The 125,588-nt window shown below is 48.9% G+C and overlaps 6 protein-coding genes and 1 long non-coding RNA gene across 13 annotated transcripts; 5 read left to right on the top strand and 2 right to left on the bottom strand.

Moving 5' to 3' along the window:
* The first annotated feature begins 5,896 nt into the window (after nucleotides 1-5,896).
* Nucleotides 5,897-9,580, top strand: AQP6 (aquaporin 6). The gene is made up of 4 exons (XM_057701919.1): nucleotides 5,897-6,292; nucleotides 7,074-7,232; nucleotides 7,494-7,574; nucleotides 8,218-9,580. The coding sequence occupies exons 1-4, from the start codon at nucleotides 5,900-5,902 to the stop codon at nucleotides 8,428-8,430; spliced, it is 846 nt and encodes a 281-aa protein (XP_057557902.1). The 5' UTR covers nucleotides 5,897-5,899; the 3' UTR covers nucleotides 8,431-9,580.
* Nucleotides 9,581-18,296: 8,716 nt separating this feature from the next.
* RACGAP1 (Rac GTPase activating protein 1) lies at nucleotides 18,297-45,591 on the bottom strand. 2 transcript variants are annotated; one of them, XM_057704013.1, is made up of 17 exons: nucleotides 45,476-45,591; nucleotides 36,982-37,070; nucleotides 31,314-31,516; nucleotides 30,158-30,294; nucleotides 29,141-29,210; nucleotides 27,381-27,434; nucleotides 26,595-26,675; nucleotides 25,989-26,106; nucleotides 25,379-25,509; nucleotides 24,542-24,706; nucleotides 23,268-23,363; nucleotides 22,983-23,181; nucleotides 21,311-21,416; nucleotides 21,003-21,135; nucleotides 20,757-20,892; nucleotides 19,713-19,821; nucleotides 18,297-19,419 (listed from the first exon to the last, which is right to left on the bottom strand). In XM_057704013.1, the coding sequence occupies exons 2-17, from the start codon at nucleotides 37,064-37,066 to the stop codon at nucleotides 19,344-19,346; spliced, it is 1,899 nt and encodes a 632-aa protein (XP_057559996.1). In that variant the 5' UTR covers nucleotides 37,067-37,070; nucleotides 45,476-45,591; the 3' UTR covers nucleotides 18,297-19,343. The 2 variants fall into 2 exon arrangements, with proteins under 2 accessions (XP_057559996.1, XP_057559997.1); XM_057704014.1 differs by having other exon boundaries at nucleotides 36,982-37,066; nucleotides 45,476-45,565.
* Nucleotides 45,592-68,636: 23,045 nt separating this feature from the next.
* On the top strand, nucleotides 68,637-90,603 carry ASIC1 (acid sensing ion channel subunit 1). Of its 3 annotated transcripts, XM_057702431.1 has the most exons (13): nucleotides 68,637-68,998; nucleotides 69,611-69,803; nucleotides 71,456-71,461; nucleotides 85,463-85,546; nucleotides 85,695-85,851; nucleotides 86,487-86,614; nucleotides 86,911-87,061; nucleotides 87,438-87,494; nucleotides 87,984-88,137; nucleotides 88,534-88,625; nucleotides 88,822-88,901; nucleotides 88,982-89,086; nucleotides 89,244-89,390. In XM_057702431.1, exons 1-13 carry the CDS (start codon nucleotides 68,637-68,639, stop codon nucleotides 89,346-89,348), a joined length of 1,674 nt encoding a protein of 557 aa, XP_057558414.1. In that variant the 3' UTR covers nucleotides 89,349-89,390. The 3 variants fall into 3 exon arrangements, with proteins under 3 accessions (XP_057558414.1, XP_057558413.1, XP_057558415.1); XM_057702430.1 differs by lacking the exons at nucleotides 71,456-71,461; nucleotides 85,463-85,546 and adding an exon at nucleotides 82,917-83,258 and having other exon boundaries at nucleotides 69,611-69,806; nucleotides 85,701-85,851; XM_057702432.1 differs by lacking the exons at nucleotides 71,456-71,461; nucleotides 85,463-85,546 and having other exon boundaries at nucleotides 69,611-69,806; nucleotides 85,701-85,851; nucleotides 89,244-90,603.
* A 1,504-nt stretch (nucleotides 90,604-92,107) lies between these two features.
* SMARCD1 (SWI/SNF related, matrix associated, actin dependent regulator of chromatin, subfamily d, member 1) lies at nucleotides 92,108-103,872 on the top strand. 2 transcript variants are annotated; one of them, XM_057701351.1, is made up of 13 exons: nucleotides 92,108-92,475; nucleotides 93,133-93,320; nucleotides 93,593-93,635; nucleotides 93,730-93,852; nucleotides 94,335-94,457; nucleotides 95,542-95,658; nucleotides 96,959-97,060; nucleotides 97,349-97,510; nucleotides 97,591-97,688; nucleotides 98,898-99,033; nucleotides 100,611-100,733; nucleotides 101,881-101,982; nucleotides 102,114-103,872. In XM_057701351.1, the coding sequence occupies exons 1-13, from the start codon at nucleotides 92,299-92,301 to the stop codon at nucleotides 102,165-102,167; spliced, it is 1,548 nt and encodes a 515-aa protein (XP_057557334.1). In that variant the 5' UTR covers nucleotides 92,108-92,298; the 3' UTR covers nucleotides 102,168-103,872. The 2 variants fall into 2 exon arrangements, with proteins under 2 accessions (XP_057557334.1, XP_057557335.1); XM_057701352.1 differs by lacking the exon at nucleotides 94,335-94,457.
* A 1,350-nt stretch (nucleotides 103,873-105,222) lies between these two features.
* LOC130832699 (uncharacterized) lies at nucleotides 105,223-110,318 on the bottom strand. The gene is made up of 4 exons (XR_009048354.1): nucleotides 110,217-110,318; nucleotides 109,729-109,842; nucleotides 108,852-108,939; nucleotides 105,223-105,269 (listed from the first exon to the last, which is right to left on the bottom strand). It is a non-coding gene; the product is annotated as an uncharacterized LOC130832699 (long non-coding RNA).
* GPD1 (glycerol-3-phosphate dehydrogenase 1) lies at nucleotides 106,344-112,428 on the top strand. Its single transcript, XM_057701353.1, has 8 exons — nucleotides 106,344-106,785; nucleotides 107,309-107,486; nucleotides 108,324-108,464; nucleotides 109,068-109,206; nucleotides 109,447-109,559; nucleotides 110,237-110,470; nucleotides 110,687-110,793; nucleotides 111,767-112,428. The coding sequence occupies exons 1-8, from the start codon at nucleotides 106,430-106,432 to the stop codon at nucleotides 111,861-111,863; spliced, it is 1,365 nt and encodes a 454-aa protein (XP_057557336.1). The 5' UTR covers nucleotides 106,344-106,429; the 3' UTR covers nucleotides 111,864-112,428.
* Nucleotides 112,429-114,305: 1,877 nt separating this feature from the next.
* LOC130832697 (cytochrome c oxidase assembly protein COX14) lies at nucleotides 114,306-118,563 on the top strand. 3 transcript variants are annotated; one of them, XM_057701356.1, is made up of 2 exons: nucleotides 114,306-114,441; nucleotides 118,154-118,563. In XM_057701356.1, exons 1-2 carry the CDS (start codon nucleotides 114,321-114,323, stop codon nucleotides 118,333-118,335), a joined length of 303 nt encoding a protein of 100 aa, XP_057557339.1. In that variant the 5' UTR covers nucleotides 114,306-114,320; the 3' UTR covers nucleotides 118,336-118,563. The 3 variants fall into 3 exon arrangements, with proteins under 3 accessions (XP_057557339.1, XP_057557337.1, XP_057557338.1); XM_057701354.1 differs by having other exon boundaries at nucleotides 114,423-114,619; XM_057701355.1 differs by lacking the exon at nucleotides 114,306-114,441 and adding an exon at nucleotides 114,852-115,245.
* The last annotated feature ends 7,025 nt before the right edge of the window (nucleotides 118,564-125,588 follow it).

Raw genomic sequence — 125,588 nt, 5'->3', positions numbered from 1 at the left:
TTTTATCTTAGAAGAGGAGGGGCCAGTAGGGCCATGAGATGGACTGAAAAGGGATGGGAGAAGCTATAGATAGTGGCGGGCAAGCGTCAGTCCCAGGGGCTGGGGGGGAGGAGGGGCAGACTCCCCAGCCCTCTTCCAAACTTGAGTGTCGTATCTGTAAGTGGGAGCTGCAGCCGGCCCTGCCCTGTCCTGCCTGCCTGGCGGCTTACACTCAACACCAAATGGCAGTGCGTGTGAAGCCCCAGTAAAGGAGCGGTCCCCCACCCGCTGCCTCCAACCCTGCCCCTACCCAAGAGCCCGGCGCAAGTGCCAGCTCCGACCAGCAGGGGGGGACCTCGTCCACCAAATCCTCCACTGCAGCGCTTCCTCTTCCCCAAGTCCCGGGTCTGGGCTCCAGCCAGATGCGGGCGTGGAGGAGGGGGGGCCCCCGAGGGAGTCTTTCAGGCCTGGGTCCCCTGGGCCCCCAGGGAGCAGCTACTCCCAGCCCACCCCACCGCACTGTCTGGGAGTGGGTACAAAAGAGAGGGGATTCCTTCCCCCCACCCCCCACCCCCTCCCCCTCTGCCCAGGGGCTGCCAGTTTCGCCAGGTAGGAAAGTGGACAAGGCGACATGATGGAGAGATGGAGGAGGACTAAGGGTCAAGGCAGAGAGTAGACGGCGGATTGGCTGTCTAGATGGGTGGACAGGAGGAGAGGTTGCGGGAGGGTCGCCTCTCTCAGCCCCAACCTGAGCCTCGGCTTCCTCCTCCGGCGGTTGTGGTTGAGAACATCAGACCTCCTCACCCCTCCGCAAAAGCCTCAGGTGAGGCACAGCCGTGACTGGGAGGCAGACCTCTCCGTCCAGCCCAGCAACTCGGTTCCTTCCTCGGACGGACCCCAACGGGAGCCTGACGGGGTGAACGGTGGACCTAAGAGAGACAGACCCTCAGGGGTGGGCGGGGCACCCAGCCCGAGGGAGGTGTGGGCCCGCCAGACGGCGAGGGTCCGCCTAGGGTCTGGGGCGGACTAGGCGCCGCGGGGCCGGGCTGTTTGGCCCGCAGAGGGCGCTGCGCTCCCCGGTGTGGGCTCCTCCCCGCGCAGCTCAGGAGTCCGAGGCTCACAAAGACCTGCGCCCACACGAGCCCGCACACGCGAACCCCGCTCCACACCGATCTTCGATTGTACCCAGCGGGCCGCGTCCCCTCGGCATAGACCGCTCCCCCCGCGTGTGTGCAGAGCCACGTCGCCTGTTCCCCATTCCCTCTCACAGGGCCGCTCCGGACCAGACCTGGGTGCCTGGCTCCACGTGTTCTCGGAGAGGTACACGAGTGTGAATATTCAAGCACACACAGGCTCAGTCACCTCTCGGACCCTCTGCTCCACCTGAAGACAGAACCCAGAAGGGCCTTGATTCTCCTGTAGGAGGCTTCCTCCCCCTCTGCCCAGGGGCTGCCATTTTCACCAGGTAGCAAAGTGGACATGGTGATATGATGGAGAGATGGAGGAGGAGTAGGGGTCGAGGCCGAGAATAGACAGAGGGTTGGTTGTCTAGATGGGTGGACAGGAGGAGGGGTTCCCGGGAGGGTCGGCTCTCCCAGCCCCCCTCTGAACCTCAGCTTCCTCTTTCCACGTTTTTGTAGGGATGGGTGAGGGGATACAAGGGAGACTACCTTGAATCCTTCCCTTTCTGCCATGTTTTTATTGTCCCTCCTCATCTCTCCCAGTTCCGTCCTCCTTCCCCTCGTTCTTGCTCCCCCATCCTCTCTAAGCCCTGAGAGAGGACCTCAGTCAGAGCTTACATTGTCCCGCGCACATGCATACACGAATGCGTGCACACACACATCTCCCCACGGAGACAGCCATCCGGGTAGTCTGGGGAGCCCAAAGACAGGCGTCTGAGAGGTTAAGAGCACACGGCCACCTGACAGGCCGCTGCGGGCAGCCGGGGGTGGGGCTTGACAAAATCTCTTGGCGCATGAGTGACCTCAAAAGCGTGCCACTGGGGCCCAGGACTAGCTGGGTCCGGGGACATGCTGGCTGGAGCTGGAGCAGGTCCTGGCTAATGTCCACCTGTCCTCAGGGAGTGAAGGACCTTGTTCCAGGCCAGGCAGGGCCCCAGGAGGCTCTGCTCTAGGCCAGCTGGATACCAGGGCCACCATGACACTTAAGGCTCTCCACCTCCAGGGCTCAGAGCAGGGGCCTCAGGTGCTGCTTGTCCTGGACCCTCCCTACCCCAGCACAGTCCTCACGGCGGTCTCATTGGAGTAAGAAAGGAGGTGACATTCCTAATAACCAACATTTTCTGACTGGGAGACACTTTCCTAGGCATCAGCACATTCACTGGTAACAACACATAGGGAGGAGGGAATTATCGCCACTTTTTAAAATTTTTTTGGCCCCACTACGTGGCTTGCGGGATCTTAGTTCCCCGACCAGGGATCAAACCTGGGTCCCCAGCAGTGAAAGCTCGGAATCCTAACCACTGGACCATCAGGGAATTCCCATCATCTCCCCTTAATAGTCGGGAAGCTGAGGTCACGGGAGTTAAGCCCTGGTCAGGGGTGCAGAATATGTGGCAGTGTTCAAGGTTTTCACTTTCTTGTCTTATCAAAGGTTCTCAATAGATAGGCATTACTGCTGTTTGGTACCTTGTGTACAGGTGCAGAAAATGAGGCTAGGTAAGATGTAGGGACTGGTAAGTGTCTATCCCCAAGCCCTGTATGACCCTGTCTGAGGGGAGGGAAGGAGAGAGATGCCCTTGAGATTCCCTGGGACAGCCCCTAGGCAGGGAATTCCCCCTACTCCTAGCCCCACCTCCCCACCCCATCACCCCTGTGCCAGGGAGGAATGTCACTCACACTACCAGCCACATTCCTTCAATCTTGAGCATTTCTTGAAACACTCCTTCATGCCAGGCAAGCTTGGGAGTCTGCACTGGAACAGTGGAGGCACCGAGGAGGTCAAAGCTAGAAATAGCCACTGGCTTTGCCCAAGCCCAGCTTCTCTACGAAGCTTGCCCTGACTCTGCTGGAGGGGAAAATTAGGGCAGGCTTCCTAGAGGGATTGAACTTGAGCAAAGTCTTGAAAGAGAAACAAAGAGGGAAGGCATTCCTAACCCATGGTCTCCACTACTCAGTGATTACCCAGGCACATTATAAAGGAGAGGGAGAAGTGAAAATCATAGATGAGGCCGGGAATGGCCAAGAGAGGACCCCATTTGCTCAAAGGGAGCCAGGAACACAAGGAGGGGCCTCCTGGCTCAGACACAGGAGAAGGGCTGCCTCTTCTTCAGGGCCAAAGGGAAGCTGATGAGGGCATGGGGTAGCTGCAGGTGTTTGCAGCTGGGGGAGGGGTGGAGAGGGGAAGAAGTCTTGCCAGATTGTATCACTTTCTAGGTAGGACAGGAGGCAAGTCCACCTGCTGGAGGAAAGCCAGAGCAAGGTAGGATACTTGAAGAGAGTAGGGAAGGTTTGAAGTAGGGCTTAGAAGAATGGGGAGAGAGCCACCTGGGGATGGTGTGGTGTAAGGATTTCTGAGCAGAGCTGCGACTCCTACTGAGGCCAGAGACCATGGACTTGTCATGGCAGCAGACTGCATGGCTGGGTAAGTTTCCCAGCAGTGCTTGAAGCGCAGATGCGGACAGAGGGGTGTGGAGGAGATGAGGATGGAGGGATGTGGCAGGGGCAGGGGTGCAGAGAACAGGGAGCTGGGACAAAGGGCGCTGAGGTGAGATGCTGGGGGATCTGGCTGGACAGGGTACAGTCAAGCCAGGATGGCTGGATGAACAGAAAGAGGATGGGGGAGAGATTGGGGGAGGGATGTGACTGGGACTGAAATGGGGGAGGGTGGATGGACAGATCCTGTGGTCAGAGTTGGGATGTTTCACTTGAAGATTTCAGATGTCCCAGGTGAGGACAGGTATAAGGCTGTAAGGATAGCCAGCTGAAGTGAAGCAGACATGAAGGTCACCTGCCTCCAGGTCAAGAAGCTTTTAGTCACTCATTCATTCACTCAGCAAATATTTATTGAGCACCTACTGCAGGAATGAGCCAATCCCTGTGCAAGATGTTACATGTAGGGATGAACAAAACTTGCTCTCGAAAGGGTCCTAAGGGGCTCGCTGGGGAGACCATTAACACCATGACAACACCCAATGGTGACTGCAGTGTAAGTGGCCAGGTGTGGTGGGGGCACACAGAGGGGTCCTCACCCAGGAACGGGGGAGCTGACATCAAAGCGGAACCTTAGGAATAGATTAGGACTCACTCAAGCAAAGGATATGGGATGGGCTTTCCAGGGAGAGGAGGGAGCAGCCCCCAAGGGGAGACCAGCATGGAGTGTTCTAGAACCACTGGCCATTTGGTGAGGCCAGAGGGTAAAGGACAAGGCAAGAAGTGGGGAGGGGTGAGGTAGGAGGAGTGGGATCCCAGAGGACCTTGTAGGCCAGGCATGGAGTTCACAGAGGGGACCCGGGGCTTTGAAGGGATTTTAGCAGGGAGCAGCAGATCAGATTTGCATTTTAGAAAGATCACTCGGGCTGCAGTGTGGATAATTGATTGGAGCAGAGCAAGGGAGAAGACAGAGAGAATGGTTAAAGGCTGCAGGGCAGCAGGAGTGGCAAGAAGAGGCCACAGTCAAGAAATATTTAGGATTCAAAATCAGTAGGACTTGATGTCTTCACTGGGGGCGGGAGGGTGAGGTCAAGGATGCCTCCCAGATGCCACCAACCGAGCTGGGGACAATAGGAAGGGGCGTGTGGAGAGATGAGGATCCTGTTGTGAGACAGGTCGAATTTGGGGAGCCTGAGGACAGCAGGGGCCACCCACCGGGCAAGGACACATGGCCGTGGTTGAGGTCAGGGCACCCAGATGTGGTGAAGAGGTGAAGAATGTATTATTTTAACAGTTTAGCAGGTTCTTCTTAGGAAGGGAGCACTTTTGTTTGAGAAAATACTTTGGTATAATGCTGGGGGTTAAAGGAGAGAGCCTAGGGCATGGGTAACCTTAGGGCCAACACAGCCACAAAAATGGTAAACTACCCTGTGACATGAGAGGAATTGTTTTGGCCCCTGAAAAGGAGGAGAGCAGAGAAGTAAGGAGGAAGGGCTGAGTTGGGGGGTGGGCTGGGGGAGGGGAGGCAGAAGTGGGTGAAGGGCCAGTGCAAACTCCTGGCTGGCGGGCAGCAGAGGTGCCCACTGCCATGGGTGTCACCCATTAGCTGTGGGATAAACACCCCCTCCATCTGCCCCCTCTGCCCTCCCACAGGCCCACGTCCTCAGTAAAGTTGACGCCGTTCACATCGGCTTTCAGTGAGGGGGGTTTTAGGTGGGAATAGAGGACAGAGCCTCGTTCACATCTGGGTTTATGGAGCACAGAATAGCATGAGCCCATCTGGAGGCCGAGCCTGCAGGCAAACGGGACCAGTAGAATAGGAGCTCCGGAGAGTGCACAGGGCCTTTTGAAGCAGGCCTTGGACTTGGGACCTGAGTGATCTTGCTCTGTCTAAACTGACATAGGGGATGGGAGCACCCTGGAATTCCATGGCCAGCGCTACTTCTGTGCCTGCGGCCCCCAGGTTGGACGTCTGCCCGCAGCAGAGTTAGGCCTGTCCAGCTTGGAAAACTCCTGGGAGGTTCCAGCTCAATGCCTGGAGAGGGCCTCCCCCCTCCTCTGGCTGTCAGGTGAGCTTAGGGTGGAGCAGGCACGTGAGAGCTACCCCTCACGCCACCCCCACACCTGCCACCCACATACATAACCCTGTCAGCCTGCCCCCTGCCAGACTGACCGGCACAGGCCTCACCGTGGAAGAGCTGCAGGCTGGGGCCGGAGCATCCCAGAGACCCGAGGCCAGAGGAGGCAGAGGAGATCAGAGGCAAGAGAAACAGAGGCCCCGGGAGCAAAGGCACCAGGACCTGGACGCAATGGAGTCAGGCAGGCGCAGCTTGGCCAAGGCGCTGGCGTGCCGGCTCTGGACGACCATCAGCAAGGCTCTGTTTGCCGAGTTCCTGGCCACGGGGCTGTACGTGTTTTTTGGCGTGGGCTCGGCTCTGAGATGGCCCTTGTCACTTCCCTCTGTGCTGCAGATTGCCATCACCTTCAACCTGGCCACGGCCGTGATCGTGCAAATCACCTGGAAGGCCAGTGGGGCCCACGTCAACCCTGCCGTGACGCTGGCCTTCCTCGTGGGCTCCCAGATCTCCCTGCCCCGTGCTGTGGCCTATGTGGCTGCCCAGCTGGCGGGGGCCACGGCGGGGGCTGCTCTGCTTTACGGGGTCTCGCCTGGGGACATCCGAGAGAACTTTGGGGTCAACGTGGTAGGTGTAGGGGACAGGTCCATACAGGTGGAAAGGGGGGGAGGGCCGGACTGGAGGAGGGGGACAGAGAGGTAACAGAGCACGTGCCCCACACCCGCTCTGGGCTGGGACCTGGGACCCAGGGGAATGACTGTGGCCTTAGTGCAGGCAGCGCAGGAACGGGAGAGTGGTGTGAGGAACAGGGGGAGCAGGAAGACGCCACATTAAGGGGCAGGAGCTGGAGAAGGACCAGGCATTTAAGGGTCAGGGCAGCGGGGTAGAGGTGGGGCTGTGGATAGCGGCAGGGGACCCTGCACGCACTTCCCCTCCCCGGGTCCACCCCACGTCCCCCACTCCTCTGTTCCCCCTTGTTCCTCCCTCCCCAGCACCCTGAGGTCTGTCTCACTCCCCCAGATTCCTTTAATCATCTGTGTTCCACCTACTTCCCCGAGTCCCCACCTTCCACTCCTACCCACGGCCCCGCCCAGGCAGCTTGCAGCCGTGCATCGTGCATCATAGCTTCCCCAGCCTTCCCTCTCCCACCTGTCCTGAGCCCCCACCTCTGCCTGAACCACTGGCCTCAACCTACCCGTGCAGACGGAGGGGCGCCACTCGCTTCTGCACGGAGCAAGTATCTGGGGCTCACCGGAACCCCATCACACAGCTCTCCTCGACCCATTAGCTCCTTAAATCCTGGGACTGGCAGTGGCAAGCTGTCTCACCGCTGACAGTGAGAAAACGAGGCCCCGGGGTCATCCTTGCGGGGCAGAGCCCGCTGGCCCCAGCCTACCCCCTCACACAGGTCCGGAGCAGCGTGTCCACCGGCCAGGCGGTGACAGTGGAGCTCGTCCTGACCCTGCAGCTTGTGCTCTGTGTTTTTGCTTCCACCGACACCCGTCACACTACAGGCTCCCCAGCTGCCACGATTGGAGCCTCTGTGGCAGTGGGCCACCTCATCGGGGTAAGGGGCAAAGGGGACCCCGTGCCCATGTACCCACCCGTCCCTCCCTGGGGAGGCTGCAAGGGCTCTGAAGGCCCGGTAGTGTCCCTCCCTGAGCCCCTCATGTCTTGGGGCCAAGGATGTGTCCCACACTCCAGGCCCAGGATAGGGTGCTGCAGAGGCCAAGTCTGAGGCTGGGGCTCTGAGCCACGGTGAAGGGGACTGTCCCCTCCCAGGCCTGCTTTTAGCCTCCTCATGCCCTGACCTGCACTCGCTCCCCAGATCTACTTCACCGGCTGCTCCATGAACCCAGCCCGCTCCTTTGGCTCTGCTGTCATCGTCGGGAAGTTCACAGTCCACTGGGTGAGACCCTTTGCTGGCAGCCAGGGGAAGGGTGACGGCCTCAGTGGCAATAGGGACTGTCACCAGCAGGGGGTGCCACAGACACTTGGGGAGACAAGTCCCCCTGCCACAGACCATTTTAACCCCCAGTGGAGGTTTCCCTAAGCTCAGAAGACCAGGGCCAGTTTCCTTTCTTTCCAGCTTCAAAAAGTCCGGGGTACCCAGTGGACTGACAAGAAATGGGCCAGGGCAAGAGCTGCAGCCTTGGCCCAAGCCTCAAGTCCTGGCTGTTTCCTTATTCACTTCCTCCAGCTGGACCAATTTCCAAACTTGGATAAAGAAAAAGACAAACAGAAATAGACACACACACACCAGCAGACACAAGAACAGCACCAGCCAGGGTTCTGGACTGGAACGGGGGAGGTGAGAGGAAGGAGGCAGAGGTGGTGGAGAGCCTGGCCCGGCCCCATGGGAGGCAAGGTCCCTTCACCTGCAGGGACTCGGGATGGGGGGGTCAGGACTTGTGCTTCTCAAATTTGCCACCTTGTAGACAGCTCCAGGGTTCCTGGGAGGCCCAAGTCAACACTGGGAAGCAGCTGGGGTCCCAAAATCACCCTATGGTCCTCATGGCTCACGAGCAGGGTACCCACTTCTGCCTCCTCAGATCTTCTGGGTGGGACCTCTGTTGGGTGCTGTCCTGGCTTCGCTGATCTACAACTTTATCCTGTTCCCTGACACCAAGACCCTGGCCCAACGACTGGCCATCCTCATGGGCACTGCGGAGGTGGAGAAAGTGGAAGGGGTGGAGCCCCGGAAGAAAGAATCTCAGTCCAGTTCAGAGGACACTGAAATGGATAGTGTGTGTCAGGTGGCGTAGAACTGGCCCCTGACCTCAAGCTTCTAAAAAGAGCCCTGAAAGTGGGCAGCATGCTTTGTATAACCAGACTTCAGGTTTTCCTGGGGGGCAGGGGCTTGCGAGGTAGGGTGGGGAGGCTTGGCCTCTTGTCCTAACAGGGTGGGCAGGGGATCCCTGGCATTACATTTCTAAATGGAATCTGCGAAGGAAATCTGCTCAGTTTCCTCCTCCTACATCTCTTTTCATGGGACAGAGCAGGGGAGGGAGGGGAATTCATGATTGCTCTCCCCATCTCTCATCTGTCTGGACCCCAGTGGGGGTCCTGGGCTTCCAGGTCCCCATGTCTTGGGGAAAAGGGAATTTGAGCCCAGACACTCTGCTCAGAGACTGAGGGCTCTGGGGACCTCCAGAAACCCCAACTTCTCACCCCACCCTTGGGGAGAAGAGGCCTGACTTCCCAGAAGAATCAGGCCCTAGGACAGCCTCTGAGCTCCCCGGAGGGATGTCTCTGCTCTTGGATGAGGACGGGGGCTGTGGGCACCCCCCCACCCCCAGACCAAGGGCTTCCTGAGACCAGAGATTGCCCTCCCGATAGATCTTCATTCCTTACTCCTCCAAATGCTCAGCAGAGAGACCCTCCCTTGGGAAGGGCTGACACAGAGAGGAACCTTTTCTCCAGCTAGTGGAGGGGCAGGATATAGGTAAGGGAGGTTCAGGCCAGACAGGACTTTCTCCCCAGGTGTTCTCCTGCCTTCCACTCCACAACCCTATTCACAGGGGCAATCCTGAGAGGGGAAATGTGCCAACCCAGCACTCGGTCCATGACCTGGGCCTGAAGATGTCTCCAGACTCATTCTCAGCACTGCCGGGATCCCCAAAAAGCTGTTGTGTATGTCCCAAGGATGGTAGGAACTCAGGAATGACCCAAGAAACCAAGATTTGCAATTCAGTGCCTCTGAAGGACTACCTGAGTCTCACCTAGTTTGTTAATATTTACAAGTCTCTGTAAATCTACTCTACCTGTGATTTGGGATCTTGTCTGGATCTCAGCTTCCTCAGCTATAAAATGGGCTGTAAAATCTCCCCTAAAGACTGATGTTAAAACAAACAAGAGGTTGGAAAGTGTTTTTGGAAGTTAAAATGGTAGAAAAACAAACCCAATAAATGATTATTGTTGCTGTTACTGTAATTATTGGGTTTGAATACAATTGCTGTTGGTAATGGGAGGAAGAAGGGAAGAAGGGAGAGGGAGATGATTGAGAGGGAGGAGAAAGAGAGTAGGATTTTCTCATTTCATCTGCTCTACTTACTAGGGGCCCTGCCTTCTTCTCTCCTGGGCCTACTGACCTGGGAGCTTTGTGAGCGTGTGTGTGTGTGTGTGTGGCGGTGGGGGAGGGCGGGGGGGATGTTATTGGGGGAACAGGAGTCAGGTTGGGGAGGGACCATGGAATGAAGACATAAGCCAATAAAAGTCAGTTCTCATCTCTATGGTGCCCGTCACTATGGTACCCTGCAATACAGCAGCCAAATGCATGAAAAAGATAGGTCCTTTTCCATGATGTCTCCAGAGGGGCTGGAGATAGGGGAGGGGCTGCCAAAGTCTCCCAAGGACAGGGCCACAGGGCTCAGCCTGTGACAGTGAGTCCTAAGTGCTCATGGCTGCAGCAGCCGTATTCTGTAATATCGTCAGTGCAGAGTACTACCTGCACCTCTCCAAGCTGGGCCCCACTCAGCCATCTTCATCTCTCAGAGCCCAGGGCTTCCTGTGCCCTTTCATGAGCAGAGAGCTGGGCATGCACGCATGTGCGTGTGTGTGAGTGACTGAGTTGCTAAAGGTCACCCAGCTCCGTCCCACAGCCCCCCAAGGTCTCCCCAGCTCCCAGCTTAGAATTTTCCAAAATAGAGCTCCAGGGGGGCTTATACAATCTGCCACCAGAGGAAGGAAGGAGGAACTAGAATGTTGAAGAGGGCAGGGGGGTGGAGCTCCTGCAGTAGGCTCTTAAGCTCCTAGACAAATTACCTCCGCATCCCCAGAGCCAAGCACGCAGTGGGTGCTCAATAAAAGTTTGATGAATGAATGACTGAGGCGGGGTGGCTGGGGAGGGAGGGGAGGCAGTAATATATCAAGAGAGCTCAGGAGTCACAGCTCCAAATGAGCCCAGATGACAGCAGCTGAGAAGACTATGCTTGCAGGTTGGGGGAGCTGGAGAGAGGGCGCACAGCCACACTTGAGGGCCCCCCCCAACCCCAGAGCAGACTGTGTAACCTCCGTCTCAGGAACTTTCCGGCCAAGAGGGTAAGGGTGATTGCCTGAAGAGAAAGCTGGGGGCTATTTTCATGAATAGGTCTTTAAGCTGTGCTGTCAGAACAGACTAGAGCAAGAGGAGACAAGCTTCATGAGAAGTGAGGAATTAGGTTAGAATCTGAAGAGCATCCAAAGTTAGACACAGGAATGTGTAACCAAAGGTTAGCTTCTCCTTCTCTGGAGCCCTTTAATAGGACAGCCGACCATCTGCTTGGATGTGGGAAGGGCTGGTCTTCAGGAAGCCAGATCTCAGCGGTTCCAGCCAGGGGCTTCCCTTCACAGGAACAATCCCTAAGACTGGATTGGGGTGGGGGGGGGGGGGTGTGGAGAGAACCTAGGGAGAACAGAGACCCAACCAGCAGACCCTTGGTGTGCACTCCCTTCCTCCCTTTTGTCAGGGGAAGTTTTTAATTAATGGTGTGTAATCTGATCTGGCCCTTCTCCCTGCTGAGCACTGCCTTCAATCAGCAGAGCCATCTGCAATTGCAATTCATAATTCTCCCGAAAGGGAGGGGGGCCAGGACGGGCGCCTTGGTGATTAATACAATTAGCCTTTTATGTTGATGATTGTCTTAGCAGGAGCAGATGATGTGAGCGCAGTGCCATGGCTGTCGCATCCCCACTGGCTGGCAGGAAGCCCCTCTCTGCTCCCCACCCCCACTGCCTCCTCCGGGTGTACAGAGGACAGGTCTCATCTGGGACCACACTGCACAGTGGCGGGGCTCCACAGAGGGGCCAAGCTCTGGGACACACTCCATGGACTGAGGGGACAGGAGGAGCAAGATGACGATGCAGAGACTCTAAGACAGTATAAAGATAGAATAGGGGTTGAGGGGGTTGAGAGAGTTTAAATACAGGCACGGGCACTTACTGCTGCATGAACCTAAGCAAGTGACTAAGGATCCTGAGCCTCTCTCTCCTCACCTGGAAAACAGGGTCTGTTCATGAGCGGCTGGAAGAACCCTGTGGGGCGCATGGGCTCAGCACTACGCCTGACACACAGATCTCCATCAGTGGTGGTTCTCACCATCATGGTGGTAGATTGCCATGCCCTCTGCCAATGAGCTCAGCTGCTTTTCCTGCAGTTTTTAACATGGCCAAGCTTTAGTAAAAAAGGGATCACTTCCTCCCCAGACCCTAGGCTTGGCAAGTAAAGGAGAAAGGGGGTGTGTGTGTGTGTGTCTGTGTGTGTGTGTGTCTGTGTGTAGGAAGATCCCAGAGGAAAGAGGAGTCAAGCATCAAACCCAAGAAAGAGAAGTGAGGACCTCCTCAGAAAACAGAGGCAGAGCATTGGTGGGATCATGGCTGGGAGTGGTTTCAGGGAGAATCAAAGAGGCTGAAAGGATATAAAGGGGTAAAAAGGGCAGGGCTTTGAGCGTCTGGAATCTCACACAAAAGTAAACAAAAGGGGAGCAGCCAACAGAGCTGAGGGTTTAAGAGGCAGCATAGATCAAAATCTGTGCTCTCTAATCTATAATGAGGTCAAGTGATCTGGAAGAAGCCGTTTGGAATTTTGATGGGAAACTCCACTGGGTCAGGAGAGGGGATCCCCTCAGCCCCTCTGGGCCCATAGTGTTGTTCTCCATGACCTGGAACAGCCCTAGAAGAGAGCTCCTATCAAGAGAGACATTAACCAACAGCCAACGCCAGGCCCCTGAAATGTCAGGAGGGGAGAAGTTAGGGCTAATCAAGACGAAGCATCCGGCCAAGGAGTAGTCACTTGGGCAGCTGGGGCAGGGGGTCTGCACAGCCAAGATCTGTAATCACTTCTCAGGGGGGAGCAGCTACACTGAGGAGCGGTCACATATTTAGCAAAAGCTGCAGAGAGGAGGCATGGTTAGTGAAGGGGGCTTATGAGAGTGGGGAGCCCAAAGGCTTTAATTAACAGGATGCATTTAATGGGCAGAAAAGGCGCGGGGGGGATGAAAAATTTTCAGAGCGCTGATTTAGTCAGATGAAGGGGCAGTTTTTGCCAGAGCTGGGGGTGGAGGAGGCCAGAGACAGAGGCAGGGACCAGCAACTCCCCACACCCCCATGGACAGACGGAACAAGGCCCAGCCAGGCCAGGGCCCAGCCCCGGGTCAGAGGAGAGACCAGGACAGCAGTTCAGGACAGTGTCTGGTTATGGAGCACCAGCCTGGAGGTGCTTCCCCAGCCCCCATTATGCCTCCGGGTCTCCTGAGATGCCCGGTTTATCCTGAGACCCAGCTTTCACGTCATCACCTCTGAGGCTCTCTGAAACCTCCAGCATCTCCCTTCTCTGAGTTCCCACAGCACTCTGCACCCACCTCTGTCCTGGCACTGAACACATCACTTCATAGTTATTTGAACACCTCTCTCCACCCAAGCAGGGAGACTTTCTTAAACAAAATTATATTTTTAGTCTCATCTTGGGGCAACAGGTTCTTTAACGTGACCATCTGTCCCCGTTTTTGTTGGTTCCCATACCATGGCCTTCCAGTTTCCAGTGAGGAAAGACCTCCGGTATTCTGGATTTGGTGAGCCAACTGGACCAAGGTTTGCACAGATTATTTAACACCTCTGTGTTCAAGAACCCTGAATGCTTCAGCACTATACTGTGATTTCAGAACTCCACCAGGACGTGCTACTATTTTGGTCATCGTCTCACTGATTCACAATGGCTTCTTTTCCCCCTTCCCTAACTCAGGGGTCACATGTAAGGGCTCTGGGCTCATGATTAGGACAGATGTTGATCCTCTCCTACACACTGCTTGTCTGCTTCTTCATGCCAGGTGTCCTGAGGCTGAGCCTTGCTTTTCCTACCCTACAGCTTCCCTCAGACCTGGGGAAACTCCCCGTTTTAATCTCTCTCACAGCTAAGTAGCAGGTTCCCTCCCCTCCACATCTGGTCTAGCCAACAGCCTATCTCCCACAAACAGCTAACATTTCCAACCCAAATAATGTTGATAATAAGATGCACCACTATTGTACGAGCCACTAAGGAAGACAAGCACTGCGTTATACGCACTGATTATGACATCCCAATTCTCAGATATTAAATTGTATTTTTAAGTGCATTGTTCAATCAGGAAATGATCATTTCTCCTTCGAATCTTGGCTCTTTAAATCAGATTTGGGAATGGAAGGCCCAAGTGGGGCCCCATTGGAGGGTCGGTCTCAAGTCTTCTTCCCCTAAAGGGGGTGGATACCATTGCCCTGTATGCTCTCAACTCCTCTGTGCATCTGTTGCTATTTCAGCTTTTAAAAACCCGGGCTGCCCCTCACAGTGAACATCTCTTCTCCTTCAGTGCTAGGGAGTCCACTGAAGAGAACCCCACTTTTTCCACAAAAGCAAAACAAAACAGAAACCCTGCCAAAGCCAGGACTGCCATTTCTGAGATCATCACCTAGCACTCCAACACCATTTATCCAACCACTTCCCACCATACCAGGTTACCTTCCCCAGAGCCTCCAGGCCCGTGCCCTGAGACGATGCTGAGATTAGTCACGTCCTCCTAATCGGGCTAAGACAGCGCCGTTAAGCTACCAACAGCAGGCGGTTCCCGTTAAAGCAAAGCAGCTGGAAAGGGCTTAGCCCTTTAATGCCAGCAGCTGTATCTCCACTGTGCGGCTGCTCTGCTGAGGGGCTGGACTCTGTCCAGAAGCATCAGGCACTTAGCCTCAGCCGATGTATATTAACCTAGGAGAGGAGAGCAGCCAGCTCCCTGAGAGGAGGGGAGGTGGTTCAGTTCAGCACCTCCACCCCCAGGCTTTGCTTTCCAATGAGGAAGAAGAATCCCAGCCCCTCTGTAGTGCTCGCTCCACTAACATCTGGACAAACGGCATCATCTCACAGGCAGAAAGAGCTTTCTCTGTAGCAAGAACGGCTCCATTTTTAAAACTCACCTAAGGACAGATCCACTCATCAGTTCTGACAAGACTTTAGGCCACTAACCACACACTCATTCTCCTCTGAACTGATTTTTGCTCTGAGGACTCAAGTATTCTTCAGATCCCAGGTGTGCGTACGTGTGGACATAACAGACCGACATCCGCTTCTCGGAGAGCGCTGGGCCCTGGGGCTGGTGAGGAAGAAAGCTAAACAGCCCTCAGAAAGCCCTGGCACAGAGCAGGCTGCTGAAGAGAGATCACTCGAAGACTTCTTACTCAAAGCCAGACGGTGAACATGAGATGGGGTGAGAGCTAATGCCACTCGGGGGAAAGCCAACAAGCTAATCCGCTGACACGTTTCTAGAAGCAGGCTGATGGCTTTGGCTCAGAGACTTGCCTGTTCTTGGCTCTGAGCTTCAGAGCACACAAGATCCACATGGGTGGTCTGAGAACAGACTCCCACCAGGAGCAACCTTAAGCTCATCCTCCACCAGCCCATCTTCCTCTTTCCCCACAGAGCACAGTCTGAGACCACCAGGCCCAGGTCCTCCAACCTACCAGAAAACAACCCAACATTAAGACATTCTCCTGTCCCAATGCTTTTCCCAGAAGCCTGAGCCTTCCTGCTCTTTCTGGGTCATCTGTTGAGAGCACACAGGCACATCCACATACAGCCCTGCATGGAATTACTTACATACCTAGTAATATATTAACAGGACCCACGATGCTAAGGAAGTCTGAAGTAACAAGCACCATAGCTGACCTCCAGAGCAGGAGCTACAATCTCCAGGTTCTAATTCCAGTTAAACTATACTTTATGAGAATTTGAGCCAAATTACCTCTCTGAATTTGTCATTAATTGGGATCACATCACCTATCCCGCCCACCACACACAGGTGTGCTGAGGTCAAATAAGATGACAAATGAAAGCACCCTGTATATTGTAAATTATCATATTACATTTCCCAGAGGCTTTGTGGAGATCAGTTCTTAATTCCATCTTCATTGATGAGCAGAGCAGATATTAACTGGCAATGTTTATTAGAAGTCTAAATATCCATTTACATGTGTCTAAGCCTAACACACAGATGGTGTCCAACTGTGTGAGATGCAAGAGTAATGCTGTATAAAAACAGTGCAACTAAATGAAGCCTGGCAAGATTTACAGAGAGAGAAGGTATACAAGAGGAAAAATTCCTGCTTCCAACTCTATCCCTGAAAAGTGGCCTCCTTTCCCATCCCACACAACTGCAGAGGACAAGGCTCCCACACACTGCAAGGTTATTCCTGGTGACGTCAAGCTGTCTTCAGCCTGACTTCGTGAATAGAAACTATCAACAAATATAGACTCTGAAAATGAGAGTCTAATAAATTACACAAGTTAAGGACCTCTTGGCCTGGGACTTTCACTTATTTACAAAATATACCAGCTTACAGGGAGCAGATTTTTTTTTAATTACTAAATTCTTAGGTTAAGTGGCCACTCTCCAAACCCTGTTTATACTAAAAGCACAATGACTAACATGCCCTGACTCTGCATGCTTAAAAGCTTTTCGCATCAGTGGCTGAAGCTTGAGTTACAACTGAGATTATCATCAAAGCACATCGATCGAGAACCTACTGTGTGAGCTGTGCCGACCTGAACGCTGAACTCTGTGCCTGCCACCCTTGCTTCTCAGATCTGGACGCCACGGGAGCTCCTTCCTCGCTCCTGCTGAGAATCTAAGAAAAGGTGATGCATGATTAAGCAAACCACTCAGTAATCCAGGCACAGCAGTTGGTCTCCCAAATGCTTTCCAATAGGAAACCACATACCGTATGTATATGCATGTGTGTGTGTCTGTCTACCTACCTGAAGCCTGAGGTGGGCAGAGGCCCTAATGTAACAAAACAAAAACAGCACGCCTGGGATCTCTGCTCCCTGCACTCATGCAGCACTCCTCGTCACTCTGTGCTGCCCGGTAACTTAAAGCGTGAATTTAGAAACTCAAGACCGCTTTCAACCACAGGGTCAGTTCATAGCCAAAAATGACTTTCTTCCCACAGAAATCGATTGAGCTCCCTAAGTCCTCTGATGGAAACTCATGATGCCTTCTTGCCCTCTATTTCTGCAAACAAAGAATTCACCTCATTAAGGAAGGAAGAAATTAAATATCCAGTAATAAACACAAATTGTTGCTGCTAAATCAAACCATGTAATGCTCGCCCAGTTAAATAAACATCAAACTCGGGAACCTTACATAGATTGATGGAGGTGAACGGATTTAAAGATGTAAATATTCCGGCTATTGGCAAGTGGGATAATAAAGTTAAATTGCATTAAAGACAGAGTAAAAGGCAGCATCAGAAAGGGTTAGGAGCAGGAGGTGGGGGTGACATCCACTCCAAAGCCCCTTCCATAGATCTCACATCAAGGGAGTATAATTTAATTAAGAAAGCCCTCAAAAGTCAAGCTGTTCCACATGAAGCACTGTTAAAGAAGTTGAAGGTTGGTATATATTTCCCTCTGCTAATATCAGAATTATTTTCATGGCTAAGGTCTCTTGGCCTAGCCCAAAAACTGAGCAACTGACTGCCAACATTTGACACACAGGACCATTTCCTTTTTCGTTAATGGGCCATCAGTTCCCGCATAGGGTCATCTTGCCTTCACTCACATTATACAATCCATTTACTTTCTCTACATTAGTGACTCAAAATGCACCTTGGGGAGATACTACAGAACAGCAAATATGGAGCCAGGCCAACACTAGGCTTGCAGAGACATAAGAAAGGAGATGGCATCTAGGACAAAGTTAAAAAAACAAACAAACAAAAAGCCTAACAGGTGTGTGTGTAAAGGAGGGGTAAGGGGAGATGGGACCCATTCTCTGTCAATGTGCTGAGGCAGATGGACCCTGCTGTGAGAGCTGCTACCTCCTGGGAAAAAAGCCAGTAGGTTGCCTCCTCTCTCCACGGTTACATATTAAGCCTGCAACTGTTTACGTTCAATCTCAGATACATTCTGTTCACCAGCTTCAGAGTTCCAAGTGCAGGTGCCCTCAGTTAATCATCCCAGCTCACTCCAGAGTCACTTCCAGCAGTGAAGGATGTTCCAGGCAGTCAGCCAGACAGAGTCGTTTGGGTTTTATTTTGTTTTGTTTTTTCCTGCACCATTCTGGTCTCTAAAAAGACTTGCTTAAAAAGTTTGTTTTTCGTTTAAAGTAGTTTCTTCAAACAAGAGGGTAAGAGTCAGGACAAATCTATTTGGACAATGAAAGAGACTGAAACAAAGAAACAAACTCCTGGTGGTGAAACTGGGGGGAGGGGGGAAATGAATGATAGACTGGACACTTTGAGGAAAAATATTTTCTAAAAAAAGGCATTGAAACTCGAGGTATGGGAGGGGGCGGGGGGGGGGGTGAAGGGGAAACTGAGACAAAGCGAGAGAGTAGCACAGACATATATATACTACCAACTGTAAAATAGTCAGTGGGAAGTTGTATAACAAAGGGAGTCCAACTCGAGGTTGGAAGATGCCTTAGAGGACTGGGGCAGGGAGGCTGGGGGGGACTCGAGGTGGGGGGAGTCAAGGAAGGGAGGGAATACAGGGATCTGTGTATAAAAACAGATGATTGAACTTGGTGTACCCCAAAAAAAATAATTAAAAAAAAGAGAGAAAGAAAAAAAAAAAGGCATTGAATGTTACCTTCCAGGACAAGAAAGCCAATCTCACATTCATTTTGAAAAAACTATTTACTTTTTTCCAAATATTATTCCAAATATATGTTTTACAGGCCACTATGGGTCAGAAACATTCTACAGAAGAAAGCATTTTGATAGACATTGGAAATAATTTTAATAGAAGAAAAAGCTCATGTTTACCTAGATGTGGCTATGTTCCACAGGAAGATTTCAGCATCCAAAGTGCAAAGACAAAATGACTGGCTTTTCTTGCCATTCAAAATATTGACAATCTTCCCTTATAGCCTACTGTTAATTGTTAGTTGGGTGCCGGAGGTACACCGACCTTTAGAAGTAGGGCTTCTAAATGGACAAGGGGGTGGGGGTATTAAGCATCAGAATGAATTCAACTTAAGAACAAAGTGGCTTTGATCCCAACCAAACCCAAAGTCCAGCCAGACGCCCATTAGAAATAAATATAAACTGCAGTATCACTTTTACAAGCTTGTGCCACTTAACACTATTAAACCTAATCAATCCACATTAAAGCTAAGCACATTCCCGTTATTAGTTCAGTCCTCACCGTACCCCTTTCTGTGAAGGCTCTGTGTTACAGCTCAGTTCATAATGGGGGAAGGGGAATTTCCAAGTTCTCAAAGGAGTCATCCTAAATCCTGTCAAGACCTGTCTTTACCCTGCTGCCCTCCCACTTCCCACCCTGAGACAAGTCAGTCTTACCAAAGAGGTAGGGCTTCTACCACTCTCATGGAAATTACAACAGCGAAAGGTCATTACATGAGAGCATTTGGCTTTAAGCCAAGGGGACATACCTCCAGCCCCCAGAAGAATCACAATGAATTTCATACCCCCCTTCTACCCCTGTAAAGATCTCCCATCCAAAGTTCCCAATGACAGCACAAGGTGTTGATATTACATTACTTGAGGAGAAGGAGATATATATAGTTTTCATAAAACCCCCATGCACAATTAAACTTGATTAAAAGCCTGGAGAATGCTAAAAGTAGTCATGAGTACAGGAGGCTGAAGAGCAGAGAGTACAGGTGCGTCCTTCCTTGCGGTCAGTAAACGCTGGCAAGTTATAGGAGATGTGACTTCACTTGAGCATTGGAGAAGCAAAAAAGTTGCCTTGTCGTCCTAGGTTGGTGGCAGACTTGCTTTTGCTCCCAAATCTAAAGAAAAAGAGAATGAACTGGAAAAGTATTCTATAAAAAATGATAAACAACTATAACATTACTTGACATAATCAACTAAAGCAGGAAACCCTCAACAGCTACTCTGTAAGCTATTCTTTGTCACCTGATGAGGGGGGAAAACAGTAAAGACCTTCAGAGCCTTTTTCAAAAAGGTGACCCTTACAGCTAACATCTAATTTAATTTTTCTTTCAATAAGCTTTAGCATGATGGGAAAGAAGTCTAAAGAAGCAGTCATTTTTTACTTCCTGAGCAGACCAATTCCACATACCTGGGAGTGTTCCTGGTGAGGGTGGAGCGGACTCTCTGCGACAGAGAGCTGGATGAAGGAGTCTTGAAGAGCTGATGCTCAGGAGTGGTCACAGGCCCCAGTAAACTCACTTCAATCAAAGGTAAGACATATTTTTAAAGGAAGGGGAAAAAGAAAGCACTCTTGCAGGTAGCCAGTATTAAGCTCAATATCCTGCGAAACACTTAAGAGCTAAGGTTAGAGACCTAGCAAAGTCCCAGAGGTCATTTTTGCCATCATTTTATAATACACTGGTACATTTTCTGAACTATGCGGGCAACTGCCCAACGAGTAGCTGACATTCATTTTCTGACTTAAGCCATTCTCAAACTCCAAACTTCACAAATCTAACATCTATTTGATTTTTTCCTATACTAGAAAAAACAATGTTTCTTTAAAAAGGAACTTACAATAATGAAAGAACAGGTCTCCAATGCCAGTGAAGTTGGAATGAAACCAGCCTCATATATTTTTGGTGGCAATACAAACTGGCAAAAGCCTTTAAGAAATCAAGTTGGCAAAACACAGCAAGAAACAAAAATGTTTAAAACCTTTAATTCAGTAATTCCCACTCCTGGGAATTTAACATTAGGGAAAAAAAAAAGGTATATACATATAATGTTGATGGCATCACTACATGTAACTATGAAAAATTGAAAAATAACATCAATACCTATTAGAATATTTAAGTAAATTATAGTTTACAACCATAAAAATAAGATCGCATAGTAACAGAGAGTTCTCACAAAATGCTAAGTAAAATAAGAACTAATAATATCTAAATTATTATATGTATATTTTTAAAGAATATCCATATGGGTAAAGAAAGGAGAATATGGAAAAGTGAAAAAAATTTAGGATGGTAGAACTGTACAAATTTTTCTTTAATGTTAGAATTCTCAAAATTGCTTTAATTTTATTGAAGAATATGCATTTCAAACAGCTCTAGCAAAGGCAAGGAGAGGGCACTCAACGAAAAACCAGAGAGGGAGTCAGGCCCTTTAAGAAGCACAACTTAGGCCTTACCTTTAACATCTGGGGTCTGTGGTGTTGAAACGGCATTTGAGTTTTCAATGACATGCATGGGGTCAATGTTCTCTTGTTCCACCATCATGAACTGACTCCAGTATTCCAGAGGTAGTGAAAGCAGGCGCTCTACTACCTAAAAGCCACCAAATATGTTAGCAAACTACCAATGCCCAGGACTTACCTCTCACCATTCTCTCCTGTTATGTTACACAAGTTCATGTATATATACACACACTTGCTTACCTTGGGTTGACGCTTGATGTCCTGTAACATTATCACTGGATCTGGATTGGGCACAGCATGGGCAACTATTGTAGGGCCAAAGACTTTAGCCAGATTGGCAACATCCATTTTAGTGCTTGGGCTCTGAGCCACTCTAAGTAAAAAAGCATTAAATTAGAAGACCTGTCCCTCTGCTTAAAAGCAGACCAAAATATAATATCTACAGGAAAACAATTCACCCCTCACATTCCCTCCCTAACACCCAACCCCCATTCTCTTCCCCTTGGCAAATTCCCCGACTCCCAGAGACAAATTTCTGCTCTACTCACCTCTGCAAGTGAATCATGAGGAAAGCTAATGTATCTCTGTTGGCCTGGGGCAGTTCACCAACAGCCTGGTACATGGCAGCTATGCTGTTGTCCTCATCTGTGATTTCTATAAGTGAAAAGAAAGCACCAAGAGGCCTCGACTTCTTTCCCTTGACAGCAGGCTTCCAAGTTATCGACCACAAAGTCTCATCTATACAGTAAGCTTCTGAAACTTCTGATTAGGTTCATGACTGCATCAGACTCTAGTTTCATTAAGCAGGATACTGGCCAACAGCTCAATATTAGAAATCAGAACTTTAAAAAAAACCAGCTCTTGCAGTTAGGGAAAGCAGCTGGAAACTCACGTTTCCAGGAAGGCAGACATATAAACTGCAGTGACAACAATTATCAAGAAGGTATTTGTTCATAAAACATGTTAAGAGCCTACTATGTGCCAGGCACTGTTCTAAGTGCTCAGGATCAAGCAGAATTAAACAAAAGACCTTGACCCATGCCACCACAGGAGTCAATTGAAAAGCAATTATCTATCAGGCAGTGATACCTATAATAAATAATATGGCAGGTGAGAAATGGGAGCTGTTCTTTCTGACAAGATGGTCAGGAAAGGTGTTTCTGAGGACAAGCTATCCAAAAAGAAACCTGAAAGGAATAAAGGAGCAAATCATGCAACTATCACTCCAGGCTGAGACAGCAAATATGATGGCCTCGAGTTGGGAGTAAGCTTGGTTATGTCCTAAGAATTGCAAAAATTCCAGTGTAACTGGAAAAGAAGGAAGGAAGGGAAGGGTGTGGAAAGAAATAATGTTGGAGACATAACTAGGAGCCAAATCATGTCTTTGGGGCCTATTAAGGACTGTGGATTTTATTCTGAAACTTATGGGAAGCCTTTGGAGGATACTGAGGACAGAAGGGACATCATCTGATTTAAATTGTAATAAAAGGACCACTCTAGCTACTGTGTGAAGATTATACTGCAGAGGGCAAGAGTAGAAACAGGAAAACCAGTAGGTTCTTACATCACTCTGGGGTAAGAGAGTCAAGATAGTAGCAGGAGTGACACATCTTACATTTAAGATACATTTACAAGGCCTTTGCTGACAAGATTTGCCAATGGATTAGATGTAGGTCATGAGGTGAAGAAATCAAAGGTGACTCTAAGTTCAAAAGGACAACCTAAAACTCAACCAAAAAAAGTAACAACAAAAAAACCTGTTAGGACCCTAAACAGTTTAGACAGGAAGACGAAAGGCAGGCTCAGGGAACATGGGTCTAGTTCTTCATCCATTAAAGTATTTGAGCATCTGCTATGTTTCAGGCACTGTACCAGGCAGGGGACAAAACAGGAAATAGAAGAATCAAAAATTCCTGCCCCTGTGGGACTCACATTTAAGTATTAACATCTGCCCTTGGGACTTCCCCGGTGGCACAGTGGTTAAGACTCCACACTCTCAATGCAGGGAGCCTGGGTTCAATCCCTGGTCAGGGAACTAGATCCCACATGCACGCCACAACTTAGAGTTTGCATGCCACAACTAAGGAGCCTGCAGCTGCAACTAAGAAGCACATGAGCTGCAACTAATGAGCCCGCCTGCCGCAACTAAGACCCGGTACAACCAAATAAATACATAAATAAATAAAATATTAAAAAAAAAAAAACAAGATCTGCCCTTACCTGCTGCTTCCATAAAGGTCTTATTTAGCCGAAAGGTCAAAAGGGGTTCTTTGAGGTTTCGGAGGAAGTCTTTCAGGAGGCTACAGATAGCATGGATGTCATCCACTTTGCTGAGGAGGGGTACGGTTTTCACTCTAAGGAATTTCTCTTTCAGCTCTTTTACTGTCCGATCACAGCCTGAGATCCGATACAGGCCTGTCTTTTATCAAATGATACTTTCAGTTAAAAACCTTTTAATTACTGACACAAATAACAAATTCACCCTTTCCAAGAACGGACTCTTACCTCAGTCAGCCCTCTCTGCTCAATCTCATTTACACAGTGGACAACAATTGAAGGAATCATTGGCGAAGTCTGGGACACATAATCTGCCAGCATTCCCTGAAAAAGACAAGTTTAAAATTATTATTTATACCACTTAGACCAGCAGATGAAGACCAATGGGAAGGGCTATCCCCAGACTAATTCTCAGGCTGGGACATCATGTTTACGTTTAAATTCCTCTTCCCCAAACATATATTAAAACAGAGACTCTCAATTATTTTTCCTTGCTCCACAGCAGGATGGATTTATGGTCACACATACCACACTCTTACATGAACAAGTAATAAGACCACTAGCTACAACTCCGCCCCTGCTCCTTTGATAGTCAAGGGCATCAGAAAGAAAGCAATAATGAGATTACAGGTATGGAGCGTAATATAAACTAATTTATTACTTTAAAAAAGAAAACCTTTTCTATACTGTAACTATTCTTAGTAAGAAAAATTATTTAACACCACTCACAGTTGATCATGACACAAACCTATCTGTAGGAGAGAACTCTATGGTTCTATATTAGAATACAGGAAATTTGTAAAAAATTACATACATGGATAAGAACTCTTAAGATTAAAGAAAAGTAACATTTAATTTGCTGAAGGCTGGGTAGCAGCACAGCCATTTTGTTTTGACTCTTGCTAATGTTGCTTATAACAAAATAATTTCTTAATGAGTTGAATCAAATCTTAGAAATAATCAATCTAATCTTAATAGCCTAGTATGGAATATCTCTAACATAGAGAAAGAATATTCAAAGATGAAATTATATGATGGCTGGGATTTGCTTCAAAATAATTCACTGAACAGGGTCAGGAGGAGGAGATGGGGTTATTAATAAGTCACTACTGAACATGAATCAGTGACCGTGGAAGTTGAGTGATAGGAACTAGGGTTAGTTATAATAATCTCTCTACTTTTGTATATGTTTGAAATTTTACAAGATTGGATGGGATGGGGAGGGGAAGGAAGAAGAGGAAAGGAAGGGGAGGGAGGGAAAAAAGGAAGAAAACAAGGAAAGGGAGGGAAAGAGAAAGGGGAGGGGAAGAAAAGGAAGAGGAATTTGGTTTAGAAAGGACAAACAGGATTCTGCTGCAAGTTAACATTTTATAATTTCCATTCGTTATTTGTTTGTGGGAGGAAATATACGTGGCATCATTAATTTTGGGGGAAAAAAATGACCGTAAGCTTTTAAAAGCTAAAGAAGCCATAACACGATGTCTCCCACAGGTCATACATACTTCTCCGATCTTGACAGGTGTCCCTATCAGGGTAGGAATGCAGGGAAGGGGACAGCGGTCCCGACATTCTGCATGAGAGACCACACGACAGTCTCGACACTTCAGAGATAGCTTGCCAAATTTTATTCTCTTTCCACATGGTACACAAGATTCGGGTTTAATAACCTGAGGATGAAACAGAGAGTGGTATGAAACAGAGAGTGGTATGAATCAGAAAACTATCATCATCAGCCAACATTTATTAAGCACTTAGCATGTATCAAACAACTTTCTCATCCCTTTACACATATCTACTTGTGTAATTCTCACAATAATCCTATAGAATAGGTTTCGGGTTTTTTTAAGATAGGAACCAGAAGCAAAAAGAGGCTAAGTAACTTGCATAAGGGCATCCAGCTGGAAGGGATCACTGTACAGTAGTGGAAAGAATTTGTTGGCAAGGAGTCAGGAAACCCCCATGTTAACTTTGCCACTTACTGTCCTGTGGCTCAAACAAGTCAGTTAATTCCTCTGAGCCTCAGTCAGTTTGCTTGGGTTTTTACGAGGAAATCAAATGAGACAAAGTTAAAATGTGCCATATTCAAGCATGAAATGTAAATACACATCACTAAAAAGTACAAACAACTGCTTATGAGAAGTTGCTTTCTTTTAATTCAATATTACTCACAGAATGGAAAGATATACACCCTCTTGTAACCCTGGAGAGTGGGATTAGGAAGAAGGAAATTTGACATTTAACTTTATAACACTAAAGTATTTAAATTTGTTGCTAGTAAATATTACTTCCACAATTAAAAAATTATATGTGCCCGAGAGCAGCAGCTATCCCAGATTTACCGTCTTAGAGACAAAGTCATGCAGGCGCATCCCTCCATTGCTTTGAGGAGTGCTGGAGCCGTCTGTCTCAGTTTTTGGGTCCAGCTGCCTGCTGCTCAAGGTGGAGTCACTGTTCCAAGGCTGTAAAGTACCTAGAAAACAGGCAACTCTAAGCTTTGTGCCTTCTGAATTCTTTTTTTCTTTTTGCTGCGCCATGTGGCTTGTGGGATCTTAGTTCCCTGACCAGGGATTGAACCTGGGCTCTCGGCAGTGACAGCGAGGAGTCCTAACCACTGGACTTGCCAGGGGATTCCCCCTTCGGAATTTTAACCCCAATTTTAATATAACTGGTAGATAACCAGTATCTGTAACAATAATCAGAAGTGAATACAACGGCTATGCAAAAAAAAAAACATTTCCAGAAAAACAAGTTATACAATAGTGGTGTAGGCCAGGCTAGCAAGCCAAAGGCAGGGCATGACACAAACAGTGCTCTGGCCCTCTAAGTAAGCAGCAGTAAGAAACTACCCAAAACATCCAACCCCTGCCTCAGGAGGATTTTAAGAAACCAATTCTCCCCAGATTTTACCAGTTGTTTTACACAGGTAATTCAGTCACAAACCCAGCAGACCTGTTTTCCTTCGGCTCCTGGTCCAGTATGGCACAGTCTCAATAGTGGACACAGCTTCAATGGGCCCACCGTCATTGGGAACAGTCACTGTAGTTTTTGCAACTATGGATTCATTTCCCTGAAACAAAGGCAGTAATGAGGAAAGGATGAAACTTCACAAAATTGGATGGAATGGGGAGGGGAAGGAAGAGGAGGAAAGGAATGGGAGGGAGGGAAGGAAGAAGGAAAAAAGGACGAAAACAAGGAAAAGGCAGAGAGAGAAAGGGGAAGGCGGGGAGATGTTTTGGAGTAGTTGAAAAATTCCTGAGTCTCGGTCAGGACTTAAACCTCCAGCCCGAAACACTCTTAAAGTTGAAATCTCATACTTTCAAAGAGAAATACAGGTCATAGAGGTATGCATACAAGCAACTAAGAATCACAAATAAAGTGGACAGTTGTTTACTACTCGATTCATATGGGTGATAAGGATTCTATTACAGAGACAAACTTTCACCGAACATCTCTCTCAAAATAACAATGCAATGTTGACTTGGGATTTTTAATGCTTGGGGCCACTAAATTTTGATGTGTTCAAGACCACGATTCTCTTGGCCTGGCTATTCTTACCTGGTCTGCTGTGGAGCCAATGGAACGAGTTTTCTTTATAGGTCCAGGGGGACCGTCAACGAACTGTCGGCTACTAGAGCGCTAGAGATAGGGCAAAAACCAAGAACTTTAGTGCCAAACAGAAGATCTGAAGCACAAAAGATAAAATTATTCCATTAGACAGCTTGGATGCAAGTCCTAGGTACGAGGGCTGCAGGAAATAAAAGCCAATGTGTGCTCTCTCACTATTTCCACATGAAGCTTAGGTTGTACCAACACAAAAATGCCTAAGTGCCCTACAAGAAACAAGCAAGCTTTGGGAAAATCTAGGTGACAGCACCAGAAAAAGTCGAGTGTAATCCTATCTAAGGACATGACGTCTTTGGAAACATATTAAGGACCCTAAACAAGCACACAAAGATCTCTGTATATCCCATTATACACATATTTCATCTGAAGCTTATATTATAGCACAAAAGTCCTGCATAAAAATTCATGTGACAACTCAAAACAAACTTAAATATATCCTTTTTCTCTCCATGAATGAACTGAGAGCAGCCCAGAAGAGTGAAACAGGACAGGATTCTGTCCTGAGTTACCACCTCAAGGAACATCAATACCCCACCCCCACCCCCCAGCAACATGGATTCACTTGTAATATGTGTTTAACAATTGCTAGAGCAACATGTCAGGAATGCAGTATAATGGCAATATTTCCAGAGAAAACTCTTTTATTGCTATTTTGTAAAAATAAACACACAAACAAACACACACAAAAACCCTGAAACTAAACAAAACCATACATACCCTCTTTTCTCTCTTCTTCAGTTTAAAAGTCTTTACCAAAGAAGAATCCCAATCCTGTTGACAATTACACTGTATTAATTTCTTTCTTTGGTTAGGCCTTCCCTAAACCCTGTGCAAATAAATTTACAGAGAATTTTAAAGGCCTCTTGAGTCAGAGTACCTACCTCACAATTCAGGGAGAGGGAAAGGGAGGGTCTCAAATGTTATAGCTATAGAACTGTAGTAAGTTAACATGCTTTCTTTCTAAAATTGAAGCTATTATAATAGAGTCAGGAATCAACACCACAGAGGTAAGAAAAGGTTAAAGAATCAACTTCTGTCGTGAATATCTTCAGTGCCTGGTCCTTTATTTCTGATTATTTTTGTAATTAGTTTTAGAACTTACAGAATGTTGGGCACTATACTGATGGTGTTAGATATGATCCTTGCTCTTAAGGGATTGCTATCATCTAATCAGATGTTCCGTACAACGTAGTCACTTTAAAAGTTCTAGTTTGGGTTTCACATCTCTCAATCATCCCTCTTCCTTGGGCCCTAAAAAAAGACATTCACAGTGGACACTGAAGAATTTGTCTTTCACTGTGATCTAGTTTCACTTCATTCATTTTAACCATTTGCATTCATTTTTAAGTAGCTACCTATGACCTCCTGACCCTGATAATCCCTGAAAACATAAAATCCAAAACCAGTTGTATATAGCTTAGCTAAATAAATTTAACCTCTCCAATTTATGGTCAAGTAATTTAGCTACTGGTTGCTTGATTCAGCTTCAGTTACAACAGATATCACATCATAGGTCTAGCTCTAAAATCAGCTAGTAATATATTCTAGTTTTATTACATATCCCAGACTATGTCTTTCCTTATTTCAAAAGAGTGGTATCTGATACTCATGTCTACAAAACGGCATTTATTTCCCTAGTCAAATTCTGAATTTGGACAGAAAACTCTAGCCTATTTAACAAGTAGTTGTCATTTGTTTCGCTATTATCAGAAAACCAACTACCAATAACCTTCTGATTTATTGTTTTGTTTGCTAGCTTTCAGCCAGTAAAATAGGAAAGATATACAAACCAATAAAATACCAGTCTCTGGAACATCAAAGATTGAAATATCAGGAGATGACCTTTTATGCAGAAACACCACCATAAGTTGCAAGAAGGGTGCTGCCCCACAAAAGCAGAGTAACTAAGAGCTTAGACAGGTGAACCACTATTCATAAAAGCATTATCTAGTGCCTGGAAACTCATCAGTCTTCTAGCTGAAGTTCCAGGGCACTGGTTTCCTTCTAATTGTGAAGTATGTCTAAGTTTTCCTCAAGAACAAATTTAACTTAGAAATAAGGCACAAGTTTATTCTCCCTAAAAGCAGCAAATAAACCCTGGCTGGATAGAGTCTTTCTCTCTCTCTCTCTATATATATACACACACACATATATACATACATATATATATTTTTTTTTTTTGCTAGCTGCAATTTTAATAAGTCAAGATGTAGTAACCAATTAGTAAAGGCAGCTCCGTTAAATAAATTTAACCTCATGCTAAATCCTAAATTCTATATTCTCACTTCTAAAAATTAAATACATAAGCCACTCTCTTACAGCTTGTATTTATATTTTTAAATGTTAGTCAGTATCTATTAACATATCAACTAATGAAATAGTAATAAGGGAATTTCAGAAGAGAGGACAGGAGAGAGATTCCTGAGGGGACAGGGTTAAGAAAAATAGATAACTCTCAGAAATCAAGTGTTCATTACCAGTGATTCATCAGTCTTGTCAAAGCTGATATCCGATAAAATGGAACCAGATTCATCAATGGTTGACAGTCTAGATGAGTGAAACAGTAGTGTTAGAAACAAGGCTGTGGAAAGTAAAATCCACCAACACCAGAACAAGTCACATGGGTCAGGTAACATCAGCAATTTCACAGCAGCATCTTCCTATGGAGATAACTACAAGCACAAACCCTAGCTGTGGTGGGTTGCTTTTTATGGTTTTCACGGGGGACTGTGTGTGTGTGCGTGCATGAGTACACATGCAGCACAGCTGCTATTTCAGCAAAGGCCTTACAACAGCAGTTGAAAGTTAGTCAGGGGTATGGGTGCTAGTCCCTGCTAAGTCTGTACTACAGGCTCCTAAAAATTCACAAGGCAGAAGAGTGAAGTTTAATTTGATCCCAATTGTGGTTGCTTTCTACAAGACAGAGTATTACCCAGCATTAGCTTTTTAAGAAATTAAGCCTGTACATCTTCTTAGTTATAAAGATTCCCCATAAAACAACCAGGCAACAAAATAAATAGCTCTAAGAGTGCTGACCTTTCCCTGCATATTGTATCGGGGGTGTTAAATTCAAAGCCTGGTTGAGACTATTTCAAATAGCAATGCGGTGGAACCAAAATTATTGTCTGGTCTTGGCTCACAGAAGGCCTTTCTAAACCAGAAGAGCTACAAGAGCCCTCTGGAGAGTAAACACTGGAAGTATTGCTGAACTGCCACTTCCACCTTTAGGTTTCTTAGCAATGTGCAAGCTTAGTTATTGATGTGCAATTCAGCACCAACACCAAATTTTACCCACGATGAAACATCCTAAGGAAAGATAAAAAAATAAAGAGGGAGACCTCTGCGTCTTTATTTCCCACCCATCCTTCCTCCAAAGTCTTTTCCTGCTTTATTCAGCACACATTCCAGAAGCAGTATATTTAAGAGTTTAGATAACAAGAACTTCTGACAGCTGTGTTGCCTGTGATCAGATGCCAACAGATGCAGTTCCCCACCTTTTGTTCCCAGCATTGCCACTGGATGGTTGGCCTCTGTTGAGAAAAGCCAGAGCTGATTTTTGCTCCTCGCTTAGTTGAATGCTGCCAGATGTGTCACACATGAGCATCTCTCGAATCAGCTGAATCTGTCTTTCCTACAGACCAAAGCAGAGTAAAACATCCTAACTAACCAGGGGAGAAAGCTTCACCTCAAATTTATGGGACAGGCAGACCAGAAGACATTAAAATACAGCATTATGCAAATGAGCCTTCAGGAAGGCTGCTACACCAATAGCATATTAATTCACATCAGCCCAGATTGTGTCTCTGATTTCTGACTGGTAAAATGATCTAGAATAGTGGGGTTTCTGCTACAAGACTTTTGGATCAAACTGCTAATCCAAGAGAAGAGAGTGTTGCAAAACGAGAGTCCCAAAATAGATTTCACATAGCAAAAACACTTTAGTGTCATCCTATCAGGACAATTATTGGCTTCTTCTACAGATCAAAGCAGCCACTCACCTTTCTAAATGGTGGAGCAAAATGTATTAAAATGGATACAAAGCTGCGATGCACTGGAACTAGACAATTTGAGCTTACTGAGGCATCTAACACTGTACCAAGGTGGATTACTCCCTCGTAGTAAAGGCTTGCCTTTGTACCATGACCCACCCTGGTACAGCAAAACGATAGTGCTCTATGTTCTAGTGTTCACATTGGTTGAATACATCTAGCCCTTTACCCTAAATTAAGACCAGTGATGAAGGAAAGACTTAAGAGTTGCCCTGCCCATATCAATGACAAAGTACTAGCTATTGATATCTTATATGAGGATGTTCTAGGTAGCACTTATAATCAACGAGAGACAGTTCAAATATGCTAGGATTTCCCTGCCTTTCCCCCTAATTTTAATTCTTTAAATTCTCATTTGAAATCTGTCCATTAAGCAAAAGCTTCAGGTCTAAAGGAGAAAAAATAAGTTTTAAATTTAAAGTTCAACCTATGAAGAATAGGATTCCTTGGCTGCAATTTCAGCTCCAATCAGGGACATGCTGCTTTTAAGTTCTTTCACGTAGAAGAAACTGGGTATATCTGGGCAATTGGAAACATTATCAGATGATGCTTCTTGCCCCGCCCCCACTGTCACAGTTCTAGCATAAAAAACAATACACACCAGCTTTTCACAGTCAGCCTCAGCTCGCTGTCTCCGTTTGATCTCTACATCCACCTGATTGCGTGCATGCTTCAGCTTAACATCCAGAGCGCTACGCTCAGTCTCTGCTTTCATCAAAAGATCCTTGTATTTGCCCAGTTCGTGGTCTGTTCTCTGCCACTTTTTACGGAAATCTTCAAAGTCCTTTGCCAACTGGATAAATTCTAAGAAAAGGGGTACATTTTAATAATTCAAGCACCAAACAGAGTATAAATGCTCTAAGAAAAGAGCATTTACTAGATGAATAAATGAGTTTTATGCTAAATGCATAATTAAAGAATCAGCTGAACTGTGGGCAAATCCAGCTGAAAATAACCAGCAGCAGATCCTGGATATATGTTCATCACTCTGGATGAGAGCTTTGTGGGAAGCAATTCCTATTTCAACAGGCCACTTACTTTTTGGCTTAGCCACTGGCATCTGCTATGGAATAAGTAAGTCATTAGTCACCTGTCTCCAGATGTAACACTAACAGTGAAAGCTCCTGAACAGAAGGCAATCAAAGGGGGATACCTTTGGGGCAGCTGTCACGCACCAGGACAGTTACAGCTATAAAACAAAAACAGCCTCCTTTAGGGTCATGCATTGCTGAGCCACAGAGGCGTTCAACAGCAAATTCAAATGTAACTGCTGTAATATGCTCCAGTAGATGCAGATTAATATTACAGATGTCTAGGCCTGCAATTGCATTCAGCTATATAATTACACAAATATTGATTTGAAAGTAAAGAGCCAATTTGCTTTTGCCATTTAACACAGCCCTGAAGGGTATGTAAACATTCCAGTTGGAAAGACACAGGGAGGGATCATACTAGCTTTGGGCGAGTCACTGATATAGGAATGTGGACTCTTTTCAAATGTCTGCAAAGAAAGCATCACTTTCAAGGCAGCACCTCAAAGCATGATAACCCCAGTGGCACCGTTCTTATCACCTGCTATTGGCAAAGACTATTCTACAATGCCTTACTGTTCTAGTTCACTTCAATCTACCTCTAAGCATCACTTCATCAGCATCATGGAGGAACTTTCAAAGGTGTACATCTGCTGCTGGTCAAATTAACCCAGTTTACGGCTGAAACTAGGCCAAATTCACACAAAGCTAGCAGATTCTCTGGTAATAAGGGCACTTTTCCTGTCTGAATTTAACCTAAGAGCACAGAAATAATACAGTGCTTTTTAAAAGCAATTTTAATAATTTGACTAAATTTCAAACTTACAAGTAAGGATAACAATTCAATCTAGAGAAACCAAGTCACACATAGGGAAAACACAGGTTTTTAGTAAACAATAGATTCTAGCAAAACAGGATATTATGACCTAGTTATTTTAGACAATGCAAATATCAAGGATCTCAAAAAATAAAATGTCTTCTTACAATTCAAATAGTTTTAAATGATATATTGGTTTAGTTATCAGTTTGGAACACATTACTAAGGGTTTTTTCCTCCTTAAACAAAAAAAATAAACAAAAAAAATTTTTGTTGCAAATTTAGCTATTTCAAAATTATAGATTCAGAAGGAAAAGAACTTAAAACAAAAGCTGGTTCTTAGCCATGTTTATTTTACTCTTGTGATTCACCAAGCAGTGCACTTATTATTTGTGTATTTGTTGATGTATGTAATACTTCCATTTTAAAAAATAAAGAACAGGAAACACACTTCTCAACTACACAGTCTAAAAACTTTCTAGCTCCACACTGTGGTCAATTAAATGTTTCTAAATACAGCGCTGTCTACACACTCAAATATTTACCGAACTGAAAAACAATTTTGAGAATGAAAAGATTTTCATTTGACCTAATTTCACTGGTTTGATTGTTCTTTAGGATACTCCTTGAAAAGTCTCATTAAATTGGGGTTTTTAATTCCCATTCATTGTTAATTGGCATACATTATAGATCTAACTGAACTGGACGATAGAACTGAAACCAAATAAAGCATCAGTTCATTTCAAGGAAGAAGTTCCTATTTTAGTAATACAAATTATTAAATTACTAGTTTAGTTTATATTAGACCAAAACCATAGCATTTGCATACATGACTAAGATACTACTTTTACGTACAATTCTGTTATGAACTTACTGTGCTAGCACGGATCAAAAAGAAACTCTAGAACACAGACCAGGAAAAACTTTGATGCTGGAGATCAATAAACTAAATGGCATTTTTTTTGCTCAGTGTGTGACTCACAATTCAATTTGGTACTAGCACCTGTCATGAAGTATACATTCAAAAGGTTTATTAAATTCAAGTTGTCTCTTTAAAAAAAGTTATGTGGGGATTTCCCTGGTGGTGCAGCGGTTAAGAATCCCCCTGTGAATGCAGGGGACATGGGTTCAATCCCTGGTCCAGGAAGATCCCACATGCCTTGGAGCAACTAAGCCCGTGTGCCACAACTACTGAGCCTGCGCTCTAGAGCCTCCATGCCACAACTACTGAGCGCGCATGCTGCAACTACTGGAGCCTGTGCTCCACAACAAGAGAAACCACCGAAATGAGAAGCCTATGTAGCGCAATGAAGATCCAATGAAGCCAAAAAAAAAAAGTTATGTGTATATTAAATTACAAAATATGTCTATCAAAAAGGACAAAGGAGAAGGGAAATTTCCTTAAAACAAATTGAGAATAATCTTAGATCAATTAAAAAAAAATTCAGGATTTGGTTTGTATTTCAGCACAGAGATTAAGGCAGTTCCAGAAATCCTGTTTTTTCAGCTCACTCCTGCTAGGGACTTTGTACAGGCTCTTTCTTGTCTTTCTCACTACCCTCTAAGCTTCTTAAGGGCAAGGACCCTGTGTCTCTTTTGCTTTTTTATCCTCAGGGCCTTACACTCTACCTAGCAGACAGTAGGCACTTAAATATTCCATGAATGAATGAATGAACAAAATTGCTGTTCAGATCAAATTTAAACTCCAGGTGTCCAGGCCCACCTCACCAGTCTGATCAGACTTCCCATCACTACCCAACACCCTCTTTCTAGCTAAACCAGTTCGTCCCCGCCCCCAGGAAAGACCTGTGCTCATTTCTGCCTTCTCACTTAGGATCAAGCTATGCTCTCCAAACTGAATGCCCTAACTACCCCCGCCCCCTTTTTTTTGACTGCACCACACAGCATGTGGGATCTTAGTTCCCCAACCAGGGATTGAACCTGTGGCAGTGAAAGTACCAAGCACTGGACCACCAGGGAATTCCCCACTCTTCTTTATGTACCCATTTTTCTAGTCCCAACTGCTCTATGAATCCCTAATTTGTCTGCTCCATTTTTCTATACTTCCCCAAAGTATATATTTTGATACCTGTATTATCTTCTGTTTCACGAAACAGAATCCTGTCTCTGAAACGTAAATATCTTAATCTTGAAGACAGGTACAATGTCACATACACTTTAGTATCACCTACTGCATATAGCACAGCACCAACCTAATATGGTGTTGGCACACAATAGGCACCTGATAAATATTAAGTCATATTTATTCCTAATTTACACACCAACATCAAAAAAGTTTAGGCATCTCATGATAAAAATAGAAGATAAAAATCATGTAGACTGGGGAAAACAAAGATAAAATACCTAGGCTATTAAAGTCATTTTATTTGAATATTAACCTTCACTCTGATCTTTCAGTAACCTTGAACTTAGTTTAAAAAAAACAAACAAACTATAACTCTACAAAAAGGAGAAAGAGGAATGAAGTTATTACAATGAAAGGCAAGAGCAAGGAGTCAGGGCACACTTGGGGAGAAATTCCTAGGATCTAAGAAGAGGACAGACTGGGGTGGTTGCAGAAAAGGAAATTCTAGAGTCTAGAAAACACTAAGCCACTTTAGTTCTTCAAAAGCCAACATTCCAAGTTAGGGATTTGGAGAGGAGCCAAAACGTACCTCTATTTTATAATAGAAATCAAGGGAAGATAGAAATTTGCTTATAAAGTAAAGATTCCTGTAAAAATAAATATCTTGTATTTCTTTTTTGGCATAATTATTTCCAAAAGTATTTTCACAACTAGTATCTCATTTATTTCTAAATCCTCACGGCAAAATTCCTTTTTTACAGATGGAGAAACAGACACAGAAATAACAGTTAAAAGCCAGCACTAGTTATTGAGACTCCAAACCTCAGATTCCTCCCTCTGCCCCCCAATACTATCAGCTGCCTCCTCCTAGAGATCTTATTATCACAATCTCTTCCACCCATTTCTCCTTATTTCCATCTTCACAATCATCAGTCTAGTTAGGGCTCCCCATTGCCTCTTTCCTGAGCTACGGCAACCATGTCCTAATCAGCCTCTCACCTCCACTTCTAATGCAGCCTCCACCTCTGCCAGGGTAACCTTCCAAAAACACGGCTCTGATTAAGTCACTCCCCCTTACTCTTATTCCCCTCACACTCCACACCATCTTGCCTCCACTCAGGTGGCTCCCCGACCCTAAAAGCCCTCTTTCACCTGTCTGTTGGGATCCTACCCTATATCTAATCTAAGGCTCAACTCAAACCCTACTTTCTTCCATGAAGCCATTTAGTTATCCCTTTCCCTCAACATGTGCTAGAGGCTGTGATAGGTTCTCACTTAATATTTGCTGAGTGAACCTGAATTTTAAGATTCTTATTTAATACTCCTCCCCACTAGGCTCCAAAGCAATCCATCTTCTGAGATGATGTGACCTCAAAGAGAAGCCTAATTAGTATGCCATCATGGTTACTGAGTTGGTACCAGATGATAGGGTCATGCAATAGCTATTAGAGAGAGGAAATAGAATATTGTTTTCAAAGGCCTGTAAGTAGATGAGAGCTATTAAAAACACGAATCAAATTAAAGAAAATACTGAATGGCACAAGCAAGACACCATACTAAGTACTATGGAGTTTTGGGGTTTTTTTTTTTAAGTTTAAGACACAGTTCTTGCATTACTTTTATACCAATGAGACTGACATAACAGCAACATCCACTAAATTAGGTATTCATGAAAACCTGAAATAGGAGAGGATGGTAACACAAAGAAAAGCTGGTAAAGAATAATTCCCTTAGATCACTTAAGTCAGTGCTATCAGCCCCATTTCTCTTTCTACTAATTTACTTCCCAGAAGACTATTCTATCACCACCTCCTTTTTCTCCCCAGCTCTCCACCCAACCTCAACCCTTTATTACTAAGCATCAAATATACAAAGTAGGTGAAAGCAGATGAACTGTCCCTCCTTCGAAAATAAATTGTCATTTTTCTCCTCTTCAACTGAAAATGTTTTATAGAACTCAGGGAAAACCCAGGATAAAAAATGTAAACAACTACTACTCTAAAGAAAAAAAGCAACATCCTTAGAAATTCAGTAGATTTTGCCCAGTTCTGATACAAAAATGAAATTGGCAACTAATGCCAACTATTTAGTGAAAAGAGAACCTTGATAATTAAAAATGTCTGCATAAAATCCATTTTAAAACAACTACAGATAAAAACGTGACCATTTAGAATGAGTGTCCATTAAGCTTTAATCTTAGATGAGTGACCATCATTTTCTTTAGGTAACACAAATGAAAAACAATTTTAGGATTGGAACACTCTTCGGCTTTTTAGAAAACCCAAATCTGAAATCTGTTTTTTCTCTTCACACAGGCCAGCTCAGAATGACTTACGGAGTTCATTTCCTTCACTGAGAATCTCCACCCGGCGTACAAGCTGCTCAAACAGATTCCGCAAATTCAGCATTGTAGTATCCATCTTTCTGCCAAGAAATCAAATATACATTAGGGGTCCTGCCATCTCCCCCAGACAAAAGATTCAGTAGCAATCCAGTACAGCGATCAGTGACTAACATCTGGACTCTTCCATGTGTAGCTACCACTATGAGAATCTCAAGCTAACAACTGATGTTTTGTGTAATCCTTATTATAAAAACAAAGTTGGAATGTTTAAGACTCATTTGAAAATTACAAAAGCATTTCAGCCCCCTGAACATAACACCCCTTCCTGCCTACTTCTCCTCCACTCTGCAATCACTGGAGCTGAGAAGAAAACAATTAGGGACAAGTATGTCAATTGATTACTAGGTGACCAACTACTTAGTCAAGCCTATTGATTAATATAACATTCTTGCCACTTTAATCCTGCTGCACTTTGAAGACCTTCAATGTAACTTAAAAGGTTTATTTTTAATTCCATTTTTAGCTAGTACCCCTGTCGCAACTGCCTTTTAAAACGCAGGAGACATGGTCAGCACATTTCCTACCAACAGCACTGATGACGTCACACAAGTGATTAAGTGGGGAAACCGCCAGCTCAGCAGCACAAGAATTATTTCTGTAATGAGGGGCTCTCTGCTGGACTGCATGCAGGGACTATGTCTAATAAATTTATACTAAGTATAGGCAAAGGATTATGTTGTACCACATTCTGGCATCAAGGAGACAATATACCACCTTCACAGTCAGAAGGGCAAAGGAAAAATCATTTGTTACTGTGTTCTGTAATAGTGAATCTTAGGCTTCATATTTCCCCCCCAAAGACTTACTGATTTTACATTAAAAATGGTGTCCTTACAGGCCGCTCTATTCCAAATAAACTTTAACTGGGAACACTTTGAGGAAATAAGATCTTCATTTAACAGTCAAGAAAGAAAGACATCAGCAGGATGTTATCAAAATTATCAAAGAAATGAAATAAAAAATCAAATTTCATTTGAAAATTCAATGTCCTCAGAAACACCATTAAAGGATTCTTCTTATGTTTCTCCTAATCACCCCTTTAACATTCTAGTCCAAGCCCTTTTTTCATGCATCTAAATAAAATTTTAAGAACTCTTTTACAGGGACTTCGCTGGCGGTCCAGTGGTTAAGACATCGCCTTCCAATGCAGGGGATGTGGGTCAGGCAGCTAAGATCCCACATGCCTCCTGGCCAAAAAACCAAAACATGAAACAGAAGAAATACTGTAACAAAGTCAATAAAGGCTTTTAAAAAAAAAGAACTCTTTTAGGAAGGTTTAGTGATTTTACAATGTTTATAAGATTGTACCATAAGCTATGAGGGCACGAAAGGGGAAGAAAAACACAAAGGAATAAGGAATATATAAACAAAGATATTTTCTATTAAATACTATGGAATTATTCATTTTACTTGTATGATGATTGCCCTAATAGCAAAAAAGCTTTCAAATCCAAGCTTGGATGCAATATATACCTGAATCAGAGCCGGAAACCAAGATTTTCAAATGGCAATGTATCTGTTCCAAGCTACATAATCACAGCAAGCTGCTAAGCAACCAGACCAACAAATTTATTACAAAGCTCTTTCTCTAAACTAAGAACAAAACTAAAAGAATAGCATTAAAACTGGTAGGAAAAGATGTGGAAGTCATGGAGATGCCCATGGGTTTTAACAACATGACAAAAAAGGCAAATACATCTAAGTGCTACAGGACAGAAAACAGGGGCAGGGCATTCAGTAGGCTATTCAAATGATGATTTCCTTTGGCTGCCAATAAAAATGAAAGACAGTGATCAGTTTTGTTTTGTTGTTTTAAATATTTATTGTATTCAGCATATTATTTTTGGTCACACCTCGCAGCATGCAGCATCTTAGTTCCCTGACCAGAGATTAAAGCTGCAACCCCTGCAGTGGAAGTGCAACACCCTAACCACTGGACTGCCAAGGAACTCCCAGTGATCAGTTTTAATATGGGGTATTACTGGTTCTATCATCTCTGCACTTATCTGTATATTCTGAGATTATAAAACAGTGAGCTCAGCATATAGGAAAACTTCTATCTGTCCAGGAATGCAGAAAAAGAAAATGTGACAGTGCAACTAGGGTACTGAAAACTGGTTGTTTAAAAAAAAAAAAAAAAAAAAAAATTCAGAGGGTTTTTATGTCTTAAATGACAATACAACAACCTGATTCTTTGCCTCCTTTAAGAGAAATCATTCACTTTCTCAAGTTCCTCTATTCTTTTCTATTTTCTTTGTGCACACCACTCCCTAGAGTGAATGTTGTGGGGAGGTATTTTCTTGAAAACCCAACCTGATTCCTGAAAAGACTAAAGACACAGAGTACCTACCTGGGGACATCTCATAACTGTAATCTCATACAACTACCTTGACCTACAGTGTTCTCCTAACATGATGCCTAGTACCTAAGCATCCCACTTCAGTCATTACATCTCTACAGACAACTCACCCGCTTCTCTCTCCAGCCCTCGGCTCTATCCTAACTCAATCCTGTAGCTCTCAATTTGTTTGGGATGCCCTAGATGTTGAGCTTGATTCTGAGACATTATACTATCCTTCCCCCACATACATCATCAACTACTCTACCCAATGACCTACCCTACTTCCTCCCCTACTGACACTCAACTTTGATTTCCTTATTTTTATCATTCTCCCAGTCACTCAGTTCCAAATCTCAGAGTCACCTTAAGTTACTCCCTTCCCTACAAGTATAATCACCAAACTGTGGATTCTTCTCTCATGTATTATACCCAGCCCCTCATCACTTGCAGGTCATTAACACTCACTTCAACTGAGCCCCCTGGCCCCAGTCTTTCCCCAACTGCTTTGCACAATTGGCACTCAGACACATACACCTTGTACTCTAATTTAACTTTACCATGTTTCTATCCTATGTCCCAGCTAGACTGTAGATTTGAGAGGAGAAACCTTATATTTGGCACTGCTGCATTACACAAAGACTCAGTATTTTTAAAAAATACTTGATAAATCGAAGTCAGAGAACAAACACATGAATGAACACACACACATGCACACATGCCCCCACCCCACCCTGATTCTATTGTCAAAAGAATTTCTGTTCTGCCTGAACATCAATGTCTAATATAGATGAAAACAAACAGAACAGTTAAAAAAAGGTGAGGGCTTCCAGGACAAATTCCCTCTTTTGACAACATTACTGTAATGTAGCTTCTGAGCTATAGTAGGAGTATTCCAACTAATACTATCCTGGATGAATCTGAAGTATGATGAATCCTTAGCTATCTCATTTCCTTTATTTCTTGTACTCAAATTTTAGCTGTTTTAGTTAAAGGAACACGTATCCCCCAAATTGTACACTCTAAATTTATGCTGTTTATTGTCTGTTAACTGTATCTCAATAAAAGTTCTTTTAAAAAAATGGGGAAAAAAAAAAGGTGAGAGGACAGAAGCTCTAGGATAAAATTTTACTTCTATTTACCCATTGCATAACCTTGGATAAGTCACTCAAATTCTGAGACACATCTATAAATGGGAAGGATAATACTTGACCTATCTACCTCACAGAATATTACAAATTAATGTAGGTAAAAGTTTTATACTGTATAAATTGAACCTCACTATAAGAATATAGGGTATTATAGCCGGTATAAATTTTTTGGTTTTGTTTTTGTTTTGGTCTGATTGTTGTTATTTACATCCTAGAAGAGTGATTACCAAATCATAGCTGGAACCCAGATCAAAAAGAAGGCAGGAGATAGCAAAATTTGACCTGGTTGAGGCTCTTAAACAAGCTCTTCTACATGAGGCTCATAGCATCTGAGAAGAGTTAGTTTTTCCTCTAACATAGATTTACTTTGGGCAATCCAAAAACAGCACTAGAAAATATAATCTTCTTCTGTTTATATGCTAGGGGACCACATATTTTTATTAACATTCTATAGAAGTGACTCTCAGGAATTATTTATAGATGACAAAAATATCTTTCTGTATCAGTACTAACTCTGATATCTCAGCCAAATTGTAGCTTGAAAAGCTAAAACTTACTCATCCTATTCAATGTCAATTAAAAATAGTCTTAATTTTCCTGCTGGGTCACATTTTCACCCTCATGAATACTTCTTTATTTCTCCCCCTTTATTATTTGGCTCATAGCTAGGAGATACACTAATGTGAAAGGAAACAAAAACAAAGTCATATTGTAGTACACTGCTTTGCAGCTGTAAAACAGCTGTCACTTTTTCACTACAGAGGCATTTGCCTTTCAGGAAAGCTGAAATGATCCTTGTGTGTAGCAAGGAATCAGTTTGTGGAGCACTTTAAACAAAAAGGTGCTAAAGAATCTCAGCTGTTATTGATGAGAAGCCCCAGAGGTGGAGAAGTCACTATGTTACAGATTCCCAATCTGTGAGTATCCCTAAGGGAGCAATTTGGCATCACCAGGAAAGAGTCTCAGCTTGATGTGATTGCTTTGAGTCCTCAATTTAATTTCAATCACCCAGCCAAGAGAACAGACATCATCCTTCAGAATAACAGACTATTACAGATCTACTGCAGAGTATCCTGGGAAAACTCTCTATCCTCTTCTTCCTCCCCCTACGAACAACATTATTAAGAGAACTATACATCAGGTTTCAGATGCATCAAGGGTGTTAAATATTGTAAGACAAAGCAATGAGTTTTTCAGGAAAGATTTTAATGAAAAACATTCTCACAAACATTACTAAATCTGGAAATTCCCAAGAAATCAACAATATAGGTTCTCTGCTGCCAAGAAAAAACACTCCCTAAGACTGTCTCAATACTACAAGAGTCTTTCACATGAAAGCAGATCGGAACAATTCTTTTTCTCAAATGTCCAGCTTCTGCTTCACCATATCAAAGCCTCTATTCAACTGGTAGGCAAGAGGAATATCTTGAAACCCAATGTTCTCACGAGCAAGTCAACTGCAGAAAGAGTAAATACAACATCCTTAGTCCAACATGAATGAAGATTACTGAACGGGAGGGAATTCCCTGGCGGTCCAGTGGTTAGGGCTCTGTGCTTTCACTGTGGAGGGCCCAGTTCAATTCCCGGTGGGGGAACTATGATACCACAAACCCATGCACCATGGCCAAAAAAAAGGAATGGGACAAGTTGAATTACTATATTTTAGAAAATTATTACTAGTTCAGGGACTTCCCTGGTGGTCCAGAGGTTAAGACTCCATGCTCCCAAAGCAGGGGGCTTGGGTTGATTCCTGGTTAGGGAACTAGATCCCACATGCCCAACTAAAAGATCTCTCATGCCACAACTAAAAAAGATCCCGAATACCACAATGAAGATCCTGCATGCCGCAACTAAGACCTGGTGCAGCCAAATAAATAAATATTAAAAAAACAATAAGAAGAAAAAAAGAAAATTATTACCAGCTCATTATACTAAGTTCTCCTTTTATTTTTTCTTCTGTGAATTCTTTCCATTCTGAAGCGTTCCATTCTTCAAGGTCTAGTGTAAGTCTTACCAACTCACTAAAGCATTCCCTAATCATTCTAGTCCAAAATAACCTCTTTATTATCTACAACACTCATTTGGCAGATATAAAACACTGCCACACACTGTTAATTTTCTATGTTCAAAAAAAAGTAGACTTCCTTGGTGGTCCAGTGATTAAGACTCCACGCTTCTACCACAGCGGGTGCAGATGTGATCCCTAGCCAGGGAACTAAGATCCCACACACTGCACGATGCGGCCAAAAATTTGAAAATAATAATAATAATAAAGTTTTTTAACAGTGTAACTAAAACCTCACCACCCTAAACAACTGTATGCACCTCCCTATCTAATCTCTGCCCATTATGCACTCCTATTTCATAGAATTTCATAGATTTATACATAATTCTGTGTTTTACTTTTATCATGTTTCCATTAAGTTACTAAAAGTTCACGAACACTTATTTAACTGTTCTCTTCCTTGGACATTCAGGTAATTTCGTTTCTCTGTTAATCTACTTAGAATCTCTCACATGGTCACTCCCTCACTTCCTTCAGGTATTTATTCAAATGTCATTGCCTCATACAGATGGCCAATAGGCACATAAAAAGATGCTCAACATCGCTAATTATTAGAGAAATGCAAATCAAAACTACAATCAGGTACCACCTCACACCAGTCAGAATGGTCATCATTAAAAAATGCAAATAACAAATGCTAGAGAGGGTGTGGAGAAAAGGGAACCCTCCTACACTGTTGGTGGGAATGTAAATTGCTACAGCCACTATGGAGAACAGTATGGAGGTTTCTTAAAAAACTATAAATAAAGCTACCATATGATCCTACAATCCCACTCCTGGGCATATATCTGGAGAAAACTATGATTTGTAAAGGTACATGCACCCCAATGTTCATAGCAGCACTATTAACAATAGCCAAGACATGGAAACAACCTAAATGTCCACTGACAGATGAATGGATAAAGTGGTGTATATATACACAATGGAATACTACTCAGCCATAAAAAAGAATGAAATAATGCCATTTACAGCAACATGGATGGACCTAGAGATTATCATACTAAGCGAAGTAAGTCAGACAGAGAAAGACAGATATATGATATCACTTATATGTGGAATCTAAAATATGGCACAAACAAAATTATTTATGAAACAGAAACAGACTTAGATATAGAAAACAAACTTATGGTTACCAAAAGGGAAAGGCGGTGGGATAAATTAGGAGTCTGGGATTAGCAGGTATGAACTACTATATATAAAACAGATAAACAACAAGGTCCTACTGTTTAGCACAGGGAACTAGATTCAATATCCTGTAATAAACCATAATGGAGAAGAATATGAAAAAGAATATAGGGACTTCCCTGACGGTCAAGTAGATAAGACTCCATGCTCCCAATGCAGGGAATCAGGGAACTAGAGTCCACATGCATGCCACAACTGAGAGTTCGCATGCCACAACTAAGGAACCTGCCTGCCACAACTAAGGGGCCCACTTGCAGCAATTAAGGAGCCCACCTGCAGTATCTAAGGAGCCTGCATGCCACAACTAACACCCTGTGCAACCAAATAAGTAAACAAATATTAAAAAGAAAAAAGAAAAAGAACATGTATATGTGTGTGTGTATATATGTATATATATATATAAAAACTGAATGACTGCTGAACACCAGAAACTAACACAACACTAAATCAACTATACATCAATTAAAAAAGTCACTGTCTCCTTCTTAACCACCCTATTTTAAATTGCATCCTTCCCCCAACACTTCTCTGCTTTATTTTGCTCAAAAGCACTTACCTCCATCTAACATATTTATTAACTTATTTTGCTTATTGTCTGTCTCCCCAACAGTTTAAGTTCCAAGAAGGCAGATATTTCTGTTTGTTCATTGCTGAGCCTCTGATGCCTAGACCAGTGCGAGACACTTGGCAAATGATTACCAAATATTCACTGAATGAATAAATTGAACATCACTGTGAACAGTGTTTTTCTTCGGGTGGCTGTGTTCCTTAAAATGGATTTCCAAGGCTGGGATTACCAAGTCTGAGTGTAAAAACCTCTTATGATTCTTGATAAATAGTGCCAAAATATTTTCTAAAAGGGCTGTACTAACGTACAGTACTCTCAACAACATAAAGGCCTACCAGATTCACCACAAGTTCTCTTTCTAAGTTCTATTAACCCAAATAAACTGCAAGCTCCTTTAAAGCCAAGTAAGATTGTCTTGTACTTAACATTTTGTATTTAATAAACACCTGTTGAATGATTAAACTATAAGAAAGGTGTCTTCTCTAAACACTTTCAACTCGAAAAGCTTACCTACCACATTGAAGAGTATGATGACATTTCTTTAAAAAAAAAAAAAAAAGCTTATCTTCCCACCCACCCCACGTTCCTATGCACACTCTCTGCCTAGGAATGAAATCCTGAAGAGGAATGTACGTGAAAGGGTAAAATAAGGCCTCGTTGTTACTAAGGCTGGGATTTAGGATGGGGAGGACAAGATGTCATAACCTACGTAGACACACACAGCCCACTAGGGAGAGCGGCTCCACTTCAAGCCGCCCCAGCCTCCCAAACAACGGGGCTTTTCCCTTCGAAAAAGTCTTGTTCCTCTGAAAAGAACCGGGGTGTCACCCCAACCACTCCCTAACTTTGTCTTTAAGTGAGACTTCTTTGGGGTGGATCCTGCCCTGTTCAAGCCACCGTCTGAAAAAAACGCCCCCGGCTTTCCACAAAACACGGCGCCAAGAAAGAAGCCCCCCGACTCCCCAGCCACCGCACGCTCAGGCCGCCCGCGCCCCCAAGCCCAGAGAGAGCCTCAGAGGAGGGGCTGTAAGTGCCGGCCTCCACCCCGACCCCCGCGGGGGCCACGGCTCACCACCGCGGACCCTTCCCTCCCACCACAAGCCCAGCGCCAGACGCACCTGTCCTCGTAACCCCCAGCACCCACTTGGCCGGGGCCGCCTCACCCCACCTGGGCTGCCTTCCACTTCCTTCCGCGCCTCACCCAACGGCAGAGCAGCACCGCGCCGAAGGCTCCGGTTTGAAATCCTGCACCAACCAATCACAGAGAAATTCACTCCTCCCGCGCTGTCCCCCTACGCTGCGACGCAAGCGTCAGGGGCCACGCGGAGGGGGCGGGGACAAGACTGGGCATGCGCATTCTGTTAAAGCGAGGCCGGAGGCAGCCATCTTGACTAAGGTCAACAGTTTTTTGGTTTTCTGTTTCCCCCTTCGTCCCACCCCCTCCAGAGCCCTTTCCTGAAGCCACTCAAGATGCCCTGTTGACTAAGGGCAAGCGATGCTTCTTTTTTGTTTCTGTTTTTTTTTTAATTATTTATTTATTTTATTATTTATTTATTTGGTTGCGCCAGGTCTCAGTTGTGGCATGCGAACTCAGTTGCAGCATGCATGTGGGATCTAGTTCCCTGACTAGGGATGGAATCCAGGCCCCCTGCATTAGGAGCTCAGAGTATTAACCACTGTGCCACCAAGGAAGTCCCAAGTGATGCTTCTTGAGTGCAAATTATTCTTGGCCTTACTGTTTTCCTCAGGCTGAGAAATAGGGCTTTTGCAAACTATTAACTGAACAGTGTCTCGTCTCCCGATTGAATAGGAAGAATTCCAGAAGGAGATAGAACAGCAGTCATTTACAACCATATTTACTGTTATACACTGCCTTTATTCATTCCTGCATTCCAGGTTTTCATTTGATACACATTTATTTATTAAGTGCACGAAATTCGTAACAAGAACTCTCCTAGGAATTGGAAAAAGATGACATGATATCTACTTTCCAGTAGCTACACATAGGGAAAACAGATGAAAATGAAAATGCTATGATTTCATTTAATAACATTCATTTAGAACTTGGCATTGTGCTAACACAGGGCTTTCGTACTTTCTTTTAATCCAAACCCGCAGTGAGAAACAGATTTTACATTACAACCACATAGCACAGAACTCTCCTTATCCTTACTACGTGTAATGTACTCTGAACTATTTTTTTCATACTCTCTTACCACCACCCTTGCCATATTGGTTGTCCCTACCTCATTGAATTTATTAATGATTGGCTACCTGCAATCTGAAAAAAATACTGGCTAATGCATGCAAGAAGCAGTGTGGTTTATATGCACTCCAATGTTCATTGTAGCACTATTTACAATAGCCAGGACATGGATGCAACCTAAATGTCCATCGACAGATGAATGGATAAAAAAGATGCGGTACATATATACAATGGAATACTACCCAGCTATAAAGAGGAATGAAATTGGGACATTTGTAGAGTCATGAATGGACCTAGAGACTATCATACAAGAGTGAAGTGAGTCAAGAGAAAAACAAATATCGTATATTAACACATATATGCGGAATATAGAAACATGGTACAAATCAGCCAGTTTGCAAGGCAGAAATAGAGACCCAGATGTAGAGAACAAACATATGGACACCAAGTGGGGAAAGTGGGGGGTGTTGGAGTGGGATGAATTGGGAGATTAGGATTGCCATACATACATTACTAATAAGAAAAAATATATCAAATTGTATGCTTTAAATATATGCAGTTTATTGTATGTCAATTGTATCTCAGTAAAAGTTCTTAGAGAAAAAAAAAATCAGAAAAAAAAAAGCAGCAGCAGCAGTGTGGTTTAAAAGAAAGACCACAGGCTTTATAACCAGAAAATTTGACTCCATTTAAACAAATACTACGGAGCACTTTTGTGCATCAGCATACTGCTAAACCAGCTGCATCATCACTTTTTAACCCTTCTATACTTCACTTCCTCCAACTATAAAACAGAACAGTATCAACCCTACCTCAGGTTTATTCCTAGATCAAACAGGAGAGTGTGTGGAACACTATAAAAATTTACACTTTGTAAACTGTAATAAAGATTTTTCTTATTATTAGGAAAGAGATGAAGAAATATTAACTGTACATATATTATCCCAATTAATCCTTCCTACAACCCTTCAAGGTGAGGAGCGCTCATTGATTTGACTGCATTAGCCTGTGCCTCCTTACACCTATAATACAATTAAACATATACAAGGACAGAATATGTGCAAAGTGCTTTAGAAGCACAGATGAGGAAGCAATTAATCCTATCAGGGGAATGGGAGTGTTAGAAAAGCCTACAGAGACTTGTTATTTGAGCTGGGACTTGAAGTGTGAATAGGAATTTACCCAACAGAAGGGGGTGGCAAATTCCTGGCAATGGGAGGATCATGTGACCTCTCAGAAATAAGTCACATGTATGTATAAGAAATACACAAGCAAAGGATTTAGAAGGTTTAGTGCCGTGAAGGAATATTTACCTCAACATGCAGGAAGCTGTGGGGGTTCAGTGGATGTGACGCTTCTTGGGCAGTTTCAGCCCGAGGAGGGGAAGAAGCAGCTAGCAAAGAATGACCAGACTAGGAAGAGATGGGACTCTTAGACACGATGACAAGACAATGAGGCCTGGGTTGATTCTGACTACATTTGCATTTTACATAGGTCATATGCGCAAATGGCATGGAGGATTGTCTGGAGAGGGGAAAATCTGAAGGTAGAAAGACTCTTCATTGTTAGGGAGAGGAGCCAAGCTGAATGAGGCCAGTGGCAGTGGAGATGGAAAGGAGGGGACAGATGGGAAAGACGTTCATGAAATGAAATGAATTTATTACATGATTCGACCTAAGGCTTGAGGGAGAGAAGGGGGTGTAAAATGACTCAGCTTTCTCCCTCTCCCTTTCACCCCTTATCCGATTACTTACGTAACCCTAAGCATCTCTGGTATGTACCCACTTTACTTTTTCCTACCCTCACCACCCTAATCCAATTGTCTTCCAAGCCATCAGTGAATCTGTTTACCCCTCACTTGCATTCTTCACACCCTGAATGATCTTTTAAAAATGCAATTGTAATCATGCCTCTCTCTTGTTTAAAACCGTTAATGACTTCAACTTCTCCTCAATAAACACCAAAATCCTTAACAAGGCTCTCCTAACCTGGCCCTGGCTTGCCCTTAGAGCTGCACTTCCTGACCCTCTGGCATTTGCAGTTCCTCTTCCCCACCCCCACAGCCAGTTGACCTGGCTGGATTTTACTCCCCCTTTTGGGCAGCTGAGATGCTTTCTGCCTTGCTCAGGGAGGCCTCCGAGGCCTAGAGCCATGCGTTTGCTATAAGCTTCCCTAGAACGCTCTTCCTCCCCTGTCACACATGTCAGCTCATCTGTTTCATCTTCCTGGTTCTTCCAGTCACCAGCTCTATGGCCTTTCAGAAGTATCTGTGCCTTTGTTCACTCGTCTATAAGTGGAAATTATAATAATACCTATTTCATAGAGTTCTTGAGAGGAATAAGTGAGATAACCATGCAAAGCCCTTCGCACAGTTCCTGGCACACAGTAAGTGCTCAGTAAATGTTGCTGATTTTACCTACCAGACTCGAAACTTCCAGAGAACAGAGATGGTAGTCCTCTCATTTACTGCTGTCATCTCTCGCTTTTGCAGCTCCAATAAATCATCCTTTGAGTGAGCGGAGGTGAGTTCAGCAGGCTGGTGGAAGCCACCCCACCCAAACTGTGTCCCAAATAATGGATGAAGGTTGGTGACATTGCCCTCCCCCATTCCTCCTTCCACCCAAAGCACCACCACACCCCTCCCATTCCACTCAACCCCCTTCCCTGCTGCACCAGCCCGGTGACAAAAAAAGCACAGGAAAAGTGAGGGTATGTGTATGGGGTGGGGGTGAGGGTGTCAAACTCCTTTCTTCCCAAACTATAGTTTCCTGGGTAGGGAGGCCTCCTGGGTTGCACCTGTAACGGGAAAAGCATGAGAACTTTTGTCAGAAAGCATGGATTCGATTCCCGCCTCCGCCACTTATTAGAGACGCGATGTCAGCCTGGTTGTTTCATCTCCCGCGTTGGGAGAGCCCCACGCACCGGGTGGTTCGGAGGTGGCAGCGAGGGAATGATTGTAAAAGGGCCTCCGTATGCGGGAACGCGCCGTCGGAGGATGCTTGAGCACCATTAGGCCCGCCCTCGCAGCCGCGCGAGGCACAGCCCTCCCCCTACCCGCTCGCCGAGCCGCCGCCGCGCGCCGGGGCGGCTAATGGGATTTATGCTAATAGAGGACGCGGGTGACCGGCCGAGCGCGCCGCCCCGCCGCCCCCGCGCCCCGCGGGCCGCCTGCCCAGGAGTCGCGACCGGGGGACCGGCACCGTCAGCCGCTGGGCAGCGGGGGGCCCTGGCGGGGCGGGGGGGAGACCGGGCCCCTGGTGGCGGGCCGTCTGGTCGCCGCCCAGTGTTTGTCTTCAGCCTCTCTCCCGCTCTCGGCTGTTATCTCCCAGTGCCTTCTCATTTTCTCTCCATCTCTAGAGGTCTTACTTCCTACCTCCATTCGAGAATTACCGCTCCCTCTGTCAACTACACCAGGACGCCGGGAGCACGTCTGCGTTCCAGGCAGTGCGCTCAGCAAGGGGGTGGGGTGGGGTGGGGTGCGGTGCGGTGCGGTACACGCGGCGCAGAGTGCGGAGGTGGGGATTGTGTTCTGGGGGGTTCGGGGAGAAGCACGCCCACTTCTGGCTGGGAATCGGGGAGGAAGAGGCATTTGAGCCGAGCTTTGAGGAATGCATAGGATCCCAGCGGTGAGGGGAGTGGGAAGGAAGTAGTGAGAAATGTTGAGAGCAAGTGGGGAAGTCAATCCAGCGTGGCGGAAGTGCGAGGATCTTCATGGCGGGTGGTAAAGACTGGAGGGAATTTTGAGATAACAGTATGAGAGATCTTGAATACCAAGTCGAATGGGTTAAGTTTAATTCTCCAGGCACTAGTGAGCCATTGAAGGTTTTTGAGCAAATGGCAAGTGAGTACTTCTTCCTATTCTCTAAGAGAAGCAGCAAAGCATAGTGGTAAAATGCATGGGCTCTGGAGTTATACTGGCCCTGGTTCAAGGTCTAGCTCTGTCACTTATGACCTTGTGATGGGCAGCTTGGCTTGTCTGTGCCTCCATTTCCCTACCTATGAAATGGGGTTGATAATTATAGTCTAAAGGACTGTTGGGAGGATTAAATGAGACAGTGTTTGCAAAACTCTTAGCACCGTGCCCGGCATGTAGTAAGTGCTGTGTGAGTGTTAGTTATTGCCACTGTGTGTCTCCCTATCTTCTTCTCTGTTTCTTTCCTCTCTTTCTTCTGATGACCTTCCTCTTACTGAAAAAACAAAAACAAACAAACAAAAAAATCTTCCCAAATCCGTGGTTTCCCTGTCCCATGCCTAGGAATCACCCTCTCACAATGAATAAAGTGTTGAATTAAATCAGACTCTAGTAGAACCAAGTCCCCTTCAGAAACACACCTGTGCCTCTCCCAGGTGCCCACATTCCGAGGAGCCTTGCTTGGGGGAGGAGGTGTAGTTATTGAGGTCCTGAACTCACCTCTACTAAATTCCAGCCTCCTTAAAAGCCAAGACAACAGCTCATCTACCCTCACCTCATCCCACCTCTAACAACATACCTGACCTTCAGTAGGTACCTGCTCTAGACCAGTGGTTCTCAAGCATGCGTCAGAATCCCCACAAGAGTTCTTGTTAAAACAGACTGCTGGGCCCCACCATTAGAGTTTCTGGTCATTAGGTCTTTGGTAGGGGCTGCGAATTTGCATTTCTAACCCATTTCCAGGTGATGCTGGTGTTACAGATGTGGGGACCACACTTTGAGAACCACTGCTCTAGAATATCTGTTGAATGTCCACCTCCAGGAAAATAAAGTGGCCTCACCATCCCTTTCCTATGCCCAGCTAGTCATGAACATCCAAACTATGGGTCCAAGGCCTAGAATCATGAAGAGTTAGACTCGGGAATTTTCTAAAAACTTCCCAAGTGATTCTGATGTGCAAACAGGTTTGAGATCCACCAGCCTTGTACTGCCCCCGCACCCTGATGGCACTCCTGTATTCCCCTCTCATTGTGTCCACCTCAGCTAACCCTGACCCAGCAAGGGCTACTGCTTGCCTGCACTTACTCAGAGGATTGGCTACTCTGGGTTCAAGGTGGCTGGAACTGTAGGGAGACAGGCTGAGAAGAGAAAGAGGAAAGCAGCTGGTTCTGAAGAAAGACCAGAGATTTATGTAAACTGTAACAAGTAGCTCTTCTACTGATTCTTAACACTAAAAGTTAAGTCAAGAACCAGTTCTTGGAGTCAGGCCTGGGATCAAGTCTGGGCTATCCTTCTCTGTTCAACTTCTGCTATCTCCAGCATTAAATGAAAATAATGGAACGTACTTCACAAGGTTGATTTGAGGATTAAAAAGGAGATTACGGATGCAAAGTTCCCTTTTCCAGTTATTGCCGTTCATCCAGAACTTTCACACACATTTCATTATATTCTCAGCAGTCCTATGGGGCAAGAAAGGCATTATTCACACGGGGAGGGGAAGGTTCAACTGCTGGTTCCCTCACATTTTACAGATGAGAAAGCTAAGTCTCAGAGAAATTAAATGACTTGCCCGGAGTCTGTGCAGCTTGGGTAAATAGAGGAAGGGCTGGAAGCAGAGCAAGCTGCTCCTCTCCACTTACTCTCTGTTTGTTCCTTTGCCATCTCCTTCCCCTGGGTCCCTTTTACAGCTCCTCTAGGGGCATTTTACCTGATCTGAATGGAAGGAAGGGGGAGGAGGTTCTCTCTGCACCTCTTGAGGATGGTCCTGCTCTCCCACCCACAACCCAACCCTCTACCTGCAACTTCCTCCCTATTTAGGCCCCTATAGGACTGATACTGGCAGTCCCTGTGGCAAATATTTACCCTGAATTCAAATTCTGGTGCAACCTCTTCATGAGCCGTGTGATTTAAACAGACCTCTTCCCCTCTCCAGGCCTGTCTCCTCATCTGTGACAGAGGAGTGGTTTAAATCCGTGGTTCCCAAATTTAGAGGCCTTGGAGTGATCAACGGAGATTTAACCCCGGCTCCATAACGACTATGGGTAACCCATCTGTGTGTAACTGATTGACTGTGTGTAACTGTGTGATTGCTGAGGGATGAATAAAATACAAATGAGTTTTAATGATGAGGTCCAGAACTTAGTCATTATGTGTTTTCTCAATCAACAGATATCAAAAATACAACTACTGGAATTCCCCATCAGACCAGTGGTTAGGACTCAACACTTTCATTGCCAAGGGCCTGGGTTCAATCCCTGATTGGGGAACTCAGATCTTGCAAGCTGCACGGTGCAGCCAAAATGCAAAAAAAAAAAATGCAACTACTAACATGTCAGGGCCTTGGAAATTTTTTGGAAAGAAAAAGTTTGGAAATCCTTTGGAGGCCCTTTGAGCTGCCATCCTACAAAGCTGCAAACGTGAAGGGGATTTCGGCCGCCAGGGGGCGCTGCAGCCCTGTGCACTGCGGAAACTGAGGGCTGCCGGTGAGAGGGCAGCTCCAAACTGGGAGAGAGTGGGGCCAAGGTTCCAGTCCTGGGTCTAGGGACCACAACTGAGACCTGCTACACATAAAGCTCCGTAAGGGAGATGCACCTCCAGAGCCCGGGAAGGTAAGGGACCCAGAGGGGACTCAGCACAGAGCATACACCTAAGTCCCATCTGGTTGGACCCTGAGCTCCAATTCCTGGTCTGGCACAGAGAAAAATCCTCACATTCCACCTCAGCTATCTTCAGGCAAGGGAAGGGACTGAGGAAAGAAAAGGTACCAAGCAAGGCATGGAGCGCCATCCCTAGTGAGTGGTCTTGGGACTCAGGAGTGTGCGGAAGGGGTGGAGACTGCAGAGGCAGGGAATGTATTCTCAGGGTGGGGTTGGGGACAATCAGAGAGGAGCAGGAAGGTCAGTTCAGGCAGAGATTCTATCTAAAAAGGAATAATTATGAGAAAACCTTTGCTAAGACGTGGGCCTATTCTGCTGACAATAGGAAGCAGCAGCTCTCAGCCAGAGGGGAGGACAGGAGAGGCCAGCACCCTCATCCACTCTCACTCCCTGGCCCACCCCACCCCACCCCAACCCTGCTGGACACTGGGCAGAGTTCCCACCCAGCTCAGGTTCTCCAATCAGGGATTTCTCCCTGGCAAGCGCCGGAGCACCTTGAAGGGAGAAGTGGGTTCCCACACAACATATCCCGGAGGCTGAGGCCCTGCCACACTCAGAAACTGTCAGGACCTAGGAGAGTGTCCAGCTCAACTTGAAAGTGCACCCAGACAGACAGGTGCTCACCATGACACAACACGACACAGAAATTCTACTCTGCCCTGGGACAGACAGACAGACATACAGACAGACACACACATGCACACACAAGCTCAGGCTTGATTTTAGCAGAACAAATGAAGGACCCAGGGCCAGAGCACTACCTCACCCCCTCAACTTCTCCTCCCTGGCCCAGCTCCACTCACCTGCTATGCCTTCTCATGGCCTCCAGCGGGTTCTCAGCAGCAGGTTCCTCCCCTCAGTCATTCTGCCCTACCCGGCCCCTCTCCCCACTCTGCCTGGGCTCTGCACACCAGCCCTGACCCGCAGGCCGAGTGTTTCTCAAGCACTGCTCCTCCTGCCCTCCTGCAATGCCTTTTTGAGGCTGCCAAGCCTGAGTGCTCATCTAAGCAGGGAAGACCAGGAGGAGAGGCAGCCAGAGGAGCATGGGAATTCACACTGGCAAGCCTTCTCGGCGTCAGAGTGGACAGCAGGATGGACAGGGTGGGCTGGCCACTCTGGAGAGGGTGGGCACACCCCGCCTTGCCCCATCTCAACAGGACCATCTCCCAAGCTTAGAATTTCGGCTCCAACACATACACACACACACACGCCCATACACACACGCACGCCCGCACGCACAACACGCACACACACATGCACACCAGGCCTGTCTGCTCTGCAGAAGTCTGTTTCCTGGGACTCCAGGCCCTGTTTCTTCATTGCCCACCAAGCCTTTCCCATCTGCTTTCACAGGGGAACCCTCAGTCATGGGTCCCCTGCAGAGATCTCCAAATTTTCTAGTCTCTTCCAGCCTTCCAGAGATAAGACATATCAAACCAGTGATCACTGCAGCTGCCCCATTACAGCCCAGCCCCTGCACTTCCCACCTCAGTGCCTCCCTCCTGCCTCGTGAAGCCTTCAAGGCTGGGAGGGAGGTCAGAATGGAGCCCATCCTGGTGAAATGAGAAAAGATTAGAGCAATACATTTGCTGTCAATGGCAATAAGGCTGTCTGAACAGGGGAGGAGGAATATTTGATTTCAGGCTCTCCAGGGGTCTTGATAGAGGAATACTGGCAGCCTGCAGCCCCAGGCCTGATGGAGTGGGGAGGGCTGGTCCCAGCCCCATCCAACTGGGGACCTTGGTGCCCCAGCCCTCCTGTCTCCATATCGACCTCATCCTCCGCAGTCACCCGCTGGGTTCCAGCTCCCTCCTCTCTCCCCTCCCATCATGTCTCCCTTTCCACTGCCAAACTTGTTTCCCCGCAGCAGTTCTACCGGTGCAGGGTGATGGAGCAGAAAGAATGCTGCTCTAGGGGCTGGAGATGAGGCCTGGGTTCTAACCCCACTACTGTATCCTAACAGAGAGACTTCCTGCAAGTCACTGAGGATCTCTGAGCCTGGGAGCAGAGTGGGGGTGGGGGACGACATGGCATTTGACATCCTGAGGTCACTCAGCCACTCATTGCTTCAGTAATCTTGGGCAACATCACTTAACCTCTCTGAGCTCCCATTTATTCATCTATAAAGCGGGGGCGGGGGGGAAGAAAATAATAAGACTATGTCTTAGGGCAGCGGTGATATGAAAGCTGTAAACAGTTGTGAGGGTTGCATTCTCTTGTTTACGTGGAATTCGTGGTATGGTCCCCGTCTGAAGAATGGGCCTAAGCTTCGACCAGAAGCTCCAGATGATTCCTTCTGGCTCTATGATCCTGGCTCTGGTCCCTGCCCTCCCCAGTGAGTGGAAATCAGTGAGGCAAATCAGGTGATTTCTTGGTCAAAGAGGTCTGAGGTGAGGAGTCAACTGTCCTGGACCAGTCCTGTACGACATTTTGGAGGGGAAGGTTTTAGAAGCAGCCTGTCAATAGTATCTCTTTCCTAACTCCTCCTACCCTTGTGTCCACATGTGAATGGCACCCCTTGGAGTTGTGCAGCATGGCAGGTCTGCCTAGATGGGAGTGAGACGACTGCAGCCAGCCTCCAGCTGATGGACAAGGTGTGAGGCAGGGAGGCTAGGGGATGGACTTAACATTTATTTCTAGGCTGCCTGGAAACACATGCAGTTTTTCATATGACATGTGATCTACACAATAGCCTGAGAGTCAGGTATAATTGACACGGAGGTTGAATAACTTGCCTGTTTTTATCGGCTGGAAGAAACTGAGACTCTGGTTGGCTGGGTCCCATCACTCCACACTGCCTCCCGCTGGAGCAGAAGGCTCGAGGCTTCAGCCTCAGGCCTGGCTCCCCATGGCTGGGCTGGGAAACTGGGCAGATTTTTAAGAGAATGGCAGTTCTTAACCAGCTTAGCACAGAGAATGCTTCGGGAAGTGTAGAGCCCTGCACAAATGCATTAGACCTCCATGTGCTTCCTTTTTGGTTCCAGCCTCATTTCCACCCCCCCGACCCACACCTCCTCTGCATGGTCCTCCCCTCTGGCCAGATCTCCTCACTTCATTTTCCACCTGACACATCGAGCTGATTCCTCTCTTCCCCCACCCCTCTGCCTATCCAGATCTCACCAATCCTTTGAAGCCTGGATTAGGGGCCTCCTCCTCCGTGAAGCCTTTTCTACCACCCAAAGTGGCAATAAGCATAGAGTTCCTCGACTTACTAGCCACTTTTTTTTTGGCTGCGTTGGGTCTTTGTTGCTGCGCGCAGGCTTTCTCTAGTTGTGGCAAGCAGGGGCTACTCTTCGTTGTGATGCATGGGTTTCTCCTTGCAGTGGCTTCTCTTGCTGTGGAGCTCAGGCTCTAGGCATGCAGGCTTCAGTAGTTGCCCTGTATGGGCTCCGTAGTTGTGGCGCACGCGCTTAGCTGCTCCTTGGCATGTGGGATCTTTCTGGACCAGGGATCAAACCCATGTCCCCTGTATTGGCAGGTTAATTCTTAACCACTGCGCCACCAGGGAAGTCCCACTAGTCACTTTTTATGAATGTGTCCTGATTCCCCAAGAGAATCCCCAACGAATTCCCCGAGGACACAGACTATGTGTCGTACCTCTTTGTAATCTTGGGGCTTGCCTAGAGTCTGGTACATATTGGGTGTTAGAAAGACTTTTGTAGCTGAAGGTGATGATTGTGGTGATGGTGCTTATGCCAGAATTCCCATCTGAGTTTAAAGCAGAGGTGGGGATGATGGTGACGGTGGTGATGGCTGTGATGGCAATCATGGTGGTGAGTTTGAGAGCACGGTGGCTTTGGCAGGGACGGTGGTGGTACTGACGATGTGAGTTGGAAGATGACGGTAGTGGTGGTAATGACGGAGACAGTGGCTGTACCCATTATCTCTTGCTGCATAACAAAGTACTCACAGAACTTAACAGCTCAAACAACACACATTTATTATCTCATAGTTTCTGTGGGTCAGGAATCTGAGCATGCCTTAGCTGGGTGCCTCTGGCTCCAAGTCTCTCACAAGACTGCGACCAAGATGTCAGCACGGGTTGCAATCGCATCTATAATCTCCACTGGAGGAGAATCTGCTTCCAAACTCACTCACATGATTGTTGGCAGGATTCAGCTCCTCTTGGGCTCTTGGATCTTGCCGGGTGTTGGCCTGAGGCCTCGCTCAGTTCCTTGCCGTGTGGGCCTCTCCATAGGGCAGCTGACAACGTGGCAGCTGGCTTTCCTCAGTGCAAGAGGGAAGCCACATCTTTGTGTAGCCTCATCTTGAAATAACATTCCATCACCCCTGCTAAGTCCTATTCACTAGAAGTGAGTTATTAAATACAGCCCACTCTTAAGGGGTTAGGATTATACAGGGGATGAACACGAGGAAGCAGGGGTCACAGGGAATCATCTCAGAGGCATGTCTGCCATGATGGCTACGGCGATGATGATGGAAGTGGAGGAGGAGATTTGGAGAGTGATGGTACTGATGATGGAGAATGCGATTGGATCGGATGGTAGGATATCTGAGAGTGAAAGTATTGGTGTCTAGTCCATATTAGAGCTGAAAAGTGGTTCCTCCAAACTAGATCTGAGCAGAGGAGTCCAGCTGACTAGAGCCAGTTATACAAGATCCCTCTCTTCCACCACACTGCAGCCCATTCCAAGTCCAGGTCCATGTCCATTCCCCTAGAGTCCTCCTTCTCCATTACTTTCTTTGCCAATCACCCCACCCTAGGCTGATGCTTTTCTTTAGGCAATTAATGAGCTAAGTAATCACGAAATGGAGAGCAATTACCACCAGCAATCGATGGGAGGAGGGAAAAGAGAGTGGTCAGGGACCCAGGGGAGGCAGAGAGGTGCTGCGAGTTTGGAAGCTGGGCTGTTGTTCTTTCAAGCTGGGTAAAGCATCCACCCCATCCTGCACTGAGTCCTCGTGTCCTTGGTCTCCAGGACATAGCCTACCACCACCATCACTTTATCTTCTCTCTCTCAATCCTTCACATAGGCTTTAGGTCACAGCTTCACTGAGCCCAGGGCAGCCCATCCCCCTGCCTCCATCTCCTGCTTCTAAACTCTCTCTACTTCTGACTACCGGCTATTTCTTAAATCCCCCCAACATCACTCCTGTTCTTTAATAAGCACAGAAGGAGCTCACCTTTTTTTCCCCCCTTGGCCTTGTCACATGATGTGGCTTGAGGGATCTTAGTTCCGCAACCAGGGATCGAACCTGGGCCCCTGGCAGTGAGAGCACGGAGACCTAACCATTGGACTGCCAGGGAATTCCCAGAGCTCACCTCTTCTTATGCTTCACACCTTCAATGACCACCACCAAGCCCCCTAATCTAATGCCAATGCCAGGGTTTTCATGTCTGGCAAGCCAAAATAAAGCCTACTTCTCTGGAAAAGTCTCTTTAGGCTGCCAGGTGATATTGGGTGTCATGGGGCCAAGTCTTCTTGCACTAGGATCACCAGGTTGAGTGACGGGGTAAAATATATTAGCTTGAGAGTCAGGAGACCAGGACTCTAATCCCAGCTTTGTCACTCACTAATCATGCCACTTGGGCTTTCTGGCCTCCGTGTCCTCATCTGTCTAATGATGGTAGTTGAAGGTGGGAGGTGGATTAGGTGACCTCTAAAAGTCAAAACTTTGATTCTGATTCCCATGAGAAGGGCAGAGGGTGAGCAGAGGATGACGGCTATGCTGGAAAGCCAAGGGCCACATGGCTGAAAGAAGAATTTCTGTCTGCGAAGGCTCATCAAACCTGGTCACAGTGGGGAGCCTTCATCCTGTGCATTGCAGGAAGCAAGGGCCACCCCAACCTTCCTTTTCTGCATCTTCCCAGACTCCCCACCCCCAGGTGCGCACCCTTGGCATCGCCAACTTCCCCTCTGGCCCCTCTTTAGTACGTCCAGGCAATCGCCATCTGCCAATCCTTTCAATCACTCACCTCTTTTGTTTCCTTTCCCCTCCTGACACATCCTGGTAGAGTCCCCACCCTTGTTCAGACCTTGCCTCTTCCCTCCTGGACCTCCATAAAACACCTCTCACCCCCTTGGTCTATGTGACACCTCTCTCTCCTGGTTCCTCTCTTTGACCAACCTTTCTCAGGAGCTTTTGACTTTCAGCCTCCTTTCCTGCCTCCCCTCCTCCCGCTCACCTCTTAAACTTGTGTGAATTCCCTAAGGATTTGTCCTTGGCCATCTCATAATGGTAACACAATAACAAAAGCAAAAACAACTAGGATTTAATGGTGCTTATACTGTACAAAAAGGCCTTCACATGTATTTTCATTTGATTCTCAGAGGTAAGCCATTCTCTCCCGTTTAATAGAAGTCAGTTTTGCCTTCATAGAGTCTCTAAAAACTGTCCTTTTTTATTTTCTTTGCCACTGCCCTAATTCAAGCCCTTAATGCCTCTTCTTAGACCCTTGCTTTAGCGCCTAGCTGACAATAGTGTAGGTCTTAGCAGCCGGTGAGAAGGAAAGGATGTAGCTCCAGTTAACCAATTGACCAAGGGCTTTAGACTTAACGGAACCAGACCAGGCCCCACTCAGAACACAGTGGGCTGTACTGTAAAGATAAGGGAGTCAGAAGCAGAATCATTTTGGGGAAGAGATTAGGGTCACACACGAAAATTCAGATTCTATGATTGGTCCAAGCGTAAAGAGGAGACTTCCTGATGAAACAGGCGAAAGGCTGCATAATGAAGTCTAGGAGAATCTCCCTGGTAGCCCCACCTCACCAGGATCTTTGTGCTGGGTCCCAAATCATCTCCAGTCAACCCCATCTGCGGCCTCAGCTTGCTGGAGCTGGTAAACCCTGACTCTCTAGTCAGGAAAATCTTACCCCAGGAAGGAAAAAGAAAGAATAAAGAAAATAATCTTAGAAATATTGAACAAAGACAATTGAAACGCATGATATTGTCTTTGGAATGGATTTTTAAGGTAATTGTTGTAATACTGTTTGTTTTGTCTGCTTTTAAAGATGTTTAAAGCTTTTAGGAAAACTTGATTTATGTAGAGTTTAATTGATTTCATTTGTAATCAAGGTTTATATTTGGGGAAATATAATTTGCCAAATTCACAAGTTTTTGATATATTGGTTGTGTAAGTAGTATGAGAATATTTAGGGAGATGTTAATAATTGAATAAAGACTAATAAATTGGACATCAAAGTAGAAAAAATAATGAGTATTCCTCTCCATGCCCCAAAGTGCCTGAGACATTAAAGAATTTATCATCTTAAACTTCCCATCTGTGATTTCTGCTGTCTTCAATTAATTCTCATTCTATAGCCAACACTTCTGTGACCCCATTTCCTCATCTTTAAAATGGGATGATATTATTACCCACTAAGAGAATGGTTGTGAGGATTCAATGAGAGAATTCCTTCCATAGCACATAGAACAACACTCAGTACACAAACGCTCCATAATGTTGGCTGTCTTTACCTTCCCTCAGCACCACTTTGATCATGCCATCTCCTGCTCCAAATCCTTTAACTGCTCCCCAGTCACCCCAGAAAAATGCAATCTCCTCCACATGATGTCAGGAACCTCTATGTCCTTACCTCTCCCTGCTTCACGATTTCCCCTCACCCACCAGACAGACACAGTTATTATCTCTTTGTTTCACCCTGGTCCCTGTCATCATTTCTTCCATACTGTTCATCCTCCTGAAATGCCAAGCCTCCCCCCCTTGCCATTACAGCTAATTAAACTCCTACCCATCCTTCAAAACCCATTTCAAATGCTACATCCCCGAAGACACTTCCCTGGTCACCATCAACTCTCTCCCTCCTTGGAGCACTTTATGAGTAGCCCTTTCCTGGCAAACATCACATTCTGTGTCATGCATCAGAGTCAATTACCTATGTGTCTGCTTACCCCAGTTGGGCCATAAGTGAGTCTTGCCTCCTTGAAGGCAAGACTCACTTCTTTTTTTTTTTTTTTTAAGATTTATGTTTTCTTTTTATTGAAGTATAGTTGATTTATACTATCATATTAGTTTCATTTGTACAACATAATGATTCAATATTTTTATAGATTATATTTCATTTACAGTTATTACAAAATAATGGCTATATTTCCCTGCTCTGTACAACGTATCCTTGTTGGTTATTTATTTTATGCATAATAGTTTGTAAGTCTTAGTCCCATACATGTAATTTGTCCCTCCCTCCTTCTAAGACTCACTTCTAATGGATCTTGGGGAACACGCCCTGCCCAGGTCCTGGTGTGTAATAGGTGCTCAACTAACAAGTGGTAGATTCCTCTAGTTCTGGGTAGTCGTGTCAGCTAAGCAGAAGCAGCAGGGACCGGCAGGCTCCCTAGGCCCATGTCCCAACCCTCTCTGGCATATGTGGACCTTGGGGAATAGGAAGCGGAGGCGGCCAGCAGCCTTCAAGCGCCAGGGCCCATGGGGCAGATGGAAAGACGGCAAAGCCAGATTCCAGGAGCACGTGGAGCTGTGTCTACTTAGTTCATCAGCATTTCCCCAGACATTCAGCCCCTTAGTCAATCGACATTTTTTTAGACTCCTCTGGGCCAGGCCCTGTGTGAGGTATGGCAGACCCCAAGACTGTTGCCACTTCCTGAAGAGTTGCCCATGTGCCCAAGCTCCTGTGTGTGCACATACAGGTGCCCACATGCGCACCCCACGCGGCCTGAGTCCCTGCTCCTGACAGACCCAGTGTCTGCGAGCCCAGGTTGAGGGCCGCCTTTTCCCCTGTCCCCAAACAGCTGCCCGTTCAGCGCCAGCGCTGCTTCGCTGTCTGTTTGCCCCCCGCCTCCTCCTGCCTCTGTTGCGGCTGCTGCTGCTGATGAAACTTGGCTTGCAACACCCTCTTCCTCCCCATCCTGCAGGCCTGGGAGAGGATTAAGCCGCTGGAGTCTGAAGTCAGAAAGATCCCAGCTTCTGCTCCCCAGCACCTCCCCACGCCCCCTCCCCTCCCCACCCATGCAAAACCAGAAAATTAATCTCCCCTTCTGCCGGTGATATGGCGGGCTGCATTACAAGCTGGGCGTCGAGATAAAGCGAGGAGCCGCAGGACGGCAGCCCAGGGCTGGGGCCCCGGGTGGGGCCGGCCTGGGAGATAAGGGCCTCCCAGCCCCATGAATTATTCACTGGCACTGCCTCCTCCGGCTCAGAGGCCGCCCTGGGCGCTGAGATTGCGCTTTCCAGAGAGGCCTGGTTAAGGTGGGTGGAGGGTCCACGGGGAAGCTGTGGGCTGTAGAGGGGTCCCCAGTGGGGACAAGAGGGGAGAAGGGAGGACTGTCTTCAGCTGGGGACAGCTCAGAGACACAAGCGCCCTGCAGGGCCAACTGATGCATAGAGAGGAAGGTGTCCCCAGCCTAGGGAATGCCCGGACCCAGCCATGACCCTCTGGGGCGCTCCTCATTTATGCAACTAACTAAACACTATTGAGCAGCTGCAACGGCCAGGCTGGAGTCAGGTCCTGGCATCCCAGAGCTGGAGATGCAGTCCCTGGGCTTCAAGGTGCCCAGGATCCAAAGCACCTATGAGTGTGGGCAGAACACAGTCCACTGACAGTTGCCTGGTCCACAATCCTTCCGCTTCCCCTCCTCTGGAGGTCAAAACAGCCTCTGCCCACTCCGGGGGAGCAGCCTGCCTTGGGAAGGGAGTGTCAGGAGAAGACAGAGGACAGACTTGCTCCCAAAGCAGTCAGAGTCCACAAAACAGAGACTAGGGCAGCTGGAGTAGGAGGGAACTGGAGATCAGGGTTGAGTAAAGGATTAACCAGGGACGTTTCCTGGAAGAAGAAAAGCCTCAGGTCCTCTGTGGGTCTTTTGTTTCTCCTTTTTCACTCTTCTCAAAGGTCCAGAATTTTAAAGGAGTGAGGGACCTTATCGGTCTCTTCCCTATTTCCAAGTCTCTATTTCTCCATCTCCTTACCTCTACTCTCTGCTTTAACCTCTGCTCTGCCTCCTCCCTCCCCACATCTGCCCTTTTAATCTCTGCCTTGGCCCCAGTTTCTCCCCCTCTCTTGTGCTCTCTGCCTTTCTCTGTCTCCCAGTCAATGTTTTCTCTTTAATCACCCCTTCCTTCTGAAGCTGTGACTCCCCAAATGACATGATGACACACAACTTGGGGTGTGTGATAGGAGAAAGGTGGCCAGGGCCTTTCCTGCCAGGCCCCCAGGGAGGAAGGGAGGAAAAAGAAGGATCCGGCATGGTCCTGGATGTGCAGATGAATTGCTAAGACCCCTCCACTGAGAGAGAGGCAACAGTAGCAGTATGGGGAGAGAGCCCCCCAAAGATGTGCTCATACAGGAAAGAGACTAGGCTACCCAGAGAACCAGGAGTGAGAGGTGCTGGGAGTGGGAGAGAATCGGAGGAGACTCCTTCCAGACTGCAGTGGTGGGGACCCAGCGTGGCAACCTTGAACCCACTGACTCCTGTAGCAGATATGGTGCCCAGGGAACAAGGCACTATTTTCTGAGACCCACATTCATATTGGAGAGGGAGGGGTGATGTGGGGAGAGGGGAAAGGGGTGGAGAGTGAAGAGGGGCCAGAATGAGAGGAGAACGTGGAGAGGAGAAAGGGTGAGCCCCCCAAAGATGGAAAAGCAGTGATTTGGGTGGGGAAGGGAGGAAAAGCTAAGTGGGGCAGGGGAGAGATTAGAGAGAGGCATAGGGAAGAAGAGAGGACAGGACAGGATAGGCCCCGGGTGGGGGTGGGCAGTAAAGGCTAGGGTAGCAGAGAAATGAGGAAGGAGGTGAGCATTCGGATGAGAAAAGAGAACGCAGGGGGAGAAGATGAGGGTCCAGGGGCAAGGTGGCGTCCGGAGGGTTGGCGGGGAGCTGTGTTGGCCGGCCTCAGCAGCCTCAGGTCCACAGCCCCTTCCCACTGTCTGCTAATTGACTCCTTCATTGCCTCTGCATTTGCTGAGCTGGCAGATGAAGTGGATAGACAGATTGGGGCGCGTGTGATTTCACGCACGGGGGAGCAGAGAAGAGCTGCCTGGGAGTCCCAGGGGGCCTTGCCCCCCCTTTGCCCTCCGCCTTCTCCCCTGGTCTCTGAGAGGCTGGAGGGTGCTTCTGTACCTAGAGCAGATGGCACCATCTACAAGGGAAGTGTCCATGGGGAATCTGCCCCATCAGCCTTTCAGGGATGAAAGTAATACTTGCCACTATTGATGGAACACCTACTGTTTACCAGGCCGACATTTTTTTTTTTTTCATCACTGTGGACATTAGCCAGATTTTATGGTTTGTGGAGAAAGGGAGGCTCAGACAGGTTAAGGAACTTGCCCAGGATCACACAGCACTGGTGTGACAGAGGTGAGATTTTAACCTGGGTCAGCATGATGCCAAAGCTATGGGGGGGTCCTGGCCAGATGCCTCATGCAGTGGAGGGAGGAGTGTCTCCAGGCTTATTTCCCTCTCAGCCCCAGGAGAGAAAGGGTACTGAGGTCTAGGGGCTTCAGGGGCCAGAAAGGGGGGAAGTGTGGACAAGAAGCTGGGAGGAGGCTGAAGGAGCTGGGATATGTCAAGGCCTATTTAAGAGGTAGGTGAGCCCAGAGAAGCAGAAAGGAGCAGTGTGACATTAATCACAGTCCTTGGATCCCTCAAGTGTCATCTTACCAAAGCCAGCTTCCCCTTTTCCTAATCCCTGTGCCACAAACCCTGTCAGTATGACTTGCCCCTCTGCCACACGAGGTTGGCCCCACCCCTCAATTTCACTCTCCGTTTTTGCTAGACTAGAGTCAGTTGTCAGCATGTTCATCTCTCCTTTGACACTGAGAGAATTTGGCCCATGTCTCCAGGGCCCGTCCTGGGGCTGGGCACAGGAAAGGCCTCAGTGGAGCTTTGCTGAAATGTACACGGCAGGGGTGGGAGGATGTACCTCCCCTCAAATGAAGAGGAAAACAATAGCATTAGGGACTCAGGTTGTACATAAAGCTGGGGCCTGACATACAAGGAATCATAACTGAAGATATGAATCATAACATTCAGACCCATGGATTCTGAAGATCAAGGTTTCTCAAGACTGACTGCTATATATTACAGGTCTTGAAAAGTTGGGAGATCATGGCCCCACACCCAGAGATTCTGATTTAGTTGGTCTAAAGCGGGACCACAGCAGCAGCATTTGAAGAACTCCCCAGGTGATTCACATGCACAACCCGGCCTGAGAACCCTCTCAGATTCTGCCCTGATTTGGTGGCACACGTGGTTTTACACTGGATTCAGACACTAATGCTAATAATAATAATAACTTATAAGTACAAGATAATGTGCAAAGCAGTTCCTGTGCATTAGCTCATGTAATTCTTAGACACTCCTGTGATATAAATATCATCCCCATCTTACAGATGAGGAAACTGAGCTCAGAGAGATCAAGGGACCTGCCCATGCTAAAGTAACGAATGGCAGGGCCAGGTCTGGAGTCTGAGATTGCCTGATTCATCCTCTTTTCTTCCCCGAGACTCCTCCTGAGGCTGCTCCTTGGCCTCCATCCGCCCTTGCCTGCCTCTACCCCACCTCATCACCTTCCTTCCACCCCCGCTGCTCCCTCAGTAACATCCCAGGTGACGGAAGCGATTTGCAGCCATTTGAAGAAGCTCCATGTGTCACTCAGCCTGCGAGGGTGCGGAGTTAGGGGAATTAGAGATGCTCCAAAATGGTCCACCCCTCTTCCTGAGGACACTTGGAATTCAGGAATCACACTCTGCCCAATGCCTCCTCAGGTCCCTGCTTGGGGCCCTCCCAGGCTGAAATCCCACTCCCAAATGCCCTCTTTGGTTGATTCTGAGTATCTGAGAGGGTGCTGCCACCCAGTGGCTGCCCAAGGACATGGCAGCGCTCCGGCACCTTCTGGTGCTGCTGGACAGCTCCCCAGTTCAAGAGGCGAACCTAAGATCCTCCCTTCCTTTTCGTAGTGCCTTGTCCGGGCACCTGGTTAATGGATCCCACTCTCCTTCCTCTGCAGCCCTAAGCCCTTTAGGGATCTCCAGCTCCCTTCCCTGGCTTCCCATGTGCCCCCTGCTCCCAATCCCTCACAACTTCTCATCCAACTTTTTTCCACTGTGCCAGCCCCTTCTCATTACAGGTTCTCATTCTTAAATCCCTGGGAACACACCTCTCACCTTCCTCTCCCAGAGCTGAACCAGCCTGCGAGTGGAGTGAAGGAGTGGCTGGAGATAGAATTCTGGCCCCCACCCCCACCCCCCTCCTCATCATCTGACACCATCAGACCTCAACAGTCTTCGTGCTAAGAGCCCCTAATGAGCATCAGCAAATTAACAACTTCCCTCTGATTGCTCCTTCTCTGCTAATTGGATAGGGAGGGCCCCCCAAGGCCTCTTAGAGAGGAGAAGGGAGGAGGAGAAGGAGAGAGGTGAGAGCTAGAGGAGAAGCCCCCCCCACCACCACCCCCAGGCCTGGTCACAGTGCCTCAGAATTCAGCTCCATCCCTGAGTACAGCTCCCCTGTACATCCCTGCTGCATTCTGTCCACCTTCCCCCAACCCTACACCCTCCCCCTCCCTCCATTCCTTTCCCTTTCCCTGTTTCTTGACTTCTGTCCAAATTCCCTTGACCTCTGGCTATTTCTCCTTCCTTCTCTCTGCTCCTTCTTTAGAGATTTGGCAGTAAGGAGCTGCAAACCTGAGCCGCCCCCCCCCCCACCCCAGGCAAGGCCAAGGCTACAAGGATGGGGTTTGGGTGGCCAAGGCTGTGTTTGTTTATATAGGTACACTGTGTGTACATGTCACACGTAGGTGGGGAGCAGGGATAAGAACAGATGAACACTTGTAAGCTCTTGAGTTCCTGCCCTGTGGGCCAGGCCTCTGGGGTGTGTGGGTGTCTGCGGGGGGTGCATGTGGCTACGTGTGGCTTGGTGAGACTCTGGTCTGTGTATGTGTCTGTGTCTCCACACGGGCAAGTACTTGAATCAGTCAAGTGTGACTAGGAGCTCGCTCGTGTGTGTGTGTGTGTGTGTGTGTCTTCGCGCGCGCGCGTGCACACACACGCGCGTGTGTGCCACCAGAGGAAGCAGCAGCAAGAGGCAGGAGCATCGATCCGAAGGAGACAGCGCGGGGAGGGGGACGCTGGGGGCAGACACCTTCCCTCCCGCGCGCGCGCGCGCGCGCGCACGCCACACAGTCACACACAAACCACAGGGCCTCGCAAGCAGGGAGAAGGCTCCGGGACCGGAGGGAGGCAGAGCCGCCGCGAGCGGCCGGGAGGAGGCGGCGAGGGAGCGCGGGGAGCCCTCGATCCCGCTCCCGGGTCCGGGGGCCCCGCGCGCACACCGACCCAGAGACACCCTCGCAGACACTCGTAGGCGAGCACGCGCACCCTCTCCCCTCCCCCGCCGCCTCCCGGCCGGACGATGGATCCCTGCAGATCCCGGGGCTGAGAGCACCGCGCCCCGCGCCCCGCGCCCCGCGCCCCGCGCCGAGCCGGGGCAGACCAAGCCGAGGCGAGCGAGGGAGCGCGCGCGGCGGGCGGACGGAGCCGAGCCGAGCCGGGCCGGGAGGGCCGCTCCCTGCAGGGCTCTCTGCGCGGCGTGCCGCGGCGGCCGCCGGCTCCCGCTCCGGGCCATGAGCCCCTCGGCGGCTCGGCGCTGAGCCCGCGTCCGGCCCCGCGCCCCAGGACCCGCCGCCGGCTGCCGGCTTTCCGAAGCCCCCTCAGGTGGGTCTCCGATCCCCCCGCCTTTGGCTGCGGGACTCCCCAGCGCCCCGAAGCCGGGACTTTCCTCCCTTCTTGCTTTCCCCAGCTCCTGGGGCGGCTCAGTGGCTGGGAGGGGGGCGGGGGCCGAGCAGGGGATCTGGCTGCGTGGAGAAGCTAGACTGGGGGGGGGGGGGGGGGGTAGGTTGCGTCCGGGGCGGGGACAGCTCGCTGACATAGGGAACCGCGCCCCCATCTCTATGCAGCCACCTCGGGGTGCCCTCTACCCCCCGCCCCCCACCCCAAATATGCACACATACAGCCTGAGCCGTTCTGAGAACTGGAGACACCGGCAGGTGAGGACTCAGGCTGGGCCCCTCCCCACCTCCCTGGGGGGTTTCTGGCCCTGGTCTAGCGAAAGCCCAGTCCTGGGGACACCCTTGACCAGGAACTCCTGACCTCGGGTTCAGCACGTTTGGGGCAGTTTTCGTCTCCAGGATGGGGTGGACATTCCTGTCCCAGAGTGACCCCGCATCTGGAGGGAACTCCTGTGCCTGCCTGTGGGGACACTGGGACTTCCCTCTCATCCTCGGATGACTACATCTGGGGTCTCCCCTGGCCTGGGAGGCTTCCGTGGGAAAGCATTCTTTTGGCCTAAGTTGACCCCCAAGCCCCTGCATTTGGAGGAATCTTCTTCTGGGACTGTGTCCCCAGCCAGCCACCTCTGAGCTTGCACACCAGAGAAGTCTTCTGCCCCAGATGCAGTGACCTCTGGAGATGGGGATTCTGGATGGACACATTTGGAGGGACGCCGTGTGTGCTCTTATCCCAGGACAATGACAGACTCCCCCACCCCCTTTCCCCAGGATCCCCTCGGCCAGGATGGAATTGAAGGCTGAGGAGGAGGAGGTGGGTGGTGTCCAGCCGGTGAGCATCCAGGCCTTCGCCAGCAGCTCCACACTGCACGGCCTGGCCCACATCTTCTCCTATGAGCGGCTGTCTCTGAAGCGGGCGCTCTGGGCCCTCTGCTTCCTGGGCTCACTGGCTGTGCTGCTGTGTGTGTGCACCGAGCGTGTGCAGTACTACTTCCACTACCACCACGTCACCAAGCTCGACGAGGTGGCTGCCTCCCAGCTCACCTTCCCTGCCGTCACGCTGTGCAACCTCAACGAGTTCCGATTTAGCCAAGTCTCCAAGAATGACCTGTACCACGCTGGGGAGCTGCTGGCCCTGCTCAACAACAGGTGGGCCGTTCCCACCCATCCCGGCTCCCAGACACCCTGTCAGGGTGCTTCCTCTCTAACCCCCATACAGCCCATACAACCCTGCCCTCCAGCCCCCCGAACCTGCCACTCACAGCAAAGAAATTGGGGTCCTGCCAAGCACTCGAATAAGGACACCCAGTCTCTGATCCCAGTGTGGTTCAGAACAGTTCTGCCCCTATCCGGCTTGAGCTGTGAGGCAGGGTCACACTCTCTGGAGTGCCTTTTGCCCACCCTCTTGCCACTATGTCTCGACTTTCTCCTCACTTGGGGGATGGCGGCATAGCGTCCTTAAAGGGTAGAAACTGGTATAAAAGCCATAGTTCCCGCCTGGATCTCTCTGCCCGCCCACCCTTACCCATGCGCTCAGATGTCCAGCCCCTGGGCAGGCACTGCAGATCCTCTGTCTTCTCAGACCCCACGGGGCAGATCCCCTGCTTCGGTGCCTCTGCCCAGGGCTGGATGCTGCCCTCCCCTCTGAGGCTGAGCATGGGACCCTGGAGGCCAAATGAAGGCAGGAACCGAGGGTCGTGCCGACTCGTGCACTGCTTATGGCCCTTCCCCCCCACCCCACCCCCGCCACCCGGGCTCCAGGTATGAGATACCAGACACACAGATGGCAGATGAAAAGCAGCTGGAGATACTGCAAGACAAGGCCAACTTCCGAAGCTTCAAGCCCAAGCCCTTCAACATGCGTGAGTTCTATGACCGCGCGGGGCACGACATTCGAGACATGCTGCTCTCCTGCCACTTCCGGGGGGAGGTCTGCAGTGCCGAGGACTTCAAGGTGGTGAGTGAGTCCCCTGACTGGTGTGGGGTGTGAGTCGGCCGGTCCCCAGAGGAGGAGAAGACTAGGAACGAACGGGCAGGCCTCTGGGGGGACGTTGTGTGTCCCTAGGGTTCGCTTCTGGCAGGGGGGAGTTTTGTTCAGCTCAGGGGCACATTTGCTCTTTGTGAGGGCCTCGGCCTCAGCCTAGTGTCTGTGATGGCAGGAAAGAGAGCCTACAAGTGTATAGATGTGTGTGTGCATGTACACACACACACACACACACACACACACACAGAGCCTGGCAGGGCCCAGACCCCATCAAGCTTACATTCCGGGCCACAGGTGTCAGAGCTGGGGGTGGGGGTGGGTAAGCTTCAGCCTTGTTACTTAAAATGAGGTCCAAGGAACATCACCTGGGAGCTTGAAAGAAATATAGGACTTAGCCACCCCATTTCCCAGACCTACTGAATCCAAATCTGCAGTTTAACAAAATCCTCAGGTGGTTTGAATTCAAGTCTGAGCAGCACCATGAAACATGGGAAGTAAGGGAGGCTTTCTCTTAAAAAGCTGGACAGGTAATTCTCTGTGCCACCCCCGCCCCCAGCCATCACACACACACACACACATACACACACACACACACACACACACACACACTGTCTGACTGGATTCCCCCTTTGCCTGCCTACAGAGTCAGGGTCTCAGGAAGGACAGATGATTTAGGGTACACAGTCACGGCTGAACTGGAGAATCCCTTTGCTTCTTAAAATGGAGATGCCCCACAGATACTCATACCCACACAGAGACGGGGCTGTGTCATAGCCAGCACCCCAGGGAGGGTTAGGGGAACTGACTGGCATCTCATGTGCCAAGCGATCGTGGGCAAGTCATACAGGTTCCTGGGGCGTTAGAATCAGGCGGAGTGTGGAAAGTGACCAGAGGACCTGGAGCCGCGTGTGAAAAAGAACACCAAATGTGAGGCTGATGCTTGGAACTCTTTGGCATGCTTTCCAGGTTCTCCTTCCATCCCCTGGATGGATCACCATATTATCTCTAACAAGTGCATAGTTGAGACAGAGAGGTAGAATGAGTTGCCTGAGCTCACAAAGCTGGTTAATGACAGACTCAGGATTAGAACTCATGTCTCATTAAGTCCCAATGCGATGTGCTCTTTGCGTTAATATTGCTGACCCTGGAGTCATCATGTCCACTTCCAAGTGTGGCCATTGCCCTTGAAAATCTAGTCTCCCTTAGGACTCTCTTTCTCTCCATGCCTGCCCCCAATTCTCCACTCTCAGATCCTCCCCTTTTTTCCCTGCCCATTTTTTCCCACACTTGTGAGCATTATGGGAGCATGCACTGTATTTGTGTAGAAAGATTGGGACCATGGTTATGCTTATTTTTTCCTGCTGAAGTTATACAAGACTTCCCAATCTCTTTAAGCCTTGCTCTGAGACCAGTTTCATGGGCCTTTGTCAATTCTGCTGGACAAAGGTTCCATGACCACAGTCTTTGCTGAGCCAAGCTCATAGGGAGCTTAGCATGCTGCAAGAACTATTTCCTTCCCACTTCTCCTTCCTCAAAACAGGAGAGACCTGGATTCCCCAGAGCCCAAGACCAAAGGGCTCCCAGGCTCACCAACTGTAGTCCTAAAGGTAGCAGAACCGTAGGTGAAGGTGGAAGTGAAAGTCAGAGCCCTCTTCCTCTCCAGCATACCCCACACACAGGCAGAAGGGGCCACTGAGAAAGAGAAAACCCATCAGACTGAGTGGTTTGTAGTGTTTGGATGGGGAAGGGAATTGCATGGTCTGACCTGGAAAGGTGCTAGAGCACAAAGTGGGGTTACCGTTAGTTCATAGAAAGTACACAGTTGAGGCTCCATTTGTCCCTCATGTCCAGAAAGGTTCCAAGTGGTGATGCTAAGACATGTTTGGTCCATGGAAATGGAGATACTGAAATGTGATTGGTCCATGTTGTCACAGGGGACAACCCTAAGCAATCAGATGGAGATATGATTGATGCACAAAGTTCTGGAGCAACGTGAGTTCTTCCTCTCGCTGGGGGAGAGGCACGTGGCTAGGATTCCACAGGCCTGACACTGGCACGTTTTAGTTCTGAGTTGCCAGGGAAAACCAGGTTTTTGCTGTTTCTGAGCCCACATCAAAGACCTGACCCTGACAGTAGCTTGACCCAAACCTCTCAGACCTTCCTTCTACCCTCTCAGACTGACCTCACCACCAGCCCCTTTCCACTCTGCCCTTAGAGATGTCCCTACACAGAGAGGACTCTGGTCGTGAGTCCATGCCTGACATCTCCCTGGTGGAGAAGGGCGCTGGCACTCTCCTCCAGCTCCCTGGTCCTAAGGGGCACGGACACTCCTCGCCTGATGCCCACCTTCTCCCTCCTCCCCTTGGTCCCAGAGTTAACATCTGCCTCTCCATCCTTGCTGGTCTCTGCTAGGCCAAGAGGTATGGGTCTAGCCCCTGGACAGACGAGGCACTAGCAGAAAACATCTGTCTATCAGATCAGAGCTTAGGGGAGACCATCATGGCATCTTCTGTTGCCTGGAAGCAGAGATTCTTAACTGGGGGTCCAAGCCCAGCTCAAAATAGCGTGTGCATGGGTACATGTGAACTCCTTTGTGGGTTTCAAGGGCAACCCTCATCCAACAATAGGAAACTTGCTCCTGGAGGGCAGTGCAGGGGGCAGAGGAAGGGCATCCTCTGGTGCCTTAGACACCCCAGCTGCCCTGTTGGGGGTCTGCAGTGACAAGCATTCCCCCTAGAAGTGCTTCTGAATCCAGCTCCACTTCAGGGGATGAACTGGTGGTCAAAGAGGTGGTTTGGCCAGGTCCATCCCCCAGCTGTGGCTGAGCCAGCTTGGGAGAGTGGGGTGATCCTTGGCTAAAGCTGGGAGAAACTGGTTTGGAAACCTTTTGGGATCGAAGAGGCAGAGGGCCATGGGGAGCATATCCCCACAGCAGCCCGGCTGGGTAGACCTCCGTAGCTCTTTCCTGAGTTACCAGAAGAGCTACCAAAGACCCACCCACAGGCCCTCTCTTCCCTGGCCTCCTCCTTTCCTTCTCCACGGGGTGCTTGGTTGCCAGGGCAACAGGGTCTGAGACGCCACTCTCCCACCCTACTTTGAGGCCAGCCAGGCCAAGGCAGGGCAGGGGTTCCATGGAGGGGGCCAGGGGCGCAGCTGTCTGCTGGTGTCTGAGTGGGGGCCGGGGGGAGTGAGCACAGTTGCAGCTGGTGCCAGCCTCCAGCTGCACCTTATGTGTCCCTGGCAGTGGGAGCTCTAATGTGGCTGGAATGCTGAACAGCACCAAGAGGAGGGGGCTGGCAGATGGTGGCCTAGTCTGCCCTATGCTACCCCCCTCCTCCAGCTGAGAGCCAGAGACTTTGCCTAGGGGAGAGAAGTGGGAATTCACTTCTGAACCCTGGAAGAGATGGAAGGGGAGGGCACAGGATGGAAATCCCGGGAGTGGGTGGGGGCAGTATTCTCTCGGGAGGGCGTGGACATGGGGGATAAGGCATAGGGGGACGGGAATCCCGGAGGGCACCCTGGAGTGGAGACAGTCTCCCAGAGGAGAGGTGGACAGAGAAATCCCCCAAGGTTCTAGAGGTGGACAGGAATCTTCTGGAGCACCTGGGGGAGGTGAGATGCTGATATAAGAGGGGGGTGATCCTCGGACCCACAGGGTAGAAGGAGAGGTCATCTTAGAGCAAGCAGAGCCAGGGATGGCAGGTGCCGGGGAGAGCCAGGACGAGCAAGGGGAGCTTCCTTATCCCCAGGGCCGGCGCTGCCCCTTCACGGACACCTCCCACCCCACCACACAGAAGCTCAGTCCTTGGGGAGGGCCTGACCTCACAACCTGGGTCTCTTCCCTCCAGCTAGGCAGGGAGTGGAGGGGCTGCTGAAGGGGAGGGCTGCCCACACGGTTACACACATGGAGACAAAGGAGGGTCGTTGGGCTCTCCCACCCAGAAGCCGGGCAGTCCTTGTTGGGAGGGGATGGGGGTGCACGGGGTGGGGGAACGTGCAGAGACTGCAGAGGGATGGGAGAGGCTGGATTGGAGAGGTTAGCTTTGGAGGAGGGGCACCCTACCCTAGGGGCTCTCGGATACCTCCTCCAGCCTAACCCTTCCCATCTCTCCCTCCCTCCCTCAGAAGTTCCTGAGGTTGGAGGGAGGAGACTAGACTAGATACAGCCAGTTGCAAGAATCCAGTGGACCCTGCTTTGGGCTCTCTCTCCCTCTCTCTCTCACACACACACACACCCCCCCCTTGGGTGACTCAGTTTCCCCTCTCACTTCCTCCCTCTCCTCTTCCCCCGTCCCTTGCCATTTCTGACTCCGCCCCTCTCCCAGTCTGCCGTCAGGTAAGAGCCTACTCTAAGTTAATTGATCTCCGGCTGTTGGCTAAAGTAATAGGGAGTTGCTGTAAGTAAGTGCCTCTGGGGGCAGAGCTGGAGTGGAGGGGTGGAGGGGAGCCGTGCTTCCAAACCTTGGGCTCTCTCCTGTGCCAGCCTGTGGAGAACTGCATGGTAGGGCCGCCGCCGCTGCACCTGGTGTGCGTTCAGGGAGCAGAGGGGAAGCCTGCCGAGAGCTCTGAACGTGTCTGCGGTGGGTGGAGGTGGCCCGAGAGCATGCTTCAACCTTGTGGAAGGCAGTTGCAGTTCCTGGGGGATGGTGAGGGAGACTGACTATGAGGCTCGAGGGCCTGGGGTTGGGAGTGTCAAGCTCCACCTGATCCCTTCCTGTGATTGACAGAGGCCCTTGGACGTGCTAAGCCTCGTGCTGGGCACCAGGGGGCAGTGGTGAACAGGAGGGCCCTGCCCCTGCCCTCAGGGAGCTCAGCGCCACGCGCAGTGCCCCAGGGAGGCTCAGAGCGCAGGGGTGGTACCAAGGGAAGCCCAAGGGCTTCAGAGCCAAGAATCATGTGCCAAGGATGAGAGGACCCTCGACATCTAGGCGGGGTCCTTCCAATCTCCCCAGCCCAGCTCAGCTATCCAGAAACTCCAGTTTGGGAATTCCCTGACGATCCAGTGGTTAGGACTTCTGTACTCCCACTGCCAAGGACCCAGATTCAATCCCTGATTGTGGAACTGAGATCTCACAAGCCATGAGGCACAGCCAAAGAAAGAGAAAAAAAGCAAGAAAAAAGTCCAGTTCTACGGAGTGTGTGGTCTCCCCTACCCCAGCCTCCCCCAGCTGGTGACCCGCCTAGCTCTCTCCTCCAAGGGTCCCTGTCTTTGGTCAGGCTCCCGAGGCACAAGCCTTCCTTCACTGTGTGTCTGCAGTGTATGTCTGTACGCTGCATGCCTGTACCCTCCAGCTGAGAACCTTTCAGTGAGAGCTCTGGCATGGGGATTCTGTGAAGCAAAGCAGGGAAGGAGACAGCTCGAAGGAGAAGGGTGCCTGGTTTGGGTGGAGGATGTGTCTGGGACTCCTGGGTTTTGTTTTGGGCATAGGTTCATCTGGCTCCATTTCTCAGCTTCTAGGCTCAATTTCCTATGAGCAAAGGGGGGGTGTATATGGATTTTTAAATTATTCTTTGCCAAGGGGCAGCCTCTCCTTTTGCCTCTGGGACGCTCTGGCTAAGCCCTCACTGGCCCATGTGTAGAATGGGTGTGCGGTACCCAGTTTCCTGGACACATACATCAGACATCTTCCTCGTGAACAATTTTAAAATGAACATGAAACTGCTGTGTAGTTTCACCTTGAGGGGAAGTTCCCTTAAGAAGCGCCAAGGACCGAGACTCACTCCAGGCTCTCCAAGGGCACTCCTGAGGGAGAGGGAGGGCCAGCTGTGATTTTTCTGAGCTCCTATGAATTCTTGGAAAGAAAACCCTTTCCCACTCCTCTCATTTGTAGCCCCTCGATGTGGCTGACAGTCCTGGAAGCCTGGAGGTTGGGCTGTGTAGCTGAGTATCGCGTGTCTCGAATTGGTGTGTGGCTTTTCGTGCCTGGCTGGGAACGTCCCTCGGGGAGCGACTGCTGCAGTGGCCCTGGCCGTGGACAGCAGCCAACTCAGGCTTCCTCACCACACACTGCACGTGTGCCCCAGGTGTGCAGGCACACATGTGCACCTCCCTGTGCGTGTCTAAGAGTGGGAGAATGTGGACATGGACTAGAGTGTAACGTGAACAAGGGTGGACGTGCCCGGGTGGCAGGGGGCACACACAGCTCGCTTCACGTGGCTGTGGGAAAAAGCTGTGTGCCTATGAACCTCTGGCCTCATGCAGCTCACAACCAGCAAAATTAATCTCTTTCAGTCACGCTTTGCAATTTACTAACTCCCTTTACTTTAGCTCCTGTGATCCTCATAATTCTGGGAGGCAGGAAGATGTTAATATCTTCATTTGAAAGATGAGGAAACTGAGGCTCAGAGGTGTTACATGACTTGCTTGAGGCCACACAGCCAGTAAATGACAGAATGGGAGCTTGACTTCATACCTTTTAAGCCCAGGTTCTTTGTGTGTGACCCAGCTGCCCCTGCTCTGTAAAGAGGCTGTGTGATGAGGCAGGAAGGGAAAAAAAAAGGATGCAAAAGAGAAGAACCCCAGCCTCGGGTTGAGTACACCATCTTGTGACTCCTCTGCCTCTTCATTGCACCATTTGGCCAAGTCCCAGCCTCAGATGGACCCACCACTGGCTTCCTCAGTCATGCTCTACCAGAGGAAGTCACACGACAGGCCGCCTTGGAATCACATTGCGTTCACGATGAACACGCCAGTGCTGCCCTGGCAACCCCACTGTGTTTTCCCGGTCAACTTGCTCTCCCCTGTAATTACTGTAAATTTCTCCACGCTTCTCAAACCACCACCCTAGCCCCCTCTCACCCTCAGCAGATGACCTCGCCTCCCCTTTACAGAGAAGACAGAAGCCTCAGACAAGATCTCCCTGCTCCTCTGGGTACCTGCCCCCGAGGGGAACATCCGTGTTATCTAGGCTGAAATCTCAACCTATTCGTACCATCTGATCTCCTTCTACCTTTATGGGAATTTTACTTTAAAGGTTTTGCCTCTCCCTCCTTTACAGTCAGTCTCTCCCTCTCCAGTGGAATCTTCCAATTGACATTGAAACATGCTTAAGATTCTCTCATCTTAAAATGTACAGCTATAATGACAGCTAACATTTATTGAGCACTTACTACGTTCTAGGCTTTAGGTTAAGATAAAATCCAAAAAACAAACGTCTCAACTCCACAGCCCCCTCTAACTCCCATAGTATCTCTCTGCTGCTTTTCTTTTCTTTTTTAATTAATTAATTAATTGGCTGTGTTGGGTCTTTGTTGCTGCACATGGGCTTTCTCTTTGTAGTTGCAGCGAGCGGGGGTTCCTCTTCACTGTGGTACCTGGGCTCCTCATTGCAGTGGCTTCTCTTGTTGCAGAGCACGGGCTCTAGGTGCGCAGGCTTCATTAGTTGCGGCACTCAGGCTCACTAGTTATTGCCCACAGGCTTAGTTGCTCCGAGGCATGTGGGATCTTCCTGGAGCAGGGATCGAACCCCTGTCCCCTGCATTGGCAGGTGGATTCTTAACCACTGCGCCACCTTAGGACGTCCCTCTCTGCTGCTTTTCACAGACAAAATTCTTAAAATTGATGTATTGGTTCCACTGTCTCCATTTTCTCATCTCGATCTCACTTTCTAATCCACTGAGGCGGCCTTCCTCATCCGCCCCCAGCACTCCACCACGATGGTTCTCGCTAAGGCCGCTAGTGACCTCCATATTTCCAAAACCCACAACCATTTTTTATCCTTGATGTCTCAAAATCATTCAAAATGGTTGACCACCACCTCTTTTTTGCACTACTCTCTTTCCTGACCACTGTACTCTCGAGTTTCCTCCTCTATCTAGGAGGAAACTCCTGCCTCTTTTCCAGTTCATTCTCTTCCACTTGGCCATTAAATGTTGGAACTATTCAAGTCTCCATCCCAAGCTTTCCTCTTCTCTTAAATTGTGAGGGTATAATCTAATGGTACAGCTTGATGAATTTTTCATTAGTATATTTTTACATTGGTGTATCTTACAATGTAATATTTTACATATTAGTATGTATTTACATTGGTATAAAATCATGAAACATTTCTAGCATTCCAGAAAGTTCCTTCAGGCCCTTTCCTAGGCAACACTACCCCCACAAGAATTAACTGCTATTCAGGCTTCTGTGCACAGAGAGCAGTTTCACCAGTTCTTGAACTTCCTAGACTATACGCATCCTCCACACAGCGTGTACACTTTGTGTCTGTCTTCTTTTGGTCATGAGTATGTCTGTGAGATTCAGTCTCATTGTGTAGCAGTAGTTAGTTCTTTTTCAACACTGTGTAGTATCTTGTTATGCAAATACAGCACAATTTATCCATTCTACTCCTGCTAGATATTTCGGCTGTTACTAGTTTTGGGCTATTATAAATAAATCTACCACCAACATCCCTGTTCATGTCTTCAGGTTGACATACGCATGTATTTCTCTTGGGTATATAATTAGGAGCTGTGGTTAAGTCATAAGTTAAGATTCTGTCTAGCTTGAGTGGATAATGCCAAATCAAGCCATGTTTCTTTCTATCTTTTCTAAAAAAACTTTATATTCTATTCTTGAGCAGTCTCATCTTCACTCATGACTGCAATTACCATCTACATACTGACAACTGACAACCGTGTGTCTCAGCCCAGCTTTCTCCTCTTAGCATCAGCTCCAGCGGCCAATTTCCCACTTAACCTCTCCACTTGGATCTCCCCGAGGCATGTGCAAAGCCAAATTCATCACCTTAGCTCCCAAACTAGTCCTGTACTTGTGTTCTTGATCTAGTGAGCCATTCACCCAGTTATGCAAACTAGAAATCATCCCTGACACTCCATCTCCCTCACCTCCCTTGTCAGGTCTGCCTGTGTTGCCTCCCAAACATCTCTACTCCATCCCCCGTTCGAGGCTGCCCCACTGCCCCATGTCAAACCTAGACTGCTGCAATGTCTTCCTAACAGGACTTCTAGAAACCCTCGGGCTCCTCCAGGGTGGTCTCTTCAAAACCTTACTCTGATCACCTGAAATCCTTCCATGGGGAATGGGACCAGAATCCTTATTCAGCCTTCAAAGCCCTGAGGGGTCTGGTCCTGCCTATTCTCCAGTTACATCCTCCTCCTCTCAGCTCTCTCCTCTCGGTGGGGCCTTTGCACTGACTCTGTTCTCTGGAATACTGCCCCCACCCCCAACACATACACATGCAGACCTTTACCTAATTAATCCTCCTTATTCTTTAGATTGCAATTCAAACATCACTTTCTCAGAAACCTTCCTTGATTCCCCAGCCTAGGTCAGATAGGGAACCATATTATTTTTTTCATAGAACGTATCATAGTTTGCAATTAAATATTTATTTTTGCGATTTAAAAAACTGTCTCCCCCATTAGATAATAAGCTCCACAAGGACCCAGTCCTTAATCTGTTCTCCACGTGTCCCCAGCACATGGACACTCAGGAAATATTTGATGGGTAAATGAAAGAATGCAGAAGAAGGAAGGGATTTAGAGAGGGATGACTGACTTGTAGCCTTAAGCCACTACGTGCTCTCGATGAGACTTGGACGGGTCATTGTGCCTCAGTTTCCTCATTTGTCAAATGGAGTGAAATTACTCAAACCTGCTTATTTTACTGGGTTGTAATGAATCCCCTGAGGCATCAATTGAAAAGCAGGAAATATTCCACAGATGTGAGGGGGTGACTGGAGTTCGGAAAGAGATGTGGAGAAAGTCAGAAAGCACTGGGTGGCCACACACGGCTTGAGAGAGGTACCAGGTAGAGAGTGACATGGGGCTGGGTCACATCTTTGGACAGAGGCTGCAGAATTGAGTGTTCTGCAAGTGTGTCTGCTTGGGCACTTCTGGGACTCTCTGTGTATGGTCGGGGGTCTGTGTGTGCTACTTGATCCTTTCCTCACCTCCCCATTACTGCAAAAAATGTGGATTTGTCTACTGGCACGAGATGAGGAGGAGAGAATGTTAGAGGATGGAGGAGGGAGGAAGAGCTGTTGGTGTGTATGTGTGCATCTTCGTTGCCCACAACAGGGCTGTGTGTCAGTGTGCAGTGCTGTGTAGGTGTGCAGTGTGGGTCTTTGTGTTCGTGTGGGGGAAGAAGTGTCCAGCCACACCAGATCTGCTGTCCTCCGAAGTGGCTTCGTGCGTGTGTGCACACCCTTCTCTCTGGTGAGGCCCCACACGGGGAGCTTTCCAGCCTCAGTTTCTTCCCTCTGGAAGTCCAGTCTACTTCCTCTTCCAGGAAGGCAGCAGGAGGGGAACGATGCCCTCTAGTGGATGTGGGACGCATGGGCGGCTGCAGCTTCCCCAGCCCAAGCCTCAACCTAGGCTGGCCCACCCAAATATGGAACTTACTTCTGAAACGCATCCTGGGACGCACAACCCCTTCAAGAGCTGAGGTCTTGTAGGCAGGAAGAAAATGCACACAGGACAGGAAACAGGAGAAGAATCCATGAATTCATACAGGAGAAGCCTGAGGACAACAGCTGAAGGTGGGAGGTCTCTCCTCATCTCTGCAGGGATTTATCTCTGGTTGCCCTGGGTGTTCCTGGCCTTTCTCCACATGGTCCCTGGGTCCTGCTTTTTCTTTCTCACAGTCCCTGTCCTTAAGGAGCTACTGATCACTACTCGTGCTTGAAGGGACTTGAGCAGAACTGGACCCTTCAGTTTGTTCCCTGAATGGGTACTAACTATGCCCTTGGAGGAGGTAACATGTGAGTGGGGTCTTGAAAAATGAGTAGAAATTCTCCAGATGGAGTCCAGGAAAGGCATGGAACTGTGGATGAGCCTAGTGGGTCTGTGGAATGGGCGAAGGACGGGTGGCTGGATGCTGGACGCTGGACTGGGTGGGGCGGAGGGGTGGGGAGGTGAGGCTGGAAGGTGAATTGCCAAGGCCTTGTGGGTGGGGGGGTGGGGTTGAATTTTGTGAAGAGGCACTGGGGAGTGAGAGAAGGTCTTTAAGAGGAAGAATGGTCAGAATTACATAGCATGGACTAAAGGTGGGGAGAAACTGCATGGAGGCAGGGAGTTAGGGAGATCAGCTGGGAGGCAGTTGTTTAGGTAAACAAGGCAGAGGCCAGTCTGAGGGTAACGGCATAAGGACGGAGAGGGCCTCTGTGTCCCTGGAAGCAAAGCTGAGGCCAGAGGTCCCACATCAGTCAGTTCTGCTAGAACCTGGCACCCTGCCTCCCATCTGCAACATACTCCAGGGTCTCTGCATGCAAATGGAGGACGGAAGGTGCACGGGAGCAGGGAGCAAGGAGGAAAAGGCGGGGTGGGGGGGAGGAGCCTGGGGCTGTGGGATGCTTAAGGACTGGAAAGGCCCAAGTAGACTCGTCTCACCCCGCACCGTTCCTCCTCTGGCCCTGCGGAGGTAGGGTTAATATGCTTCCCCTCCCTCCCTCCCCTCCTCTGCTCCCCTCAGGTCACCTTCTAGGCCCTGGAGACTTGGCTGGTGGCTCAAGTTCCTCAACCAGTGGCCCTGAGTAATCAGAGCACACAGAGGAGCCAGGGGCCCGGGGGCAGAGACTGAGCCATGGAGATGAGAGGAGCCTTGGAGACGGAGGGCCTGGGGGTATCTGCGAGGCTGAGGGTTTGGGGGTACCCCAGGTTGTTCCCAACACTCTCCCCCTGACCCAGGACCCTGTCTCGGTTCTGAGCACGGTTTCTTCCACCCACCGGAAGAGAATTCCTCCAACGGCTCTCCTGGACTGTTGGGGGTGGGCAAGCTGGCAGGGGGAGCGGTGATCTGCCAGGAAGCTTTTCAGCTGCAAGAGACAGGGTCCCTCCCCCCAGTGCCAGGAACTGGCCATAAATGAGTCTGTGGTCAGCGAGAGACTTCTGCTAATGCAGCCTGGGCTGCCCCCCAAGCCACACAAGGGAGGCAGCTCAGTGTGGTGGTGATGGCGGGGGGGGGGGGGTGCTTACTGAAGTAGAGTGGGGCAGGGCCGGGGTGCGGGGAGGATCAGTGGCGTCAGGAATGGCTGGAGGGAAACTGGAGGTCAAGGGAGAGATGAGGGGTTCAGGGAAACTAGGGGTCCAGGAAGTCACGGAAAGGAAACTGTGGTCAGCCCAGTGATTAGAAGGGAGCTGAGGATCAGAGGCATAATTAGAGGGGAACTGGGGTGTAAGGGTGTATGGGGAGAATGGGGGGGGGTCCATGCAATAATTGGGGAGATTACAAGTCAGGGGGAATGAGAGAAGAAGTAGAGGTTAATTAGAGGAGCTGAGCGCGTGTGGGGGCTCAGATAACTCAGAGGAATGGCTGAACCCGGTGAGAATGAGGGCGGAGAACTCAGCACTGGCGGACTGGAGGGCGAGAGGGAGCCTGAGGCTGTGTCTTGGGGGAGGGGCAGAGACCGTTTCTGGCCGAAGTGGTGGCAGGGAGAGCAGAGGACTCTGCTAGGTCCCGTCTCACCTGGAGAGGTGGACACCAGGAGCCCCTGGGCCTTTCCAGGGTTTCCACTCTGTCTGTCCTGCTGGAGCTGATGACAGGGAAGGGGCTCCAGCTCCCCTCCTCTCCATCAGCCTCCCTTTCCCACTGTCATCGATTATTCATCAGCTCAGAAACCCGCCCTCCCTGGCAGAGCGGGCTGGTGCTCCTCTCCTCGCCTCTCCTCTCCACGCCCCGCCCCACCTCAGCCACGCTGCCACGGAGGCCCTGGCGAGGGAGGACGGCAGAGACCTGGCAAGAGGACTGCCGGACGCTGCCTAGCCTCACCGTCTCCTTCCCCGTTCTCCTGCCAACCTCCTGGTGCCGGGAAGCCCCTGGAGAAGATGCCCATCCAGATCTTCTGCTCTGTGTCATTCTCCTCTGGAGAGGAGGCCCCAAGGCCCTTGGGAGATGTTTGGGGTTCCCACCAGCGGCAACAGCGGGACAACTCAGAATCAGAAGAGGAGGAAGAAGAGAAGGAGAAGGAGGCAGAGAGGAAGGAGGCCAGAGAGGGGGACTCACCGATGGACTTGGTGGCCTTCGCCAGCAGCTGCACCCTCCACGGCGCCAGCCACATCTTTGTGGAGGGGGGGCCAGGGCCGCGGCAGGCCCTGTGGGCAGTGGCCTTTATCCTGGCACTGGGCGCCTTCCTGTGCCAGGTAGGGGATCGAGTTGCCTATTACCTCAGCTACCCACATATGACTCTGCTAGACGAAGTGGCCACGACGGAGCTGGCCTTCCCGGCCGTCACCCTCTGCAACACCAATGCTGTGCGGCTGTCCCAGCTCAGCTATCCCGACTTGCTCTACCTGGCCCCCATGCTGGGGCTGGACGAAAGTGATGACCCCGGGGTGCCCCTCGCCCCACCGGGGCCCGAGGCCTTCTCTGGGGAGCCCTTTAACCTGCACCGCTTCTACAATCGCTCCTGCCACCGGCTGGAGGATATGCTGCTCTATTGCACCTACTGCGGGGGGCCCTGTGGCCCCCACAACTTCTCCGTGGTGAGTGGGGGCCCAACAGCGTCTGCCATGGCTCACCCTGACCGTCACCTCCTGGGGCTGGGGCTGGTGACCGTCCTGCCCCTCCCCCACCTCACCTGGACCACCCACCCTCTGTGACACGGCCAGAGCTTGCCTGGGAGCCCCAGGGTCTGAGGCTGGGCTCTATTTCCAGGGCGGTGCCCGTACTGCCCTCCCTGTTAGACTCTTGAATCACATCGTTGGTAACTAGTTGCTGCGCTGGTGCCGCTGGTGTCTCCCTGAATATCCTGCAGCACGTCCAGCCCTTTCCCAGACCTCTCTGTGGTCCAGCAGGGTCAGACCTTACTCTGTCGCTGAGGTCAACCTTTGATCTGCTGGTGGGTGCCGATTCTTGGCCTTAACAATGTTGACTCTCACGCCTGGACTGGAGCTGGGGCAGGGGCCACCTGGCCTCCGGAGGTGCAGGAGAAGGGTGCGGAAGGGAGGCAGAAGGCTGGGGATAGCCCCTCCACCCCAGCACACCCCGTCAGCGGCATCCTCACGTGGTCTGCCTGTGCTCCTCCTACTCTGTGTGTGTGTGTGTGTGCATGTGTGTGTGCGTGTCCAAGGCAGAATAACAGGCCTCCTCTAAATCCTCCTCGCTCCCCCTCCAGCTCTAAGTGGCCAGGGACCCTCTTCCCAGGGGAAGCCCTCATGAGGAGAGTCTAGGGCTCTCCCTGCTGAGGGACGAAGTGGCATTCCATCCTCTCCCCAGTTCAGCTTCCAGTTCCTTCTGGCCCGACAGGTGCCCTCCTGTCTCCGGCAAGTGCCAGGTGCTAGGCCTTCCCTCCCCATACACCCATCTCCCAGTCCCCCACCTCTTCCCTAGTGCAGGGGCAGGTGGGCATCATCGTATCAGTGCATTGTGGACTGACTACAGACAGAGAGGGACCTGGAGGTTCTGGCCACTGGGCCTCTGACAGGTCTGGAGATAGAGGAACGTGGAGCAAGGAAGGGGTCCACCTGGCTTTCTCAGGATCTAAGAGTAGAGCAGGCGCGTCTCACGCAAAACCACCAGGTGGCAGCACAGTCCCTTGGTCAGCAGCACAGCCCCCTGAGCCAGCACGCGGGTGCGGGTGCAGCTCCCGGCCCGCCTGAGCCAGCAGGAGTCCCTCACATCCCCAGGTGGGGGGTAGGCATGGGTGTGTGTCCCGCCTGGACCCTGTGGCTGAAAGCCCCAAAGCCTGGCAGTAGGTCTGGGGGATTAGGAGTTCTCTCTCTACCTCATCTCGGGACTTCAACCATAAAATGGGAAGAGCGCTGGTTTTCTTTTCCAGAGGAAGGGGGGGGGGGGGCAAAGATTCTATTGCCATAACTCCCGCCCCTCCCTGCTCCAATCTAGCCTGACACTGTCTCTTTCCCTGGGCTGGGTCTGTACGCACCTCATGACTGGCTTTGTGGGCTCTGTCACCGTCTCGCAGTAGTAAAAGCACACTCCCCGCATGTGTGGGAACCTGGAGGCATTCTGGGCAGCTGTGGGGAGAGGGCCATAAAGAATTGGTTTACTTTTCTCTCTGTGGCTGTGTACTCAGAGCTGGAATATGGGCTGCTCTATGGCATGGAGCGGGGCGACTGCCCCCAGGGCTGCAGCCTTCATAGTTCTGCACCAGCACTGACGACCATGCCAGGTCCTGGATGTTCAGGTTCTGGTGATAATGGAACAATCTGATGGACATAAAGGGCTAATGGCAGAGGAAACTATAAAGCTTAGCTTGGTCTTGGGGTGAGCAGGATTTCAGATGCCCGGGGTGAAATCCAGAAGAGCAGATATGTCTCAGAAGGTCCTGGGCCTGAGGAGAGGGTCCCAAGGAGGGACCAGGGGTGTGGCGGTGATGGGTTCCAGATGATGGAGGTGTGTATGTTCGGGTCCCAGCAGGAAAAAGGTTAACACTTGGATGGTTTAGTTGAAAAGACTCACAAAGGGACTGTTTATAGAGCTGTGGGCACAGTTAAGGAAACCAATGAGGGGGCCTAAGGCACCTAGAAATAGTGGGAAATTGTCATACTCAAGCTAAAGGAGCCCAAGGAGACAACAGTGCTATGCAGGGAGCCCTCCTGGCAGGATCTGTAGTCACAAAGGGTCTAAGCCACCTTGAGAACATTCATAGATAAAAACCCTGGTCTCTCCCTTCTTCTGTCCTCTGATCCTCTACTGATACATCCCATTGGTCAAACCCAACTGGAAGCCCATCCAGGTGGCAAAGGAGCACAGGCAGTGCACCCCACAGGGATCAGCCTTCCAGGGCACACAGCAGGGCAAAGAAGGACAGAATGGGTGAGAAAGAGGACAAATGGAGAGTGGGCTGCTCAGGAGGGGTCATTCCTGAAGGGCTGAGACTCCACCAGCTGGAGGGTCTGGAGACAGTCCCTGGTGGGCAGAGGGTACTGGCAGGACTCTCAGGCTCTCCACTCTGCCCCCGCCAGGTCTTCACACGGTATGGAAAGTGCTACACGTTCAACTCTGGCCGAGATGGGCGTCCGCGGCTGAAGACCATGAAGGGTGGGACGGGCAATGGGCTGGAGATCATGCTGGACATTCAGCAGGACGAGTACCTGCCCGTGTGGGGGGAGACCGGTATGTCGCCTCTCTCAGGGGGGGCCCCCTCCCCGTGGCTCTGGGCCTCAGCCTCTGTCAGGGGGCCCCTGGGCTCTCCTGTGGGCCTGAGGCACGGCGTGGGCTCTCCTGGCTTCCTCCCGGCATCTCGCCATCTCCATCTCCACTCTACCTGACTGCCGCACTCACATTTCCCTGGCTCCCCCTTCCTGGCTCAGTTACTCTCCAAGGTAACCAGCTGTCCCTTTCCATCCGTGGCTGCCACTCACTCTATAAATAACTCCGTCTCTTCTTGGGCTGCCTGCTGTCTGTCTGGTCTCAGGGGCCTTGGGACAGAGAGATATGGGAGAGAAGGGAGAAAAGGAGGGGGAGAAATGGAGAGCATCTGAGACAGTGAGAAATAATTTGAAACACCGAGATGCGTTGCGTAGCTGAAGCCAGGTAAGAAAAGAAGTGTGTAGGATGCAGGGGTCATCAGGGTAGCATGGGGCTGGTGAACCCAAAAGGAGGCTGGGGATGGACCAGGGCCCTTGGACTAACTACCCTCCCCCAGTCTCAGTGTATGTTGTGGTTATCTCAGGAGAGGTAGGATGCCCTCAGCTCTGAAGGAGCTTAGGGAGTAAGAAGCCCTCCCAACACACACCCCTCTCATTCAGATGAGACGTCCTTCGAAGCGGGCATCAAAGTGCAGATCCACAGTCAGGACGAACCTCCCTTCATCGACCAGCTGGGCTTTGGCGTAGCCCCAGGGTTCCAGACCTTTGTGGCCTGCCAGGAGCAGCGGGTGAGAGGGCCACAGGAGGCCAGTCCCAGGGTGGGGGGGTGGGGACTCGAGATGGAGGTGGGGTGATGGGCAATCACTCACGGAGGAAACAGGTGAGCTAGGGCCTGGGTGGCCATCTGACTGGTCAGAAGCATGAATGATCTAATGAACGGGGTGCTCCGTAAACTCTGAGACCCTCAGAGGCTGCAGAGGGAGTGGGGGCAGGACTCCTGAGTTCTGCATCATGTCCGAGAAGCCCATCAAGGTGACTCGGGGAGAAGTCCCCACACCCCCCAGCTCCCCGGCTCTCCCAGCAGCTCATCTATCTGCCCCCGCCCTGGGGCACCTGCAAAGCTGTTACCATGGACTTGGATTTCTTCGACTCCTACAGCATTACCGCCTGCCGCATCGACTGTGAGACACGCTACCTGGTGGAGAACTGTAACTGCCGCATGGTGCACATGCCAGGTCAGGCCCCAAGGTCCCAAACACGGTCCTGGGCCCCTCAGTCTGCACTGCCCCTCACCAGCTCCCATGCATGTTAACCTCCAGCCAACGTGCAAGCAAGACCAGCTGGCTTCTCCCTACCCCAGTTCCAGCCCCAGTCCATACCCATATAGCTCTTGCCTCTCTGACCTCAATTCCTGCCTGGACCCCTAGGGATGGATGAGAAGGGTCTAGGGGGGATGGACTGTGGGGTAGGTCACTTCCAGGACGGACTGGGAGCCGACTATCCCTACTCTTCCACCCTCTCCCAGCTTCCAGCTTTTAGGCATTTGGTACCAGCGGCGTCACAAGACCCCTTTAATCTCCATCCTGTACCACTGTCTTTTCTCTTCTGTAGGGGATGCCCCCTACTGCACTCCAGAGCAGTACAAGGAGTGTGCAGATCCTGCTCTGGGTGAGCACCCCTGTCCCGGGGAAGTCTGTGGGAGGGGAGGAGGTGCTGCCAGCCATATGCATAAGGGTTTCAGAGCAAGCTCCCAGGAGCCTCAAGTAACTCCTGGATCAGCCTTCACCTGAACTCCCCTGTGTCTGACTTTAGCAAGGCTAGGAATAGCATCTCTAGAGGCCCCTGTGAAAAATGAACGGGGGTCATCTGGGAGGGGTGGCTTTCACCTGCTCTCAGCAGCACCTCAGCTGGTTGACCCCAGAGGACCATAAGAGGATGAGATATAGGATTAAGAAGTATCCATGGGGAGGCTGGGTGACGATCAGCACAAGTGGGCACAGGGCTGAAGTGAAGAACAAGTCAAACAAACAAACAAACAAACAAACAAAAACAAGAAGGGGGCTCAGGCTTCCTTTGGGCAGGGCCAGGATGTATGTGTTGGGAAGGTGCTGGCAGAAGGGCACCACTCAACTGGCACCTCTCACCTGGCTGGCACAGACTTCCTGGTGGAGAAGGACCAGGAGTACTGTGTGTGTGAAATGCCTTGCAACTTAACCCGCTATGGCAAGGAGCTGTCCATGGTCAAGATCCCCAGCAAAGCGTCAGCCAAGTACCTGGCCAAGAAGTTCAACAAGTCTGAGCAGTACATAGGGTAAGGGCTCTGACTGTGAAGGGTGATGGGCGGGCTCTGATGGATGTTGGCAGACAGGAGGAAACTGAGATAAGATGGGGAAGGCAACCAAAGAATCTGGGATGGGCATGGAGGGAACAAGCCAGAACAAGTAGGCGAAGCACCCCTTTCTCTTTCTTCCTCTCTCTTCATCCTCATTGCTGTAACTGGGATCACCTCACAATTGCTGGTGTGTGGAGGGTCTTTTCAATGACACGTTTACGCCTCACAACTCTAAAAGGCAGGTATCCACATCAGCATCTTGTTTTATAGATATGGAGACGGAGATTCAGAGAGGATAACTTGCTAAGGTCACCCAGCTAGTAAGGGACAGAGATATGACTTGAACGGAGGTCTCCTCTCCCAACCCCTTTGCAGGGAGAACATCCTGGTGCTGGACATTTTCTTTGAAGTCCTCAACTATGAGACCATTGAGCAGAAGAAGGCCTATGAGATTGCAGGGCTCCTGGGTGAGCTGCTGATGGTACCTGTCCCCTTCCCATGCCATGGGCATGGTGTGATACCCTACTGCCCAAAGCAGGCTGCTCACCTCTGTCCCCCAAGGCCTCCTCCCCTGTCAGCCCCAGAGGCCTAACCCCTGTCCCAGTGAGCTCTGCCGCTCCCACTGTCCTGCCCCCACTGACCTCCCTGTGGGCCCCCCTGCAGGTGACATTGGAGGCCAGATGGGGCTGTTCATTGGGGCCAGCATCCTTACTGTGCTGGAGCTCTTCGACTACGCCTATGAGGTAAGTGGAGGCGGGGCTCCTGGGCGGGGCCACGGGAGGGGCGGGGTTCCAGCCTGCCAACCACCCCACTTCCCTACCAGGTAATAAAACACAAGCTGTGCAGACGAGGGAAGTGCCAGAAGGAGGCCAAACGGAGCAGTGCGGACAAGGGCGTGGCCCTCAGCCTGGATGACGTCAAAAGACACGTGAGGGAGCGAGAGAGGGGCGCCCTCCCGCCCCATCCCTTCCCCGACCACCCCAGGACCATCCGCCTTGCCACCTTTTCTCCTTTGCCTCCCCCACGCCCCAGCCGCACCTGTGGCCCTTCCGATAACCAGTCCCTGTCCTGTGCCGTTCCCCCAGAACCCGTGCGAGAGCCTCCGGGGCCATCCTGCCGGGATGACGTACGCTGCCAACATCCTACCTCACCATCCGGCCCGAGGCACTTTTGAGGACTTTACCTGCTGAGCTCCGCAGGCCACTGTACCAAAGGCCTAGATGGGGAGGGCCAGGAGAGCAAGGGGGCCCCCAGCTGCCCCCCCATATCTGCCCTGGGGACTCGCTCCCCGCCTCCCAAGGCAGCCCCCCGCTCCTGGGAGGTCCTTTCCTCTTGACTGCGGTGAGGACAGAATCTTGACCGTAGAGTTCTCTCCCTGCCTCTATCCCATTTTTTTTTTCTTTAATTTTAACAAAACTAATCTAAAACAGAAACTAAAGAGACAGAATGGGGCAAGTGACCTCAGGCTGCCCCTCTCTGCTCCATGCTGCCTCCCACAGCTCCCAGCCTGAATTCTGTCTGTCTGGCTGTCTGTCATCTGAGTGTCCACCTACATTTTGCTGCCACCAGTCACCAAAGCCCCCTCCCAGTGGGGGGTGGAGGGGAATCCTCGGGGTCTGGAATGTGGCCCCAAACCAGAGAATGTACCTTGAAGGGGAGGGCTAGTAGGGGGGGCTTCCCCAGCCTTAAGAGACCCTCTCAGCCCAGTGACCCCCGCCCCAACCCCAAGTCTCCAGGCAGGAACCCTAGTCGTGTCTGTTCCCCCACCACCAGCTCACACAGTGTGAAGTCTCTAGGGAGGTGGGGGTGGGGATCCCCTGAAGGAATGGCGCTGGGGACAAGATGTGGCCCTGGTGCTGTAGGCCACATCCTGATACCTATAAGTTCAACCCCACCCCAGAGCTGCTGGAGAGAAATCCCAAGAGGCGGCCCTCCTCTGCCATCCTATAAAAGATCCAACTGGTTGGCTTCCAGCTCAGGGAGAGGGGCACTGGTGCCTAACCTCACTGGTCCCTCTCCCAGGGGCCCCTGCAGAGGGCCACATCCATAAATTTTCTTATGGAACTCTCCCAAGTCCTCTTCTGAAATGTCATTTGCTTCTCTCAACAATTTCATCTGCATTTTCTATTTCTATATGATACAGACTCTATATTGCTATATCTCTGTATATACTTCCCCCTGACTCTGTCTCTACTTCATCCCCTCGTCTCTAAGAACCACCCTCCCAACACAAGTTGCCCTTCTGTGTTTCCACCCCCTCCCTGGTCTCTGAATGCCTTCACCTGTATAAAGAGTTGGACTCTCCCTGGTGTCTGTACTGTGTACACACATCCCTCTAAGAAGCACAAGGAGATGACACGCGCATTGTAACCTTCGCACTGTCTCGGTGGCGACATAAAGGAAGCTGTGAATTACGAGCTCTGCCTCTTTCTGGCCTCACCCTCTCCCCGCAATCTGGGTACCCTTTGCCCTCCCTGCAGCCTTAACATCCCCGCCCCGCCCCCCCCCCAGCTTCATCCACCCCAATGTCCTTTGCCTGGCTGACTGTGGTCTCCCCAGGGAAGGGGGTTGCCACAGAAAGAGCCCCACCCATGGGATGGAGATCTGCAGAGACAGAGGGAGCTGTGGGTTGATGACTTCTGCAGCTGAAGCAGTGGGGTACTGACAGGCAGAGGCTGAGGTCTTCAGTCAGTGGCTTTTGCCTCCTTCTGGATGCCCAGGCCTCTTTGCTCACCTAATACCCAAGCCCACCACTTACATTTTCTGGTAAGGTACGTTTGGTAGTGGGAGGAAAGAGACAAGGCCTAGAGGGGAAGTTGAAAGCTCTGCTGTTCTGTCTGTCCCTCCTTTCCTACCTGAATGAGAAACCAGCGAGGTAGAGGACCTGCCACACCCCCTCCACCAGACACTCCTCCCAGGCCAGAGCCCTGCCCCTTCCCAGGCCTCTGCCCAGCTGTCTCTCAGTCTTCAACCCCAGAACAAGACCTGTGGCAGGTCACCAGTGTATTGGCCTGGAGTTGGAGAGTGAGGCTATAGGATCTTTGGGAACTCTTGGTTCCTAGGAGTTCCTTAGAGATCAGACCTCTCCAGAGGGAAGCAGGAGCAAGGCCAAAGGGTGTGCACTGGATGGGGAACATCAGGCAGGGCTATGGGTGACGCATGCCTCTGGTCTAATAAACTGGGTTTTAACCATCTCCTCTTCAGTGTCATTCTTCTCTTATTTGAATAGTATTTAGGCCTTCCCACTAAGCGCCTAGAGCTGAGCTTGGCTTGGGGCCAAACAATCGGAAGGCGGGGGACTAAGGGGGCAGGGACAAGGATTCTCTGGTCCTCCTGGGATGGGGCAGGCTGACCATCACAGCAGGATCGGTTTGAACCACTGCGCAGGGAAAGACGAAGAGGTCAAAAGCAATAAAGACCCCAAAGAGAAGTCCTAGCACAAAGGAGTCTTTGGAGAGGGGGCAGGGTCAAACTTTAAACTTAAAATCTGGAAGCAGGTTAGGTTAAAGGTCAGGGGAAAAGTTGGGTTGAAGTTCCAGCGTGGGGTAGTTATTGAGGTACTTTATCTATAGAATGAGCCCCGGACTATGAGCCAGAAGATCTGGAGTCTAGGTTTCGACTTTACTGCTTGTTGGTTGACTCTGCCAAGTTATTTACTCTCTGAGTTCATCTCTCTCGTTTGTAAAATGGAATAAACAGTGCATTCTCCTCTTCAGCGCGCTGGGCTTAGAGCAGGAAGAGAAGGAAAGGAAAAACAAGCGCTTTGGAAAGTTAAACGCACTGCGCCAAGATGAAGCAGTTACTCCACCACCCTCTCCGTCAGAGCGTTGGGATGGTGCTGTGGTCCCGCTTTCCAGGTCCTTGTCTTCCTCCGTCGGCCTGGGGGCGCCCGCTCGCAGGGCCTCTCTATCCCAGAGCTCCTCTCGATGGTTTTCCCCCTCCCAGACCGTAAAGGCCGGAGGGAGTGGTCACACGCCCTGTCCGCTAGTCGCCCCCCTCTAGCCCACAGTCTCGCTGCCCTGAGCCTCCCGTGCCGGCGGGCCGGCCGGGCGGACAGGCGGGCGTGCGGGGGGCGCGCGGGGGGCGGGGGGAGTTCCGGTTCCGGTTCTTTGTGCAGCTGCTCCAGCAGCTCCGGGAAAGATGGCGGCCCGGGCGGGTTTCCAGTCTGTGGCTCCGAGCGGCGGCGCCGGAGCCTCAGGAGGGGCGGGCGCGGCGGCTGCTCTGGGCCCGGGCGGGACTCCGGGGCCTCCGGTGCGAATGGGTCCGGCGCCGGGTCAAGGGCTGTACCGCTCCCCGATGCCCGGAGCGGCCTATCCGGTGAGTGGGGCAGGAGGAGGGGCGCGCAGGCCGGGGGCGGGGCCGAGCGGGGGCCTGGGAGTGACGGGGGTGGGGGGAGGAGTAGGAGGGACTTGCCTGGGCCCTGAGTGGGGGTGGGGGGAGGCAGTGCGGGAAAGGGAGGGGAGGCAGATAGCATCCCCACCTACTCCTAGGGGCATTGTTTTCTTGGGGAGTCAGGGTGTAAAACCAGGGTGGGCGAAGTGGGGCCAAGCATGGGCCTTTGAGTGCAAAAGGGCCTAGGCAGCACCAGTGCCTGGAGGAACACAGAAGGTGTAGCTGACAAATTGAGGTCAGCTTCTGAGAAGAGAGTAGCTGGCAGTACTGTCTGAGTAAATGTGGAATTCGAGGAGATGTCCAATGTGCCAGATAGAAAATCGACTGGGGAGAATTTGAGTATAATCTAGCTATCCTAGCTTTTGGGCTGTATTCCCCTGTGGGGTCACGACTGGAGCAGAGGAAGCCCCAGTTATCTAGATTTGAAAGAGGTGGAGGGCTCTCCTCCCAGCCTACCATTGTGCTCCACCCGCACCCCTCAGCCTTGTTTCATTCAAAGAACTCAGGCCTCCCCCACTTTCCCTTTCTTGATGGGGTTTGCAGGGGAAGCCATGACATTGTTGGGTCCTCTCCCCTCTGTAGAGACCAGGTATGCTACCAGGCAGCCGAATGACACCTCAGGGACCTTCCATGGGACCCCCTGGCTATGGGGGGAACCCTTCAGTCCGACCTGGTCTGGCCCAGTCAGGGATGGACCAGTCCCGCAAGAGACCTGCGCCTCAGCAGATCCAGCAGGTCCAGCAGCAGGCGGTCCAAAATCGGAACCACAAGTAAGATGACCCCAGGGCAGAGGGAGGGAGGGAGGGAGGAGGCCTGTGAAGACGCAGGTGGTGGGAGTACCTGAACCAAGAAGTGGTAGTGCTGTGTCAGCAGACCCTGCTTGTTCCTGAAAATGCTTCGTGTTTGTTTGCGGTGGGGGTGTCTTTGATGTGAGACAAGCTTTGCAATTCCTTCACTTTACTATAAATGGAGGTGCTGACAGCTTGTCTTCATGTTCTGGCTAGTTCCATCCCAACCTGATAACAGTATTTATTCCAAACAGTGCAAAGAAAAAGAAGATGGCTGACAAAATTCTACCTCAAAGGGTGAGTCCAGGCTGTAGGTCTTCTTGAGAGTGTGATGAGTTTAAGAATAGAGATGGTGAGCTCTAGACCCCAATGATATCTTTCTGTTCCTAAGATTCGTGAACTGGTACCAGAATCCCAGGCCTATATGGATCTCCTGGCTTTTGAAAGGAAACTGGACCAGACTATCATGAGGAAACGGCTAGATATCCAGGAGGCCTTGAAACGTCCCATCAAGGTAACGCAGGCGAGTGCTAGGCAGAGAGCCAAAGGAGAGGACTCAGGAATCTTCAGCACGCCTAGGATGAGAAATCAAAGGCATAGCACAGCTCTCCTTGGCATTTAAATTACATCTCTCCCTTCCGCCTACGAACTGAGAATTACGCTAGAAGCATAAGAACAGAACCGCAAAGGGGGAGGGGCTTTTGGTATTTCTTGCACCAGAAGTATACCCTGTTGGTGTTTTTGCTATAATTGCTCTGCCACCTGGGAACCTGGCACCTTGCATGACTCTGTCCACCTGGCATCCCAGTGAATGCACTTGCACTCAGGCCAGTGACCTATACTCCTCTTCTAGATGGAATCTCTATCCACCCACCCCGAGGACTGGGTAGACAGTAAGCCAGTCTGTTAGGAGTCATTTTCAGGTTTGGGGAGACCCTTGTCTTCAACATCAAACCACTGAAGCCCCACCATCAATCCTGTTTCTGCCTTCCTCAGCAAAAACGGAAGCTGCGAATTTTCATTTCTAACACTTTCAATCCGGCTAAGTCAGATGCCGAGGATGGGGAAGGGACGGTGGCTTCCTGGGAGCTTCGGGTAGAAGGACGGCTCCTGGAGGATGTGAGTTCAAGGTCCACCGTGGTCGGTGTCTAGGGTGGGAGCTGCTGGGAACAAGCAGTATTGTTTGGTTGGCAGGAAGCCTGACTGGTGCTTACAGCTCCTGTTGGGAACAGCAGGGAGAGGGTCACTGTGTTCCCTGCACTGAAAGACAATGGTTCTTTGTGTCCGGCTCCCACAGCTTGGCCCTCTCTGTGGTATCGTATCGAGAACCTTATTGTCCTGGGATTTGATTTGCTGTTTACCTCCCTCCTGATGCTGCTAGCCATTGGATTTGGCAGTATCTGCAGACTTTTCAGTTAGGGTTTTTTTGGTTTTTGTTTTTTTTCTTTTTTAAACCAAGTGAGTTTGCACTTAGCATTTGGGCCATGCTTTCCTCTCTGAGTCCTTGAGGTCCTTGATTTCCACTGTGGCATCTCCATCTTCCCAGCTTCCATTGGAGACATCTCACAGTTTACGTGGGATCGTTTTCTCTGACAGGCTCTCTGTTGCTTCATGGGGAACATCAGCTGACAGGTGATAGCCCCCACACTTTCCACCCCAAGCTCCTTGGAGAAGCTCACCTGCCATTGCCTTATACTCTTTGGCTCTCTATGTGTAGCTGTTCACAGGCAAGCCAGTATGAATGCATTTTTCAGGAGAACCAGGGCTCAGTGTCTGAGCCTCCTTTTTTCTCTGTATAGGTCCAGTCCATCTGCCGGTGGTGTCATGTCATCCAAATAAAGCTGTTTTTGTTCTGGCTGCTTATTACCTGTGGTTCATTTCCCCTCTAAAGTCAGACTTTTCTGATTAGACTCGCTTTATTATGTGCAAAGGTTTGGCTTAACTTGCCTCATTTTCTTTGGGGAAATGAGGTAGGTAAGTCAGTGACCCTATATGTGTCATAGGCTGCTTCTTAAGGGTTCTGTTGCTACCATGACTTGTTTAATATCCACAGACAGCTACCTTGCCATCTCCTAAGAGATACTCAGAAGACATTCTTGAATTTTTTTCCCCATTGCTTTTGTGGGTTCCTTTTTTATGGGACTTTGTTTTGGGGAATTTCTGTTGGCCTTTTCTAACATGACCTCTCCTCTCTCTCCTCTAGTCAGCCTTGTCCAAATATGATGCTACCAAACAAAAGAGGAAGTTCTCTTCTTTTTTTAAGTCCTTGGTGATCGAACTGGACAAAGACCTGTACGGGCCAGACAACCATCTGGTAGAAGTGAGTAGTTTTGTCCTCTAGGTTTTGATTTTATGGCTGGAGGATGATGAACTTGGGAGCCAAACATAAATGTCTAGGGAGAGGGGGAGGTATGATTAAAGGGTTACCCCAGGTGTACAGTACCTCCAGCGCAGTTTGCACATTGGCCTCCAGGTGGCACTAGCTGTTCAGTTCTGGTACTATTTGGACCCAAGAGCTGTTGGGTCAGCTTGCAGTCTCACTTGTACCACCTTTTTAATTTTACTATCTTGGTTGCTGCCCCCACTTTCAAGGGAAATTCTAATGGAGGCCTCATATACATGCCAGGCCATTTCTGCATCTTGCTTACTAACAATGGTGAGATGTAGTAATTTACACACCATTCATCTTTTTTCCTGGTAACAAGTGCTGTGATTAAGGGGATTAACTAATAGGGTTCTAGTCTTTGCCAAGGCTACTTTTACAGGTCTGGGACTTACTTTTGGTCCCTGCTCTGTTTAGATTCACATTGCAAATCATCAAAAATTCTTTATTATAATACCTGATCACATAGTATTCTGAAGACTATGTTAGCAACAGTGTTCTTTAGGACACAGTCAAAAATCAGAATGAGACAGTCCAGCACTCCAAGTGAACTTAACTTGCTCCTTTCTTTGCCAGTGTAGCCGCAGCCCCTTAACCTCAACCACTAAGAGACATGGGAAGGTCTTTACCATCTAATAAGGGAAGTAAGTCATAGAATCAATAGAAATTTGTAAATATATTTTACTTAACTTTGTAGCTATAGAACATAGTGGCTAAGAATGTGTGGACTGTAGAATCCAACACACCAGAGCTCAGAGAGCAGCTCCACCACTTATTGGCTGTTGACCTTAGGCAACTTACTTCACTCCTCTAAACATTAGTTTTCTCATCTGTAAAATAGGTTTAATCCTTGCCTATCTTGTATGGATGTTATGGGGATTAAATGTGATCATCCAAGTAAATGTCCTAGAATACGCTCACACATAGTAAGTACTCAACAGATGATAGCTATGTTGTTTTACTCTACACATGTATATTACCCATTTTTGTGGATAAAATTATCACTGAAAATTGAGGCTAATTAAAATGTGACCCTGAGCAGTCAGAATGAAAAGGTCAATCTACTTATAGGCAGGAATCCCAGAGTCCTATGCAGTGTTTTAAAATGTCTCATGCTCTCGCTCTTCTCCAGTAGCCTCAGTAATCAAAGTTGAATATTCAGTCATTACAGAAGCTCTTCCCTCCCACCCCAGCTCTTCCTTTGGGAGAGCACCCCCTGACATCTTCCTCTCTGTAGTGGCACAGGACCGCCACTACCCAGGAGACAGATGGCTTCCAGGTGAAGCGGCCAGGAGATGTGAATGTACGGTGTACTGTCCTGCTGATGCTGGATTACCAGGTATCCTGTGCTGATGTGAGGGGGGTCCAGCTTTCACAGCCACATCCCATCAGCAGTCTGACATTTAAAGGTTTAAGTTTAGTTGTGGGTAATTTACCACCAGACTGTTAGCTCCCTAAACATAGGGATAGGGTCTTAGTTGTTTCTGAGTTCCTCTTAGTGCTTTTCTGCCCCAGAGAAAGCACAACATTAATGCGTGTTGAATGGCTTGAATGTGTGGCCACGCCAAGCACCCCATAATGCACCCAGCTCGTTAGCTTCATCTCGATACTCTTTGGTTCTCTACAGCCTCCTCAGTTTAAATTAGACCCTCGTCTGGCTCGGCTGCTGGGTATCCACACCCAGACCCGTCCAGTGATCATTCAAGCACTGTGGCAATATATTAAGACGCATAAGCTCCAGGACCCACATGAGCGGGAGTTTGTCATCTGTGACAAATACCTCCAGCAGGTAAGAAAAGGATCCATTCTTTTGCTCGAGTCCACTGGAGCAGTAGTTGTGCTCTTAGCTGCTTCTCTTGTTTCCCCCAGATCTTTGAGTCTCAACGTATGAAGTTTTCAGAGATCCCCCAACGGCTCCACGCCTTGCTTATGCCACCAGAGCCCATCATCATCAATCATGTCATCAGGTAGGCATGTGTATGCAAGGCAGTGGTGTGCTGGAGCTGGCTTGTACCAGCTGCACAAGTCAGTTCTCAGAATTTTCAGGAATTTTGCAAGCAGGTTAAGCACAGTCATTTTTAAAGATTCAATTATATAAACTTGTAATCAAATACATTATATTAAAAATAAGGGTAAATATACTCAAAAATGTATCATCTCTGAAGTATTACATTAGTTTACTGGTGTTTGTTTTCTTGAGGTTACTTCTGTCTGTTGCATCTGTATGGTGGAAATGATGTGTTACTGCACATCGCTTCCCAACTCCTTGATCAGTGATGTAATGTTGGCATCTTGAAATCAACTATGTTGAGGACATTTAAAACACAGAAATGAGCAAATGCTACAAGTCAGGGCTTTTTTTTGTTCTTTTCTTTTGGAGTATCAGTTATTTAGACATTTACTAGCTCATCACTGATGAGCTACTGTCTTTTCTTAGGATGGTAGGACATTCTAGTCTGGGACTCTGACTCCATTACCTCCATCTGCTTTTCTGTTCAGAAGATAGATGAGCAAGGCATCTCTAGGCAGTTTATGGAGTGAAGGAAGGCACTTCCTCCTCGAAGCAGCATGTCTTCTGGCTGGATGTAGTCTTTGCCTTCTTTCCCTTATTCCCTGTTAATTCCAGTGAAGCCTTCCTTTCATTAGACCCTGAACCATCATCACACAGCCAGTAGTAACTCCTACAACCTACCCATTGGGTCAGTAGACGCTAGTTTGTCCTGTATTCATGTGCTTAAAGTTAGGCTACTTTTTACTTTATGTGGTATGTGTTTTATTTGAATTTATTTTCAGGGTCAATTTTAGTTTTATAGCGGGAGAGATACAGAAGATACTGTAGCAATGGTTTCCTTGTGGGGAGGGAGGAACTTACTCTTCATTGGCTATCTTTTGTACCATTTGAATTTTACCATTGAGTTTTTAAAAAAATCAGCTTTATTGAGGTTTATATACAATGTATTGCACCCATTTAAAGTTTGATGGTTTTTGGTGAATGTATGCATCCTATAGTTACCACCACAAGGAAGGTACGGAACATTTCTGGCACACCAAAGAGATCTCTTGTGCCCTTTTGCAGTCAACCCTTTGGCCTTCAGTCTTAGACCATCTTTTTGACCCTGTGTAATTAGGTCTTAGGGGGCCAGCCCTTTACCAGGCCCCTTTGGTTTCCTCCCCAGTGTTGACCCGAATGATCAGAAAAAGACAGCTTGTTATGACATCGATGTGGAAGTGGATGATACCTTGAAGACCCAGATGAATTCTTTTCTGCTGTCTACTGCCAGCCAGCAGGAGATTGCTACTCTAGACAATAAGGTAAGGACCATGCCCTGGATAGCTGGGTGCCGCCAGCCCTCTATCACAGCTTTTTGGCTTCTTGTGATTCTTGATAGTCATTCAAAATGTATTGATGCCCTGTATATGCTAGGCACTCTGCTTGGTGCGGTTGGAGCCAGACACACGAGTTCTAATTCTTGGCCATACCTGTTAATAGCTTTGAGCCTCAGTTTCTGATCTTGAAAGAGAGACCATAATACCTATTTGTATAAGGTTGTTATGAGGATTAAATGAGACAATGTATGTAAAGACATGGCATCGTATCTGACACATAAAAACAAATGGCAACTGCTGCTTCTATTGTTATTATTGCCACCATTATCAGATATAGTACATGCCAGTAAAGCCAGAAAGGCTCTGGGAACACAAAGGAGAACAGGGAGGCTTTCCTGGAAGAGCTGATGCCCTAACTAACTCTTGAAGGACAACGTGGGAGTCAACGAAAGGGGAGAAAGGAAGATGGTGCTTAGGGGCTTAGGGGACAGAGGACATTCCAGAAAGGGGGAACAGGGTGTATGAAGGCCCAAAGGTGAGGAGAGAGCCTGGCATGTTCAAGAAGCACATGCTATTTACTGTGTTAGCTAAAGCTCGGGGTACTGGGGAAAAGAAACAGGATAGGGAAGCAGGATCCTAGTCCTGAAGCAGCTTTGATGCAGGGAAAATTGGAGGGCCTGGTGCTGTCTGCATTTAGAACAATCTCTGGCAGGATGGTGGGGAGTGAATTGTAAGGGGGGCAGATCTGAGGGAAGGAAGCCCAGTTAAGTGGCTGGTGCAATAATGCGTGTGAGATATGTTGAGGGCCTGGACTTATGGTACTGACAGTGAGGATAGAAACGAGTAGGTAGATTTGGAAGGTGTCGAGGTGGAATTGCAGGGTTTTGGACACTGGATGGAGATGGTGGGGTAAGGTGTGAGGGAGAAGAGGCATTATGACGACCTCCAGGTTCTCAGCTGGAGTACACAGTTGTAGTCTTTCAGGTTGGGAACAGGAGGAGAAGCAAGTATTGCGGAAAGATAGTGAATTTAGTTTTGGAGAGTTTAAGGTGCCTTGAGATGTCAAGCAGGTGGATTGGTTGGAGTCTAGAAAATGGACTCCGGTCTGCAGACTGGGGACTCATTATCCTGTCAGTGGTACTGAAAGACTACAAGTAGATGAGATTACCAGGAAGAGTATAGAGAATGAGGAGAGGACAGAGGACAAAACCCACAGACCACAGCTTTTGAGACAGCTCTCTGTACCACTTCTTTTCTACCTGAGAGTGTTTCGGGACCCATTTGTACTGTGGATTAAGTATTTACCATGAAGCGTCATCCACAGTTGACATTGTGGAGACTAAAAGGAAAACTTCCCTCACGTGGGGTGTACAGAGACGCAGTGCACGTCACCTGCTAAGCGAGTGCCGAGCGCCGGAGCAGGTAGGGCTCTGGGCAGCAGTGCCATTTCTGGGCCACACTCTGTTCCTAGGTTGGGAGCAGCATAAGAAGTCACACCCTGCCTGCCATTTAACTCTGCATTTCCCCAGGGTAAAAATGTTACAAGCTTCTTTCTTCCTCAGATCCATGAGACAATAGAAACTATCAATCAGCTGAAGACCCAGCGGGAGTTCATGCTGAGCTTTGCCAGAGACCCTCAGGGTTTCATCAATGACTGGCTTCAGTCCCAGTGCCGAGACCTCAAGGTAAAGAACCTAGGACAGGTGCAGAGACTTAGGTCCATGAGGCATACGTTTGCTCTATTTCTGTAGCATGTGAGAGAGAGCCGGGGGGACGTGAAGGACCAGCCTTTCTTTAGCGTGTTCCAGGGCCCATTTTACAACTAAGTAAGGAGATGAGGTGGAGCCACCGGGTGTTCATCTGGTACTTCCTGCGTGCTCTCACTGTGCACCGCACTGTACGGGATACAGAGTGGAAAACTTGACCTGTGCTTTCAAAGTAGCACACATTCTGTTTGGAGAAACCAGGTTAATGTGATTTAAAAAGTAATAAATCATGTAAGACATTGTTTGAACTCACCAGTACCAATAAGGTAATACAAAGGAGAAGGGAGGTTGATGAACTTAGATAGCTGGGGAGGGTTTCATGGAGAATTTGGCATTTGAGTTATATCCCAGAGAGGGGAGCACCATAAGCTCAGGCAACAAGGTAGGAACGAGCACAGAATGTGTGAGAGGTATCCTCAGTTCTCGCCTACCCTGTGGTGACTGACTGCAGTTAGGCCGAGCAGAGGAGCAAGGGACAGTGGGTGCCTGAAGGGATCCCTGAACAAGGCAATGACTTGTTGACAGCAGGGGCGACTTTGGGTGTTGTTTTAGTGGGTTTTAGTTGTACAGTGGTTTGCTAGGGCTACTGTAATAAAGTACTACAAACTGAGCAGCTTAAACAAGGGAAATGTATTGTCTCACAGTTCCGGAGGCTAGAGTGAAATTGAGGTATGAGCAGGGTTTGGTTCCTTCTGAGAGCTGGGAGGGAGAGTCTGTTCCAGGCCTCTCTGCTAGCTTGTGGTAGCCTCAGGCATTCCTTGATTTGCAGATGGTGTTCTCCATGTGTCTTCATATCACCTTTCCTCGGTGCACGTCTATCCCTGTGTCTAAGTTTCCCCTTTTATAAGGACACCAGTCATCCTGGATTAGGCCCACTCTAATGATCTGATCTTAACTTGATCAGCTACAGAGACCCTGTTTCCAAATAAGGTCACATTCACAGGTACTGGGGGTGGGGGGTTGAGTTAGGATTTCAGTATCTTTTAGGGGATATGATTCAATCCATAACAGATGGCAAGGAAGGAAACAAGTCTGTTCTCTCTCTTCCCCCTTCCATCTCCCTCAGACCATGACTGATGTGGTGGGTAACCCAGAGGAAGAGCGCCGAGCTGAGTTCTACTTCCAGCCTTGGGCACAGGAGGCTGTGTGCCGATACTTCTACTCCAAGGTAGGCACCTGGGGTGCACAGGAGCAGCTGACAAAAGGCAAGGGGTCTGCACCCCTGACGGGGGTCAGTGGTATTAGGTACCAATTTCTGGTTTGTCTCATCTTCCACTCCCTCCACTATTTTCTCCTTAGGTGCAGCAGAGACGACAAGAATTAGAGCAAGCCCTGGGAATCCGAAATACATAGGGCTTCTCCCACAGCCCTGATTTGGCTGCACCGATATCTTTATTTGGGCCCTGTGCTGCCTGCCTCATAGCACCTGCCTTGGTCTTGCTTGGGGCCTTCCAGGGGATGCTGTTGGTCCTAGGACAACACCAGAATGAAGAGGGTCTCACATGATACCTGTTACCCTCTTCTCCCACCCCATCCCTCCCTACCCCCAGCTTCCCTTTGCCCCACAAAGTTCCCATGTGCCTGTACCCTCCCCTGGTCTGCATAGGACCTCTAGATAGTATTAGAGAGAGAACCCGTAGTGGTCATCAGTGCATTGAATGGACTGGGCCTAAGGCCAAGTGGTCTTCAAGGGGACCAGCTACACTGATCTGCCCTTCAGAGACCCAGGAGTTGGGAGCTTCAGCACCTTCTCCAAGACTCAGGCCTGGGGGCATTCTATAAGCTAGTTGATCTTGGCTCTCCTGATAACAGAATCCAATTTCCTTCCTTCCCTCCACAGGTTTGGAGCAAACTCTCCCTTGTTGCCCTCTAGCACTAAAGGAATCCTGGTTCTTGGGCTCCGCTGAGCCCCAGGTCAGTCCGCAGCTCTCTGGACCGGCCTGCTGTCTCAGTGCTTCTCTTCCTCCCTCGTAGGGGGTCCACATCAGTATTGGAGTTTGTTCTTCTGGCATTGCTCCCTCCCAGCACACTCCTTGTAGCTGCTCTTTAGCATTCCCTCCTCCTGTCCTGACCCAGGGCATTTGAGTGGGGGAATCTGGCCTTTCCCTGTCAGAGCCCCAGGGACCTCACCTAGGGTACTGTCATTGCCGGCGGAGGCTGTTCCTTCCATCTGTTGCTTGGAGGTGTGACTCATTCATTCACTCCATCCTGCTTCCCCCATCCTTTCATGGAGAAACAGGCTTAAAATCAAACGGGTAAAAGCCCTGGGCCATCCCTGTCTTCCTGTCCCTTGTCTGCCCAGTTGACACCCACTGGTGACTTCTAGGGCACTGAGGAGTGAAAGCGCCTAGGGCTGGAGAATAGCTCTGAGTTGGGTTTGTGACTCTTCCCTCTCCCTGCCTCACAGAATTGTGACTCCCCAGCCCCTGCCCTCAAAGCTTCAGACCCCTCAGGTAGCAGCAGGACCTTGTGATCTTGGCCTCTTGGAACTGAGATGGTTTTGCATCTTTCCAGGAGAGCCTCAAATTCTTCTTCCAGGTTGTATCACCCCCGAGTTAGCAAATCCCAGGCTCGCAGACTCAACACAGCAGGGTGGGAGACAGCTGGGCACAGGGGGGGAGTTCCGTTCAGCATGGGCTCGAAACCCGCAGAACTGACAAAGCCCTTGCTTCCCCACCCCCTCCTCAGGCTTCTGCGAGCGTATCCCCCAGCCCCGTATCCCTGCCTGTTCCACACTGGGGACAGCAGAACTTTCTCCCTGTCATCCCCTTCCTGTCATCCCACCCCTCCCTTGAAAGGTTCTCGCCACCGTGACACTGGACAACCTCTGTCCCTGGGGCTGGAACCATGAGAAGGAAGTTCAGCACTCCTACACAGTGTCCCTGAAGATAACTTTTTATTAACTGAATTATTATGTTTTTTTCATGGACCAAATTTTTTTTGTACTGCCCCCTTATCGATGTCGCCCAGTTTTAATAAAAGAATCTTCTGAAGGATGGGTCCCCCTACGTACTGATGGAGAGCTCTTCCCTGAGCTTTCTCCTCCGGTGCCACTAGCCATGCTCATGGTCTCTGTTCATTTTATTTGACAAATATTTATTGAGCACCTGCTGTGTGCCAGCTGTGGTTCTAGGCACTGGGGATATGATGGAAAACAACGTTTCCACCCTATGGACCTCAGTTTCTCACCTCAGAGCTTGTTCTGTCAGCCCCAGTGGTCCGAGCAGGCCAGGTGCGGGTTGGGATTAGTGGGCTTCATCACTGGGTCGGAGAGTCCTGTCCTGAATTCCCATTAAGGAAGGTTCTAACAGGACAGTGGGTCTGCCATTCTCTCCCTTGTCCCTCTAAGCTCCCTAGGACACCTGCTGGCTTGAGGGCGCTGTCCTTGGGCACCTGTGGTCCGCTATGCTTGATGAACCTGAGCGACCTCTGGAGTTCTTAGGGCTTCTGTCTACATGCAGGCCAGGGCTGTATCAGGACTGAAGACTGTGGTTTCTGTGCCTGCCATTCTTTAAGGTTCCACTTGCCCAATCCTGAGCACAATTTTGGTTCTTAACACTGGCGTGGGAGTGCTGTGCTGTCATCCTCATACTGTAGACAACCAACCCATCACTGATAGAGTTAAGAAGACTTTGCTCAGGATTGGTTCCCATTAGCAGAAGCATGAAATTCTGCTGCAGTTCCCATCATAATATGGCCGCGTCCCACCTGGTGGCTGTCTGCTTTTCTCCCTTGTGCGATTATCTAGCTTCATTCTAACTCAAGAAGGGGATTTAGGACACAGGATGAAGGCAACCACATTCCAAAGTTGTAGTTAAAAAATTAACCTTTGCCTCCATGAATGTGAACACTCAGGTATTGCCTGAATGCAGTCAGACCCACCAAGGAAACAACCACTGTTCCCAATCTGGAATGTGGACGGTTATCAGACTTAAGTGGGGAAAGCAGAGAGAAGAGTGTGTGTGGGTGAGAACTTGGAGTGGAAAAAATTGATGTCAAGGACATTGAAATGGCATCTGTTTTCACCCAGGCTAATTACATGTGTAATGAATGGCTGATGAACCATTATTAATTTCAAGCAAATAATCTGCAGTTTGCTCTTGGGAAGAGAGTGCTAGTGGTACAGATAACTTCCTGTGACAGGCCAATTCTGAATCTCTGCTCACTATTCCAATGTAAATGAACAGATTCTTTGTCTCCATACTACTTAAAATGATTGTAGGGACAAAATGAGAGATGGGGGCATTTAGGCAAAAACAAGAGGTTACTTTATGCATAAATATCCATTCTCTGGGGTTCTCATGCTGTGTGCCAGGGACAGCAGCATTCTTTCTCCTCCGTCACCCATAATCAGTGCTCCCAGCTGGCAGCCTGGCACTGGTGCCTCTGTCGCAGTGCCAGTGCAATAGCAGCGATCTGTGGGAGGCTGGCTCTGTAGTAGATATCATTTTGTTCCTAAAAGAAACAAGCAACTGCTGATTTCATGTATGTCCCCCTAAGGGAACTCCCTGGCCATGGGAGTAGATATATGGTGGGTTTTCCAGGCAGTCCCTAGAACTTAGAAAACCATTTCTCTCCAGTCCTGACCCCAGGGCCACTTACCTAGTGGTTGCACACAGACTCCCCTCTGGCCCAGTGTTTATCACTGTTGCCGGCCAGCAGCAGCCCAGGGGATGAAAACACCCACTCAGGGGCTGGCTAAGCCAGGAGGTCAGTGCGTGAGCTCACAGTGGTGTCTGCCTTCTAGGCCAAGGTGCACAGACAGCTGGAGTGTAAGGGGCCTTTGCCCTACTCTCCACATCAGCCTGGAAACCAGAGCTTCCCCTCTTAGTTAAACAGATGGCTGTGGGTGATGTAGAGCCCTGAACTGCTCAGTGTGTTCCTTCCATCCTCCCTTCCCCCCCAAAAACACACACCCCACTTACTCTCAATTACAGCATCTGAGACCACAGAGTTCTACAAAGGTCACAGCTGCCCCAGGTCCTGCCTCCCTTCCCCTTTGTGGCTTCTGCAGACTAGCCACTAACCTGAAGGAGCCTGGTAGTAGCCTGGAAACCCAAGAAAGAAGTGAAGGAAGTTCAGTGCCTCTCAAGGACAGTGAACACTTGGGCGGCCTTCTTTTCTCTCCTATCCTCCTCCTGAAGCCGAGAGTCTGCAGAAGACGTGTGGGCCACTTGGCATCAGAGCCTCAAACTTTGGCATTTCCTACCCTCCCTTCCTGGAAAATATTCAGGTGAGGAGAGGCCCACTGATGTGCTTTGCTTCTTGGGCTCGTGGGGTCTTCTTATCCTTGGGCTGGGTTGCCCCCAAAGCAGGCCCTTACCTCTTAGGTGGTCTTATCTTTTCAAGTGGGCCCATACCCATCCACCTTAGCCACAGCCCTGCAGTGGAGTTAGTGTGGAGCCAGTGACATAGGCTCCGTCACTGTCAGAGGATAAACCTGTAGAGTAGTTTTTGGGGTCCTGGGAGGACATGCAGGGTGATTCCTACCTTGGAAAAGAAAGCACGCCTGTACCTGCTGCTAGGACTGAATACAGTTTATTCCAGTGCTGGGACAGAGTGTGGGGGACTGGTCACTTGCTTCTTATCTGGGCTTGCTCTTGGCAGACCTCAAAATGAGATCATTGCGGGGAGGTGGGGTGAGAACCTGGGCTGGGGCCCAGGGAAGAAGCTTGCCAGCACCGTCAGCTGGCAAACCTAAGAGGAAAAGCGGGCCTGGTCTCTGCCCCATTCCTGTTCCCCACCTGTCTCTACCCTTTTCTCCCCTTTCCCTGGCCCTGCCAGACTCTGTCTCCCTGGGTGCCCGCCTCCCCTCCCCTGGAGGGCGGGGCTTGGCTGCGCCCACGTGTGTTGGAGTTATATGCTCTCAGCCGGCAGAGGAGCTGGGGAGAGTGGCACCCAGCTGGCAGCTCAGGCAGAGAAGCGACACCATGACCGGCAAGAAAGTCTGCATTGTAGGCTCTGGCAACTGGTAAGCAGCTCTGTCAAGGAGTGTGAGGGGGTGGAGGGGAGGTTCCCTCAAGTACACAGGAGGCTAGGGAGCGAGGTGTAGCGGGCAGGAGGCAGCCAGTGGGTAGGAACTGCCTCCAGCTCCTGTTCTCCACCCCTGCTGCTGTCTTCTGTGCCTACCCGACCGGACGGACGGTGCCCAGACCTCGCCTGGCCCTTGCCTCTCAGGCAGCAGCATCTGTTCGCCACAGGAAGGGAGCCTCCAGAGTGCTCCCCGCCCGAAAAGCTGCCTAGGTTTGGGGTGGGGTGGGGGGGAGATCAGAAGGCTGGCCCCCTCCCCCAGCAGCAAAGTAGGAGGGAGACTGAGTCTCCTCTCTACTGCTAGGTCAGGCGACACAGTGTCACGGGGAGGGGTGACAAGGAAGGTGGCAAGTAAATAACCCGGTGGCTGCTGTGATACCCTGAGGTGGGGCGCTGGCCCCTCCCCTGCCACTGTTCCTCTCATGCCCCCACGCCTCCACTTTCTGTGCTCCCCCTCCTGCCAGGGGCTCAGCCATCGCCAAGATTGTGGGTGGCAATGCAGCCCAGCTGGCACGCTTTGACCCACGGGTGACCATGTGGGTGTTTGAGGAAGACGTCGGGGGCAGAAAGCTGACAGAGATCATCAATACACAGCACGAGAATGTCAAATACCTGCCAGGGCACAAGCTGCCCCCCAATGTGGTGAGCCCCAACGCCCCGCAGGAAGGGACAGGGAGGTGGAGGGGGTGCTTCCTGCTGGGGGGGGGGCCAGTTTATGTGCCACTGCACTTGGGAAGCATCTCAGGAGGGCTAGTCCAGGCACAGGGCATTCCTGTGCACAGCCCTCAAACGGCACCCCTGAGCACCTTCTGGGACTAAGGAGATCCCGAATGTATCCCCCTGCATCTCCACCCCACCCCATGGGCTCCCAGGCAGGAAAGGGAGGGGGGAGAGGATGTGGAAGTTGGTCTCCATGGCAACCAAAGACAGGTTCTATGGCTCCTGCACTTGGGGTCTGGGTAGTTCCTGCCCCGGGCGCTAATCCTGTTACTCATTCACTGGGTTATTAGTAGACGTGGAGACTGCTCCTTGGACTTAAGTTCTTTGGTCAAATCCATGTGGCTCACTCCCCACCTAGAAAGGGGCAGCAGGAAAGATAGCAGGAAGACTGGGGCTCTCCCTTCCCAGTTGGGGGCCCTAAAGAGCAGGGTGATGAAATCTTATTTGGCCTCTTCCTCCTGCCAAGCCCAGGCCTCCTTTGGCCTCCCTCACTCTCCCACAGCCAAGGGCTAGGAGAGTGCTTGGAGGAGGTTTCCAGGAGTCCTCAAGAGTCGTGGACAGCTGGAGCCTAGAGGGAATGATGGCTGGGGGGAGGGGATAGAATGTCTTATTCCTCCAGGTTCAGCCCTTCCAGGTGCAACCCCGAAATTGCCCTTCCTTCTCCCATCAGCCTCACTCTGGCTCCTAGACCTCCTGAATGGGGCTCCACAGGGGCTAGAAGAAGTCTGTCAGGCCCATGAGCACTGGTCACCCCCACAGGTGGCTGTCCCAGATGTGGTCCAGGCTGCAGCGGATGCCAGCATCCTGATCTTTGTGGTGCCCCATCAGTTCATCGGCAAGATCTGTGATCAGCTCAAGGGCCACCTGAAGGCAGATGCCATTGGCATATCTCTTATTAAGGTGCCAGGGACACCTTCCTGTGGATGGGGGTGCAGCTAACTGTTATGGGGCTCAGAGTGGGTGACGTGCAATGAACAGAAAACAGCAGAAGTAGGCCAGGAGTATTCTGAAGAGAGGAGAGGAGTTGGCTTTGGGGAGGCTTGAGAAACAGTCAGATGCCAGGGGCCATTGAGAAGGGGAGGTTGGCTGGGGAGTAGATAAGAGATCAGTTTGGAGGCAGATGTCTTGGGGAGTTTAGGAGGTGTATAAGGGGTGCCTAGGGGATACAAGAAGTGGGCTGGTTTGAAGAGTTGAGAAGGGAAGCTGGTTTGGAGCAGTGGCTGGGATGGAAGTTGGTTTGGGGTACTCAGGAGTGGGCTGTTTAGGGATGTGGAGGGGATACATTACCTTGGAGAAGTAGGCTGTGGAAGGAGAGTTTTCAGATGGATTCATTTTCATGTGCTATCTGCTCTCCTCACAGCAAGCTTTGGCTGCACTAGAATAGGGAAGAACTTTGGGGAGGGACACTGATGAACAGTGAATTTTGAAGGGGCAGGAATTCTGGGTGGGAGGCCTTCAGTTGGGGATAAAGGGCACCCAGCCTGAGCTCCATCCTGTGCCCAGGGGGTAGACGAGGGCCCCGATGGGCTGAAGCTCATCTCTGAAGTGATTGGGGAGCGGCTTGGCATCCCCATGAGCGTGCTGATGGGGGCCAACATTGCCAGCGAGGTGGCTGATGAGAAGTTCTGTGAGACAACCATTGGTGAGACCCCCACCACCACCCACACACATAATGCAACTCCAGTTACAGCTCCTCCCCACGCTATATTCCCCACCCACTTAGCCATCTTCTCCCCATAAGGCAGACGAAGGAAGAAGACCCCAGCATCAGAGGTGAGGGGAGTTGGGGTACCCCTATGGAAGAGCTATAGGTCCTGCTTAGGGCAGTTGTGGGAAGAAGAGTCGAGTCCCCTCTTAAAGCCTTACCCCCTCCCCACTTTAGGCTGCAAGGACCCGGCCCAGGGACAGCTTCTGAAAGAGCTGATGCAGACACCCAACTTCCGCATCACGGTGGTGCCAGAGGTGGACACAGTAGAGATCTGTGGGGCCTTAAAGGTGAGAGGGGTGCAGAGGCAGCTACGAGGTGGGGAGAAGGTCCTGAAAGAGGGCCCAGCTTAGCTCTACAAGGTTGCTGGGACTCCACTCCCCTTCCCCACCAAATCCCACACACATGGGAAGAACTGCAAAGCAAGGCCAGGATCATTCAGGGCTGCCCATAACTTACCATCAGACATTGGGCTTCCTTCTTCCTTTCCCCTATAGCGCTTTGTGGGGCATCCCTGTCCCTGGCTCCAAGGGCTGGTCCAGGGGGAAGAGATGCCCTGGGGGAGCACCCAGGCTAATGGGAGATAAGACATCCAGGACACTCAGACAGATTGATGGCCAGAACTCTGGATCCTGGACAGAGCTATGGACGGATATCAGGGGCACAGAACACGACAGCCATGGGTGGGAGGGCCAGGTAGACAGAAGACTGGTTTCCAGGGAAAGTCCACGAGGAAGGAGTACAGGGCAGGGTTGGGGAGCCAGGGAGCACAAGCCTAGGCTAAAGGAAGGGAGTGCGGCAAGTGGGAAAACCAAGAGGTGGAGATAGTTGGGGAGCCCACCCACCGTCCTTCACGTAGCCAGCGGGCATGTCGTGGCGGATGGAAGGAACATGAGGCAGGTGCGGAGGGCCCCAAGCGGGGCCTGCGGGAGGGGATCCCTTCTTACCACGACTCCACTCGTTATAGAATATAGTGGCCGTGGGGGCTGGCTTCTGTGATGGGCTGGGCTTTGGCGACAACACCAAGGCGGCTGTGATCCGACTGGGGCTCATGGAGATGATCGCCTTCGCCAAGCTCTTCTGCAGCGGCCCTGTGTCCTCGGCCACCTTCTTGGAAAGCTGTGGTGTTGCTGACCTCATCACTACCTGCTATGGAGGGCGGAACCGCAAGGTGGCCGAGGCCTTCGTCCGCACAGGAAAGGTGGGCCCTGGGGAGAATGGAGGGTGGGCCTGTAGGTGTTAAGGCAGAGGAACTGGGCTTGAGGCATCTTTTGAGCACAAACATTAAGACTGTTGTGAACATTCCCAGCCTTTCTTTCCTCTTAAGACCCACTTCCTACCAGAGCCCCAGACTCTTCGTCTCACACTGACAACCCTCCTCTCTCATTTACATCCGCCCGTCTTGTTTTCTTCACAGTCCATCGAGCAGCTGGAGAAAGAGATGCTGAATGGGCAGAAGCTGCAGGGGCCCCAGACAGCCCGGGAGCTCCACAACATCCTCCAGCACAAGGGCCTGGTGGACAAGTAAGTGTCTGCCCCAGCCCCACTGATGGAGGGAAACACAGCCAGAAGTGCTCTCCCTGTTCATCACCTTCCTCAACCCTCCTCAATCTGTGATGTGGGCAGAGAGGGAAATGCTATCTTATGTTTACAGACAGAGCCTAGAGCTTGGAGATGGTCTGGGATGCCCACTGTCCCCTAGCTAGTTCATTGTCTTTGAATTCTTTCCAGTCTAGTGCTTTTTATACCACATTGCTTAGACCCCTCTGCATGGCCTCTCCCTGTCCTTTCCTCCTTGTCCTCGGCTATGGAGGTGGACAAGAATAAGCTCCTCTGACTGTTCTGCCTCTTTGTCGATCATCCTCAGTCTAAGCCGCTCCCCCGAGGCCCATCCTTCTGTCCCCCGAATCCTGTCCTGGGTGCTGAGGTATAAGGAAAAGGACAGTCTCTGCTTCAAGGTGCTCCTTTTCAGGGAGTACCAGACACCAGGGGTGATGGGCTGATCAGAGTAGAACTCTGTTGATCTGAGAAAGAATCCTAGAGCAAGAGAGTATATGAAACAGGCTCAGAAGATAAGCTCACGGCTGGTCAGGGTAAAGCCTCCTGACGAAAGGAGCAGCCTGGGCAACAGGATGTGAAGAAGGAAACTGGCATTTATTGCGCACCTTCACATAATTCATGATTCACTCCTTTGTTATCGTGACCCCCTTTTATAGCTGATGACACTGAGGCTCAAAGAGGTTAAGTGGCCTGGCCAGTTGGAACAAAAAGTTCACGCCAGGGAATCACGCAGGCAAGTTCAACAGGACAGGGAGCAGGGCAATAACAACCTGACCCTCAAACCCAGGGCCAGGAAATTCAAATTCTCAGCAATTGGAAACTGAGAGCCAGAGTCTGCCTAAGCTTGAAGGTGGGAGGATAGGGAGTGGAGGGGTAGAGGGTGGAGAGTTGGGGGGTTGCCTGGAGGCCAAACTGGCTCTGTCCTTCCCCATTCCAGGTTCCCTCTGTTCATGGCTGTGTACAAGGTATGCTACGAGAACCAGCCAGTGGGTGAATTCATCCGCTGCCTGCAGAATCATCCAGAACATATGTGAGCAGGGCTGGGGCCCAGGCCAGGCAGCCTCTTTACCCCAATAGAGGCAGGCAGAAGCTTGGGGCGCCTGGCCACCAGGATCTCTGGGATGCCCCACAGAGCAGCGTCTTCTCAGATTTTCACTGGAGGACAGGAGGCTGTGGGGCCAGCCACCTGCCTGGACATCCTGAGGCACGAAGCAGCCCGCAGCCTCTTGCCACCACATCTCACCTGAAATGGAGTTGCCTAGTCCCTCTCCAGATGTGGGGCTTTCTCCCTGTCCTCTGGGAGGGTAGAATCAGCTCCAGTGCTGCCTGCTTTGGGTTTATGGGGGGAGGGGAGGGAGAGGGAGGCAAGCCAAGGGCTGCTTACTCCTGCCTCACACAGACCAGGATTCCTGTCCCCAAGCCCAGTTAATGGCTAAAGAAGTACCTCAGCTGTGAGAGGGATGGGGCAAGGGCTGCAGGGAGAGGTCTGGGCTTCTGAGCTGACATAGGCCCTAGGGACCTCTTTGCTGTGACCTCTGCCAGGTCCCACATGGCATCAATGGATCTCAGTGTTTGTTCACAAAATACAAAGATCTCAAATAACCCCGTTCTAGCTTCTCCTAGCAACATCTGCGTCTTCAGAAACCTCTGGTCATCCCCTTTCCCCCTCCCGCAGGCTGCCCTGGCACTGGAGCTGCTGCCACGCTGGCATCTCTGGCCATGGGGCTTGTCATTCTCCCTCGGGACTTCCCGGTTCCCAGTTCTCTGCCAGCTCCTCTCCACCATGTGTGACCTTTCCAAGCCTCTCTCACCCTCCCCACCAGCACCCTCTTTGGGGAGCGGGAACTTAATCTGCTGACAGAGCTACACCTTTTCATAGCAGGCTCAGATCACTCTGCTCCCTGTGACCTTTGTAATTGCCCTGCCTCCCTTCTCGGTAGCTCTAGTGGGGGGAGGGAGGGAAGGTGTCAGCTGGGTCCCCCCTGCTGCTGACTCCCCAGGACGTCCTGGATCCACCCCTCACCTCCTCCTAAACCCTGTACCTAATTCTCAGCTACTCCCAGAGCAGCCAGGGTAGCTAACCAGCTCAGGTATCTGGAGGCCGGGGGCCAGGTAAGGGAGGATGAGCAGATCCCCATCTTGGTGGTCCTGAGATTCCAAGGCCAGCTCTCCTTTGTCACCTGAAGGCCTTCTCATGAGGTACTGACTACTTCAGCACCTGGGGAGCTGGGAAACTCATGGAGGAGGAAAAAAAATTCAAATCACCCTAGGGTGATGGACGTACAGGAAGGGGAGGAGGGAGAGGAATGTGCTTTGCACTGGCCTTGCTCCAGGATGGAAGGGAAGGAGGGGAATGTCACAGGTCAGCAGCTTGGACCTCTGTCTATAAATAGAGGCTGAGGCTCCTGTCACGTCCAGCAGAGGGTCTCAGCTTCCTGTGTGGCAGCACCTGGCACACTGTGGTTCTGGCCAGCATTATGTTAACCCTCCCTTACTCCTGGACAAACCAGGGAGGCAGGCTCCTCTCAACCCCTAGCTTTTGAGAAGTCAGTCTTGTCAGTTAAGGGCAGAGCTGCCTGCATCAGGCAGAGAATGAGGGGCACAGTCACCCGGGATCTGGCTGGGCCCAGGTTCGGGCACTGACTTGATCCCGAGCTGCTTCCCCAGGAGGTCAAAGTCTGGACAGAAAGACAGCTTCCTTCCCGAGGCTGCAGCTTGCGACCCTCTTAGATAGTCGGAAACCTTTGCCTACTTTTGTTCACTCCACAATTAACTGAATCTGAGGCTTTCGAATCAGGCCTACTTGTCTACCCAGTAAAGTGTGGTTTTTCCAGAAACAAGCTGGGGAACGGCGCCTAAGTGCATGTGGCCGTGCGTATGCAGTGGTGTATCACTGCATGTGTATGTTTTCACTCATGCCGGAGGAAAAATGAAAAAAACCCCAAATCCCTCCTGATCATCCCAGCCACTCCCGGTCCCTTGCAGGGGTGCCCACGCAGTCTCCCTTCCCCCAAATGGCACCCCCTCCCAACCCCTTCCCGGAGCTTCTCTGGGGCTTTATCACACCGCCTGCAAGCGGGGAGGTCACATACGGGACAGAAACGTTATGGAGATTGGACCCTCGCTCCCACGCCGTGGCCATGGCCAAACCTGCCGCAGTCCTGCGGGGCGGATTCCTACCTGAGCTCGACTGAAGGCCGGCGGCGGCGAAGAGGGCAGCTCCAGGCTGTAGGGGGCGCTCAGCTCATTCCAGAGGGCTGACTCCGAGAGAACCTACCTAGCTACCGGAGACGTCACCGCGCCGTAGGCTGGGGATTGGCTGGCTCTTTTCTGTGGTGCCTGAGTATCCTAAAAATTCCGGTTCCAGAGTTTGGGTCGCCAGAGACCCTTTCTCAACGGAGAATGACTACAACCCCCAGAGATCAACGGGCCTCTCCGAGAGGAAGGCTCGTCTGAGGATGCGTGGTAAGGACGGCTGACCCGGAAGCCGGATGTTCATAGGCAGCAACCAGTCGGAGCGGCGGCCGGTGCGGGTTCCCGCCTCGGTGGGCGGGGTTATGCTGCGTCGGACGCAAGGGGCCCTATCTCGGGTGGGGAGCCGAATCCTCCAGAGTAAGTGGAGCGGCGGCGGGGGAGGAAGGGAGGCGTGGCGCACCAATAGTGCCTCAGCGTTCAGAGTTGTTCCTGGGTCGCTACCCGCGCTCGCCTGGTCCCGGGAGCTGCTTCCGGCTCCTCTGAGGTCGCGCAGGCTGGAGGCTTCGGTCGGACGGGAGGGAGTGGCAGCATCCAGGTACGCCGTCCGCAGGCCCGACCGGGGCCGTCTGTCCGCTGAGGCGCGCCCGCTCGGGTCGGTCTTTGCTTACCCCATCCTCCCATGCCCAGTCTTCGGGCTTCGGCGCCCTTGAGCTTACCGTAGCCTGCGCCGCGGTCCGCGCCGCTTCCAGCCCCGCAGGCTCCTTGCGGCCTTAGGTTCCTGTGAGACCTTGACCGCCACCGCGCGTCTTAGCCCTGCACGCTCCTGCTCCAGTAGCTCGGACCCTTCCTTGTCTTGTAGTCCGCTGCGCCCTGAAGTGCAGCTTTCCCGGGCACTCTTCCTGCTTATCGATTAACTGGCTCCACTTCTTGGTCGCTTTCGATGCCTGGGATGTTCTCCGCCTCTCTCTTTACCGGTGTAAATCCTGCCCACCTTTCTAAAACGACAGCTGCCCCCCATCCCCACCATCCTGCTAACGTCCCGTGAGCCTTCACCTTGGCTCTGAACTCAAACTGCCTCTTTTCTTCTGGTCACCGGTGTCTTCTAGTTTGTCTACCAGAATTTGGGAGGCATAGCTTATCCCCATCAGACCATGAGCTCCCTTGAGACCGAAGCCGTATTCTCCGCAGCCTTCATAGCACGAGTAAAAGGGTGACAGATAAGTGAGTAAATCTAAGCTGAGGTGGGTGGACCCATTTGAGGAAATGAGTTTTCCAGAGGAGAGACCTGAGCCTTGAGGTCCTCCCATGTTTGGGGGGCAGAAAAAGAGAAAAGAGCTACAATCTGAAAAGGGTTTTGCAGATTGCACCCCTATGTCGTTTCCATTATGGTTCTTGTTTTATTTTTCTTGTTTTTCTGAAACCTTCAGTCTAACCCCATAACAGACCCAGCCTTGAGCTTTATTGAGAAAATGCATGTTCCTCAGATGAGAATGTTCTCCTGCTAACCTCAAAAGTTTTCTTCATTTCCAAGGTTAATCCTTCTACTTGGGCTTCTGATTTCATCTTTTCCTGGGCCATCCTAGATCTTGTTCCATCTCACCCACCTCACTTTTATCCTCAGTTTAGCCACCAGCTTATTATCCTCTAAAATATATTCAAATCTCTTTATCAATAAGCAAAACAAAACTGGAATTTACTTGACCTTGTTACCTTTTCAAGCTGTTGCCCAATGACTCACATTCCCTTAACCAGCAAATCACAAGAATATCAGTTCTTATTTTGGGGGTGAGAGGTGGTTATGATCCTTCTAATAATCTGTTTCCCTCTGTCCTAGAAAAATGCATAGACACATGAATCTCTGGGGACGGGGTTCATGGTCCTACTGGGGCCCTGGCTAAGAATCTATGCTTTTTACTTAATGCCTGTTCCAATTTAGTGCATTAAATTGACTTTTGTTCTAGGTTTACCTGTGACCTAGTCACCTATTCCCATCCAGTGATCCCATCTGACCAGTTTTCATGGCACGTAACTTTGCAGTAGTGTTTCCCAATTTTCATTCTGGCCCAGTACACCTGAAAGATACAGCATATCTCTGTCAGTAGCAGTGACTTGATACAGCAGTGATTTTCAGCCACTGCTGTAGTTAAATGAAAATGCATCCCAGATGTTTCTGGGATTTCTTATCTGTTTTCTTTCCCTAATTGTTTTTTTTTTTCTTCAAACTGGCATTCCCTTGGCCTGACTCTCATTGGTTTTATCCTTTGTTTTAGTGTCACTTATTATTTACATATGTATCTGTAGCCTAGTCCCTCTCCTAGGATTTGTTCCACATTTGCATATCCATGTGCCTGACAGACATCATCACATGAATATTGTATTGAGCATCTTAATTTTAACATGTCCAGTTCATGATCTTCTTGACTGACGCTTACTGCCACCACCATCCCCATACACAGTGACACACACCTGTTTCTTCTGTTTCCATAAAGTTTCCTCAGTTAACTTGGAGATATTTTCAGCTTTGCCCTAGCCCATTCAGTTAATAAGCCTTGTTCTACTTCCAGAATAACCTCTGCATCTGTCTTCTCCTTTTCTACTGCCTTGCCTCAGCTCAGGTTCTGTGAAGAGTTTTTGTTAATTCGAAAAAAGGGGAAATCTCAGGTTGGATTAGGCAAGAGAAGAAAATGAGGTTCTAGAAAAATTTCATCTGTCACTAGATCTTCTGTCACTCTTCTGAGCAAGATGTACTATCCTGTTTTCAGTCTTCTTCCTCCAGCCCCAAGAAGAGGTGGTCCTATAACTAACTGGTTAGCATCTGGCCAGGGTAAGGGGGGATAGGAGGAGAAGGAATAAGTGAGGGGGAGGTTGAAGGCTGCAAATCTCTTTGCTGGGAGCTTCTTTATTACCTCAGTGTCCTGCTCTGTGTGTGTGTATGTGCGTGTGTGTTTTCTTACTGTCTCACAGCTTGGGGTCCTTTCAAACCCCAGATAACCTGAACACAACCCTTTCCCATCTTGACCCTGTGCCATTTGGTTTCCTTCCTCTGGCCTTATTTAATGTCGCTTTCAGTAGTCACTTGGAATTATGATTCAAGGAAGCTGTGCCTCAGCTCAGCATGGGATCCACCCTCAGGGACTGTCTCAAAGGCAGTGTTCATCCCATGGGACTTAGTCTGAGAAGCACTTAGATGTCACACCCTACTCTTGACCCCCTCAACCAGCTAATCCTGAACTTTTCTCCTTTCAAATTCTTGACTTTTAAGAAACCTAGTCTCACTAACTTCAGTCAGTCTTTTAATTTCAATTCCCTCAATAGAGGGGAGCCTAAGAATACATTCATAGTCCCAAACTGAGGAACATTTTGTTCAAGATGAGAGATTCCCATTCTAAACTTTCTCTTGTTACCTGGCTCAGAATATCCAAGGAACAGTTAAATTAGAAGTAATTTATCTCATGCAAATGTGAATTAACAATTTGCTGGGGACTCAGTTTCGTTTTAGCCCTTGGGATAGGTTCTTGGTTTTATGTTTGGAATTTAGGATTAATGCTGTAGAATATTATATCTAATTGAAATAATATAAACATACTGTTGGCACTATTTCAAGTATATTATGGCTTAAACAGATGCTTGAAGACTAACCTGGGAACCTGAGCACCATAAATAAGATAGTTTTATGAGAAAACAAATTGGATATTGCCCAGAGGGCTCCCATTTGATCTTCCTAGAGAGTATAATTCACTGCTAATGTTTAATCTCTGGCTACTTCCATTAATTCCCTGCTGGCCAGAAAAAACGGATGTGTGCCTAAAGTAATGTACCAATTAAGAACATCTCTGACTGGTCCTACCAGTCACTTCTTTCCATAAACATGGAGGGTCAGGTGTTAGCTGTGATGTCATTCAGATAAACCTGGTTCCAGCTGTGTTTCTGTATCTTGTATGCAGAGTTTATTTGCCCTTTTGAATCTTAGAGTTCCCAAACAATATCTTCCAGTATAAGACTCTGCATATGTGTAGGGGCCATTCAGCATAGAGTGCAGACAAAGAAGTTATAGAATGGCTTTAAACAGGAAAGTGGGATGGGCAGATGAGGCCTTATTGTTGGGTCTAAATCCAATCTGTCTTTGTAGGGGACAACATGCCAACTGCCAAGCAACTAGCTGACATTGGCTACAAGACCTTCTCCACCTCCATGATGCTCCTCACTGTGTATGGGGGCTACCTCTGCAGTGCCCGAGCCTACCGCTATTTCCAGCGGCGCAGCGCCCAGCGCCAGGCTGCAGAACAACAGAAGACCTCGGGAGTCCTGTAGAACTGGGGGGCTTTTTTTCCTTGAGCAGAGCGGCCTGAGGCGTGCTGTGGAAAGACCTCACCTGCAGTCATTTCTGAGTCAAGAGGATCGGGGCCTTAATGGTTTCCAGACTCTGCTGGGAAAAAAGTGCCTGTTTTCTCTGGTACAGCCAGTTTGCAGAGGCTATTGAATCATAACAGGAATGGGAGGGTGAGGCGCACCTACAGACATTAAATATTTTGCCATGTCTGTGTCTTGGCCTTTTTGTTTACTTGAACAGGGTTTGGACCACAGAGGTGGGGCCTTGACTACTAGTTTTCTAGTCACAGACTGGCTTTCCATATCTTGAGCTCTCAGCACCCGTGAAGTAGGGGATATATAGTTCTAGGAGTAGTAATCTCAACTCTCATGATCTCAGAGAAAAGACTGTCCCAGCATCTGCATAAATCCCCCAAGAAGACTCTGTAAAAACCAAAGCTTGTGGCCAGTGACCATTCTTGGACCAATTACTATGTGCAGGTAATGGGGTTCTCTGGCCAGCATGGCCACATGTGCACTGCTGAGTCAAGGAGGCAGAGGTCCTTGTTTAACAGCTGTATCAAAATTGCACGAAGTGGAGGAGGGATAGTTCTTAAAATGTGAAGGGCTTTTGGGCAGCCTATAGTAAAGCAGTCCATCTCCTTAAGCACAGTGGGTATAGTATTAGCATCAGGGTTGGTTTCTTACTGTGCATTCAGCAAGAATCTACCTGCAGGTCTGATTGCAGAGTTGTGAAGAGGATTTGAAAGAAAACAGTGCATGCAAAGTAAAACCCAGCTATGGAAGAGAGAGAGATTCTTGCCACCACTTTTTCTTTTGGCTGCAGGATTTTAGTTCAAACCCATGCTCCCTGCAGCAGAAGCCTGGAGTCTTAACCCCTGGACGGCCAGGGAAGTCATTAGCAAATAAAAAGACACATCACTCTGGAGATTCCCAAGGGTTTTAGAACCTCTGTGCCAAGAATCTGGGACTAAGACTAAATATGTATTATATCACAAGGTCACAGGTCTCTAATTTTTTACTTCTTATAAAAATAAGATTTGAAGTAAGAATGTTAGCGGTATTCATTTTGGATGTTGGAAATGTGAGAGCACATAGCATTCTTTATGTTTTTTTTTTTTTCCAATCTCTCAAAAAGTTGAGGGGATAAAAAATACTTTTGATAGCTTCCTGTTGTTTGCTACAGTGGTTCTCAGCAGAAATGGCACCCCCCCCCCCCCACACACATGACAGAGGTGAAAGTGTTTTGATTATCACAGTGATTGGGAAGCATCTCTGGCATCTGGTAGGTGGAGGCCAAGGATGCTAGAATTCTTACAATGCCTGGGATAGTTTTGCACAACAGATTGTCCCAAGTCCTGCACAACTATCAAATGTCCCCATAAATATTCAAGTGAAAAAACAATTTATAATTAGCTGAGCCTGTAACCTCATTCTTTTACCTATAAGTACAAAGTATTTTTTTGTACAGTTTTTAGTGTCCTCTGAATACTCTAGGCATGCAACTACTGTATAAATGGGAGACTGTACAATAGTTTATTTAGAACTTTTGTTCACCATTTCAAAAAACCATGCCATTGATGGCAGAGTCTGCTCCTGGCATTTGAATCTCTGACGCAACACGATAGTATCAGTCTGTATTTGTAGCCATTATATTCATGGTGGATGTACAGAAGTGCAAGCATCTGAGTGCTAGTATAACTCTGCCCAGTACTTATATATGGAAATAATTTTATTATAAACCTTTTAAAAAAGTATCCTTTATATTGCTATTAGGACATTATGCTGATTTTTAAAAATTATGTGTGTAGTAGGTAAGTTAAATATTAATTGCATTTAAGGATAGTAAAGGAAGTGTTACAAGTGTTTGTTACACAAAGTAGGTGGTTTAGAATAATCCATTCCTATTTGGTCAACTTTTTCTGTGGTGTTGAGGTGATGGTTAATTTTGTTTCAACTTGGCTAGGTTATGGTGCTCAGTTGTTTTGTCAAACATCAGTCTGCACACTTGCTGTGAAAGTATTTTTTAGATGTAATTAACATTATCAGCCAACCTGGAGTAAAGCACATTATCCTCTATAATATGGATAGGTCTCACCCAATCAGTTGAGGCCTTAAGAGAAAAGACAGAGTTCCCAAAGAAATTCTGTAACACAGAAACCCTACCTGAGTTTCCAGCTGGTGGATTTGGACTGCAACATCAACTCTTACCTCCATTTTCAGACTGCTGGCCTGCTCTACAGATTTCAGACTTGCCAGTCCCTACAACTGTGTTAGCCAATTCCTTGAAATAAATCAGTCTCTCTTGCTCTCACTCTTATTCTCTCTCTAATGCATTGGTTCTGTTTCACTGGAGAACTCTAATAGAGTAGATAATATGTAATATGCCAATATATATCTGTCCAGTCTTATTTCCTGCCTAGGTTCAGTCCTTTCCTACCTCATTTTCACTCGGAGCACCCATTGTTTCAAATACAGTTCATCAAATCCAAAATTCAGGGACTTTCCTGGTGGTGCAGTGGCTAAGACTGTGCGTTCCCAATGCTGGGGGCCCGGGTTCGATCCCTGGTCAGGGAAGTAGATCCTACATGCCACAAGTAAGGAGCCCACCTGCCACAACTAAGACCTGGCACAACCAAATAAATATTAAAAAAATGAAAAACACCTAAATTCAAGCAATTGTTTAGTATTTACTGAGCATGAACTATATTTGGTAAAGAACAGACTTATTTGGTGTCAAATTAAGATGAAGGAATATAAGTTCATTTATTACACCATCAATGGACTGAATTCTCCCTTTAAAAGACAAAATCTAATAGACTGGGCTAAAAAAGCAAATCCAGATTATACATAGTTTCTAATAAACATACTAATAAAGAGAAGTTGAAAATAGATGGGTAAGATACCAGACAAATGCAGATGAATGTAAAGCAAGAGTGGTAATAAGAAAAGTTAACAAACACTAAATAGAATAAAGAGATCATGTGGTAATATAAAAAGACGTAAGTTACGAAGAAGGGGTGGTTATAAATCTGTTTGCAAGAAACAAAGCAACTAAAAAACTAAAGCAAAAATTCTTAGGATGGGGCTTCCCTGGTGATCCAGTGGGTAAGACTCTGAGCTCCCAATGCAGGGGGCCCAAGTTCAATCCCTGGTTGGGGAAGTAGATCCCACATGCATGCTGCAAGTAAGAGTGCGTTGCCACAACTAAAGAAGCCTGGATGCCTCAACTAAAGATCCTGCATGCCACAGCCAAGACCCGGTGCAGCCAAAATAAATAAATATTTTTAAAAAGTTCTTAGGAATACAGGGAGAATTGGATAAGAATGCAATTATGGTGAGAGTCTTTATCATACTTTGTTCAGAACTGAACAGCACTAAAAGGACTGAGAAGAAATGAGTAATACAAACAGCAAACCTGATGCACATGTATGTGTATATATAATAAATACAGAATAGACAATTTTCTGTGAATATCTATAGTACACTTATAAATATTGATTATTTGACTATTGACTATTTGACTATTCAAAAAAATTTTAAATTTAAAAGTAGAAATTTTACAGATTGCAGGAATTTTACAGACTGTATTCTCTGATCCAATAATGAGATATTCCTGGGCAATCTGCAAATCAAAGAGAAAAACCAAAACAAATGTTTTACCTTCTTTAATAAAACAAAATATTTCATATAAAACTGCAGGACACAGCCCAAGGTCATGTCAGGAAATGTATGCCCTTAAATGCCTTCACAAGAAAAAAAAAAAGTATTGGGCTTTTTATAGAGACGAGAATCACTGGCTACTGGGTCAAGGTCAAATTCCCTATCATGCTATTTACGACCTCTTTTGTACTCCATAGCAACCACCCCTTTCACAGCACTTTTAATATTTAAATATTAGAGGGCAATCTCTTGTTAATGGCAATACAAGTTTGTAGAGTCTTTTTCTATCAAAAACTTAAAGTGTCTATACCCTCTTACCTAGTTATTTCACTGCTAGGACCCTTGCCCTTAGAAATAGTCACACAACTGTACAATATATTCGTACAAGGTTATTATTTGCCATATTATGTTAGCAGTAAAGAACCTTACATAAGCTCAAGAATTAGTTAATAATGGTATACCCATAAAATGGAATGTTATCAGTCAAAACCAGCAGAATATGTATGGTATGATCTCATTTTTGTTTTAAAAGAAACACATTTGTATACATTTGGTTATCTGATAAGTGGTTCCAGAAGGCTATATACCAAACTGTTAATAGTGATTAGGGGGGATGGAAATGTCATGTACTTAACTGCATTTTTTTTACAATGACCATATATAGCTTTTATAACAAATATTTTTTGAGTTACAAACATATACAAAAGCTGAGGGAATTTAGAAATAAAATCCATATACTTATTCCTCAGTTTTGTTTTGAACATATTGCCACACTTGCTTCAACAGGTTTTTTGCTTTTTGTTTAAGGAAAAAAAATGTGTTCATTTGTATCATATCTACTAGTTTGTAAGCTTCTTAAGGTCAGGGCTCAATACATGAATATATCTTTAATGTAAAATATTTTAAAAGACATAAATAAAAGTGCCCATTGTCACTCCACTCCCGGCCCCCACCCCCATCCTAACACCCATTCTCATTTCCCTACTCAGAAATTACCTGTGTTAACAGTTTGGTGTATTCTACCATTTTCAGTGTGTTTATAGGTACATAAAGAAATATATGTTGATTGAATTCTCTTTTCTCCGGTCACTTCAACTATTCAGGAGAGAAGGACTAATGGGCAAAGCTTGGGTCACCGTAGCTCTCCCCACCCTGTGTTAGGATCAGCTTTGGTAGCTGGATTACAGCTTGTCCTGGGAACCCTACTGGAGGGAGAGGACAGTGAAGGAAAGAGACAGCCAGACAACTAAGAGCCACAAGGAATACCTTCATAACTGCATGAGCCACAATTCCTTACAATAAATTATTACCAGCAAGGCCATGTTGCTGCTAGAAAGTTTCACATTGTTTCCTAAAAGTCTTTCATAGAAGTCAGTTGAGTGAAGGCAGATCTGAAATCTACTTTTATAGGCTTAGGGCTTGTGGCTAAACCCTTCTTTTTTTTTTTTTTCTTTTTTTTATAGTTGTGGCACATGGGCTTAGCTGCTCCACGGCATGTGGAATCTTCCCAGGGCAGGGCTCGAACCCGTGTCCCCTGCATTGGCAGGCGGATTCTTTACCACTGCGCCACTTAGGAAGTCCTAAACCCTTCTTGGTGAGGCTTGCCCTACGAGAGACCTTACTGAACCAGAAGGAAAAACAGAATTGTATGCCCATGGCTGAGGTGAACATGGTACAGATAACCTTACTCTGTATTGCCCTATACCAATTCCTAGGCCGCTTTTTAAAAAAGCCATTTCCTTTACCTCTCTAAGGTGAGGTCCCAAGTCCTAGGATAACTCTCTCTACGACTGCTTTTAGAACACTCATCTTGCTGCCTTAAAACTTTGTGGCTCCCATGACCTACCAGCTAAAATTTAACTCTTTAGCTTGATAGTCAAGGTTCTTCACAATCTGGCCCCAAGCTACCTTATTTATTTAATTTTTACAATTTATTTTTGGCTGCGCTGGGCCTTTGCCGCTGCACACAGGCCCCCTCCAGTTGTGGCGAGCAGGGGCCACTCCTCGCCAAGGTGTGCGGGCTTGTCATTGCGGTGGCCTCTCCCGCTGCGGAGCACAGGCTCCAGGTGTGTGGGCCTCAGCAGTTGCGGTGTGTGGGCTCAGCAGTTGTGGCTTGCAGGCTCTAGAGTGCAGACTCAGTAGTTGTGGCACACGGGCCCAGCTGCTCTGCGGCATGTGGGATCCTCACGGAGCAGGGGTTGTACCCGTGTCCCCCTGCGTCGGCAGGCAGATTCTTAACCACTGTGCCACCAGGGAAGTACCCCCAAACTACCTTCTTCTCATCTCCTGCCACTTTGATCCAACTCCAACATTAGATTAGAGTTCCCTGAAAAAGTCACATACCTGTTTTTACATTTAAAAAGTTTTTAAAAATTATGAATTATTCCAAACTTATTGAAGAGCACCAAAAATAAAATTTCATACCAAATCCACACCCTCCCTCCATAAAGATAAGCACTATCCATCCTTCGGTTGCTGTATGTTTCTGCACGTTTATTATAATAGTACCCTAAATATACTTTGGGGTTTAAAAAGTAATGTTAGCTGTATCAAATGGGACATATTCTTTTGCAACTTTTTTTCATTCAACATTATGTTTCTGATATTTATCCTTTGCCCTGGTTAATTTTATGTGTCAACTTGGCCACTGAAGGACCAGTGGGTTAAACAGTATTCCTGGTGCATCTGAGAGGGTGTTTCTGGATGAGATTAGTATTTGAATCTGTAGACTGAATAAAGCAGATTGCCCTCCCCAATGTGGTTGGGCCTTATCCAATCCATGGACAGCCTGACTAGAACAAAAAGGTGGAGTAAGCTCATACAACTCAATGTAAAAAACAACCTGATGTACAGAAGACCCAAACAGACATTTTGCCAAAGAACACATACAAATGGCCAACAGGTACATGACACTCAACATTGCTAATCATTAGGGAAATGCAAATCAATACCACACTGAGATATCACCTCACACATGTCAGAATGGCTATCATCAAAAGGACCACAAATAACAAATGTTGGCAAGGATGTGGAGAATAGGGAACCCTCCTACACTGTTGGTGGGAATGTAAATTGGTGCGGCCAGTATGGAAGTTCCTCAAAAAACTAAGAATGAAGCTACCATAGGGTCCAGCAATTCCACTCCTGGGTATATACCTGAAGAAAATGAAAACACTAATTAGAAAAGATATATGCACTCTAATGTTCATAGCAGCATTATTTAAAATAGCCAAGACATGGAAGCAACCAATGTGCCCATTAAGAGATGAATGGATAAAGAAGATGTGGTATGTATATACACAATGGAATATTACTCAGCTGTAAAGAAGAATGAAAACTTGCCATTTGCAGCAACACAGATGGACTTGGAGGGTATTATGTTAGTGAAATAAGACAGAGAAAGACAAATACTCTATGTTATCACTTATATGTGGAATCTAAAAAATATACCTCTGAAGCTGATATAATATAAATCAATAATACTTTAATTATAAAAAAAAAAGGTGGAGTAACAGGGCAGTCTTTCTGTCTACTTCACTGTCTTTGAGCTGGAACACTGATCTTCCCCTGCT

The sequence above is a fragment of the Hippopotamus amphibius genome, chromosome 12 (genome assembly GCF_030028045.1).
Source record: "Hippopotamus amphibius kiboko isolate mHipAmp2 chromosome 12, mHipAmp2.hap2, whole genome shotgun sequence".
Taxonomy (NCBI): domain Eukaryota; kingdom Metazoa; phylum Chordata; class Mammalia; order Artiodactyla; family Hippopotamidae; genus Hippopotamus; species Hippopotamus amphibius.
The sequence above is the reverse complement of the archived record's forward strand: the minus strand, read 5'-3'. Positions and strand labels throughout refer to the sequence as shown.

Bases quoted from the DNA above. Each gene is read 5' to 3' on its own strand.
- SMARCD1 (XM_057701351.1), top strand. From the start codon at position 92,299: ATGGCGGCCCGGGCGGGTTTCCAGTCTGTGGCTCCGAGCGGCGGCGCC. The intron at 92,476-93,132 runs GTGAGTGGGGCA...TCCCCTCTGTAG, and splicing joins TGCCCGGAGCGGCCTATCCG to AGACCAGGTATGCTACCAGG. The intron at 93,321-93,592 runs GTAAGATGACCC...TATTCCAAACAG, and splicing joins GTCCAAAATCGGAACCACAA to TGCAAAGAAAAAGAAGATGG.
- GPD1 (XM_057701353.1), top strand. From the start codon at position 106,430: ATGAGATCATTGCGGGGAGGTGGGGTGAGAACCTGGGCTGGGGCCCAG. The intron at 108,465-109,067 runs GTGCCAGGGACA...TCCTGTGCCCAG, and splicing joins TTGGCATATCTCTTATTAAG to GGGGTAGACGAGGGCCCCGA. The intron at 109,560-110,236 runs GTGAGAGGGGTG...CACTCGTTATAG, and splicing joins AGATCTGTGGGGCCTTAAAG to AATATAGTGGCCGTGGGGGC.
- ASIC1 (XM_057702430.1), top strand. From the start codon at position 68,637: ATGGAATTGAAGGCTGAGGAGGAGGAGGTGGGTGGTGTCCAGCCGGTG. The intron at 83,259-85,700 runs GTGAGTGGGGGC...TGCCCCCGCCAG, and splicing joins GCCCCCACAACTTCTCCGTG to GTCTTCACACGGTATGGAAA. The intron at 88,138-88,533 runs GTAAGGGCTCTG...ACCCCTTTGCAG, and splicing joins AAGTCTGAGCAGTACATAGG to GGAGAACATCCTGGTGCTGG.
- RACGAP1 (XM_057704013.1), bottom strand. From the start codon at position 37,066: ATGGATACTACAATGCTGAATTTGCGGAATCTGTTTGAGCAGCTTGTA. The intron at 30,295-31,313 runs GTGTGTATTGTT...TTTGGTCTGTAG, and splicing joins AGGCTGACTGTGAAAAGCTG to GAAAGACAGATTCAGCTGAT. The intron at 24,707-25,378 runs GTAAATCTGGGA...TTTCATCCTCAG, and splicing joins ATGACTTTGTCTCTAAGACG to GTTATTAAACCCGAATCTTG.
- LOC130832697 (XM_057701356.1), top strand. From the start codon at position 114,321: ATGTTCATAGGCAGCAACCAGTCGGAGCGGCGGCCGGTGCGGGTTCCC. The intron at 114,442-118,153 runs GTAAGTGGAGCG...CTGTCTTTGTAG, and splicing joins GGGGAGCCGAATCCTCCAGA to GGGACAACATGCCAACTGCC.
- AQP6 (XM_057701919.1), top strand. From the start codon at position 5,900: ATGGAGTCAGGCAGGCGCAGCTTGGCCAAGGCGCTGGCGTGCCGGCTC. The intron at 6,293-7,073 runs GTAGGTGTAGGG...CCCCTCACACAG, and splicing joins AGAACTTTGGGGTCAACGTG to GTCCGGAGCAGCGTGTCCAC. The intron at 7,575-8,217 runs GTGAGACCCTTT...CTGCCTCCTCAG, and splicing joins GGAAGTTCACAGTCCACTGG to ATCTTCTGGGTGGGACCTCT.